This window comes from Dipodomys ordii, unplaced genomic scaffold (assembly GCF_000151885.1).
Source record: "Dipodomys ordii isolate 6190 unplaced genomic scaffold, Dord_2.0 Scaffold1000002216, whole genome shotgun sequence".
Classification (NCBI taxonomy): domain Eukaryota; kingdom Metazoa; phylum Chordata; class Mammalia; order Rodentia; family Heteromyidae; genus Dipodomys; species Dipodomys ordii.
The window spans coordinates 163,110-307,288 of NW_012285833.1; the positions used below are offsets into that span (position 1 = coordinate 163,110).

A 144,179-nucleotide genomic window follows, 5' to 3' on the forward strand; every position below is an offset into this window, starting at 1 on the left:
CTTTCAATCAATTGAGTGCTAGCCTTGAGCACAAATGTTTAGGGACAATCTAAGCTCTTACTCAAGCCACAGGTCTGATGCCAGAAAAAGGTAGGATATTCTAACTGCTTAATAAAATATTAATTAAACTTAGTGCACATCCTACACTTATTGCTCATTACAGAGCAATCTAGGAGTCTGGTTTTGACAGCTGCCACCTAACCTGACTTAGCCACATGTGAACCTCTGCAACCAAGCTCCACGAGTTACCCAGGTCATCCTGGCTTATGCCCGTTACCCTAGCTGCTCAGGGGCTTTAAAACCCAGTCCTGGCAGGAAGTCTGAGAGACACCTCAAAATGTGGCTCCAAGTGGTAGAGCTTTGAGTTCAAGCCCCATGGCTAACACCCCAGAAAACCACCCCTCTAAACCATTAGATGTGAACTTGTATGGTTTGTAAATTTTCCTCAAAGAATGGTGATACTGATGAAAGCACCCTAATTACAATGACAGCTTGTGGAATTGAGCTATGTGCTGAGTCCTCCATAGGTTGCTCTGTTCTGAGTCCTGCACAGGGTGCTATATGCTGAGTCTTTCACAGGATGCAGTGTTCTGAGTCCTGCATTGGGTGCTGGGTGCTGAGTCTTTCACAAGATGTTTTGTGCTGAGTGGTGCAAAGAGTGCCATGTGCTATGTCCTTAACCGGGTGCGTTCTTACATCTTTTCTATGTAAAAGCCCCATAACTTAGATAATTATACAGACAAGAATATTGAGGCTCAAATAGGTCCCCATGTCAGGGACAAAATTATGTATTACTGAAGACTCTTGAGTTGTCTACAGCAGACAATGGCTTGGTTTGATTTTTTTCTTGGTCATGAACCTTGAACTTGGGGCTGAGGCACTGACTCTTACCTCTTGGGCTCATGGCTAGCACTCCACCACGTGGAGCCATGGACCCCCTTGCAGCAGAGGCCATGGCCAAGGGGTCAGTAGCTGAAGTCTGTCATCCTACCTTCTTGGGAAGCTGAGTTCTAAAGGTCTGTGTTCCAAACTATCTCACACACAAAAGGTACCATGAGACTATTATCTCCAATTCACTACTAAGAACCTGAAGGGGAAGCTGGGTGCTTGAGCTCATGTCGGTTATCCTACCTACTCAGGAGGATGAGATCTGAGGATCATGGTTCAAAGCTAGCCTAGGCAGGAAAGTCTTTGAGAAACTTAGCTCCAATGAACCACCAGAAAACCGGAAGAAGCTCTATGACTCAAGTGGTAGAACACAAGAATTGAGCTGAAGAGGTCAGGGACAGCACCAAGGCCAAGACTTCAACTCCTTCAATCGACAACAACAACAATAAAAAAAGACAGAAATAAACTAACAAAGAATGTGCCTTAGTGGTAGAATGCTTTGCATAAATGAAATCGTGGGCTTCATTTCTCAGGACCACATTACTAGGAAAAAGCCTGAAGTGGCTCTGTGGCTCGAGTGGGAGAGGGATATCATTATACAAGAGAAACTAGGTACAGTGCTCAGATTAGGAGGTCAAGCTTCAAAATTCATGTATATGTGTGCATGCACACTCACACCCGTGCACACATACAAAGTGGTGTGCACACATACACACACACACATACATCACAGACCAGATGTGATGTTGTTACACAAAGTGGTAAAGTACTGGGCTTCTGCACTGAGCTCATGGTCAGCACCCAGCCCTGTGTTCAATCCCAAAATCTAGCCACCCAGGGCCAAACTAGGAGAAGTCAAAGGTTTCAACACCTGATGAGCGTCACCAGTCCTACATGACAGGAAGCTTTGTGATATCCAACATGTGCTTGGATTTCCCAAGCTTCTGGAAACATAGGAGAGGCATCATAGGCCCAACATTGCCTGCAATGAATCATGTCATTATGTTCAGTGCCCTAGTTGTCTGCAGACAACTGAATTATATTGAGCACTGTGACTGATCACCAGACTATAGTCTCACAAAGGCAGGATAAGTGCACAGAAATTGGGCTGCAATGGGAGGTGGCACAAATGAAAGAAAACAGAGCACTGGGGAGAGAGATAGCTAAGGGTACAAAGAGGAATTGTTTTTTGTGACCTTCAGAGCCCGCCCACACTCATCCTCACTAACTGGCCCAGATGGAGTTGTTTGTTACCCAGCTGTACAGGAGTGAGGGCTTTTGTGTGCCTGTCCAGACAATGAGATAGTCTTCCTCCAGCAGGCCTGTGATGCAGAGAAACCCTTAAGTTACAATGTGAACAGTGAAGGGAGCCCCGGAACATGCACTATCTTGAAAGAAGTCTGTCTGTTATGAACTCATTGTACTGAATACAAATTTCCTCGGTTGGTGCGATCCATCATAGCTACTCTGGATTTTCACCTATAAGAATACAATGCAAAGACAAAGACAGGCTCTTTTTGAGGGGGCAGGTCCTAGGGTGGAAGTATGAGCCTATACACGGTCCCTGAGCTCCTTTTGCTCAAGGGTAGTGCAATAACCTTGAGTCACAGCCCCACTTCTGATGATCTCTTAGAAATAACTGTGTCATGGATTTTCCTACACTGGTTGGATTCAAACTAAGTTTCCCTACATCTCAGCCTCCTGAGGACCTGGGATTACAGACAGGAGCCACTGGCACCTTTTTTCTTCTCTTCTTCATTTTTTAATCAGGACAATCTGACTTCTTAATGGTCATTCCCAAGGTTTTAATTTATAATTAACTACCCAATGTTTCTTAAAGCTACTTTCCCTGAGAAGGATTTTCTCTCCTCATCTTCCCCTCTGGTCACAGGTTTGAGGCCAAAAGTGAGAAATGAGTGTCACAGGATTTGGGAGCAAATATCCACAGTACATGCCAGTTCTGTTACTTAGCATTGAGCTGCTGTGAATGTACTGTCTCAGGATATGAGGAACGAAAGCTGGAGCGATCCTCATAGAGTCTGCATTGCTCCTTTAGCCTATAAAGTGATCTAATAATTATGAGTGCTTTGTGTCTCCAACCTTAAGTGTCTAGAACACACTAGTAGCATCTTCATGTGAAGGGTTAAAGTTTTGAGGCAGTGCTTGTTTTGTGCTTGTTTCTAGCACAGCAACATATGGTGGTAATCCAAACACCTGGTTGTGTGCCTTTATAAACCCTGCAAATCTTTAGCTCGGGGTTCTCCTCCTAGGTTCCACTGTGTTGGAGTGTAGGATAAGACCCGAGCTGCCGCCCATTTAAATAAAACCTTAAAACAGCTGTAAAGTCTGACTCTCGATGGTCTTCTTGGTGGGGATCCTGCGACCTGGGTATAACATAATAGTGGGGGCTCATCCGGGATCCCCCCAAGGACCTCTGAGATCTCAGACTCCAAAGGTAAAACAGCGCTGTCTTTATTAATTTGTCTTGTCCTGTCATTTGTCTGTTTTACTTTCATTTTCCTTTGTGAGGATGGCCACTCCGATTTGTAAAGGGTTGTTGAAGCAGCACCCTATCACCACAACCCTGGAGGAACTAGGAGATGTCCAAGATCCTCTTGTGGGGCAGGGGTCCATGGAACCCTGCCATGTGGGGCGGGGTCCTTGGAACCCCGCTGTGTGGGGCAGGGTGGGGTGGCCCTTGGAACACCACCATGTGAATTGTGGGGCGGAGGTTGGTTCAGTGTTGGGCCAGAACTGACCAAGAGGGCCTCCTAACAGAGGCCCAACTCACCCACTGTGACTCTGCTCCTTCTGCTGTGTGGTGTGGGTGTGGAACCCCACCATAACAGTAGTCAGTGGACCAATTTGGGAGATCTCCACTTTGTAAGCTTTTTTTGTAAATATCAGGCCTGCATGTGTTTTGTTTGTACTGTTTATTGTTTTTTGGACTGTACATCTGACAGGACTGGAAACCATAGGCACCACTCCATCTAGCCCCCTAAACTTACAAAAAGAAACTGGGACACAGGGAAAGAAAAGGTACCCCCGGTTTTTCAGGGAGATAACTTGAAAGAAGAAATGTTTCCTCCCCCATACTCTCCTTTCCAGGTTCCTTTTGCAGAACCTGAGAATGATCAAGAGGAGGAGGGAGCCATAGAACACTCGGCACCTGCCCTTAACGTTTCTGAGGAGCTGGTCACTCCAAGATGCCGTGGGATCAATCCCCCTTCTAATGCAGCTGTTTTTCCCTTATGCTCCATAGGTCCTGTGGATGTGCATGGTCAACAGCAACTCTAATATTGGCCATTTTCTACCAGTGATCTATACAATTGGCACACCCAAAATGCCCCCTTTTCTGAGAAACCCTAGGATTTAATTCGTTTGCTTGAATTTGTTCTCTTTACTCATCAGCCCACTTGGGATGATTTTAGTCCACTTTTACATGTCATTTTTACGACCGAAGAGAGAGACTGTATCCAAGAGGCAGCCTGGAAACATATCCCTGGTCCCACAAGAGCACCTATTACAGATCCTCCCCTGAACACTGTCTATTTTCCTGAGATCAGACCAACATGGGACTACAATACAGTTGAAAGTAGGGAGCAAGACCGGGCGACAAGATGGCGGAGGAGAAGCTGGAATCTGAACAAGCTCTCACATAGAAAGCAGTTTTAGAGTTCCAGTGAACAGTCCTAAGCCAGAGAAACACACCAAGTGTGCCATCACAGGACAGAGAGTTAGACAAGTGAGAGAAAGCCAAGGCAAGAATACACATCTGAGCAATAGCCAGCAGCCGCCGGCGGCGGCGGAGGCAGGGTCGGGGTGGAGATCGCAGCCAGGCGATACCTGAGTGCTCACACAGAGAGTCCGGGACAAAGGAGCCAGACGCAGCGGGCGAGCGGATTCTACTCAACACCAGCAAGAACCGACAAGGAGCAGACAGCTTCATCCTGCAGTTTGCAGACCAGCGACGACCCAGGATCCAACACTCGGCGTGAGTAGAAGCCCAACATCCTCACTCCTTCTCAGGGAGCAGAGGAGGGAAGGCCACCCCTCCCCCCCCAGCACTGGTGATCTCCATCTTGGATACCGACAAAGCTCGACGGAGCTGCTAGCTCCAACTCAGGCCTTGGAATAAAACGAGTCATTTAGCAGGTCACAAGAACTTAATGGCGAAGTAACCTGCCAGACTCAGCTCCATCCAGGAAAAAGTCACCCAGCTCAGGCACCAGCCATTGGAGTGGCTTTCCCCGCTGGGTAACCAGAGCCAGTGGCTGGCCCTCCCTCTAGCAGCCTCAACAATCAAAGGAAAAACAGAAACCATGAGAATGGCTCCAGGTTGGGCTCTGTGAGTTTTTTTTTTCTTTTCTTTACAAATTAGCCCCAGGGAAAAGCTACTGATTGGTGAAAGCCCTCAACTCTACCCAGACCTAGCCTCACCACTGCATCCCCCTCTTTCGTGATTTTCAAAGCAGATCTGCCTCCCATTAAACTAATCTGGGAGGGGGAATCTCAAAATCTTGGGTAAAGCAGAGCATTTTTCTGCCTGTTCGAAGAAACTGACTTAAGAAACCAATCAAGCCACAGGAAGTCAAGCTGACCAGAGACTCCAACAAGAAACTGGTTACAGACAAAAGGAAGATACATGATTCTCCCCACCCCTCCCAAAAAAAAAATCAAAGAATTTTTTCTTTTTTTTTCTTCTTCTTTTCATTTTTTTTCTTTTCTTTCATTTTTTTTGGTACCTTATACATATAAATTTTTTTTTCCTTTTCTAAAAATTTTATTATTTTTTGCCTTTTTTGAAAAATAATGGTTTTCCAGTAACTTTTTTTTCCTCTTATAATTTATATTTTAGGAATATGTGAATGTGCGGTTTCCTTTCTTTTCTTGTCTTCTCTCTCTTTTTCTTTCTTTCTTAACTATCATTTTGTTTTTTGTCTAGCTCTACTGAACTTCTGATCTTTTTTTTTCCTCCCTTTACTATCCTGTTCACCTATTCTTTTTTTGACCTTCTTTATGTGACTTAGCTCTTGTCCTTCACATCCTCACATAAACCCGCAGTTAACTAGTAGACCCTATCCCCCATTGTGTACACACTTAATCCATAAATTTATTACCCAATTCAAAACCTCCGAGATTTAAACTCCTTAATAGCAGTACTACCTCTTTATACCTATATAATATTTTAAGCATTTTTTTAAGTTTTTCACTTCTCCTTTATGTCCCTTCCCTTATCTTAATATACTCACATTCGTCTCTAAATAGATGGTCTTTTAATCCCCATAATAATATTAATTTTTTACATTTCTATTTTTTCTGGTCTCTTTTCATTTCACTTTCCCTTTCTTCTTTTTCTCTCTCTCTCTCTACTTGCATCCTACCCAACCTATTTCCTGCATTGGGTTTAGGACATAGTTAACTCTCCCTGTGCCCCCCCACACCAATCTATTCCTATTTTTTACCCACATCTCTCCCTAACCCTTATAATTTCTGGTCTTCCAAATTCTTCTCTGTGGTTCGAAGCCCATTAACATATAGTTGTTTGACGTTGAATAGATGTATCTGATGAACTAGATTGTATCTGTAGACTATTAACTGTACAAAAGCAAACTTTGATTGATGGTTTCCTTAAGATAGTGTTCTAGCACAAAACTGGTGCTATTTTCATCTGAAATGGGCAGAGTAAGCCGGAAAAACACAAGAAAAATGGCAAATCCAGATATCTCAATTCCCAATCTTGACAATCAGGGGTCAGAACAGATAATGAATGATCCAGAGGAGAGTTCCCAAATAACTCTACAAACACTGTTTGCAACCATGATAAATGAGAAGTTTGACAACTTCCAAACTGATACAGGATTTGCGTGAACAACTTGAGAATACTCAAAGAGAAAGAGAAGAATGGCATGAGCAGGCTGAGAACACTCAAAGAGAACTGCAGGAATCCCACGAAGAGAAGGCAGCTAACCAAAGATTAATACAGGAATTGAGAGACCAGGTAGAGAATACACAAAGATCACTAAAGGCATTCATGGAATCCATTAACAAAGAGCTAAAGGAAGCCAGGGAGACCACAAAGGGAATGCTGAATGGAACCCAACAGAAAGAATGGGAATCCAAAGAAACCATAACCAATCAACTAAGTGATTTGAGAACAAATACTGAACACCAAATAAATGAAGTAAAGAAATTCATACAAGACCTAAAACAGAGCTTCAACAAAGAACTTGAAGCCATCAAAGCTGTCCAACTAGAAGGAAAAGAGATAAAAAACAATTTAGAGAGTCTTGACAGCAGGTAAGACCATGCAGAAGATCGAATCTCAGGGATTGAAGACAGCCTAGATGTTATAGAGAAAGAACATACAACCATCCAAGACAAGTCCAAGAAATATGATAGATCTATCCAACACCTGGAAGACACCATCAGAAGGCCTAATCTAAGGATAATGGGTGTAGAGGAGCACCTAGAAACAGAAGTTAATGGTCTAGGAAATTTGTTTAACAGGATCCTAGCAGAGAACTTCCCAAACATACAAAAAGATAGGCCTATTCAGGTACAAGAAGCTTTTAGAACCCCAAATAGACCAGACCAGAATAGGACCTCCCAATGACACATTTTAATCCACATAGGATCAACACAGACCAAGGAAAAGATCCTTAAAGGTGTCAAGGAGAAAAGGGTAATCACCTATAAAGGGCAACCAATCAGAATCACCTCAGATTTCTCAGCAGAGACAATCAAAGCAAGAAGAGCCTGGAATGAAGTATGCCATGCCCTAAAAACAAACAACTATCAACCAAGAATACTGTACCCAGCCAAACTCTCCTTCATATCTGAAGGCTAAATAAAAACCTTCCATAGCAAAGAAAAATTGAAACAATACATCTCCACCAAACCAGCCCTACAAAAGATTCTTAATGATGTCCTACACATAGAAAACCAACAAGACCGCAATAAAAGCCAAGAAACTGCACCCAAACTAAGAATCCAAGAACCATAGGAAGAACCCAGTTTTTGCAGCCCCCAAGAAGTTGGATAACATGGCAGGAACTCCCAAGTACCTCTCAGTCCTTTCTCTTAACGTTAACGGACTGAACTCTCCAATTAAACGACATAGACTGTCTAGTTGGATTAAAAAACAAGACCCTTCTATCTGCTGCCTGCAGGAGTCACATCTTACCCGTAAAAACAAACACATTTTCAATGTTAAAGGCTGGAACAAAATCTTCCAAGCAAACGGCCCCCATAAACAGGCAGGAGTTGCAATCCTAATATCAGATAAAATAGACTTCAAATTAAAATTGGTGAGAAGAGATAAAGAAGGTCGCTACATACTAATTAAAGGATCTCTCTTTCAGGAGGATATTAAAATTCTAAATATCTATTCGCTAAACAATGGAGCACCCAAATTTATCAAAGAAACACTACTTTCCCTCAAATCCCATATAGATCCAAAGACATTAATTGTTGGGGATTTTAACACACCACTCTCCCCACGAGATATATCAACTCGGCAAAAACTCAACAGAGAAACCGCAGATCTAAACAGCTGCATAGATCAACTAGACTTAACAGACATCTACCGAACATTTCACCCAGCAGCATCAGAATACAAGTTTTTCTCCGCAGCACATGGAACATTTTCTAAAATAGACCACATTTTAGGCCACAAAGAAAACTTGTCTAAATTCAGAAACATTGAAGTTATACCTTGCACCCTCTCTGACCACAAGGGAATAAAATTAGAACTCAATACCAAAAGCCACCAAAGAAAGTCCGGCATCACATGGAGGCTGAACAACACACTGCTGAATCATGAGTGGGTCATGGAAGAGATTAGAAAGGAAATTCAAATGTTCATGCTATTCAACAAAAACGAACACACAAATTACCAGCTCCTCTGGGACACAGCAAAGGCACTACTCAGAGGCAAGTTTGTAGCTCTGAGCTCCTACATCAACAAATTGGAGAGATCTGAAACTAACAATTTAATGACACATCTAAACCTCCTTGAAAAAGAACAGCAAGATAACCCCACCCCAGTAGACGGAAAGAAATAATCAAAATTAAATCAGAATTAAATGAATTAGAATCCAAAAAAACTATAGAAAGAATCAAAAAAACAAAGAGTTGGTTCTTCGAAAAACTTAACAAATTGACAGACCCTTAGCAAATCTTATCAGGAAAAGAAGAGAACACACCCAAATTAATAAACTCAGAGATGAGAATGGAAACATCACCACGGAAACAACCAAGATTCAGAACATTATAAGGGAATACTTCTCAAAACTTTATGCTAATAAATTTGAGAACTTGACAGAAATGGACCTTTTTCTAGCAAATATTGACATGCCAAAACTAAACCTGTTAAACTATCTTAACAGGCCCATATCAAGCATTGAAATAGAAACGACAATAAGAGACCTCCCAGCTAAGAAAAGTCCAGGACCAGATGGTTTTACAGCGGAATTTTACAAGGCCTTCAAAGCAGAGCTCACACCAATTCTCCTCCAACTCTTCAATGAAATTGAAAGAGAAAGCTTACTACCGAACACGTTTTATGAAGCCATCATAACCCTCATCCCAAAACCAGGCAGAGACTCATAAAAGAAAGAGAACTATAGACCCATCTCTTTGATGAATATTGGTGCAAAACTTCTCAACAAAATTTTGGCCAATCGACTTCAACATTTCATCCAAAAAATCATACACCACGATCAAACAGGATTCATTTCAGGGATGCAAAGCTGGTTCAATGTATGCAAATCAATTAATATTATTCATCGCATCAACAGGAGCCAGAATAAGAACCACATGGTTATCTCAATAGATGCAGAAAAAGCATTCGACAAGATCCAACACCCCTTCATGATGAAGGTTTTGGAAAAATTAGGAATCCATGGAACATTCCTCAATACAATAAAGGCTGTGTATGACAAACCTACAGCCAGCATTATACTCAATGGTGAAAAACTAAAGCCATTTCCTCTTAACTCAGGAACAAGATAAGGATGCCCACTCTCTCCACTCCTTTTCAATCTAGTATTAGAATGCCTAGCTACAGCAATAAGACAAGATGCAGACATAAACGGATCCAAATAGGGAAAGAAGAAATAAAACTCTCCCTCTTTGCAGATGACATGATCTTGTATTTAAAGAATCCCATAGATTCCACTCCCAAATTACTCAAGCTGATTCAAAACTTTGGCAAAGTAGCAGGGTATAAAATTAACCCCCAAAAATCAATGGCTTTTCTGTATGCCAATAATGAGAAAAGTGTGGCTGAAATTAGGAAAGCAACTCCATTTGTAATAGCCCCACAAAAAATAAAATACCTAGGAATTAACTTAACTAAAGAAGTGAAGGTCCTCTATGATGAAAACTTTAAAATTTTGAAAAAGGAAATCAGCACAGAACTAAAAAAATGGCAAAGCCTCCCATGCTCCTGGATTGGAAAGATTAACATCGTGAAAATGGCAATACTTCCCAAGGCTATCTACAAATTCAACGCAACACCTATCAAAATTCCAACCTCATTCTTCAAGGAAATAGAAGAGGCAACCCAAAAATTCATATGGAACAATAAAAGTCCCCAAAAAGAAAACGCTCCTCAACAGAAAGAACACTGCTGGAGGAATATCAATACCAAATTTCAAACTCTACTACAAAGCCATAGTAATCAAAACAGCTTGGTACTGGCATAAGAACAGACCTCAGGACCAATGGAATAGAATTGAAAACCCAGAAATGAACCTACAGACCTATAGCCATCTAATCTTCGATAAGGGAGCTAAAACAATAGAATGGAAGAAAGACAGCCTCTTCAGTAAATGGTGCTGGCAAAATTGGTTAACTACATGTAGAAAACTAAAGCTAGATCCTTATATATCACCCTGCACCAGAATCAACTCCAAATGGATCAAAGACCTTGAAGTCAAAGCAGACACTCTGAAAACATTACAGGATGTAATAGGAGAAACCCTAGGTCTCCTTGGCTCAGGACGAAATTTTTTGAATAGAGACCCGGAAACACAACAAATCAAAGAAAGGTTGGACAAATGGGATTGCATAAAGTTGCAGAGCTTCTGCAGGGCAAATGACATAGCTAGCAAGATCAATAGAAAGCCCACAGATTGGGAGAAGATCTTTATTAGCCATACAACGGACAAGGGTCTCATTTCTAAAATATACTTGGAACTCAAAAAATTAAACCCCCCAACAACAAATCCCCAAAGAAACAACTGCCCAATAAATAAGTGGGAGAAAGACTTAAAGAGCAACTTCTCTGAAGAAGAAAGAATGATGGCCAATAGGCACATGAAGAAATGTTCAACATCCCTAGCCATAATAGAAATGCAAATCAAAACAACATTGAGATATCACCTCACCCCAGAAATAACGGCAAAAATCAAGAACTCAAATAACAACAGATGCTGGAGGTGATGTGGTCAGAAAGGAACCTTTCTTCATTGTTGGTGGGAATGTAAACTTGTCCAACCACTTTGGAAAGCAGTATGGAGGTTCCTCAAAAGACTTCACATAGAACTCCCCTATGACCCAGCAATCCCACTTTTGGGCATTTTCCCAAATACTTACAAACAAGACCACACTAAAGCTACCACCACAACTATGTTTATTGCTGCATTATTTACAATAGCTAAGATATGGAACCAGCCCAGATGCCCCTCAGTAGATGAATGGATCAAGAAAATGTGGTATATATGCACAATGGAATTCTATGCCTCCATCAGATGGAATGACATTGCCCTATTTGTTAGGAAATGGAAAAACTTGGAAAAAATTATATTAAGTGAAGTATGCCAGGCCCAAAGAAACATAGGTCCCATGGTTTCCCTTATTTGCAATATCTAGTATATGTATGAGTCAAGCGGAAAAGGTCAGATAATGTGATGTCAGGAAAATGAACCCTTAGATATGTATTTTAATGTTTTTTCTTTCATGCATGTGTTTCTAACGCATTGATAAGATGATCTCTTTGTTGCTTTGTATGTCCCTCCCCCACAGTATAACCCCTGCTTTCACTATATTTGATGTCAGTATAACTTGTGGAGGAGATGGGGAAAAACCAGTTGTTTAAGGATACAGGTGGATCTGATGCAACAATGAGAAGTACAAGTTGTCATGTCCAAAACGAGCTTTACAAAGTCGGTGTGGGGGGGGGAGAAGGGGGTGGGGGGGAGTGGGGAAGGAGAAGGATCGGGATGGGGGGGCGGGGGGAGGCTGGGAAGGGATGGGAAGGGTAAACAAAGGAGGAGGCTGCAATGCTTGGTAAGAAATGTACGCATTATCCTGCCCATGCAATTGTAACCCCTCTGTACAGTATGTTCACAAATAAAATAAAATAAATTAAAAAAAAAGACTGTAGGGAGCGACACTTCGTCTATCTTCAGGCTCAGTTGGCAGGTCTCAAGGAAGAGACTTGCCAACCTACTAATATGGTCAAAGTTTATGATGTTATACAGGGAGGAAGTGAAAGTCCCCCAGCATATTTTCAGCAGCTCAGGGAAGCTTTTAGTCAATATACCCGTATGATCTTGAGACCCAGGAGTCGGCTCAGATGATAATGTTTGCCTATATAAATCAAGCTGCACCAGACATAAAGCAGAAGTTGCAGGCTCTAGTCAGACTTGGTGAAAATCTATTAAGAATCTCGTAGCAATAGCAGAAAAGTTTTACAATAACAGAGAGAGATTACCAAAGACAGGAAAGGAAGGACAGAGAATGTCAAATTGAGTGTGAAAAGAGTGACCAGGCCAAAGAAAAGAGGCCAGACTTGTTGGACTCACCACTATCGCAGGCTGAGCATACCTGGTTCACAGACGGCAGCAGTTTCATTTGAGATGGAAAAAGGTACGATGGTGCAGCAGTCACCACAGACACTGAGATAGTGTGGGCAGAAGAACTCCTGCAGGGAATGTCTGCACAAAGAGAAGAACTAGTGGCACTAACAAAAGCCCTACAGATGGGAAAAGGGAAGAGACTAAACATTTACATGGACAGTCGGTATGCATTTGCCACTGTGTATGTCCATGGAGCCATTTACCAAGAGAGGGGGCTGCTGACAGCTGAGGGAAAGGCTATTAAAAATGAACAAGAAATTTTAAGGCTCATCTGGGCCTTATGGGAACCAGCAAATATTGCCATTATCTACTCTCCTGGCCATCAAAAGGTAACCGATTCAATAACCAAAGGAAATAACTTGGCCGATCAGACAGCTAAGGATGTGGATCTCCAGCCCAAAGCAGAAGTAGACCCAGGGCCCCAAGCTTTGCCTCCTGAGCCTCAGTACTCCCAAGAAGACTTGGAGTGGATAAAGAAAAATTCAGTGGCCTATAAACCTCCAAACAGAGAAAGAAATAAAGACTGGTGGAAAACTGGTGAGAGAAAACTTATCTTGCCACAAAGATTGGGCAAGAGGATTCTTATGAGAATCCATCGGGTCTCTCACATGGGAACCCAAAGAATGGAGGACTTGTTCCGACGCTCAGAAGTAAAAATCAGGCAAGGAAATCAACTCATTGAGGACATTGTTAAAAATTTTAAAGCCTGTCAGCTTACCAATGCCCCTAATCAACTGTTTACAAAAGGAACTCGCCTCCATGAAGATAGGCCAGGTGTATATTGGGAAGTAGACTTCACAGAAATTAAAACTGGAAAATTTGGATCCAAATATTTGCTAGTTTTTGTAGACACCTTTTCAGGATGGGTTAAAGCCTACCCAACAAAGCATGAGACTGCGCACGTCATATCTAAGAAGATCCTGGAAGAAATCCTACCCAGGTATGGCTTCCCATCCACCATCAGGTAAGACAACGAACCAGCCTTTGTCCCAAAAGTAAGTCAGGGAATAGACGCGGCACTGGGGATGGATTGGAAATTGCACTGTGCTTATAGACCCCAGAGTTCAGGGCAGGTAGAAAGAATAAATCAGCCTCTAAAAGTGACCTTATCTAAATTGGCCTTTGAGACTGGCGCAGACTGGGTATCGCTGCTTCCTTTTACCCTGTTTAGAGTAGGAAATTCATCCTATCAGCTTGGCTTTACCCCTTTTGAAATAATGTATGGACACCTTCAACCCATTATCCCTAGCCTTCAGACTGTATTGCTTGCTGATTTGGATGATATTAAATTTCTGTGTAAGCTTGACTATTTAGAGCTGGTGCATAAGAGGATGTGGCCCCAGCTTAGAGCATTAAATGATTCTGCTTCTATTCCTACCCCCATTTGTTTAAACCAGGGCACTGGGTGTTTGTTCGAAGGCAAAACCTGAGATCTCTGGAACCATGGTGGAAGGGACCTTACATGGTTCCACCCTTCCATGATGCTACTGGTGTGTAGCCCTGCTGATACTGTGGCATTGCTGCTTGGATCCTCTGCTCCCACACCAGACTGGCTGACCCCTTTGCCCTGGACAAGCATGGGGAAACATGGGAAGTCTCCAAGCATCTTACCCAAACAGTCTGCATACACCTCAAGAAAAGAAAAATGAACTGATTGTTATTGGTATATTTGTTTAATAATATGGCTATACCCGTTCAAGATCAAGAGCTGTTGGAGTTCAGTTTAAGGCTGGAGCCACAAGATTGTGTTCCAGGACCATAAGTCAAGGGGGGGAATGAAGGGTTAAAGTTTTGAGGCAGTGACCACTTGTTGTTATTTCTAGTTGAGCAACACATGGTGGTAATACAAACACCTGGTTGGTTGTGTGACTTTATATACCCTGTAAAATCTTTACCTTGGGGCGCTCCTCCTAGGTGGTATTGTGTAGGATTGTAGGACAAGGCCTGAGATGCAGCGCGTTTAAATAAAACCTTACAACAGCTGTAAAGTCTGACTCTCGGTGGTCTTTTTGGTGGGGGTCCTGCGACTGTGCTATAACAATGTTTCCATTTTTCTCTAGTACTCCTCGAAATTTAGACTAAGGGTTTGTGTGGAGAGGCTCCTTGGTGAATCCCTGAGGAAACCATTTGAAGCCTCCTAAGGAGAAAGCCATTCAAGCCAGCTGAGCAGGAGAGTCTCTGAGACTATTTTCTCCAATAAACCACCAGAGAACCAGAAGTAGAGCAGTGGCCCAGAGGGTAGAGCTCCAGCTTTGAGAGGGAAAACTGAGCAGGAGATACAATCCAGACAGTCAGGAAAGCCTGGGAATTGCTTATGTCCAATTAACTACCAGCTGGTGGGAAGTGGAGCTGTGGTGGTGGTAAAGCCTCAGCCTTGAGCAAAGCAGCTCAGGAACACATCGGCCCCTGAGTTTAAGCCCTGGGATGGCCACAAAAAAATTCAAAAAGAGAAGGTCAAGTTTATGTATCAGTGCCCTACCTACTTATGTGTGTATGTAAATTACCTCCCATAGTGCAAACTCTGCTTTAATTTACTGGTTTATTTTTCCGATATGCTAATTGTGCATACTGCATCATTCTCTTCATTTCAGGCCCATTGCTTTTCTCTTCCAGGGTTCTAGGCCTGTGTCTTTATATGATGCACACTGAAGCTTTCAGCAGCTTTTATTTACATTTTATCATGAGGGCAATGCAGGAACAATCACAAATCAGGCAGGGGAAGAGAAGATCAGGTCTCTTGGAAGTAACCAGTATTCAGAAAATTAAACTTGAGAACATAAAATGGTAGCATACTTAGGTAAAAACTACCATTAAGAAAAAAATGAAGGGGCTAGGAATATGGATTAACGAGAGAGTGCCTGCCTAGCATGCAAGAAGGCCTGGGTTCAATTCTTCAGGCACCCGTACACAGACAAAGCCAGAATATGTGCTGTGGCTCATGTAGCAAAGTGCTAGAGACAGTGGCCAGACCTTGAGTTCAACACAACAACTGGCAAAGAGATAGCTACCTAGTCAGGAAGGTAGGTAGATAGATAGAAAGAATAAAAGAGAAAGAGAGAGAGAGAGGGAGAGAGAGGGAGAGAAAGAAGGAAAGAAAGAAAGAAAGAACGAACGAACGAAAGAAAGAAAGAAAGAAAGAAAGAAAGAAGGAAGGAAGGAAAGAAGGAGGGAAGGAAAGAAGGAAGAAAGGAAGAAAAGAAAGAAGGAAGAAAGCTGATAAAGCTGATAGATGAATCTGTTTTTGACATTCTGTTTTTGACATCAGAAGGAAAGAAGGGACCACTTCCCAGTCACGATTCTTTACTCCAGTATCACCTTCACACAAACGCAGATCCGGATGCCTGTCTCTGTCCCACTTCCAGGTTCTAACTCAGGTGCTTGGAGACAGAAGAGAAATGGCCCTGCTCCTCCTTGGACTGTGGGTTTGCATTAATGATGTGGAGAATGTAGTAAGGAGAATGGACTGGCAGAGATAGAATGGCCTTCAAACCTGAAAAATGGAGAGTCAAAAACCCACACCTTAAGACCAGAGAGCAGGGTTTTCTACTCTGTTCCTCTCCTCTTCCCCACTAAACTGGCTCTCTATAGGTAACCTCAAGATAGCCTGAGGCTCCCTTCACCTGAGGGAGGAAATTTAATTAGTCATCGTTTGAAGAGACTGAGAGAAGCCTGACCCTGCTGTAACTCTAACAAATGTTTCAGGTTTCTCTCATTGCTGGCTGTGCCTGGAATGAAGTGGTTTTGCAGCTCACTTCCCTGTTGAGTGTGTACATTCTGCCTCCTAATCCTGCAGGCCTAGTTCTCTGCACCTAGCCTGGCTTTTGAAACTGTTTTCTGTGCTTCAAATACAGTGTTACTCTGGAGTTCTTTCTGCTAACATAGCTAGGGCTTGGATCCTGACAAGTTCATTTGAACCCCGATTGGGTCAATAATATTTCTTTCCTTCTTCTGTAGCTCAAGAACTCCAAGAACATTTAGAGTGCAAGTAACTTCTCATCACCAAGCGAAACACAGGAATCTCTTGAGCATCTGACCTTTCAGAACAGGAAGCCAGAATGTCCTAGACTTCCCTGCCTTGGCTGGTTTCACCCTGTGATAGAGACCTCAGCTTCCTGAGCTAGGGTGATGGGCGTGAGCTATTGGTTCTCTGCTAGAATCAGAACTGTAATGACCTTGACAATACAAGTCAACTGCTTATCACAAAGGGCTTGGGGAGCATATTAAGCCTTTCAACAATGTGCCTTTCAGAACCTTGTAGGACGCAAGTTTATAATGCTAGAATCTGAGAGGCTGGGCTTATGGATGTGCTACATTTGAACCTCAATTCTGGTGTACATCGGCATTCATTTTCCAAACCATATTCTCATAAATAGCAAATAGGAAAATTACTTTGATTATCCCTCACTCTTTTTCCAGTGTGTGTCTCAAACTGAAGCCTGTGCGCTGTCCGTGAGCCATTCAGCTCAAGGCAAACACTCTACCACTTGACCCACAGTGCCACATGGGGTTTTTTGATGGTTCATTGGAGGTAAGAGTCTAACAGGCTTTCCTTCCTTAGGCTGTGTTCAAACTGTGATCTTAAGATCTCAGCCTCCTGAGAAAGTAGGTTTCCAGAACCACTGGAATCTGGCGTAATGTTTTTGCCAGACCTGGGGCTTCAAATTAGGGCCTGGGTACTGTCTTTGTGCTTCTTTTTCTCAATGCTAGCACTCTACCACTTGAACCACACCACAGCTTCTGGCTTTTTCTGAGTATATGGCACTGAGGATTCAAACCCTGGCATTCAAGCATGCTGAGCAAGCTCTCTACCACTAAGCTACATTCCCAGCCCCAAAATTACGATTTTATCACTCAACTTGCCTATCCACAAGAAAAGGCTTCTGAGTATAAAACATCTAAACAAATCCCTATAGGAAGTTGTCCAAGATAAATAAGACAAAGTTCATACTAGGGATATACTCTAACCATGTGATGACCTGACAAATGCCTCCATTTAATTATGTATCATGTTTCAACACTTAATAAAGTATTAATGAAAATGAGTCAATGTACTGAAGTATTGTGTATAATTTTATAATATATGTACACAACATAATAAATATTATATGTATAATAATACTAAATAAATAAACAATTAAATGAATAAAAAATTAAATACAAAATCAATAATAATCATAATATGAAATAAACATACATATGTACCTATATATCTTATATTACACATGTATACAAATATTTTTTTCAATTGCAGAGCCTTAATTCAGGCCCTGGGAACACTAGCTTGAAAATCTTTCCCTCAAGGATAAGGAGCTTAGCCTTCACCCAAGGTGCAAAAGAGTTACTTAGACAGTGAGCTCAAATTCCAGCAATGGCAGAAATACTGGCCCCAGTTCCAAGACAGTGACTTAATATTTCTTTTTTTTTTAATTTTATTTGTGAAAATACTGTAGAGAGGGGTTACAATTGCATGGGCAGGATAATGCGTACATTTCTTACCAAGCATTGCAGCCTCCTCCTTTGTTTACCCTTCACATCACTTCCCAGCCTCCCCCCATCCCAATCCTTCTCCTTCCCCCCTTCCCCCCTCACCGACGTTGTAAAGTTCATTTTGGACATGACAACTAGTACTTCTCATTGTTGCATCAGGTCCACCTGTATCCTTAAACAACTGGTTTTTCCCCATCTCCTCCACAAGTTATACTGACATCATATATATTGAAAGCAGGGGTTATACTGTGGGGGAGGGACAGACAAAGCAACAAAGAGATAATCTTATAAATTCGTTAGAAACACATGCATGAAAGAAAAAACATTAAAATACATATCTAAGGGTTCATTTTCCTGACAAGTGACTTAATATTTGTAACAGAAACAGTTACGTTGATTCAATTCCATACTGAACACTGAAAAAAATCAGTGTAGAATTTTGTATAGCTATTCAGACATCCATCCCTTACCCCAAAAGTGCTTCTTGAGCAATATATAATTTTTGTACGTTTTTCATTTAAAAATGTTGTACAGAGGGGTCACAGTTACATGAGCAAAGTAATGAGTACATTTCCTATTGAGCATTGTTGCCTCCTCGTTTGTTTTTCCCCTACCATCCCTTCCCTCCCATCTTCACAACTAACTTCCCTGCTGAGGTCAGTGACTTAATTATTTATTTTTTGGCTTGGCATGGGGTTTGAACTCAAGTAATGGCAACTCTGAGCCTTCCATCACATTGCTAAGGATTCATCAAGACTCTGAGTTCAAATCCCAGGCTAGGAAAGAAAACTGGAAGAAATTCCAAACCAAGGAGCTTTATTATTTCAATTTAGTTAGTTAGTTGGTTAATTAATGAATTAATTAGTTAATTAATTTTGCCAACCACGGGGCTTGAACACAGGTCATGACAACTCTGACTCAGCTTCACTCTCCCTAGGATGGGGTGCAGCCTCGGGACCCAAAGCTGATCTTGGTACCCTAGGCCCAGAGGGTTTGCATGAAGAAAAAAAAAAGCACAACAGCACATAAAGTGGGGAGCTGTAGAGGGCTCAGGGTTTTACAAGTTTTTCTTTGCATGGTGACCATCCTGGGTCTGAATGACATGGTTTCAAAGTGGACCTGGCCTGCCATTGCTGATGGCTGGCAGGCTATCAGGGAAGCCATAAGCCAACATGTCAACATAGGCTCTGGGTTCTAATCCTAATCTTACACACTAATGGCAGGAGATCACAAGAGATCCTATGCATAAGAATACAGATTGAAAGAGTAGTTCATGCATTTGTCTAGTCTAAAATTGGATGCAATAATCCTAGGATGCTGATTGACCTTAATTAATAGTTTATTAAGCATGAAAAGAATAATATTTTTTCAACGGAGATATAATAAATACCTAAAAGTTGGTAGGAACGTAGTAGATGTCATTCAGTCATAGATAGACAGCTCTGGAACTCTTTAACAATATATATTTATTTGTATACCACCTTCTGCCTATCCATGTATTGCTGTTTTGGCCAAACTTGGGGCTTGATCTCAGTGCATGGGAACCACCTGATAGCTTCATTGGCTAGAGGCTTCTGTGCTCACACTCATCCAATCATGAATTGGGCCTGCTAGGCCCTGAGTTCAGATCCCCGCACTGCCAAAACTTTAATCTTTGAGTAAGAAACCGAGTGTGATATATGTTTCCCTTTTGTGGGAGAGTCCAGGGTGTCAGGCATGATGGAGAACACATCTACAAATCTAGATGGTATGTAATATGATGTAAACAATGTAATAAATGGTATAGGTGTCATGTAAGTCAATGAAATAAATCGTAAATAAATGAATAAAAAAGAAATAAAATGAATGACCACACTAAACGTAATATGGACTGAACATCTGTATGGAAGTATAAATCATATCTTTAAAATGTATATACGGAGTATGTTTTCCATGCCTGAGGCTTGAATTCAGCCCACCCCCATGAGAAAGCAATGGCGGGAAATCCTGAGATACAGGAAAAGTCATGGAATGCGATTGATATCATCGAATAAGTAGTTAATGCATGATGTGACTAGGAAATGATAGGCAAGACTCATGTGGTATCACTTATTTGTAAAGCAGTGTTGATTAAGCATGACAATAATCATCACAGTCATGAAATGAAGGCATCTGGAAAGATCCAAAAATCAGTAGACACATGGTAGATTGGATTCCATCACAGGTTATCATCTCTCCTACTCTATACAATTGTGTACTTATTTGCATACTACCTTAAACTTATGAATGGATGACTGCTGTGTGCCTCCCCCCACACCCTCACCTGGGGGTCCATCTCAGGTACTGGGAACGGCCTTATTCCTTAGTGGCTCACAGACTGGTGTGCTCACATGGACCCATTCGTCAATTGGGTCTGCTGGTCCCCGAGTTGAGATCCCAGCAGTCCCAAAAGTTTCATCCTGATGTCAGAAGCCAATTGTTGCACCTGTGTTCCTTTCCTGTGCAAGTCCTGGGTCTCAGCTAGGATGAAGAATGCATGGGCCACCCTGTGGCCACGGAAATAGGTTGTTATCATGTGAGCCCAGTTATACCTGTCATCATATACTGAAGAAAATACACAATACATCCATGAATAGCATACAAAATAGAATAACTACACTAAATGCACAATGCAGTCCACACATAGATTTGAGTATACATCCCATGTTTAAATGATGCATTCAGGACAATTGTGCCCCCCCCAGTGCTTGATCTCTGTTCCTGAGAACCGACCAGCTCCTTAGTGGCTCATAGTCTGGTGTGATCACGTGGACCCATTGGGCAGTTGGGCCTCCTAGGCCCAAAGTTCAAATCCCAGCACTTCCAAAATTCACCCTGATGTGAGAAGCCAGTCATTGCACCAGTTTTCCTGTGCTGTGTAAGTCCTGGGCCTCAACTAGGATGTATACGGTACTCTATACTCATAGGAATAGTTTGTCATCCAGATCACCACAGTTATATCTGTTATCCTATACTCAAGAAAATACACAATACATGAATGAATAAGACACAAAATAAAAGAATGACTACACCGAATGCAAGATGCTGCCCTTCCATGTATGGAAATATAGATCCTCTGTTTAAATGATGAATTTATGACTATATTGGCCCCAACCAGGGCTTCATCTCAGGTCCTAGGAATGGCCTACCTCCTTAGTGCCTCACAGGCTGGTATGTTCACCGTGACCCATTCACCAATTGAGCCTGCTAGGCCTTGAGTTCAAATCCCAATACTGCCAAAAGATTTACATTGATTTGAGAAGCCAATTGATCCACCCGTTTTCCTGTCCAATGAAAGTACTGGGTCTCAACGAGGATGGAGAATTCTATATAGACAACTCTATACCCATTCGAATGGGTTGTTATCCATGTCAGCATAGTTATATCTATCACCATACTCAATAAAATACACAATACATCCATGAATAAGACACAAAATAAAAAGAATAACTACACTGAATGCAAGATGCATACGACACTTGTAGGTAAAGAGAGATCCTATGTTTGTTATTTTGTCCAGTGCTGGGGCTTCAAATCAGGCCCTGGACAAGGCCTGACATTGTAGTCTTCAAGGATGGTGAGATTTCCCTTCCCCCAAAGTGCAACAGACTTACTCAACCTCAGTTCAAATCCCAACACTGACAAAAGATTCATTCTGTTGTCAGAAGCCAGTCGTTGAACATGTTTTCCTCTCCTGTGAAAGTCTTGAGTTTCCACTAGGATGTAGAATGCATAGGCAACCTTATAACTATGGGAACAGGTTGTCATCCATGTCCACATAGTTATACCTGTCACCATACTCAGTAAAATACACAATAACTCCATGAATTCGACACAAATTAAGAAGTGCACCGAATGCAAGATGCTGTCCACACATGTATGTAAATATAGACCCTATGTTTAAATTATGAATTCATGACTATCTGGACCTCCCTGGAACTTGACGTCAGGTCCTAGGAATGGCCTATCTGCTTCGTTGCTCACAAGCTGGTGTCCTCACCTTGACCCTTTCCCCAGTTGGGCCTGATAGGCTCTGAGTTCAAATCCCAACACTGCCAAAAGATGAATCATGATGTGAGAAGCCCATCGATTCACCTATTTTCCTGTCCTGTGAGAGTCCTGAGTCTCAGCTTGGATGGAGAATGCATAGGAAACCCTATAGCCAGGGTAATAGGTTGTCTTCCATGTAAGCACTGTTATATTTGTTACCTTACTCAGTAAAATACACAATACTTACATATGACAGAAAATAAGGAGAAAAAGTACTCCAAAGGCAAGATGCTGTCCAAACATATATGTAAATATTGATCCTATGTTTTAATTATTAATTTATGACTATCGTGACCCACCCTGGGGATCAATGTCAGATCCTGGAATGGCCTAACTCCTTTGTTGCTCACAGGCTGGTGTGGTCACTTTGAACTATTCACCAATTGGTCCTGCTAGGCCCTGAGTTCAGATCCCAGCACTACCAACAATTGGATCATGCAGTAAGAAACCAAGTGTGAAACTTTTTTCCTTTTCTCTGAGAGTCCTGGTTGTTAGGCATGATGGAGAACACGTCTACAAATTTAGATTCCATGTGATAGGATGTCATCAATATAATAAAGGGAATGGGTGTCATCATAGTAAAATCAATGGTAAATAAATGAATAAAACAAAAAGTACAAGGAACAACCACACAAACGTGTATGGACTGAACATCCATAGGTAAGTACAAATGCTGCATTTTCAATGTATATAAATAGTATGTTTTCCAAGGCTGGGGCTTGAATTTTGGCTTAGAGTACAGGCCTGACTTTCTTATCTTCAAGTACGGTGAGCGTGCCCTTCTAACACAGTGCTGCAGATTTACCCAGAACTTGAGTTCAAATCCAAAGCCTGGCAGAAAAACGGGGTGAATTGCAAGCCAGGGAGCTAATTTCTTTTAATTATTTTTTGCTCAGTAGGGGGTTTGAACTCAGGTTGTGGTAACTCTTCCTCAGCTTTGACACCCTATGCTGGGGTGCAGTCACTGGACATACAGTAGATCCTGAGATCCTAGGCCCCCAAGCTTTGTGTGGCAAAAATGTACAGAAAAAATGGAGCGAGATGGCCTTTTTATGTTTTCTTCCTTTGCACGGTGACCCTCCTGGGTCTGAATGAAACTGTAGCAAAGGGTACTTCACCTTGCATTGCTGAAGGTTGTCAGTCTATTGAGGAAGTCATAGGTCCACGTGGCAATGTAGGCCTTGATTTCAAATCCTAGTCCTGACACCAACCAATGGCAGGAGATACTAAGAGACTCGTTCCCATCCATGGGAATAACAAGGTAATATTATCAATGTCACAGTTGAATGAATTGATGGTGAATGATGCTCCTATAAAATTAGACAGCATCATTTCAGAAGACTGATTTTATTTAATATTTATGAAGCATTAAAATAATACTATTACTTACAGAATGTAATAATTTCAGGATATTGATTGATTTACTTAATAGTTTGTTAAGAATGAAAACAATAACATTAATTATATGGAGGCATTATAAATACCCAAGAATTGGTAGGAATGTAGTCTATATAATAATGTATAGACATCTCTGGCACTATAAAGATATATATTTATGAGTGTACTACTATCTGCATGTTAATCTGTTCTTATTTTGTCAACCGCTGGGGCTCGATCTCAGTTACTCAGAACTGCCTGTCAGCTCAATTTGCCACAGGATGCCAGGCTGACACTCACCCATTCATGAATTTGGCGTTGTAGGCTGTGAGTTCAGATGCCAGCAATCCCAAAAAATGAGTCATGTAATAAGAAGTTGATGCTGACACGTTTTCCTTTTCTGTGAAAGTCCTGTGTGTCAGGAAGGACGTGCAATACATATGCAAACCTATATCCTATGTAATCCATGTAATCACTGTTCTATGAGTCATAATAGTCACTAAAATGAGAAGTCAATACATGAATAAAACAAAAAGTAAAATAAATAACTACACTGAATGCAATATAGAATCAAAATATGTATATAAATATAAATCATATATTTAAAATGTACACAAATAGGATGTTTTCTAGTGGTGGGCATCGATTTCAGGCCTAAGGAACAGACTTTGAATTTCTTGAATTCAAGGAGGCAAGCTTCCCCTTTCTACACAGTGCAACAGCAGGGATACCTAGGCCATCAGTTCAAATTCCATTCCTGGCAGAAAAAAAAATAGCATCTCCATGCTATGTGATGCCCAATTCGTAGGTATTTCATTTGGCCTCCATTTAATGAATGTGATTGTTTAAATCCTTCATAAAGTCTTAATTAATATCGACCAGTGCCCTATAATGTAATTGTGTATAGATTTATCCTCAAATCATTCAAGTACTGCCCATTTAATCATGATATACATCACATTCCTTTGGTAATCATATGAATAGGAATGAGTTTCATAGGATCTCTGGCCATTTGTTGGTGGTAGGACCAGGATTCAAACTGTGGGCTCCAGCTCCTACCACTTCAACCTGAGGATAGGGAACTCATAGGTCTGTCCAAGAACATCAGCAAAACCAATGATTAGCCAGGCATCAGTGGCTCTCAGCAGTCCTCCTTAAAACTTACAAGGTTGTGAAAGGAGGATCTTGGTCAAAGTCACCCTATACAGGAAAGCCCTTGAGACTCCTGTCAAACTAGTGCCAACAAAGCCAGAAGTAAAGTCATGTGGTTCCAGTGGTAGAGAGCTAGCTTTGATCAAAAGCAACTTACAGATTGTGGTCAGATCCTGAGTTCAAGGTCTGGGAACAAACAGACATAGACAACAATCTGTGCAGCCATTCGGCTAAAGCAGGTCACCCTCTTGTCCCCAACTGGCATGGACAGAGTTCCCTGGGAAATGGGCTGCGTCATTTGGACTCCGCCCATTCTGCCTGCATCACAGGATTCCAACCACACCCCCATTGTTTCATGGTGCTTTCTGACCAATGGGATACAAGAATGGTGGTGGCGCCCACATTCCATACCGACCAGTAGCACCATGATTCCCTCTGTTTGTTGACACCACTACCAGCAGTTGAGGAAGGTAGAGGTGGCTGAATGGTGAACAAGATACTCGAGTCCTAGGAGGAAAGGCCTTCCTCAGGCCCATCATGTGCCTGCCTGAGCCCTGGCCACCTCCCCCCTTCCCCATGGAGCAGCATTTCAAACCTGGTGCTGTGGGCTCAGACCCATGGTTTCCTCAGGCAATGGTGCAATGGTGTGCCATGAGCCAGCTTGTGGTGCTGACCTGGTCCTGGCTCCCCTGTCCTCTGCTCAGGGCCTGAGTGTCTGTCATGCTTCTGCCATTGCTGCTTGCCCCACCTGTAACAGCTGCCAATAGCTTCTGCCAGCAAAACATGTGAGTGGCTGCCACACATCCCTGCATCCTGCACCCCATATCCCCTCCTCTCTGACACGGACCCGCGCCTCCCCTGTGCCCCACAGTCTGGCCCATGCCCTGCCACAAATGTGCCCCAGGGGTGGGGATGGCTGTTGACCCGAGGATCTCACCTCCATCCCCAGAGGCTAGTGTCCCAGAAAATGGGGAGGTATATGGTTGAGTGAGGAGTGGGCGCCACAGATCCCCTGGCCTGGAGTAGTGGGAGCCACACTGCCGCACATCTGCACCCTTCCTCTCCCTGGTGAAAACCCGGTGGCTTTAGTCAGAGGTGGGGAGGAGCATGTCTACACCTGCCTTCTGGGGTCTTTTTCTTTTTTTCTGGGGATGGGAGGTGTTGGATGCAGAAGATAGACACCCTTGCTGTGTGAGCCCTTGTGTTCTGTGTTCGGTCAACCTTTCACCTGAAGACAGAGAGACACAGAGAGAGAGACATAGACAGAGAGACAGAGAGAGAGAGATAATCTTTTTCCTTGTACAGCCTAACTGTGCCCAGGTGAGTGACCAGTTGGCACATTGCAGGTGCTGCATGGATGAGTCTTCTGTCAACGTTCTGGATGTGTGTGTGTGTGTGTGTGTGTGTGTGTGTGTGTGTAGAATTGGAACAAGGAGGCAGAATGCTTTGGTAAATTCTACCTGCTATCTTTGGGGAGGGCCGGGGGCCTGGAAAGGTGAGAGGCTTGAAGGGGACACAGCACTGTAAAATTACAAGAACAATGGATCTGTGTGCAATGGAGCTGCGTACTCCCTTGAGCCTGATTGGTGGAAGTGGGAGATTTGGAGGACCTGGGAGTGTGGCCCGCACGGGATGGCTTCCCAGGGGGACAGAGAGCATTACCAACACTTAGTAAGGATACGAGGTCTTCTAGTATGGAGCGCAACAGCATAGGTCAGACTCTGGGTCTTCTCATCATGACATCTGATGGGCGAGGCCAACCCTATCTTAAATCTTGAGCTGTGATCTTCAGATCTCAGCCTCCTGAGTACCTAGGATTATAGGCATGAGCCTCTGGCACTGGGACTCTGGTTCTTTTTGGTATATTAGGGTTAGACCTAAAGACCTTAGGCTTGCCAGTCAGGTCTTCTACAATGCGAGTCAAGCATTTCTGTCTTGGGCATTTCTGAGATGGAGAATTATATGCTCGGGCTGAGCTGGATCATGGTCCTCCTATCTGTGACAGGCATGAGCCACCAGGCCGGGTCTTCTGTAGTTGGGAAGGTAGACATGTAGCACCACGCTCAGTCATTAGTTTAGATGGATTGTCCCAAACTCAGTCCACGGCAGCCGATTCTTGACCAGAGGTGAAGCTCTGGGTTGGGCCTCAACCATTGGACTTTAATCTTCTCATGGTACAGTTGAGGAAACAAGGGATTAATACAAAAGGATCTCTGGAGCAGGGACAGGCACAGAGGGAGGGGCCATCTGATCCTGTTCTTGGCAATTCTGTGACCATATGATAGGAAGATTCCCAGAAAGATCTCAGATGGTGTGTGTTATTAACGGTGAAACAGGTATAGGATTATGAAATAAAACATGGCTCTCTTTATTACCCTATCCCCATGAGTAACGGGATCCTTCATTTTGTTCACTTTTGAAGCTGGGGAAACTGAGGCACAGAGAAGCCAGGTACCGGCACCTGGATTAAGTGTAATTCTGACCTTTCTTTCTTTCTCTTTCTCTATCAGGGACTGAATCAATGGGTGCTGGAGGAGGTGGCCCAGCATCCCCATATGGTTGGAACCAAGGTTGCCCTCTCATTCTGGAGGTAGACTGTGGGTCAGGCTCTGCCTTGTTCACTCTGTTGTACCAGCTCCATGAGGTAATTCCCTCTGTGCCCTGGCTACACTGTGACAATAATCCATTGTCAAACTAGCCTTACTAGACTCAGTACTGTGTTCAATGCTCTTTTCTAGCAAAAATTTCTGGTTACAATTATGATACATAGTTACAGAATGAAAACGTAATGCCATCTTAAGAAAGTCATTTAGGGTTCTGGGAATGTGGCTTCATGGTATGGTGATTGCCTAGCATGCATGAAACCTTGGGTTCAATTCCTCAGTACCACATAAATTGAAAAGGAAACACTGGAAGTGGTCCTGTGCCTCAAATGGTGGATGGTTAGCCTTGGAAAAAAAAACTGAGGAATAATTCCCAAGCACTGAGTTTTAGCTCCAGGACTGCCAAAACAACAACAGCAACAACAAGAACAACAGTCTAAGTGAGATTTGGAAACTCTTTTGGCAAGTCATCGCACCAAAAGGGCAGAGGCTAATTAACAGTTGTGACAGAAGAGGAGGAATAATTCCATATGGAAAGAAAAAATGATAGTAATTAAGGTATAGCAGAAACCGTTCTAGGAAACCATTTTTGGATATTGAAGAACTAGTTATCAACATGGCTTATTCCTCATTGCCTTTAGCATTCAAAATCTCCTAGGCTAGTTCTTAATCTCTGTGTGATAAATGTATCTCCGTCTATGCTGTTCTTTCATACCTGATCTCCTTTGCTTTCTAAAATCTGTCTTTCTATATTTCTTTGTGAACATTTTCTGATACTAAATACACCTACAAAGATGGAAGAGGATGCTAATGTAAGAGTTCCATAGCTCATGGGTCATTAATGTAACAAAATGGGAAAGGAGGACATATTTATTGCTAACTCAATCATTCTGACAAGCTTCAATGTCACATCATTTGGTTCAGATTTCCATTCTTTGTCTACATAGTGACATTAAGTGCACAAAAATGCAAATATGAGCCGGGTGTTGGTGGCTCATGTCTGTAATCCTAGCTACTCAGGAGGTTGAGACCAGAGGATTGTGGTTCAAAGCCAGCCTGGTCAGGAAAGTCCATGAAACACTTACCTTCAATTAACTCCAGAAACTCGGAAGTGGTGCTGTAGCTAAAATGGTAGAGTGCTCAATTTGTGCTGAAGAGCTGAGAGACAATGCCCAGGATCAATATTCAATAATCACAACCAACAAAAATTTACAAATATGGCTTTAAGTTTCCCCCAAAGGAATGATGAAGTCAATAGTAATCTTCCCAAATGGTTTAGTAGTGCACCTACTTTTGCTGAGTTATTTGTTATGGCTTCTTTGCTAAACATATTCTCTTCTTTAAAAATTGTCAAATAGTAACTTTATAATAAACTTCATCTAATATTTCTTGGTTCAAAAGAGAAGTACATACAGTTGATGTTACTTAGCTTTCTTACTGTTTTAGTTCAAAGCCAACCCAGGCAAGAGAGTCTGTCAACCCTTATCTGTAATTAAACACCAAAAAAGCCAGAAGTGGAGATTTGTCTCAAGCAGTGGAGTACTAGCTTTGGGCCAGGTGGGAAAGAAAGACAACTGTTCAGGGACAGGGGCCAGTCTCTAAGTTCAAGCCCCAGAACCAGCACAAACTAAATAAACAAGGAAACAAAACAAACCCTGGGTATTTCCTTGGGACTCGCCTTAAAATAGTGGTGGTCTGAAAATAGGCTGCTTTTGCTGATCATACTCACTGGATCCTGCTTTTTTGGAATCCTTATTGCTATGGAAAACTCAGGACTTGACTAAAGGAATTGATAACTGATTCCTGCAACAAGAGAATCATCTCAGGAGTGAAACATCCATCCATAATACACATTAAAACCTCCATATCTTTGCATTTTTGCAGTAGAACATTTTTAAAATAAAGTGACTTCCTTTTGTTCTATACTGGCCTTCAAATGACACATTGTTTCCTTTTGTAATACTTTCAACCAGAAGTTCACAGACAAACAAAAGTCAGGGACAGAGTTTCCTTTCAGACTAAGATCCTTTTCTTAAACAGTAAAAAAGAAAGCAATAGTTAACTTGAACTTTGTCATTTCTCTATGTTCAATTCCTCTCCTGGGATCAGTTTCCACATCCAGTAACAGTTACTTTCACTTACTTCCAGTAACAATCTATGGTGCTGCTCCAGAAAAAAATGAATGTTTTCTGGCTTCATTGAAATAGCACAAGGATACTTTTGGCCATGAGGTAACACGTGTTTCAGAGACAACTTAGTAAAGAGAAATGAAATTTAAATTGCTTATAAATACATTATCAATGAGAATATTTTGTTCAAAGTTCCTATGTGCTCTGTAAATTAAGGTGAATTTTAAATGGGAAGAAGGTTCTCAGATCATTTTTGTGTGTCTATGTGCTGTGCATTAATTTCCCAAGTGTACATGAGTTAAGAGTAAGACAATAGCAATTATAGGAGAAAAAGAAGTTCTGTGTTTATGTATAAGTGTTCAATAAAATATTGAAGACTCAACAAAAAAGAAAACATTGAAAAAATAAAGCCAAATCCAATATGTAGATTTATGGGAGTGATATAAAGCATTACTCCTAAGTGGAACATGAAGCATGAGGCCACTGCCATTCTAAATCACGCTTGCTAATCACGTAAATGTGCAAAAAGGGGAATGGAAGAATGATTCTGTTTTCAATGCAAGTCAGATATAGGAGAGTAGACACGTAACTGGAAAAAAAAGTATACATCTTGAGAGAACAGGAATTATACTAGCAATGAACCTGGTGGCTAAGATCACATTTCTTTTTCTTTCCTTTTCTTATATTCTTTTTGTTGTTGTTTTTGTTGTTTGTGGCACTTGAAAATAGGACAGGTTGCTGTCCCTCTGAAAGGCAGCTCAAGGCTAGGGCTCTTCCACTTGAGCCACAGTGCCACTTCCAATTTTCTAGTAATTATTGGAGAAAAGAGTCTCCAGGTCTTTCCTGCCCGTGCTGGCTTTAAACCCCAATCCTCAGATTTCACAACAACTTGGTTTATGATCACATTTCTAACAGTGTACACTCAGGGTATGTAATGTATATGTTCATCTATCTTTATATGAATTCTTGAGATTTTTAACTCAAGAATTCATATAAAGATAGATGAACATATACAGGTTAGACTTTACACTCACAAAAGTGTTTGAAGTTTTAAAGTTGATACTCCTGGAAAAATAAAACCTAAGAATGTAAAGGAGTCTGGGAAGTTCAATTTGCATCCAGCTTGGACAGTATAAGCTTTGAGACATTACCTATAATTAATCAGCCAAAAGCTGGAATACCAGTCACGAGCAACATTGCTGAATAACAGCTTTAGGTTTTTGCATACATACATACGAACATACACATACACACAGAAGCATTTATAGGTGCACACAAAAAGACACAAATGAAACAACTCTCAGAATATGTATAAAAGTTAGAAAACAATAGAAAATAAGTCCTGAGTAAGATTAGAATCAAATGATAATTTTAAATATTAGAAAGCCTTCAAGTGAACTTTCCCCCAGAAGTTGAGAATATTACATAGGTAGGGACCAGAGATAGTAAGAAAGTCAAGTAATCATTATTATTATAGGATCCATGGTGGAATGAATCAGGGAACCCTGCAGGTGCATCTGAAAATGTTCATATACTGTGTCAAATGTTAAAACATCTTTGAAAATAGTACATAAACAGTCTGAGCATTCAGTCTAGTGGATAATCATAGGAGAAGTTCAGAATTGCTAGTCTGTTTCTAGATTAAATAAACAAACTATGGCAGGGCAAAGTGCTACAAGCTTGGAATTCTAGCACTCAAACAGGAGATTAGAGAGTGGAATTACATAACGATACTTTCCCTGGTCCAGGTAGAATAATTTTGTCTCAGTAAAACAAACCAAACAACAAAAATGGAATACACAGTTGGAAGTTTGGGCTAATTTGTCATTATGTTTTGAGAAGTCAAGTTTCCTATTGAATGAAACTCATATATATCCTCACTTGTGTTTTAAATGCTCTCATCATTACAGAACATTCCTAGATGAAAAATAGCTCATGATTCACATCCAAAAATTTGCAAAAGTAAGTAAGCCTCATTCTGTTGGATTCCAAATTAATGTTGAAGGATTACAAAAGCTTAAATCTGGAGAAATAGCAAAGTTCCTCTAATGTAGGACTTTGTAGACCTTGTTAAATTACAATTTAGATTTAAAATATATTTTTTGGTTTTGTTTGTAATTTCATATTCTATAGTACACTACAAATTTTTTTTTAAGTAGAGGGATTAATTGTTAAATTCACAAATGATTCTGGCATTCTATTTGTCTTGATATTCTTTCAAGAGTTATAATTAGAACATAGTTAATAGATAATTCCCACAGTTCATGTATACTATGTTAATGTGAATAATCTAGACAGAGTTGCCAAAAAATGGATGACATTAATTTATACATTTAGAAAAACCAATTTTTTAAGGGTTTGGTTTAGTATGGTATGAAGAGAGTAACTCTGTGGCATCTTCTTTCTTCTACCTATATGTAAAACAGGAAGTCATTTCCTTATTTACGTGCCTCTGTATACATGGAGAAAAATGCTAGGTTTGGGGTTTGTTTTCAATTTTGTTTTTGTTTTATTGGTTCATGCTAGAGCTTGAACTCTTGGCCTGGACAGTGTCTCTGAGCCTGTTGATGCTCAAGTCTTGTGCCCTACCACTTGTACCTCAGTGTCACTTGAGTCTGGCTTTTGTGGAGAATTTTTTTGGAGATAAGATTTTAAGAAACCTTCCTGCCTGGGTGGGCTTTGAACCATAATTTTTTATCTTAGCATCCTGAATGTCTATGATAGTTAAAAAAGTATAAATATTAATAATATTTGCAAGTGTTCTGATCTCAAGAATACCAGTGGAGAAAAATGATGCAGCTCAATGTATTGTGGTGTTCTTTTCAGAACAAGGAGGGCGTCACATTAGCAGAGGTGTAGTATATTTTCAAAATAGAGATAAGGTATTCATGATGTGAATTAAGGAATTTAAAGTTGCCCCTTAAATGTTGGAAACTGTTGGGTTAGGATGACTTTATGGCATAAATCTTGGGATTGATGGTCATAGAAATAATAGCTTACGCTGATAAACTATAGCTTACTCTTAAAGAATTAATTATTACACATGCTTCATAGTTTTATCCTCTACCAGAATGTGGCTATTTTTCTGTTGACTTCTCAGTCTGTAACACCCCATTGGAAACTACATCTATTGCAGAATTATATAACATGCAAACAGGTACTGTTTGGAATCTCCCAGGAATGTTGAGAATTTAAAAATGAGTAGTTATTAGTCATAGGAATTTTGAAGAACACATATATTCTGTCCTCTTAACAACTTACTTTTAAAAGTTATGGGTTTCCATAGCATTAAACAGTTTTCTGTTTTAGAAATAGAAAGTACTAAATTTATTCTTTTTTGAAAAATTTGGCAAGTATATTGTGAAAATATTGTCTAGTTGGATAACATTCAAGTTGATGACCCTCTGATAAATAAGGGGTAATTAATTCAAATTAGATGCCAAATAGTATTGATTTTTAAAATATTACTACATAAAGAATATTATTTCCTGTGCCAATACAGTGAAATTATATTTTACGCAGCTTATTTTTCAATTTTATTATCAAAGTGATGTACAGTGGGGTGACAGTAATTGTAAGGTATTAAATCAAAACTTTTCAAATTTGTTAACCTTCTCTCATTTTTCTCACAGTTTTCCTTCACCCCTCCATCCCTCACAAGTTGTAATGTACATTTCCAATATATTGTGAGTATTGCTATTGCATTGGTTTGCCTTTTGTCCTTTGTCTCACCATTATGCTTTTCCTCTTCCCTTCGCTAATTAAGGTAAATGTATATACAATACAAAATGATATACCGGAAGGATAAACCATAGGGGGAAAACCCAAAGAAAACAGAAATCACATAGTTCATCAAAAACTACAACCACAAATGAAAAAATCTGGTTCCATATCTTGGAATTAATTGTGCTTAGCATCAGCTAATATGGTTATATATACGCATAACAAAGCCACTGGAATATAATAGCTGCCTGGATACTATATCATGAAAATAGCATGTTAACTTTTTGTTGGTAATGGTGGAATTAGGATTGGTGAATTCGCGGTTCTGATAAAGGATTTCAAGAGCTTTAAAGTTATGACAGGTAAATTTTAATTGTTCAAAATTTTAACAACTTAGCCTATTACGAAAATTTAAATTGCCTGGAAGAATGGTCTTTCATGCAAAGAAATCCAAAGAGACTTAGTAGAGAGGGAGCAATGTGGATGAAGATGGCTCTTTTTCACACTAAACAAACAAACCTGTAAATCCTGTAGGGTCCCTTGGAATTGTCCTTACCCAGGAAATATATTTTCACTGTTTGAAACAAGGTTGTATTGGAATTTAAATTCAAAGATCTTAAAAAAAATAAGGCATCAAAATTTGTGAATTTACCTTTAATTACCAAAGAATAATTTTCTGAAAAAATAATTTGAGTCAAAGTATTTAGGGAGAAAGTGCCCTTCACAATGAAAGAAGGTGTTGGGATTACACATTTTTGTTTGTAACACTTTCCACAATGTCTTTGGATGTGAAGCAGTGAAACACAGAAAAAAATCTGATTGGATACTTCAAACCAATGATTTCACATTTCTAAGTGTCTCACAAAAGTAATATCCTTATTAATATGAGATAGTGAAGACTTCTGTTATTACATATGCCAAAAAGTTCAGAAAAGAATTGAGCAAATGGAAAAGTTAATAAAAAAAAGTTTCCTTAGAAGACTTAGCTAAGCATATTGTATTCAGCAGTGAAGGGAGGCCAAAACTTTTTGATATAAATTGTGTTAGTATTTTTACTCCCTAAAGTGAGTTTACAGAGCCTATTTGGCTACTACAATGCAGAACTGATTGGAGACATGAAAATAAATTCCACGTCCAAATGAGGCAACTTAAAGAGTTTTAAAAGAGAAATAATGAGGATTTAACAGTGGTGGAGCCCATATAGTCCTTCAGCTTCACTAGACATGAAGCCAAGAAGCTGTGATTAATTGGAACTCCGGCAAGAGCTAAGAGGAGGACATAGAAGTAGGACATAGAAGCATTGTCCTTTTGTAACTGACACTGTCTTCCAAGGTATGGGTGATTTAACTCTATTCTCCTCCATACATCTTGGTGAACAAATGCAAGACCAAGAGAAAAATAATCTATGGAAATAATTTTGCCTAGAATAACTTCACTGTTCCTGATATGATATCTAAGGAGAATCTTAAGAGAGAAGATAAAAGTGCAGTATTTTTTGTTTCCTATCAGAATCTTGTTAGGAAAATATATCTTTGAGCTTAGACAATTCTGATTGAACCAACAGGTGATGGAGTACTTATTTTTGTGGGCACTTTAGACACAGGAAGTCTTTTCTGGTAAAAGAAAAAAAATAGCCGAATATTTGTGATCACAGTTTCTAGGTCTGTATTCTGGAGACAAAGTTTTACATTAGATTTCTCCTCATTAACATAAATGTTGTTTCATGGCAACCAAATGCAAGAGGGATATTTAAAGGACTCACTTGGCCAATTAAACATCATGAAAGAAGAAAATGGCAAATAATATTTAATGAATTACTTTGCCAGAAGAAAGAAGGAAAAATATAATTCAAAATCAATTGACTTAGAAGTATGAAGAAAGAGTAGTGAAGAGAGATTAGAGAAAATATGGAGTATTGTTTTCTCTCCAGTGGAGTAATGGGTTCATGATCTTGTTTCTTCCACTCTAAACTCACAAGCTACCAAGTGTGTCTCAGGACTAGATTATCCAGTTCAGACAGAAAACTCGTAGAAGAAAGATACTATTTGCAGCAGATGTAGGTGATTTATAACCTTAGACAATCTATTTAATTCTGTTCAAAATTCTCCCCTATCCCAAACTTCCCTCTTTGAACAGTTTTGTTTAGTTTTTCCAAGACTGCCCTTCATTAATTGATAAAAATTTTGAGAGGTCATATTCATACTCTCTGGAGATTGCTGTTTGGTTGTGATTTTTGTGTTTTTTGTTTCTTGTGTTTTTTAACTGAATTTTAAAAGGTTGTGCAATTGTTTTACATTTAAATATATCCATCTAATTGTCCAATGCTCCTAGATCTGAGTCACTCCTTCCATCATTCTCAACCAACTCTTTCTCCAAGATTTATTTCCAATTTACCACTTCCTTTATCATATGTGTACATTGAGTATTCTACCTGTACTTGCCCCTTGTTCATTTTTCATTCATTCTATGTCTTTACTATAATTCCTCTCTGGTTTCAACTTCCTGATAGTCATTGTGTTAAACTGTCTATTAATACTTTGAATGGTTTATATGCATTCCATGGACATTCAATCCTGCATATTCTTGAACTGATGTCAGCTTATATTTCCATAATTGATTGATCTGCAGCAACAATTTGCTGGAGACTGGAGAGGTGAAGCACCTAAACAAGATTTTATTCTCATCCATTTGGAAGATTAATCTTTAGTCAAAAAGAAAGTTAAAAAATGGCTTAGAATGTATTCCTAACTACGAATTTTTATAAATGGTTTTGTACAATGGTGTGATTCTTTTATTTTACATGGAATAATATTTTCTACTGCCTATAAGTTTTGGAAAAAGAACAAAATTAAAATTTATTCCAAAAGTGGAATATGATAAAAATAGAAGACAGATATTATGTTTGTCATGTCTCTGATGAATACCCATATTCAAGACTTAAAGTCATATTTCTTACTATGTTAGACAGAGGGAAAACATAAAATAACATATGATAAGGCAACTATTTGTGACTTTTTACAGTGTACCTTATTAAATGATGAAATTTATTAGCTCAGGTTTGGGTTTGAAATTTAGGAGGCTAATCTATTTAACACATTTCTGGAAGGCCCTTACTGAAAAACACAAATTGTGGGTGGTACTATTTCTACACTTTAATGAATGGTTGAACGTGTTTGGCATTAGTGCTGTGTAAATAATTCAACTCTATTGTAACTTGCTCCCTACACTTAAAAAACTTGTAATGTCACTAAGTATCATCAACTTGTAAAATGTCATTTTGATGAATGTGATTTTAAAAAGTTTATTTGAAAAGGAATACACTTTCAGAAGATTAAATGTAGGTTATCATTGGTTTGAGAGTGACATTTTTATACCACAGAACCATGTTGTACTGAACTCCCAGTGTTTTGAAGCACTCCTTAGTGCTTCAAATATTTTTTCTGAATTACATTTGACCTCTAAGTCAAGTTTTCTGGGCTTTGGTAGACCAATTATGGATCAATCCTTCAAGGAACTATTTTTTGGCCCACTTATGTTGGAATAAAATCTTTCATTAATCATAGGGGAGGGGTATTAAAATAATCTTATGACACTTTGTGAACATGTTCACTCATATGGGCTGGTCATCTATAAGTTGAATGTTTTAATTACAGTAATTTCTCTCAAATTTTGTTATTTCATTCTTCATTTTAAGTTGCCTTGCATTCCACAATTGCTTACTGCTAATTCCTGCATCTCAAGGAATTGGGGCCCTGAAATATAAGAAATGAGAAATTGAGATTGGTCTTCAATTACTATGTGCTGACATGTTGCATGGGCCTTGGTGAGAAGTCTTGCCCCTGTTATCTGATGATGCAGGTAACTGGGACCTGGAATCCTAGGACCCATGGGGACTGCAGAAGAATAATGTTTTTTTAGACATCTTAGCAAAATTTGGGTATAATCAATAGGAATGCTTCCGAAATATGGAGAAAAACAGTTTGCGACAAGAGAGTTAAAACAATAGACAGAGCAGCAGAGTAAAATGCATTATAGATTAGAGGAAAACATTGTTTTTTTACCATGTGGATTCAGAAGACCAAGAACAGTTAGGATGTATCACAAGTTTATACTAAAGGCATTGCATTGATCCTTTTTATATTCTAATATATATTTTAAACCTAATTATTTACATTCCAATTCTATTTATTGGAATAAATAAATATAAATTTGTCAAATTATTAACTAATTCTAGTAAGTTTTACTGTGTGAAATATAAAATCAGCACATATAAATATAAAATATATAACTATATATAATATATTTAAAAGGCACATTGTTTGCATTGTTCTGTTGTAGTTACTTTATCAAAGGCAACTCTGTTTTAAAGTATTATTCCATTATCTCTACCTTAGTGTTTGATAGAGTTAGACCTAAAGCTTTACCATTTGTAGATTTACAGCATGGAGGCAAGAGGAAACACTGTGATTAAAACAGTATCAATTTAATGCCTAATAACGAGGAGAAACATATGGACTTCTCCTGCAACTATGAAAATATTTGGTGATAAAAAGGCAGTAGTGTAAGTTCCTGCCTGCTTGGATGGTAGACAGGCCAGGACATTAAGTAATCATGCATATGAACAATTTTTTCACCTTCTTGGCTTTAGCTACTTTTGAAATGGAAGGTATAATAAACAATTATATTTTGATAAAATACCTTCTAGTCTGAACAGTTCTGTTTGAACTGTTCATCTCTCTATGATCCCTTGTAACCAAGATTAGTTTTGTTCTAGTAAGACAATCTATGCTGTCAGGGTAAGATATTCATGTTGGTCTGTTCCCACATGGAAGAAGGGTAAAGGCTCAGGTAGACATTTGTGCCAGTAACATCTCATTTGGGAAAATATCAGCTGAAGAAGTTTAGAAGTAGCTCTTAAGCAACTTTGAATCCATTAGGTCCACATAGCTAACACAGTTGGATAAATAAGTACTTGAAAAAGCCATCACCTTTGGACCTATCTATAAATAATTGAGAGTACGATCAAATTCCAAATAAAAAGATTTAAGATAGTCATTGACAAAAAAATTTGCAAATGTGAGCAATTGATTGATCAATATAATTTTTTCTACTATTCACAGAATTTTAGGGAAATAAGATTGATAGCATTGCTCGGAACAATACGGTTTCCTTGTTACAATTAGGCACGCATAGATATAGGCTTGTATAAAGATTGCATCATTAACTACTTAAATTTAGAGGATACTACATGCTTCAGCAGCACGAATACTGAAATTACAATGCAGAGATTAACCTGGCAGTTGCACAAGGATAATATGAACATTTGAGAAGTATTCCATATGTTTCATTCTTCAGATGCAAGAAATGAAAAACAGTTATTAAAAAGCTGATTACAAAATTACAACTGTAACAATACACGTAATTCATATAATTAAATTTAGTTTGAAATCAGTGTATTAAATATTCACCTCAGAAAGGTGTTTACATAGCATAAACTTTACAAAACTTTTCAAATTAGACAACATTGTCATTTTATCCCACAGAAAAATAATATTAAGACCTAGAAAAAAAGGAATCAAACTGTTTCTATATGGAATGCAATCAGAAAGGACACATTAATGAACCTAAATATTATAAACTAATGTAGAATTCAAAGTATATCTAGGAGAAAATTAAATTATGAACATTATGGAAACTTAGAATATAGAATATTTTAAAATATACCTTTTCAGACAAGCACCAGAAATATTTTAGTTTCTGTACTACTCATTTCAACAGGTAAGTTAAAATTGTTTCTGATTAAAAAATCACAAACTCTGAAGAAATCATTATACATGTATACAAAAACTATTGAATTCATTTGGACATCCAATGCAGGCAATTCACTTGGAAGATTTCTGCGGAATCCATGAATTTTTACAGTAAAATATTGGTGTTGCCGGGCACATGTGGATTATGCCTATATTGCTAGCTACACAAGAGGCTGAGATCTGAGATCATGGTTCCAAGGCAGCCTGGGAAGGAAAGACTGTGGTACCCTTATCTCCAATAAACCACTGGAAAACTGGAAGTGGAGCTGAGGCTCAAGTAGTAGAGCGCTCACCTTGAGCTGAAGAGCACAGAGATAGCTCCCAGGCTCAGAGTTCAAGCCCCATGACAGACCAAAATAAAATATATTGCTCTTATTTGGATTGTGAAAATATTTTGTAGGGACACAAAAGATCGACTTGCATTGTTGAAATTTAAGAAACTTAACCCGACCATTAGGACATAGGTGAACAATTTGTACAGCCTTCCACAACTTCATAGAAGTAGTGATACATACTTATCCTTTTGGCAATATCAAATGCAATTTTTTCTATGTTGTTCTCCAGGCCTGGTTTTATATAATGGTTCAACAGAAGGAGATCCAGCGTATCTTTGCTAGCTCAATTCTCAGCAGCAAGATGTAAGGGGGACAAGAGGCCTTTAGTTGGGCATTGGTATTTGCATCATGATGAATTAATAAAGAAGTCATTCTGGTATTATTCCACGTATATGCACTGTGCAGGGGTGTCCAGTCATCTACAGTTATTGCATGTGCTGCTTGAGACACCAACTCACTGACAATGTCTAATTGTCCACTGTACGCTTCTTGATGAAGAGGGGTATACTCATCGTCATCCCTACTATTCACATGAGTGGCCTTTTGGGAAAGAAGTCTCTGCACTGTAGTAAGCCGAATATTTTTGGCAGCCCAGTGAAGAAATTTGCTTGGATCCTTCTCCATTTTTTTCTTGCAATTGATATCATTCCTTATTTTTTCATCTTGTTCTTCATATTCCTAAGAATTGCCTAACCAGAAACTTTGAGTGCCAGTGGGAATGAGGTGTGCATGTATTTTCCTAATATTTCACATTGGTTGAACTGGTCAGAAATATCCAGTGATTTTTCTGCAACTGTTTATTCACCATGATTTATTTTCTCTTTTTCCAAATTTACTATTCGAAATTATTCTAACTGGAGAGTAGGGAATTGATGGAGAGAAGAGGAAAGATGTTCCTCCGTATTCAAATGTACACACTGAAAATGAGGACCAGTGATATCTTCATGTGCAGCTTATTCTAGGAATGAGAAATTAGGAAATAACGCCTTCTATATAAATGATTTGGGAAATGGCAGAGGAAAAACTGAAATGATACAACCAAAAATATGAAAGCAAAATAAATCAGGATAATTATGGAGCAATCATATTATCTATGAGAACCAAGAAAGGGAGAGAGAGAGACAGATGATGTGCAATGACCTAGCTAGCCACAAAATCCATGCCTCTGATCAATTTATAGAGCAAACAAAATTTTATTTTTTAAAAAATATCAGAATAGAATTTATGTATTTACTTGAAATTAGTAAATACATTTATAGTAGCCTGCATAAAGAGACATAACTTTGACCAAATTACAGACAATAAACTAATTCCTTGATAATTCTAGCAACAGATCTGACTGAAATCAGGTGAATCACACTTTTCCTGTATAATGAAGAAATAGGAAGGTAGTAAAGTAGCTAGAGAAGGCAGGGAGATTGTATCTGTGACAAAACTTTGTGGAAATTGGTATTGAGGATTTCTTACTGGTGATCCACTTGCACTGGAAGCATGATTCTGAACTATTGATTTCTGATTCTGAATTATTGATTTGATCATTATATTCTCCAAGAAGAAAAATGAGAATTGATAGTTAAGGACTACTAATACATTTTGACATTCTCACTAAGCACTTTCAATTATTGAAATCACATGAAAACAATAGACAGGCCTACTTTTTAGATGAAAGCAAGTGTCTTTAAAAAAAACAAGGAATGTATGTGGTCATGCAAAGGACTTCTATTTTACCAATTCCTTATACATTTTTCTAATGTTGGGTAACAATAAATAACGAATCTATTAGAAAGCTCCTAAGATGTTCAATAGTGAGTTCTCTTACACTATAATATGGTATTTTTTGTGTATGGCCTTAAGAATAATTTACATTACTAACTTGAATTTCTGACAGGACAGTATCATCACTGTACATCTTGCTTCTATACTCTCAGTTTTAAATTACTATTTAAGTATGTGCATTAGATAACTATAGAGGAAAAAGAAGAAGCCACACTGATGGCTTATGTCTTTAGTATTAGTTAATCAGAAAGATGAAATCTGAGGATTGTGGTTTGAAAGAAGACCAAGAAAAAAAAGTCCATTAGATTCTGATTTGAAAGTAACCAGAAAAATCTAGAAATGGAGCTGTGGTACGAGCAGTAAAATGCTAGCTTTGAGAAAACTGAAACAAAAAATAAATTCTGGGACAAAGCCAGGCCCTGAGTCCAAGCCCTAGTATTAGCACCAAACGAATTAATAAGGTAATCAATTAATTAAAAATAAATTAAGTGGTCACATTTGGAGAGGCAGGTAAAATGTAACATGGGTGGTGATGGTTCATGTATTATTTTGTAATAAGGCATATTATCACTTGTCTTAATCACTAATATTTTATTTGAACTTTTTTGTACAATAAACCCTGAATTTAGCATGCATGTATATGTGTGTGTACATGTGCAGACATGTGTATACATGTGTATGTGTGTGTGTGCTGTTGCAATGTTGCTTGCCAATCTGGACATGGTGAGGCTGAAAAGAGCTAACTGTGTTGCAATGTTTTATTTATCAGTGTTCTGTCATGTCATTTCAGTGGAACCACCCTTCTGTACATATTATTTGTCTACTAAAAATGTCATCATAATCAAAGCATTTACAGCATTAAGTTAGATAAAGAGACCGCATTCAGCTCTTATTGTATGTGAGGTAAGAAGATACAGATATAATTAGGTAGTAAGTTATTGCTGTAAGATGATTGTCAGTACAAAATTCATATTTGACCTCTTAAATTGTTTATACTTTTAAGATACACTCATGGAGTGATTTGGACCGACTTGACCAAACAGGTATTACTCTCTGGTTATTCCTGTGAAACACAAATTGGATAAACTCTTTCCGGATTTCTGTAGAAAATCACTTTCTTTGTAAGACCACATCTATTCGCACTAAGAGTTAATCAAACCCATATAACGCTTGAATATCCCATCTTATTGACAAAATAAGTATTGTCGATATGCTTGTTAGATATTCCTTCCCAAAACGAACAAAAACAAAAAGGATGTGTCATGTCCAGATTGTGTATGCATTTGAAGGTGTTTTGTACATGCACAGGGATCTTTACCAATGGCTCTTTTGTGGGAGTAACTATGGCAACTTTAACAAAAAAGGCTTTTTGAATATCTTTTCCAATATACATAACATCCCAGAGGAAGTCTTGCAATTTCTGAAAGTTCTTTGAATATTTTAGTATTATTTCAATTCATTGACTATAGAGCTAAATTTTCTGAAATGAATATTGTTAAGATCTGAAAATGTAAGTGGGCATATAGGCTTTTTTATGCATCATTTTATGAAAACCCAGTTTTTATGAAAGTAAATGTAATAGAATAAAAGAATGTAAGTGATTTGGGTAAGCTAATTATTAGTATAACTTTGTTTTCTATTAACAGTCCATTGTATGTACATGATGCAGTTAAATTATTTTCTTTGTGTCTCTGTACTTAAGTTAGTTTTAGAATCTTTATAGTTATGAGTGAATGTTTAGTATAAATAAAGGTCTTTTTAAATGATTAGAATTAACATTGTGTTTTGTGTCCTACTCCCAAGAAAATGAGTTAATTTTAAGTGTTAATAGTTTATCATTTTCATTATCATTATCATAGGGAATCATTATCATTATCATAGGGAATTAAAAATGCAGTAGTATTGATGTCTTTTTAAACCAATTGTATTGACAAGTTGGAGAGTCTTTAATTCATACTTAGGTCTTGGTGCCTATGATTTTTAACCTCTCATTCCTAACATTAATATGTCAGACTGCATTTTTGTGTATATGAAAGGTAAAATATTTATCTGGGGTGAAAAGTGATTTTTATATCAGTCTTTCTTTAATAACATTATAAAGTAGTACATTTCTTTCGAAATGTTGGGTATAAAAAGCAATCAAAATACTTCTAAAGGTAAACAATTTAGGTGAGCTGCAATGTGGAAACGATTGCTCCAAAAGACCTGCAGTCTGTTTCCATCAGGAATTGGGCAGGTCATTCTTTCAGTAAGACTGTGTTAACCAGAGATGGGTTCCCCAGGCAGTGCAGTGTTGAGTTAAGGGATAAAATATGATTTCTAGTATGTTGAGCTAGAAATCAAGAATGTTATAATTTAGCAGTTCCTTTCACCAGGGAGGTATAAATTGATTATGAACTTGGAGTTTTCATATTACAGTTACTTATTTTCTTTTTTTGTTGTTGTTGGTCATGGGGCTTGACCTCTGGGCTTTGGTGTTTTCCCTGATCTCTACCACTTGGACCACAGTGCCACTTCCAGTTTACTAGTGGTTTATTAGAGATAAGAGTCTCTCAGTCTGTCCTGCTGGCTTTAAACCACCAGTGTCCAGCTTAGTTACCTATTTTCTAACAAAGATAAAGTGAAATATTATTAGAGTGTGCACAATAATTTTGGGAAATTTTCCTAGAATTAGTAGACTGAGTGCTGGTATTTAGTTATAAAATAGAATGAGGTTGTTTGATATGGTGGGAATGGACCACAGCCTAACGCTTACCGTGTGTACAATGTTGTACTAGTAATTCCAACTCTGAAGACTTACATATCATTATCTTAGAATTAAAAATAGAAGTAGTTTTACTTTATGGGATTATTGTGAGGATTAAATTAGATACCAAAGCTAAAGTACTTGGAAAAACAATCATAGTTTGATATTTTCTACTTGTTATTTTATCATGTGATATATTCAAATATTTGTACTGTGATTTATATATTGTGTCTATTTAGGATAAGCAAAGTGATGTATTGATATTCATTGTGTTGTTCACTTTTCTGTTATTATGAGGATAATACCTACAAAGAAAATTTCTGAGAAGGAAATTATCATATTGACTCATGGGTTAAGATCAGATGTCTCCATTGTTTTCCATTATATTTTTAGGAAATAGTGGTACGAAGGGTTTTCCATTCAATGAATCAGTTTTTAAGTATGATGGATCTTTACATAAATTTCTCACATCCTTCCAAACCTCACCCCACTTTCATTTTTTCCTAGTTTCATAATATCTGCATTGAATATTATGGCTTTACTCTCTACTTCCGTAAGTCTCTTTAATCCTTCCCTTTGACTTCCCCTCACATTTTCCAAGGGATAGTTTCCTGGTATTCATTTTGTTCGAATAAAAGTTCAATTTTATAAGAAATTACACCTTTTAAATACTCCTCTGCAAATAGCATGCTTTGATTAATACTGTTGTTTAACTTGCATAAAATTCTGGCTTCCAAATACACGTCCTTTGTGTGTCTGGCTCTGACGTCATTTGCTTATCATAATTTTAGATCTATCCATTTGTTTGCAAATGCTGTAACGGTCTTTATAATGGACGAGTGCAATCCAATTGTGTATATGTGCAACACTTTCTCCAACCATCCTTCCGCTAAAGGGCTTCTGGGCTGATTCCATAAGTTCTCTAAGGTGAATAGTGCAGTAGAGAACATGATTGTGAGATTGATTTTAATGTACCCTTTGTGAAGAATTCACCACTGTTTTTCTGGGAGCAACCCTCTAGCCAATTTTCCAGAATAAGCACATCCCTTCCCTCATCTCCATCACAAGGTTTTTCAAGTTCTCAAAAAACACTACACCCTACAGGTCTGAATCAGCTAAAACCACACTGTGCCCATATTCTTTGTTGTTGTTGTTGTTGTTTTCTGTCCGGTCGAGGGGCCTGAACTCTGGGCCTGGGCGCTGGCCCTCAGCTTTTCTGCTCAAGGCTAGCAATCTACCATTGGAGCCACAGCGCCACTTCCAGCTTTCTTCTTTTTGCTTATGTGGTGCTGAGGAATCAAACCCAGGGCCTCTTGCATGCAAGGCAAGAGCTCTACCAGTGAGCCACTTTCCTAGCCCCGATGTGCCCATATTCTTTTAATACATTTTTCATAATTTTACACATAATTTATTGAGAATTTTCTATGTACTTTCCTAATGTGGTCATGAGGGATATGACAATGGAGTAAAAGTAAGAGATATGGAATTTAATTAGCTACTATCATATTTAAAATAATTTTCAGCTCTCATAGCATCATTTACTTTTTTAATCTTTATTTGATTACTTCACCTATCCCCTAAATTATAGCATGATTTAACTACAAAGGGAAAATGTGTGGTTTGACTTTGACATTCATGTGTGAGGATGCAAAATATGGGCAAATAAAGGGATTGGAATTAATAGCCATTATCCATTTTGTTAAATGGTTTTCTCAAACTGATTCTCACAATTCATATTTCATTCAACAAGAAACGTGACTATTCCCTATGCTTTGCTCCTCATTAAACTTGTTTCCATATTATTTTGTAATGAAGGATGATTTCATAAATCTACTGTAGATAAAAAAATAAATTAAAATATTTCTATATGTATGCATTGATATAAATATACATATATATATTATAAAATATAATGATAAATTTTAACTTCTGTAACTGTACAATTTACTAAATTATTAAAAAAAAGGACGGCTCAGGCCTGGAATTCTGGTTACTCAGGAGGCTGAGATCTGATGATCTTGGTTTGAAGCCATCCTGGGCAGGAAAGTCTATGAGCCTCTTATCTCCAAAGAACCAACAGAAAATCAGAATTGGATCTGTGGCTCAAAGTAGTAGAGTGATAGCCTTGAGAGAAAAGACTCAGAGATATCACCCAGGCTCTTAGTTCAAGAACTAAAATCTACCCCCAAAAAGTATTTAATTTACACCTGTGTAAGTAGAGTATTTCTTTCACCCAAATGCACATCCATGCTCATTGCAAAGTAACTCTGTTGTATCTGGAGTACCACATAATATTATCACATAAGTAGAAAGCATTGCAACATGGGTAAACTCTATGTGTCTCATGGATTTTTCTCCACTCAATATTCAAATCTTGCAATTATTCCAATTATTTAAAGTCATAGCTTTTTTCTTTAATACCCATAATATTAGAATTTCAATTGTGTGTCATGTATCTTCTAAATGGATGTTCTTACCACTTTGGCATGCCCCCAGCCCTAAATTATCCTGATTAAATTTCAGATTGAATCTTGCTTCCTACTTGTGTATGATCGTGGGCTCAGTCTACTTTGTGTTATTCTTCCTGGAATTTAGAATAACAGGTTCCTGGCATTGTGTAAAGATATTTCGGTCCAGTCTGAGCTTTAACCACTATCCTCACCACAGTAGGCTCCCATGTAGTCAGGATTTTCATAAGGCTATCATAGCTATTTTTTTTGAGTCCGGTCTTGGGGCCTGAACTCTGGCCCTGGGCGCTGTCCCTCAGCTCTTCAGCTCAAGGCTACCACTCCACCACTTGAGCCATAGCGCCACTTCTGGCTTTTTTCTTTTTGCTTATGTGGTGCTGAGGAATCGAACCCAGGACCTCATGCATGCAAGGCAAGCACTCTACCACTGAACCATCATCCCAGCCCCTATCATAGCTATTTTTAAAAAGCCTTTGAATATCCTGCAGGTTCTTCAGTACTGAGTTAATTTGGGTTTGCTTGGGTTGTTTTGTTTCTTTTGAATGTATGTGTTGAGTTGTTCCTCATTTTTCCTTTTGTTTCTTTCACTCAAGTTCTTACCTACAGTGCTGAGAAACCAAATCTTCCTTCTCAAGATAGTCAAGGTAAAAATTATTTATTCCAAAACACCTTCAGGAGTTTCGAGAAGATGGCAGAGGAGAACCTGGTGGCTAAACAAGCTCTCGCAGAGAAAGCAGTTCTAATGTTGCAATGAACAGTCCTAGGCACACCAAGGCACACCAAGTGTACATCACAGTACAGAGCGTTTGGCCAGAGAGGGAAAATCCAGGTAAGGAGACAGATGTGAGCGTTTTCCGGCAACCATGGCTGCGGCGGCTCTGGCGGCTGTGGTGGCATCCATAGCCACCATACCTACAACCCAGAGAGTTTGGGACAAATGTGCCAGATGCAGCAGGTGAGCAGATTTTACTCAACACCAACAAGAACTGACAAATAGCAGATATCATCATCCTGCAGATAGCAGAACATAGGCTACCCAGGAACCAACACTCCCACATGAGTACAAAACTGACATTCTCACTGCTTCTCAAACGAAGCAGAGGAGGGAAGGCCACTCCTTCCCCCAACAGCGGATATCTGTATCTTTGATACAGACAAAGTCCTGGCTAAGTAGCTCGCTCCAACTCAGTCCTTTGATGAAAACAAAAGAGTCATTTAGCAAGTCACAAGTACTTACCCTGACCTGCCATTCTGAACTCCACAACCAGGCAGAGAAAGCTACATGCCCGAAGGAGTGGCGTTCTTCACTGGGTAAAAAGAGCCAGAGACTGCTCCTCTCTACAGCAGCCCTGACAATCAATTGAAACTCAGTAAACATAAACCCTGAAATGGCTCCAGGCTGGGCTCTGTGAATGTCTCAGAAGCTAGCCCTTCAGGGAAAAGCTACTGTTTTCTGAAAGGCCTCAACTTTTCCCAGAACTCAGCCTTTTCACAGCAACTCCAAACTAGAGGAAACAGCCATCTCCCTCTTTTGTGATACTCAAAGCAGATCTCCCTCCCACTGAACTAGCCTGGGAGGAGTATCACAAACTTCTGGGTAAACCAACAGAATTTTTTCTGCCTGCCCAAACAAACTGACTTAAAAAAACCAATCAAGCCACAGAAAACGAAACACCACAAACAAACCAGAGACTCCACCAAGAGACTGGTTACTGACACAAGGGAGATACAGGATCTTCCCATCAACACCCAAAAAAAAATCAAAGAAGTCTTTTTTTATATTTTTTAAAATATTTACTTTTTAATTATAAAAATTATTTTATTAATCTTTTTTCTTCCTCTTATAACTCTTATTTTAGGTGTATATGTGTGTATGTGTGCATTTAAAAAAAATCTCTACTGACCTTTAGGTCTTTTTTGTTCTTTCTTTCTCATTCGTTTTACTTTTTCATCTTTTGTTCTTTTTGCATGAATTATTTGTTGTTCTGCTTATCCTCATATATACCTGTCATTGATTATAAGCCTTTATACCCCATTGTGTACATACTTAATTCATAAATGTATTCCTCAATTCAAAACTGCTAGGATTAAATTTCTTAATAGCAGTATTATCTATTTATACCTATACAATATTTGAAGTATTTTTTAATTTATTTTTATTGTGAAAATAATGTACAGAGAGGTTAAAATTACATGGGCAAGATAATGAGAACATTTCTTATCAAGCATTGTAGCCTCCTCCTTTGTTTCCCCTTCCCATCCCTTCCCAGCCTCCCACTGCCCCCCATTTAATCCTCCTCCCCCACCAAAGTTGTAAAGTTCGTTTTCGACATAACAACTAGTACTTCTCATTGTTGCAACGGGTCCACCTGTATCTGATTTAAACGACTTGTTTTTCCTCTTCCCCTACACAATTTATTATTTTTTAGTTTACAGGTCTCCTTTCTATCCCTCCCCTCCTCTCATCCTATCCCCGTTCATCTCTCAATGTCACTTCTTTAAATTTTCATTACTTTTTAGTGTTTCTTTTTAAATTTAAATATTTGTCTTTCCGTTTTTTTTCTTGTCTCTTCTTTTAATTTTTTTCTCTCCTTTCATTCTTTCCAATCCATTTCCCTCTTGAGAGTAGGACTTGGTTAATTTCACTCTCCTTTTACCTTTCCATATCCCTCTAACTCTATTTTTTCACACCTTTCTCCCTAAACATAATAATTTCTGGTTAGTCAAATTCTTCTTTGCTATTCTTACCCCATTAATACATAGTTGTTTAATGTTGAATAGACTGTATCTCTTGAAATAGATTGTATCTGCAAACTTTTTACTATGCAATTACAGGACTTTGGTTGATGCTTGCCTTAAAATGGTGTTCTAGCACAAAACTAGCATTACTTTCATCCCAAATGGGCAGAACAAGCAAGAAAAACACAAGGAAAAATGGCAAGTCCGGGTATCTCAATTCCCACTCAAGATAATCAGGTGATAAAATAGATAATGAATAATCCAGAGGAGAGTTCCCAAAATCTCTACAAACATTACTGGTAAACATGGTGAATGAAATGATTGAAACCCTGCAAAGGACTCAGTGTGAACGTGAGAGGGAGAGAGAGGAGGCAAACCAAAGATCAAAACAGGAAGCTCATGGGCTTGAGGAAGATACTAAAAGGTTGATACTGGAATTGTGTGAGCAGGTTGAGAACACTCAAAGAGAAATAACGGAATTGTGTGAGCAGGCTGAGATCAGACAAAGAGAACTACACAAGTTGCATGAACGTGAGAAATCTAATCAAAGAGTAATACAAGAATTGTAAGAGCGGGATGAGCATAGACAAAGATCAATAGTGGCATTCATGGAATCCATAAACAGGCACCTGAAAGTAGTCAGGGAGACCACAAAGAGAATGCTGAATGGAGCCCAACAGAAGCAATGGGAGTCCAAGGAAACCATAACCAATCAACCAAGGGATTTGAGAATAAACACTGAACACAAATTAAGGAAGTAAAGAATTTCATACAAGATCTAAAACAAAGCTCCAACAAAGAATTTGAAACCATAAAAACCGACCAATCAGAAGCAAAAGAAATGAAAAAATGTTGTAGAAAGTCTTGACAGTAGGTTAGACCATGCAGAAGATTGAATCTCCGGCATTGAAGACAGCCTAGGTATTATAGAGAAAGAACATACAACTATCCAAGACAAATTCAAGAAATATGATAAATCTATTCAACATTTGGAAGACACCATCAGAAGGTCTTATCTGAGGGAAATAGGTGTACAGGAGCACATAGAGACAGAAGTTAATCGTCTAGAAAATTTGTTTATCAGTATCCCAGCAGAAAACTTCCCAACACACAAAAAGATAGGCATATTCAGATACAAGAACCTTTTAGAACTCCAAATAGCCCACACAAGAACAGGACATCCCATCATCACATTATAATCCACACGGGATCAATTCAGATCAAGGAAAAGATACTTAAAGCTGCCAAGGAGAAAAGATCAGTCACCTATAAAGGAAAAGCAATTAGAATCACTTCTGATTTTTCAACAGAGACAATTAAAGCAAGAAGAGCCTGGAATGATGTATGCCATGCCCTAAAGACAAAGAAATATCAACCAAAAATAGTGTACCCAGCTAAACTCTCCTTCATAACTGAAGGTAAAATAAAAATCTTCCATAGCAAAGAAAAACAAAAAATATATGCCCATCAAATCAGATCTACAAAAGATACTTAAAGATGTCCTACACATAGAAAACCAACAAGACCACATTAAAGACCACAATAAAGGCCAAGAAACCACACCCAAACAGAATCCAAGAACCATAGGAAGAATGCTGAAGGCATAGCTCCCAAGAAGGAGGATAAAATTGCAGGAACATCCAAATACCTCTCAGTCCTGTCTCTCAATAAAGTGAACGCTTTCTATGAAGCCATCATTACACTCATACCAAAACCCTCATCAAAGAAAGAGCACTATAGACCCATTTCTTTCATGAACATTGATGCAAATCCTCTCAACAAAATTTTGGCTAATCGATTTCAACAATTCATCCAAAACATCATACACCACCAGCAAACAGGATTCATTTCAGTGATACAAAGCTGCTTCAATATACGCAAATCAATTAACATAATTCATCATATCAAAAAGAGCAAGGATAAGAACCACATGGTTATCTCAATAGATGCAGAAAAAGCTTTTGACAAGATCCAACACCCCTTTATGATGAAAAAAGTAGGAAACCATAGAACATTCCCCAATACAATAAAGGCTGTGTATGACAAAACTACAGAAATCATTATACTCAATACTCAATGGTGAAAAACTAAAGCTATTTCCTCTAAACTCAGGAATGCCCACTCTCTCTTCTGCTCTTCAATCTAGTATTAGAATGCCTATCTACACCAATAAGACAAGATGCGAACATAAAGGGGATCCCAATAGGGAAAGAAGAAGTAAAACTCCCCCTCTTTGCAGATGACATGATCTTGTATTTAAAGAATCAACTCCCAAGTTACTCAAGGATTCTCAAAACTTTGTCAAAGTAGCAGTGTATGAAATTAATCCTCAAAAATCAGTGGCTTTTCTGTATGCCAACAATGAGAAAATTGTGGCTGAAATCAGGAAAGCAACTCCATTCCTAATAGCCCCACAAAAAATGAAATACCTAGGAATTAACTTAACCAAATGAGTGAAGGACCTCTATGATGAAAACTTTAAATACCTAAAAAAGGAAATCAAAACAGACTTAGAAAGTGGCAAACCCCCCATGTTCTTAGATTGGAAAGATCAACACCGTAAAAATGGTAATACTTCCCAATGCTATCTATAAATTGAATGTGATACCTATCAATATTCCAACCTCATTCTTCAAGGAAATAGAAAAGGCAATCCAAAAATATATATGGAACAATAAAAGACCACTTATAGCAAAAACAATCCTTAACAGAAGAACAGTACTGGAAGAAAATCAATAACAAATTTCAAACTCTTCTAGAATGCCATAGTAATCAAAACAGCTTGGTACTGGCACAAGAACAGACCTCAGGACCAATGGAATAGAATTGAAAACCCAGAAATGAACCTAAAGAACTACAGCCACCTAATCTTGATAAGGCAGCTAAAACAATAGAATGGAAGGAAGACAGCCTCTTCAGTAAATGGTGCTCTCAAAATTGGTTAACTACTTGTAGAAAACTAAAGCTAGATCCTTATATATCACCCTGCACCAGTATCAACTCCAAATGGATCAAAGTCCTCAGAGTCAAAGCAGACACTCTGAAAACTTTACAGGATGGAATAGGAGAAACCCTAGATTTCCTTGGCAAAGGCCGAAATTTTCTTAATAGAGACCCAGAAACACAACAAAATATAGAAAGGTTGGACAAATGGGATTGCATGAAGTTGCAGAGCTTCTGCATGGCAAAGGACATAGCTAGCAAGATCAATAGAAAGCCCACAGATTGGGAGAAGATCTTCACTATCCATACAATGGACAAGGATCTCATATCTAAAATATCCTTGGAACTCCAAAAAATTAAATCCCCCAACAAAAAATCCTAAAAGAAACAACTGCCCAATAAATAAGTGGGCTAAAGAGAAACTTCTCTGAAGAAGAAAGAAGGATGGCCAATAGGCACATGAAGAAATGCTCAACCTCCCTAGCCATAGAAAAATGCAAATCAAAACAACATTGAGATACCACCTCGCCCCAATTAGAATGGCTAACATCAAGAACTCTAATAACAACAGATTCAGGAGGAGATGTGGATAGGGGAACCCTACTGCATTATTGGTGGTAGTGTAAACTTGGTCAACCACTTTGGCAAGTGGTATGGAGGTTCCTCAAAAGAATCTACATAGAGCTCCCCTATGACTGAGCAATCCTACTTTTGGGCATTTACCCAAATGATCACAAAGAATACCACAGTAAAGCTCCCAGCACAACTATGTTTATGGTAACATTATTTACCATAGCTAAGCTTAGAACCAACCCAAATGCCCCTCAGTAGATGAATGGATCAAGAAATTGTGGTATATATACACAATGGAACTCTTTGCCTCCATCAGAAAGAATGACACTTCCCCATTGTCAGGAAAATGAAAGTCTTGGAAAAAATTATATTAAGTGAAGTAAGCTAGGCCCAAATTCACATAGGCGCCATAGTTTCCCTTATTGGTAGTAAATAGTATATGTCTGAGACAAGCAGAAAAGGTAAGATTCGTTGATGTTATGTGAAATGTACCCCAAAATAAGTATTCAAATATTTTTTTTCTTTCATGTGATTGTTTGTAATATATTTATAAGATGAATTTTTGTTGCTTTGTATGTCCCTCCTCCACGATATAACTCCTGTTTTCACTGTATTTTATGTTGGTATAATTTGTGGAGGGGAAGGGAAAAAACAAATCATTTAAAAAGGGATAGAGTTGGACCCATTGTAGCAATGAGATTTACAAGATGTTATGTCGAAAAACGAACTTTAAAACTTTCGCAAGGTGGGGAATAACAGGGAGGGGCAGAAAGGGTGAGATGGAAAGGGATAGAAAGGGGAGACAAAGGAGGAGGCAACAATGCTTGATAAGAAATGTACTCATTATCTTGCCCATGTAATTGTAACTCCTCTGTATGGTGTTTTCAGAATAATAAAAATAAACCTTCATACCTATTAATGGTATATGAATTTTATATGCTTAGAAGGGTCTTTTTATATTCACAGCCGTCTCTGGCATACACAGACAGATAATGGGTTATATGAAGATAATAAATTTCCAGATGCTTGCCAGGAGTAGTAAAACCTATAGTTTTTTCCCCCAGAGGCTTCCCTGTTCATGAAAGAAATATGTTACTTGATGCAGGAATTCACAAAATTACATTGCTAGGAAGAACTTAAACAATCATCCAACATTACAGAGTTGAGGGACATGAATTGATCTCCTGAATAATTTACTTTTTGGTCAAATAAAAGCTGGCTGCCATGAAGAGAGTAGACTTTAGAGAAACATGATGAGTTGTATGTAAATAGTTGCTTTGCTAATTTTCTTAATTTGTGAACTAATACAGGGAAATAAAGTACAGCAAGGTAAAAAAAATAAAGAACTCTGCATTGAAATACTCATTTGTGTGTGTACACACACGTGCATGTTCATGTGCTCATGCACGCATTCATCATTCCTGATCTAAGCATCTGTGCCCCAGGATAGTGGTCTATCACTTGAGCCACTGCTGCACTTCTGGTTTTTTGGAGATAATCACATGTTTTTTCATGATTGGACTGGCTTTGAACAGTGGTCTTCAGATCTTGGCCTCCCGAGTAGCTAGCTAAGCTAATTCACCCTCTGAGTAGCTAGTTAAAATTCTATCTGTCCTCTATGCTTCACTGCTTTTTTATCCTTTTCCTGAGGTAATCACAAGCCTGTCATCTATGTGTCTAATTGCTTTAAAAATACTGTTACTGCTCGGCACCAGGGGCTCCAATCTGTACTCTTAACTACTTAGGAGTCTTGAGAACAAAAAGCAGGACAAATTTAAGGGGAGTTCCTTCCCAATCTATACCTGGGTGCATTGTATCATTTCCACCATCCTGCACTATCTAGAGACTAAAATTGGAAGGACTGCAGGATCCAGGAAACTAGACAAGTTGATGTGCAACTCAGATGCCATTGATGCATCAGGTGCATGTCCTTGTGGATAGGGGTTCCCATTCCACAGGAACAAGTTGAAATCCTCACAATTTTCCAAAACCAAAATAAGTACATACATTAACATCCCAAAACGTAGTACAATCTGTTCTTTGCTCTAATATTATCTTTATCTAATTATCGTATGATGTGACAGAATAGTTTCTTCATTAATCTTATGATATATTTTAAAAGACCTAAAAAATTCTTTCTCATTTATTAAGTGCAAACGAATGGCATATTGCCTCATTTCTTACATATTTGACTGTCACTAAAAATCCATTCAATGATTATTATAGTAATATATTCTGATTTATTACTTTATTTGTAAAAGATTTTAAACATTTTGCTTTTCTGCTGAAGTTTAAGTATTTAAATAGTATCATCAAAATATATTCCTTGGTTTCTTGGGGCAGTTTTATTATAAAGTTTTTAACTAATGGCTTCTAAGAATTCTTAATTGCTATATTATCTGTTTTATTTTTAATTTCAATATAATTTTATTTAAAGGTAATGTACGGAGGGGTTACAGGTACATAATTAAGGTAATGAGTACATTTCTTTTGGAAGGAATATTGTGATCCCCTCCATCGATTTTTTTTGTACACTCAATTACTGATGCTTTTGCTGTTGGTATTGTTCAAATGTACTTTTGCTTTCTTTGTTCATACTTTTTATTATAAATTTGATATAAAAAGTGTTTACAGTTACTTAAGTCAACTAAAGGGTACACTTCATTTTATTTTCTATATTTCAAATTTTGGTCTTATTTTCTTGCTTTTTAAGATAATTCTTTTTTCAGAGTTGTAGGATTAGTTCATTTAATTTTGCATGATTTTTACACATGTAAATTATTCACATATATGTTACTTTTAAAATATTTAACATGTGAATATTTAATATTATTTTCTTAATTATTATATGGTTGGTGAATTTACATAAATTGGTTTTCTTATATTTCTAAACATATTTTTCCAGGTAACAAATAATTACTGTATTTTCAAGAATCACATATTATATTAAGAAAGGCTTCATTTCCCGGTCACTTTTTTGTAAATATTTGTACTTGAATTAAAAAAAAGTTTGAGCTGGGCATGGTGATTTGGTCTTCCATATTTTACCTATGGTAGGAACTGTGAGTAGGGTTTGTAATTCGGGAGAGCCTGAGAAACTATGAGACCTTATCATAAAAATATCCAGAGTGAAATGATTTGAGATATAGCCACCCATAGCGAGATACAGCGCACCTGGTTATCATATTCTAAATCTTGAGACTTAAACACCAGTAACATTAATCTTTTGTCAAAATTAAAGGATACATGTTTCAAAATGTTTATTATTTAAAACTTATTTACAAAGGTTCTCATGTCTTCTATTTCTTAATTTTCCATTTACTTAATCTATAAGAATCCAAGGATATTGTGATTATTTGATTTCTACTAAACGTTTAAATAATATGAGCAATATTATGATTTCATATATTAATCTATTTTTACTATTTGTGATAATTTCCTCTATTTAATATTATAATATCAATATTCCAAATGTGTGTATGTGGTATGTGTGTGTATGTGTGTGTGTGTGTGTGTGTGTGTGTTTATGTGGATTTTGTGTGTGTGTGATTTGTGTGTACCTTTGTAATGCTTGGGAGATCACACCATTATTTCACATATGCTAGGTCAAGATTTTACCACTGAACTACACTGTGTAGTTATAATGTAAATAGTGTTTTAAATTATGACTTTAAAATTTTCATTCCTAGTATGTTTTTTCAAAATTATATATGATTAAATGTGATCCATTTTCTATCCACGTTAGCAATTTGTATTGTTATTTTATTGTTATTTAGAGTATTTCCACTGCTTTTTCACTTCCAAATTCTTGTGTTTGTTATTGATAAAGGTTTTACTTTGCTTCTTTTCTCTCCTCATTCTTTTTGCCTTTAGAGTTTAGCTATTGTTTCCTTTATTTCTTTGGAAATTAATGGTCATATTGCTATTACAATTTATTTACATTGTAAGAGGTCTATACAATGCTTTATTTTCTATTTTATTTTTCCTATCTTCTCTGACTCTCAGTCCCCCTATTAGGTGGATTAAAAAGAACTTGATTAAGGACCCTTTGATTATTTTCCTCCTTCTCTTCTCTGAAGTCTTTCTGTTTTGAACACAATAACAATGACATACAGCTCCTAGGTAGTCCATCATTCTATCCTCTTTCACTCTTCTCTGTAGTCGTTATCATTCAACTTTATTATCCTATAGTGTTATCTACATCTTAACTCATTCCTAAATTAATTTTAGTTGTTTTAAGCATTCTCTAAAGACATTTTTCACTATATAATATCTGGGGTCTTGTGTTTTCACAATGTGCAAAATATGAGTTACTATCAAACATCTAGATATCTGTAGAATATTGGTCCACCTGCTCAATTAACTTGTATGTAAATTCAAGGAATACAGGTCAATCAGAAAAATCTTGTAAAATGCTGTAGCTTGAGCACTCTAACTAGATTTGAATCTTATTACCATGTTTATTAGTGAAAGAACCGACACATAGAAGAATATAACAGATTTATCAAAACTAAATTCTTAGTTTTATTGTCAAGAGATTTTAAAAAGGATGCCATGACTTAATGAAATAAAAATAGAACATTAAATGGGTATATTGGCACTACTGCCTCTCTAGTTTTAAAGAATGATCTTAGACTACTACCTCAAACCATATATAAAAAATTTTAAATAAAAAATGATTATCAAACTAAATGTGAGTTGTAAAATCCTACAAAACATACATGTAAAAATTCATGACAATGGATCAGTAACGGTTTCCAAAAATTTGACATGGAAAGCATTAGTGGCTAAAGAAAAGCAAGAATAAACTAATATCAACTGATGACCTTTCTTAATTCTATGAAAGTAGTGAAAACATATCCAACAGATAGAGGGCACATATTTGTTAATGCTACAATGTTGATGCTACAATGATCCTGAATCTTAAGTACTATTATATCTTCTAATTCTGTATAAATTTTTCCCGAACAGGATATTTCTATAAAGAACATATGTAAATTAATAGTCAATAGGAGGAGCATATGAATTAAGCTCCTCTTTAGTATCTAAGAAAAAAGAAAAAGAAAATTCAGTAGTATGACCATAATATAAAAAGATGACCCAAAATATAGTAATGCATTTGTGGAGAAATTGATATACTTCGCATAGTAGAATGATTTGTGTAATACTGCAGTCATTTTATTAAGCAATTTTTCAAGTCTTCAAAAGGTCAAAGAGAATTGTATATGTTCTACCTATTACATTTCTATGTATGTATTAAAGAGAAGTAAAAAACTTGTATGGATCGGGAATGTAGTTCATTGACTGTGCACTTGGACAGTATGAGTGAGAACCTGAAATAATTCCTCAAAACAAATTTTGAAAAGACACCCTATAGAAGATGTATGCAGGACAAATTCCTGTAACTCAATTTTATATCTATTTAAATATCTGTTCTAAAATTTATAGCATTTCTATTTGAAGAAATCCAAGTTTGTGAAAATTAGGCTTGGAAAACCTATGAGTGTACAATTCACTTCCAAAGCATTAAAATGTATACAATGAAAGGAAATAATATATTGTATGTGAATTTCATGTCAACCAAAAAATAAATCTATAGTTAAAAATTCTTCCTACAAAATGCAAAATACCTAATGTTTTTGGTGTTGGCTTAAAATTCTTTGTAAACTGCAGTTTCTAAAAAAAGATGTTATTTCTGTTTATTTTGAGTTTTTTGTCTATTTTTATACTTTATGCAGAGATAACCCAATCAAAAAAATGTAGGTGATAACTGGAATATCTAGGAATTATACATCACTTATACGTAATTGATAACCTTTTCTGGAAGAAACTTTTAGCAAATGATAGAAAACACAAATCTATGCATCTGCATTTTTTGATAGCCATATGTTACTTGCTCAATCCAATTGCTTTTCTCTACTTTGCTAGAAAAAAGTATTCTCAGGATAAGAGCCAATAACGTGAAAAGAAACAAAACATACAATTATCTTGATTTATTTGTGACAAAAACAAATGAAATAAAACAATTCCACTTAAGCGACTCCATTATTAGTATCTATGAAGATGATCCTGAATGCCAACATCCATTGAATTTTTGGAATTTTAATTTCTACGAACATATGAAAATTAGAATAAGAAAACAAATATAGTTTTAGAGAAAACCAGCCTTGGAATAATTTTCTTAATTGTTTTGAAATTACAAAAGAATTAATACCATTAAAATTATCCTTTCCTATGGAAATTATTTAAAAATGTTTATCACTTATTATAAATCACATACCAAGCAAAAGTAATTTGACAGAATAATTACAAATATTTTATTACTATCATAAAATAGAATAAAAGACAGTCCCAATATATTATCATTATTCTTAATTTTAAATCATTACCTAAATATCTTAAACAATCTAAGTAGTCATGTCTTTAACATTGACGTAAATATTCTATATTTTTACCTAACATTTGCCATGGGCATGTATTCATGTTTCTATGAAATGTTCACAGCAGGTAAAAGATGCTTCTGTGAAATTAATGAGATATATTTTGTTGTTGTTCTAGATGTTGTTTGCAAGGTTATGCATTGTCCCTTAGCCATTTTGTGCTCAAAGCCAACACTCTACAACTTGAGGTATAGAGCTAATTCCTGGTTTTAGTGGTTAATTGGAGAATCTAACAAGTACTTTTCTGTCGGGGCTAGTTTCAAAAACAATTCTAAGACCTCATTACCCAGTATAGCTCAAATTATAGGTGTGAGTCACTGGCACTTGGTTTAATGTATTTTTTTAATTTTAATTATGTTTCAAGATTTTTGGTTCATTATAATGTATATCGTTCTAGACATAAATTTATATATATATGTATATATTTCTGATGACAATCTCTAAAAATGTATGTCTTTCTACACATACAAATACATTTCTGAAGACAGACTCCTTCTAAAACTTCTTCTTCTAAAACTTCTTATGCTATTATTTTTTACCTCTTTATTTCAAAGATATACAGTATGATTTTCCAAAAGTTTCCTAGAATAAAATATCTAATATTTCAATAGAATGTAGCGTTTATTACTTTTAAGGGAATTTTAGATATACACTTGAAATAATTCTGTTCAAACTCTTAAATATTTGTGTGTAGTGGTGAGGAGAGAGGAAGTTAATTCATACTTGTTAGGAAATTTCAATGCTTCAAAAATCTATTCTATAATATGTTATAAGCACATAGCCAAGCTACCTGTTATGGTTTAGTTATTTTGTTTCTTTGTTCAAAAATTTAATATGGATGCATGCACAGTGATTAACACTAAAATCATTAATCAAAAGACAAAAGGAATAATCGAAAAATCATAGATACATATCAGAGTTTCAATAGTTACCACTTATGATTCTAATAAAAAGTTGATGAGGATAATGATGATCACAGAGTACCCTGATAATGACAATATTGTGATTGAAAAGGAAAAAACTTTACACATTTTTGAAGCTATATTTCCCATATTAAATATATAGTAAAAAATAGCTTTGGATTACATACAATAAGAATAACAAGAGGAGAGTTTCAATATCAAGAAATACTATCACATAAATGGGTAGAGACAGTAAAAACCCTAATGTTATTCCTGAAGTCTCTCTAATGTATACACACTTTTCTTGGTGGTATTATTTTCTTATAAATAAAATTATTTATTTCCACATTTTGATGGACTAAGGTATAGTTTTCAGCTTAGTGTGATTAGTTCAAAAACATTCTCCTATAGATACTATTCAATAACCAATGTTTCCAATGATATATTAAGGGTATGTTCTTCAATACATCTGAAAAAACATGACACTATTTATTTTTACATAGTACCACTTACATATCTGTAGTTACCTTAAAATGACGTATACCTTAGAGCCAGGAGGTAAAATTTATTTTTATTTCTGCAGGAAGCAATTTGTGACTTTATACCAACAAACTGAATTTGAGTCTTTCCTTATTTGTAAGGTAAGATGGAAAATTAAGGACTCTTCACTTTTCTTTTTTCCTGCTCTAGAAGTCAACCCATATATTCTTCATTATTTCTGGTAGATTACATCCATTTATAGATGAGAAATGTAAGGCCAACAGTCAATGTAGTGAGTAAATAATGATACTAGAATTTGTGTCTGAGTTCTTCACTCTGTGTGTTTACAAAGAGAGTAATTTGGTGATGGAAAGGACCAATATGAAAAGACTATGGGGAAAAAGTATACTTTGGATATGGTTGTTTTAGGACTAGGTGACAGTGTTGAGTAAATGAAACAGGCTGGTGTCAGGGGCATAAAAAGTAGTATATAGAAATTATTTGAGTGGGGCAGGGAAGGTGGCTCAGTGGGAGAGCGCTTGCCTTGCATGCATGAGGCCCTGGATTCGATTTCTCAGCACCACATAAGCAGAGAAAAAATCCAGAAGTGGTGCTGTGGCTCAAGTGGTAGAGTGCTTGTCTTGAGCTGAAGAACTGAGGGACAGCACCCAGGCCCAGAGGTCAGGCCGCACGAATGCACCCACCCAAAACATAGAAATCATTTGAGTGACAGAAACTGAGAAAATCTGGATCATTCATCTTATCTAATGGGAGGGAGTAGAAGGGTAAGAAGAAATCTAATGTGCTTCCACACTTTGGCTGGCAACTCTGTTAGTGCTACTCTTAGTTATAAGGACCACAGGTGGAAATGATGGATTTAGGGGAAAAATCTGATAGTTCTAAAGTTTAGTTGCAAAGATGGGTCTGTTTAGACATCATCAATATATTCACGACCATGAATATGAAAAAGAATAATAAAATTGGGGGTATTATTGAAAGGAAAAGGAAAAGGAAAGTTCTGACACAGGTGTGAGCAATGTGGGCTCCACTGTAAACAAGATTGGAAGAAAGAGATAAATAAGGAAATAAAAAAGTAACAAACACAGATTTACAGAAGTAAAGGAAGGAATTTGCAAGAAGATATTGAAAGAAATAAGCTATTTGGATTTGAAAAGTAAAAGGACATAGACAAGTTCAATAAGATCATTGTTTTGGTGAAAGTCATATTGATAAAATTTTGGGATATGAATATGAAGCCATAAAATTCTGGATCCATAAATTCAACAGATCCTGTTGATTTTAAATGTTGGGAACCAATGCTTTTATCCTGAACTTAGAAAAATTATACAGATATAACTGTCATGAACTTTACTCATAGGTATTGTGTGAACATTTTTGAAGACTTTGTTTATTCAGGATGTAGATTGAACTACAGAACAGACAAGCCTAATTTGTCCTACAGTTCCAATGTGTGGCCCATGTATCCACATCAGTTTGGGATTTTATTGAAATATTTTTAGTTATGTTTGAATGTCTTATCAGCCTATTCGTTATAAATGTAAGCCAAGTAACACTAAGTATTAGGTTGAACAAACAGCATTACTGATGTGACTGAAGACTCCTCGAATTGATTCTTCTTTAGAATAGAAAATGCCTCAATAGTCACTGACACATTATAACTGCCATATACTCCATTTAACTCTAGTTCTTGTTAGGGATATCTCCATGGTGAAATAACCCTGTCAATCATCCTGCCACAAATTCTTATATGTAGGGAATGCTTTTAAAAACTTCAAGCTTTTATTGAATTGGAGAGTTCAGACTTTACCCTCACCAGTACGACTGAATGCCTAAAAAGGTAAGACATTTTGCTGTAATGCCTTCCTTTCATTTTCTCATACCCATTGGCAAGTAGGGAAGGATTCACCTACAATGCTGACTTGTACTAACACAACATCTTGGATCTAGTGTTAATTCGGATACTTACTAATTAGCTTTAGATTTTGTAGCTATTTATATTTCTCATGGGAAACTTAATGAGCCCCATGGAAATTGACCTAAGGAGACTTTCAATTCTAATATCAGTTTTTCTCAAAATGCTTTAAATTCTACATTCTCTAATGTGAGCATAGGGTTACACTGTGGAACTTTTCTCCTCAAAGAGTGAGTACTACCCTATTGCTTAATATGGACAAAGTACTTTCATACATAGATTGGTCTTGTGCAAACAAGAAGTGGTAGTTGAACACTGTTCTTAGCAGTTTGTATAGATGAAATGGAAAGAGAGCAACTATGAACTCAAAAGGAATGTGCAAAAAAGCGAAAGGCACAAAGTAGAATGTGCCAAGGAAATGCTGAAGTATAATTTCAAATTATGTGCTCAGGTGTGAGGGTGTGTTCAAAGTACAGCTTAAGAAAATGTAGTTGGGTATCTTGGGGAAAAACTGCTTTAAACTCGTCGGTGATAATTGTACAAGTAGAAGCCCCTAACTCTGATTCTAATCAGCCACATCATCATCAACTTAGGGACTATTTTCCATGTGCAAAGTGAGAAAAAGAGGGCTCATCACAGTTAGTGTTCAGGTTGAATTAAGGGAAATAACATAATTTTTCTTATAAGACTTCACTTATTTTGGTGGATTAAAGTAGGAAAAACCAATGTAAATTTTTGGCCTGTACCTAAATTAAGTGGGACATAGTATATTACTTTCTTTTTAACTGAGAAGTTGTAGATTACGTCTTTTTATACTCTAACTTGGGAAAATGATCTGCTGTCAGTCGTTTTCTTTCCCCTCCCCATCTTTTGCCCTAACAATTACATAATTTTTATTTAAAGAGTCATACTTGAGCTTGCATTTCTAAATCCTTCAAAATTATCTGAACTAATTCATACTTCTGGAAGCCTCCTCTATCTTTCTCAATGAAATATTTTGTCACTACCAATTTAACCCATATGATATTGGATATCTTCCTGTCTAATTCAGTGCAAGATATACATTAGACTCATCCAGATATCTCAACACTTGTACCACCATGAAATCCTATCTTCATAAAAATCATGATTTTAGAATATCTGGGGAGGTGGCATCTGTCATTTTTGAATGACCCTAAGTGATACTTACATGCAATCATGTTTTAAATCAATATGCCTCTCAGGAGGTGAACGAATTGACAAAATGTGATAAATATAACCACTGTGGAATTCTATGCTTGCAATTCATATGGAAATGGAAAAATCCTACTAAGTAAAATAAACAAGACACAAAGAAAGAGATTCTATGGTTTCCCTAATTTGCAACAAGTAGGAAATATCTAGGATAGTCCTAGCAGATGAGCAGAATGGCTCAGTAGTATGAATAAGATGATGATGAACAAAATGAACTCCTAAATATGGAAACAAAGGTTTTCTTCGTGGTTGTTGTTTTTAATGTACTCTGTGATTCTTTTTTCTTTTGTGTTTTCCCCTATGGTTTGTCCCCTGCTGTATTTCATTTCTGTATCATGTGTTATTGTATATATATTTATCTTAATTAGGGAAGGGAAGAGGAACAACAACATGGCGTGACAAAGGACAAAGTATAAACCAAGGTAATAGCAATGCTCACAAGACAACATAATGGAAATTTACATTACAACTTGTGAAGGGTATTGGGGTGAAGGAAAACTGTTAGAAAAGTGAGGTAGTGGATAAAAAGTTCTACATGTTATGTATTCACCATCTTACAATAACGGCAACCCCTTCTATATATCACCTTGACAATAAAATTAAATTAAAAAATAACTTACATAAAGTATAATTTCACTGTATTGGTATAATACCATTCTATTCTGCCTTTCTTTATCAGAGGGTCTTCAACTTGAAGGTTATCAAACTATACAATATCTTCTCAATATATTTGCCTTTATGTTGAAAAAAACATTACCTCATATTAAAACAGAAAAGTTTAATTCTACAGAAACTCCTAACTTTTAAAACTGAGTAATTGTTATGATGACAGAATATATGTATTCTTCAAAACAGATGACTACTAACTAATCATTTTCAAATTCTGATCATGCCATGCCAGAGACATTTAAAGCAGTATCTGTTTGCATTTTAATTAATTCTGCAATAGATGAAATTTCCAATGTGATGTTTCCTATGTAAAAATGAATAGAAAAAATAGCCAAATTCTGGTAGAAGGTAAAATTATGACCTATCTATAATAATTAATTCCTGAAGAGTAAACATTTGTTCATCAGAATAAACTATTATTTCTATGACAATCAATCCCCACTTTTTATCCTAGCCCAACAGTTTGCAACTTGTAAGGTGCACCTTAAAATTGCCTAAATTCACATCATGACTCGCTTAGCACTATTGTGAAAAAAATACTACACTTCTGCTGTGATGCCCTCCCAATTGTGCAAAGAACACTACACTAAACTTTTCTGCATCATTTTCCCTCCAGTGGTATTCTTGAGATCAGAACACTTGAAAATAGTATTTATATTATTATTATATATTAATTTTATTATGTATTATTTGTATCTATCATAGATATTCAGGAGATCAGAATGTCTGAATATTAAGATCTGAAGATTACGGATCAAAGCCACCCAGGTAGCAAGGTTCTTTATATTCTTATTTCCAATAAACTCATAAGGAATAGCCAGACACAGTGGCACTGAGGTTCAAGTGGTAGAGCTGTAGCCTTGAGCATAAACAGGCTCAGGGACAGTGCCCAGACCTAGAGGTCAAGCCCTAGCATAAACTAAACAACAAAAACAAAATATAAACAAGCATTAAACCTAGCTTTTCTCCCACATTGTATGAGTAATTAAGAGGTATGTAAGGAAATTTCTTCCTGTGTTATGTATAGGTAGAAGAAAAAAGATGTCATACAATTACTCTCTTCATACAATGTTACACCAAAGTCTAAAAAAATTGATCTTTTTCTAAATTTATATATTAATAGCATCCCTTTGTTGGCAACATTGTCTAGATTATTCAGATTATCATGGTATACATGAACTGTTGGAATTATGTATTAACTAATTTCTAATTATACCTCACTTGAAAGAATATTCTAGGCGATTAGAATGCCAGAATCATTTGTGAATTTCTAAATTAATTTTTCTACTTGAAAACATTTTTGTAGTATCCTACAGAATATGAAATTATAAACAAAAAGCATTTATTTCAAATCTAAATTCTAATTTAAGCAGGTCTCCAAAGTCCTACATTAGATGAACTTTGCTATTTCTCCAGGCTTAAGCTTTTGTAATCCTTCATCATATCTTTCGAATCAAACAGAATGGTGCTTATTTTTCAAATTTTCGATTGGGAATCATGAGCTATTTTGCATCTAGCAATGTTCTGTAATGAAGAGAGCATGTAAAACAGAAGTGAGGATGATATATGAGTTGCATTTCAGTAGGAAACTTGACTTATCAAAACATAGTGAAAAAAATAGCCCAAACGTCCAAATGGGTATTCCTTTCTTGTTGTTTGGCTTGTTTTATTGAGACAAATTATACTACCTGGTCCAGGGAAGGTATTGCTACGTAATTCCAATCTCTAATCTCCTATCTTTGTCTGAGTTCTAGAATTCCAGGCTTGTATCACATTGCCCTGCCATAGTTTGTTGGTTTATTTAATCTAGAAACAGGCTAGCAATTCTGAACTTCTCTGATGATCTTATCCACTAGACTCACTGCTTTGACTGTTTATGTACAATTTTCAAAGACGTTCTAACATTTGACACAGGATATGAACATTTTCAGATGCACCTGCAGGGTTCTCTGATTCATTCTTCCATGGATCTGATCACTTTAATAATGATTTCTTGACTTTCTTAATATCTCTGGTCCCTAACTTTGTAATGTTCTCAAGATTTTTTGGGAAAGTTCACTTGAGGACTTTTAATATTAAAAATTATCACTTTTTCTAGTCTTAGGACATATTTTCTATTATTTTCTAACTTCTGAGTGTTGTTTCATATGTGTGTTTACACATATAAATGCCTCTGTGTATGTGCATGCTTGCATGTATGTATGCCAAAACGTATGCCAAAACCTCAAGCTCTTATTCAGCAGTCTTGCTCATACCTATACAATGCAGGTTTAGGCTCTTTAATTCTAGAAATTGTCACAAATACTTTTTTTTCCCAGGCTGGATGCAAACTGAATTTCCCAGAATCCTTTACATTCTTAGGTTTTATCTTTCCAGGAGTATCAACTTTTAAACTTGAAACAGTTTTGTGAGTGTAAAGGCTAACTTGTAGCCCGGATTTTTAACTTAAGAATTCATATAAAGATAGATGAACATACACATTACATATATTGAGTGTACACTGGTAGAAATGTGATCTTAAACCAGGTGACAGTGGCTCACACCTATAATCCTAGCTACTTAGGAGGCTGAGATCTGAGGATTGCAGTTGAAATTCAGCACTAGTAGGAAAGTTTATGAAGCACTTATCTCTAATTAACAACCAGAAAACTGGAAGTGACACTGTGGATCAAGTGGTAGACTGCTAGCCTTAAGCTGAAGAGTAGAGGAAGAGTGCCTAGGCCCAGACTTCAAGCCCCACAAATACCAAAGAAAAAAGAAAAGAAAAGAAATAAAAATATATGTGAACTTAGCCACCAGTTCATTGCTAGTATAATTCCTACTCTCTCAACATGACATTTTCCCAGTTAATTCCATGCTCTTATATCTGACTTGCTTTGAAACTAGAATTATTCTTCCATTCTACTTTTTACAAATTTGCATTATTAGTTGCCATGATTTAGAGCTAGTAGAAGAAACAGAGTGGCCTCATCCTTCATGTTCCACTTAGTAGCAATGCTTTCTCTATATCACTCCCGTAGATCTACATACTGGTCTTGGCTCTATTGTTTCAAATCTGTCTTATTTGCAGTCTTCTAACTGTATTGAGAAACCATACTTAAACACAGAATTTCTTTTTCTCCTATTATTCATGTTGTTTCTCCTACTGTTAACTTATGTACATTTGTGAAATTATGCGTAACACACACACACAAATATTTCTGAGAACCTTCTCACTTAAAATTGGTCTTAATTTATAGAGCACTTAGGAAATTTGAACTTAATGTACTCCAGGATAATGGTTTTTTTCATGATTTTTATTGGAAAAATGTTGTACAGAAGGGTTAGAGTTATATAAACAAGTTAATTAGTACATAATCTATAAAGCATTATTATCTCTTCTTTTGTTTTTCCCCTCCTTTCCCTTTCCTCCTTGCCGCCCCAAATCCCCACTCCCCTCCCCAAGTTGTAAAGTTCATTTTCTACATAGTGTCTTGTAGAACTCATTGTTACAATGGGTTATACTGTATCCTTGTTTCAGCATTTTGTTATTTCCCTTCCCCTCCTCACATTAGAAAAAGGTATATGCAAGACGCAGATCACCGACATCAAATACAATGAAAACAGGGGCTATACCGTGGAGGTAGAAAATAGAAGAGAAACAAAAAAAATCACATAGTACCTGTGAGGTAACAATAAAGAAAAATCATGTTGTGTCCTATCTTGGAGTCCATTTCATTTAACATCATTTTATATGGCCATATGTACATGTATAATGTTTTATAAGCGATTTTAATTCCGTATTTTCTCATGACTCAGTTGTTTCTGAAACACGTTACCTCATGTACTTGTGCTATTTCAATGAAGCCACAAAACGTTCATTTTACCTGGAGCAGCACCATAGATGGTTACTTGAAGTAATTGGAAGGAACTGTTACTGGAAGTGGAAACTGATTCCAAGAGATGAATTGAACATAGAGAAATGACGAGTTCAACTTAATTTGTACTCTCGTTTTACTGTACAAGAAAAAAAATTCAAAGCTTGAAGGAAACTCTGTCCCTGACTTTTTCGAGTGTGTTCTTTACTCACATAAAACTTGTCTGTAAATTTCTAGTTGAGAGTATTACAAAAGGAAACAATATGCCATTTGAAGGCCAACAAAGATAAAAGGAAATAACGTTGTTTTAAAAGTGTTCTACTGCAAAGAAACAAAGACATGTAGGTTTAAAGGTACCTTATGCCTTGATATTTCACTCCTGACATGTTTGTCTTCTTGCAGGAGCCAGTTATCCATTCCTTTAATTTGGTCCTGAGTTCACCATAGCAATAAGGATTCCAAAAAGCAGGATCCAGTGAGTATGATCAGCAAAAGGAGCCTCTTTTCAAACAAGTGCTTTAAGGATGGTCCCAAAGAAATATGTGGACTTTTTTTTGCTTGCTTGTGTGTTTAGTTTGTTCTGGTTCTGGGGCTTGACCTCAGAGTCTGGACCCTGTCCCTGAACAGTTGTCTTTCCTGCCCTCCTGCCACCATAGCTAGTACTCTACTGCTTGAGCCAAAACTTCACTTCTGGCTTTTTTGGTGTTTGATTACAGATAAGAGTTTGAGGGCTGGGAAGGTGGAAGAGTGCTTGCCTTGCATGCCTGAGGCCCTGAGTTCCATTCCTCAGCACCACATAAGCAAAAAGAAAAAAACCAGGAAGTGTCGCTGTGACTCAGGTGGTAGAGCGCTAGCCTTGAGCTGAAGAGCTGAAGGATAGTGCCCAGGCTCAGAGTTCAGATTCCACGACCGGACCCCCCCCCAAAAAAAAAAAAACAGAGTTTGACAGACTCTCCTGCCTGTTGGCTTGAGATTGTAATAAATCCAAGTGACATCAACTGTAAGGACTTCTTTTTTGAACCAAGACATATTAGATGAAGTTTATTATAAAGCTAGTATTTGACAATTTTTTAAAAGAAGAGAATATGTTCAACAAAGAAACCATAAAAACTCAGCAAAAGTAGGTGCACTGAATTATTTTGGAATTATGTTCTCTGCCTGGGAATATTACTACTGACTTTGTCGTTCCTTTTGAGGAACTTTTTCTGTTGGTCGTGGGGCTTGAACTCTGATCCTGGGCGCTGTCCCTCAGCTCTTCAGCTCAAGTTGAGTGCTCTACCACTTTACCTACAGCACCACTTCCGGATTTCTGGTGGTAATTGAAGTTAAGATTCTCATGGATTTTCCTGACCAGGCTGGCTTTGAACCACAATCCTCTGGCTTCAACCTCCTGAGTAGCTAGTATTACAAGTGTGAGTCACCGGCACCCAGCTCATATTTGCATTTATGTGCACATAATGACAGTATTTTGACAAAGAATGGAAATTTGAATCAAATGGTGTGACATTGCAGCTTTTCAATAAAATGGAGGTAGCAATAAATATGTCCTCCTTTTCCATGTTCTTACATTAATGGCTCATGAGCTATGGGACTCTTACATTAGCATCCTCTGTTGTCTGGTATGTGGAATTACTATCAGAAATTGTTCATAGAGAAATAGAGAAAGACAGATTTGTAGAAAGCAAAGGAGATCAGGTATGAAAGAGCAGTATAGAAGGATATACAACTTATCACCCAGAGATTACGAACTAGCCTAAGTTATTAGAATGCTAAAGGCAATGAGGAATAAGCCTAGTTGATAATTGTTCTTCAATAACCAAAAATGGTTCTTTAGAACAGTTTATGGTATAATTTAGTTATTATTAGTTATTCCTTCCATCTGGAGTTATTCCTTCTGTCAAAACTATTAATTAACCTCTGTCTTTTTGGTACCATAATTTAGCAAAAAGATTTCCAAATCTCACTTATACTACCCTTCTGATTGTGATTAGCAGTGGCCACTCAAGAGCCTGGAATCTGAATTTCTAGAATTAATCTTCACTGATATCTAAGCACATTCCTGGTATTAATTGCCATGACATATTAACTAAACGTTTTTTTTGTTCAACACAGTATTCTAATATAGGTAAAGTACATGAATTAATGACTATTGATAGGTATCAGTTGGAAAGAGCAATTATATATTCCAAGTATGGGTTGGTTATTTTGCATTTCCTAGCTAAATGACTTTTTTGCCAGTCCTGGGGCTTGAACTCAGGGGCAGGGAACTGTTCCTGAGCTTCTTTTTTTTTTTTTGATCAAGGCTAGTACTCTACCACTTGAGGCAAAACACAACTTCCAGTGTTTCTTTTTCTGTTTATGTCATACTGAGTAATTGAACCCAGGGTTTCATGCATGCTAAGCAATAACTGTTCCATGAAACCACATTCCCAGAGCCCTAAATGACTTTTTTTATATTAATAAGTTTTTGGTGTGTGAAAATACAGTACAGAGGGGTTATAATTACATGAGCAAGGTAATGAGTACATTTCTTATCAAGCATTTTTGCTTCCTCCTTTGTTTCCCCTTACCATCCCTGCCCACCAGTCCCTCCCCGCACCGGCAAAGTTGTAAAGTTCTTTATTCGACATAATGTCTTGTTGCAATGTGAATTTCTTAAGATGGCATTACTTTTTCATTCCATTAATATGTATTACAATTTAGGCCAGGTGGTAGAAAAGGGAGTGGAAAACAATACTAAGTCCAGTAAGGCTGACATTCCTATCACATCACTAAGGAAGTATTGTTAAGACCTACAGGGCTCTTAGGTCTGTTGTATGTGACATTATTATGTAAAATACTATTAACTGTCATCCCCGACATCCATAACATTTTGATTCCACTTTCCAGGTCACGAACCAAATATCTACGTCTTTTTATTGATTGGGTGTGTTTCATAGGAAGGAAGGAGGAGGATGTAGTAGGTGATGGTGGAAAAATATGTATATTGGTTCCCTGTCCACATTTTTTGCATTTTTAAAAAGTGCTACTGATGAACTCCCACTTACATCTAATTGACTTGCTGTTTGCACAAGATGCAGATAAATGAAGTAATTTATTCTGGTGGATAGTTACATATATTAACAAAATCCATTTCTGGAAAAATAAGATACTAGATAAGTCATTATAAATTATTGTCTATAAAATGGTTTCTTTTCTTGGAGAACAAATGTAGTATTGAAATGATTACTCCAACTTTCTTTGAGATTTTATGTTGTCTCAGTATCAAAATGTTCTCTAATTTCTGTAACATCCAAACATGAAAGACATGATTTGAAGATCTCAGTAATTTTAGAAAATAAGGAACGTAATAGCATCCTTCCTGCAGAGTCATGTGATGGCAAGTATAATTGATTGTATTATGGTTCTCTTTTTTTCCTCTTTATCTCATGTGTTGCATATCTTGGCATACTACTCGATGTCCTGAATCAGCTTCCTGTAGGTGATATTTACCCCTACTCTGCAGTGTCAACATGGGTCATGTGACTTACTTCAGCTTACAAAAGTGAACCAGAAGTGGTGAAAGGCTATTTCTGGGGAAGATTTCTATATCATTATCTGTGTCTTTTTACCACTTAGCTATAAAAATAGCATATTTCCAGAGGGAGTCTTCTTTCAACTTATATGTTGGAAGAGTATAGCATGTGAAATTGAGGTAAAACTCAAATACAGCCTCATACATATAACACAGGCATAACTAAGCTAATATTAGAATATGATATTAAGATGCTAGTTTCTTACCATGCTTTTATACCTTTATGATAGTTGATTATAGCACACCAGAATTTAACAAATCCTAAACAAGAACTAAACAAATTGATAACATTTCCTATTGGAAGATAGTACAATTTTTTTATAAATAAGCATTCTCCATGTGATCAATTGTGGGATTATCTATTTCTTTTTTTATTTTTATTGTGAAAATACTGTACAGAGGGGTTACAATTACATGGGCAAGATAATGAGTACATTTCTTATCAAGCATTGTAGCTTCCTCCTTTGTTTCCCCTTCCCATCCCTTCCCAGCCTCCCCCCACCCCCACCAAAGTTGTAAAGTTTGTTTTCAACATGACAACTTGTACTTCTCATTGCTGCAACGGGTCCACCTGTATCCTTATTTAAAGGACTTGTTTTTCCAATTCCCCTCCACAAATTATACTGACATCAAATACAGTGAAAGCAGGAGTTATACTGTGAGGGGAGGGACATACAAAGTAACAAAGAAATAATCTTATAAATGCGTTAGAAACAAATGCATGAAAGAAAAAAACATTTAAATACATATCTTAGCGTTCATTTTCCTAACATCACCTTATCTAACCTTTTCTGTTTGGCTCATACATATACTAGATATTGCAAATAAGGGAAACCATGAGAACTATGTTTCTTTGGGCTTGGCTTACTTCACTTAATATAATTTTTTGCAAGTCTTTCCATTTCCTAACAAATGGGGCAATGTCATTCTTTCTGATGTAGGCATAGATTTCCATTTTGTATATATAGCACATTTTCTTGATCCATTCATCTACTGAGGGGCATCTGGGAAGCTACTGGGAAGCACAACTATATTTATTCCAGCATTATTTACCATAGGGATTATCTATTTCTATAGATGTCTTTAATCACTCTAGATCACTGTATCTAATATCCACAATCATTACCCAGATCTTGTGATTGAGAGGAGGAAGAAAAAAATCTAGATTTCTCCTTCTCTTTTCCTCTTCTCCTTTTTCTAGTGTGGATTCTCATCTTTTCTCCAAATTATCCTATTAATAAAGAAAGAATGACATATTGTGGATATGAAGCAAAAGGCTTCAAAGCCAGAATTTCATTCTTTCAGAAATAGATGAAGTAAATCAGAGTAGCTCAAGGAAGAATAAAAACATGATTTTTTTCCCTTTCTGAATTTCACCATAGACTCTGAACATGACTCTAAATAGCTAGTTAACCATTTGCCTTGGCTAACTTTTTAAAAATAGAGTTTTTAAAATAAATGAAAAAATTAAAAATAATTTAAAAATAAATAGTAATTTGTTGTTTGCTTTTGGGAGGCATGAAATAAGACTGAATTAACATGGTGTGAGTTGAGAGGCTAAATTTTATCAGAATCTAATCATAATGAAAAATAGATGATTTTAAGATAAATAGCTTGTAGATACATTTTTATTTGGACATACCCACAGAGACATATTTTTTCTTCTTTTCCTCTCCACGCTGATTCAACTTCAATAACCAATTCATGTAATTCAAATGGCTGTGTTTCTTTCAGAAGTAGAATAGACCCAAAAAAGTTAGAAAAAAAGAACCAGTATTGGGTAATGCATTCTTTAAAAGTAGCAGTCAAATAAATATTAACCATAATTGCAAAATAATAACAATCAAATGCTCTTGAAAAGAGAACATTGTAAGCAGAATATACAAAAGGTGATAGTGCCACAACTACTTCAGGAGCTGCTCTCTGACATTTAGGATTTCTAGTACGTGACAATGTTTTAATGAGGATTAATTGCTTTCAGGGACTAATTTTTTTAAGTTATATTTCATAGAAGAAATATGTTGTTCAAAATTGATGAAAGGATAACAACTTATAATAGAAAGAATGCTAAATACTCGTTTTACATAGCAAAATACCTTTCCATAATATCTGTCTTCCCCAAATAACTAATACCTCAAATGTACATTAGCATTATATGTATATGTTTGTAAAATAATCACCTTTCATAACCCAAGGAACACAAATATGAAGAATTATCAGATGGGGGAAATATTTTCAGATGGGTACATTAAAGTCCCAGGTGTAGTTCGAAAGGACATGATGAGGTTAGAACCATCAGAGACATATAAAGATGCTACATTAGAAAATAAAGAAAAAAACAACAACCCCGATTCTGAATGTCTCGAAAGCAGAACAGCAAGTAAATACTTTTTCCACTAGAATCATTTGAAAAATATTTTAGTTCTGTAGGTGGCTCGATTTTAATCTAGTGAGACTTCTTTTAAATTTCTGTCCTTTAGAACTGCAAAATGATAAATACAGATTATTCAAGCCAACTAAGGTGTAGAAATATTTTACAGCAGATTAAGATTGGTAAACTAATTCAACTACAGCTTTTTCCTGATGCAAATACAGGGACACCACAATTCCCAGTTTTTGAGAATAAGAAAATGTTGCCACTGGCTTTGCAAACTACTTACAGGCCTTAATTAAAGAAGTCTTGAAATTCTAAATAATATTTAAATAAGAGGTTTCCTATCTTTATTTTCACATTTGGGGATCACTAAATACCAAAATTATGTAGAAGGCTAGGGTAAGAATGTGGGAATGAAATGTCTCCTAATATTATAGAGATAATATATGTCATTTTGAGTTACAGTTTCTAAAGTAATAAAAATAAGATAAAACAGATACAAAACTCACTTTTCTATCCTTCCTAACTTTCCAACAGCAATTACAGAATCCAGTAAATGTACAGCCATCCCAGGATGGCATTGGATGGTATAGGATCACTAGACGGTGAAAAAGAAGATAACAAAAATGGTTCCCCTGAAACAATGGGAAACACAATCTACATCTACAGATTGTGATATAGCTAGAAAAAAGTTTCCACTATTCTAAGTCTTTGATATTTTAGGTTTGTTTACACAGCATCTTTCTACTCTTAAGAAATGACCCTTTATTAATACTCAAGTGTTTGCAACTTATAACTCAGAAACGAACAATGCTTCTAAATGTAAAGAAGAATGACATTAAGAGTAATCAAGGTTACTTCCATAGCTATAGCTGATAAATAAGAATGATATTGGGGAATAGTTGAATAATCTTGAACTTTTTCATAACTTTACTCTTCTCCAACACGAGAAGTGCTAGTCAAAAAATGATAAACATTAATAGAGGAATTTTATATTTTTATTGTTCATACCAAAGCAAATACACGTTCCTCTTTGCAAGCCTGATTTTGAAAGCATCAGACCTTCAAAATTATTTTATAGACAAAAGTTTACTGCTTTGACTTAGGTGTTTTCCTGCCTTTGGGTGTTGCTCTCTATTATTTTGCCAACTGCATAAAAAACAAGATAAATCCATTATGCTTGTGTTGAATTGTTCAAAGTAAACCTGTCTTCACTGCTAATTAAAGTTTAATTATTGCTCTTTAAATGCAACAAAAAGTGATACTTTAACATACATTCTCATTGAAATTGATGAAAACAAGAGTGTCTGTAATTGCTTTTTTTAATAGTTTTCAAGTATTTCCCTTGGCTATTTTCATTATTGCCTTTGTTCTGGTCTTCTAATCAGGAACAGAGAAATATCTAAGATATAGGATGTTACGTAGAAAAAAATAGATGTATAATTAAAGATTTTCCTCTCCTTAAAGACTGAAAAGCTCAGAAGACATTTTGCTATCACTGGCATTGTTAAGATGATTTTAATGTTTTTGTTCTTAAACTAAGTGAAATACATGTGAAATGTTACTTGTTCCAACAATGATTATGGCTTATACTTTTCTGCTCCAATGAGATGAAACGTCTGACTATGTTGGAGGGCATATTGATTTTAGGGTAAGAGGGTTAATTATAGAAAGCCAAGGGAGAATCCTAAAACAGTATTGCCTTTCACGTATCACTTAATTATACTTAAGATATATAAGTATAGAAATATAAAAGTATGAATTGAGTGAGAAATATGGGATTTACAAATTGACTCAATGACAACTAATCCAGAAAGCAATTCTCTATATTTATATAAACTAGTATACCTAGTAAGGATTTAAAAATTGCTAGAATATATTTTTTAACATTTATGTGAAATATTTGTTTATTTGTAACTGTTTATTTTAAATTTTTGTTGGTCGTGGGGCTTGCAATCTGGGCCTGGACACTGTCCCTCGGCTCTTCAGCTCAAGACTAGTGCTCTACCACTTGAGCCACTGCCATTTTTCTGGTGGCTCATTGGAAATAAGAGTCTCACGGACTTTCCTGACTAGGCTGGCTTTGAACCATTAGTCTCAACTCTCAACCTTCGTAGTAGCTAGGGTTATAAGCATGAGCCACTGGCTGCTAGCTACACAATTATTTTTACATAGCTATGAAATATTGATTGATAATCCCATTCATTTATATGTTGTGTAATGATAAAGCTACATCATATCTATTAATTTCTGCATGTAACATTTCTTTTTAGTGAGAATGCTCAAAAACTTATCTTCTGGCTAGGATGAAATATCTATTCTTAACTATAATCACTTTGCTTCTTGTGGTATACAATTAATATATTTAGCTTTGGTCCTGGAAGTCTGATAATTAAAGTTACATAAAACATGAATTGTAAAGTGAAAGAAATTCATGGTTCCATTACTTGTTGTAAGAAAACAATTATGCTTTTTGTTTCCAATTATATTTCTGAGGGAATGTGTAATATTCATTGATTTAATTGTTAAAATTTATAACAGTTACATTATATCAAGTTGATTCAAACTTGTTTGGTCCTGGAGCTTGAACTCAGGGTCCCTGAGGTTTGTTGCAATTTTTTAACAATTTACCATTTCAGTCATGCCTCACTTCTGGCTTTTTTGCTGATTAATCAGAGATAAGATTATCAGGGAGTTTATTTTGTGGGCTGCCTTCAAACAGCAATGCTCAAATCACAGCCTACCCAGTAGCTAGGATGAGATACATTTGCCACCTGCTCCCAACTTCTATTTACTACTTGTATATGAGCTTTCATAGACTAAATTGTTTTACACTTTTATTGAGTCCAACTCTTTCGTTTTCCTTTCCTATAATTTTAATGCCAAATTTAAGACTGCTTCATCTCAAAATTGTCAAAACATCTTCTTTGCTTTACATTTAAATCATAATTATATGCCACGTTTTAATCCTGCTTGAAGTTAACATTTGAATAAATTGTTATGTTTAAGTCAATGTTCACTTTTTAATTTTCCCAAATACTGCCTAATCTATCACCTCTTATTTAACTGAACGTCATTCCACAACTTTTAGGTTTTACCCCTTAGTTAATATTCCTTGATAAAATTTATGTGGATCTAATCTGGTGCCCTACACACCCATTGAGCTGTATAATCTTTCCTCTACAATTATAACAATTTTACACTAATAGCTTTAATATTGGACAGAGAAATATATTCCAGTTTATTTTTCTTTATCAATTACTCAAATAGTGCTAGACAGGTGCTTTTAGAAATTGTCATAAACATATATAAAACTGTGAAGCTGAGCGCTGTTGGCTCATGCTTGTAATCCTAGCTGCATAGGAGGCTGAGATCCGAAGATTGTGGTTGAAATCTAGCTGGAATGGTAATGTCCGTAATACTCTAATGTCCAATTAACCACCAGAAAAGCAGAAGTGGCACAGTTGCTCAATGAGTAGAGCATTCACTTCGAACTGAAGAGCCGAGGGACAATGCCCAGGACCAGATTTCAAGCCCCATGAATGACCCAAAAAGGGGAAGAGACAATTTATATCTTTTCTCAATTGTATCCTCCAATGCACAAAAATTATGTCTCAATTTCTTTAGATTTTTGCTTTTATATTCAGCATTGTATAATTTTCAATGACGGTGAGTAAATAGCACTTTAATACATTTTGACAATGTGTGAAGATAGCACAAAGAAATTCACAGAAAACAGTTGAAATATAAAGGGCAATGGGAATGGAGAAAGCCAGAAACGGGTTAATCAGGCCCTTCATCAATGTGGGAGAGTGTAAGATATTTCAATAAGATATCATCATATAATTAATATACACCAATTAATATCTGTCTTCCAAAGGCTTTGGCATTCAAGTATGACATAAAGGATAAATACACATTCTGTGGTGAAATGAAAGATAGATGAGAAAATGCATACTTATAATGATTGTGTAAATCAACTAAGAAATTCAGTCAACATTCTGAGGGCTCATGGCTCATTGGACTCGAAGGTTGCTGGTATCTAAGTTAATTCTAAAATGTTAGACTTGATCCTATCTTTGAGACTGCTTAATACTATTGCATTCTGAGTCTTTGAGTTTTCTTGTTGTTGGTTGTGGTGGTGGTTCTGGGCCTTGAACCCTGGGCCTGGGCGCTGTCCCTCAGCTCTTGAACTCAAAGCTAGAGCTCTACTAGTTGAGTCATAGTACCACCTCCGGCTTTCTGGTGGTTTATTGGAGATTAGAGTCTCATGGACTTTTCCTGCACAGGCTGGCTTTGAACCATGATCCTCAGATCTCAGCCTCCTGAGTGCCTAGGATACAGGTGTGAGCCACCAGTACCTGGCTCCTCTTTACAACATCTTAAACATAAAATAAAATAAAGTAAAATCCATAAAGGGCATGTTTGGCAAATAAAGTAAAACGATAACTTACAGATAAATGAAAATAATAATGTATGTATATTTATATATACATGTATGTACACATCTGTATATTCTTATATATGTATACATATATAGGTATTCGAACACATATAAGTATGAATATGTGCATATGTACATGTAGTGTGTACAAATATACATTTATTTAAATAGACTTGAATCAGAAATATATTAAGAGCATATTAATGCCAATGAAATACGTTAACCATTCTGAATAAGTTATCCAAAAATCCAAATACATATCTCTATAGTAATATAACAACAATAAAGGAACATATGGAAAGATCATAACATACCTAGACAAACATACATATAGAGATTAGTGGAAATAGAAACAATAAGATAGACCTGCACAACCATTATGTAGAAATTACAATCTTTATACATTGGTGCTTGGCACTTAAAATGATATAGTCAGTTTCTTAAACATACTGGAAACCTTTAAGACATTACACATAGAATTGCCTCTTTAATCCAGCATTTTAAACTATAATTTTATACACAAAATAGATTTCAACATATGTCCAATGAGACACATATACAAGAATATACATAGCAAAACCCTTTATAATAATATATAATAAAACATTGAAATGCCCATTGAGGATGTTATTCCAATATACACATGCATACAAAACAATATGCTCTATCCATGAGAAAAACTTACATGGACTTACTTTGGAAACAGTGATATTACATGGGAGAAATGAATAAAATAGACTACATTTTCTAATTACATGAGGTTTTTAAAATAGGCACATCTGTAGAGGTAGAATATGAAATAATAGCTGCTCAAGGGGAGAGTAGATTGAAATGATGACAGGAAATGACTATTAATAAATATTTGAGTATGTTGAGGTGGTACTAATGATAAAATGTTCCTGAACTGAAGGTGATGTTCTTACTCCAACACTTCAACATCCTAAGAATCATTGTACTTTATCGAAGAATTACAGATTGCATTTGCATTAACCTTAGGAAATTTTTTAGAATAGTACTGGGTGAATCTGAGTGATAATTTAGAATGTAAAATCCCAGAATTCTATAATGCACAACTTTAGTATGTTGATTAATAAGATTATCAAGAAAGTATGATCTGTGATATATCCTCTGAGTGACTATACATGACATTAAGAGCCAGTGACTATTGTACAGATTCATGTAATTTGAGCTATGAGATAGGATTGAGAAGGATGAGGGATAATGATCATCAAGACAACCCAGGATCCAAGACTTGGCGTGAGTAGAAGCCCGACATCCTCACTCCTTCTCAAGGAGCAGAGGAGGGAAGGCCACCCCTCCCGCCCAGCACCGCTGATCTCCATCATGGATACTGACAAAGCTCAGAGGAGCTGCCAGCTCCAACCCAGGCCTTGGAATAAAACGAGTCATTTAGCAGGTCACAAGAACTTAATGGCGAAGTGACCTGCCAGACTCGGCTCCATCCATGGAAAAGTCACCCAGCTCAGGTGCCAGCCATTTGAGTGGCTTTCCTCACTGGGTAACCAGAGCCAGAGGCTGCCCCTCCCTCTAGCAGCCTCAACAATCAATTGAAATACAGAAACCCTGAGAACGGCTCCAGGTTGAGCTCTGTGAGTTTTTTTTCACAAAACAGTCCCAGGAAATAGCTACTGATTGTTGAAAGGCCTCAACTCTACCCAGAACCTAGCCTCACCAATTCATCCCCCTCTTTTGTGATTCCCAAAGCAGATCACCCTCCCAGTAAACTAATCTGAGAGGGGGATCTCAAAATCTTGGGTAAAGCAGAGCATTTTTCTGCCTGTTCGAACAAACTGACTTAAGAAACCAGTCAAGCCACAGGACCTCAAGCTGACCAGAGACTCCAACAAGAGGCTGGTTACAGACAAAAGGGAGATACAGGATTCTTCCCACCCCTCCGAAAAAAATAAAAAAAAATCAAAGAACTGTTTTTTTTCTTTCTTCCTCTTCTTTTTTTTCTTTTTTCTTTTTTTTTTTGGTACCTTATATATATATATACATTTTTTCCTTTTCTAAAAATTTTATTAATCTTTAATTTTTGCCTTTTTTGAAAAAATAATTGTTTTCCAGTAACTTTTTTTTACTCTTATAATTTTTATTTTAGGAATACATGAATGTGCGTTTTCCTTTCTTTTCTTTTCTTCTTTTCTTTTTTAACTATCTTTTTGTTTTTTTGTCTAGCTATACTGAAATTCTGATCTTTTTTTCTCCCTTTCTAATCCTTTTCACCTTTTCCTCTCTTTTGATCTTCATTATGTGACTTAACTCTTGTCCTGCACATCCTCAGATAAACCCGTAGTTAACTAGTAGACCCTATCCCCCATTGTGTACACACTTAATCCACAAATTTATTACTCAATTCAAAACCTCTGAGACTTAAATTCCTTAATAGCAGTACTACCTCTTTATACCTATATAATATGTTAAGCATTTTTTTAAGTTTTTCACTTCTCCTCTATGTCCCTACCCTTCTATTAATATACTCACATTCCTCTCTAAATATATGGTCTTTTAATCTCCATAATAATACTAACTTTTACGTTTCTATTTTTTTCTGGTCTCTTATCATTTCCCTTTCCCTTTCTTCTTTTTTTCTGTCTCTCTACATGCATCCTACCCAACCTATTCCCTGCATTGGGATTAGGATATAGTTAACTCTCCCTGTGCCTCCCCACACCAATCTATTCCTATTTTTTACCCACATCTCTCCCTAACCCTAATAATTTCTGGTTTTCCAAATTCTTCTCTGCTGTTTGAAGCCCATTAACATATAGATGTTTGATGTTGAATAGATGTATCTGTTGAACTAGATTGTATCATCCATCCCTCCTCTATGAATATCTTCCTTCACTTTTCTTAATTTTGTAGGAAATTTACTATATTCCTCTCTGCACTTCCTCCAATTCCTCTTGTTCATTCTACCTTTTCTCCCTTCACCTCTCTTTTGACTACCCACTTCCTTATTATCCATCAACTCTACTCCTAGGCATTTACCTGAAAGTTTACAAACCAGGATATAGTTAAAGTTTCAGCACAACCATGCTTACTGAATCAGCCCAGATATCCCTCAAGTGAGAAATGAATGAAGAAAATGTAATGCACACACACACACACACACACACACTTGAACCATTGGATCTCTCATCTCTCATTTCTCTCATTTCTTCTGCCTGGTATCCAATTGTCACCTTACTGTGCCTGTACTCCAATTGTCACCTTACTGTGCCTGTACTGCAGTATCTGACCCATGCAAACTGATGTAAAATGTTTTCAGGGAATTCTTTGCTCCTACTCTTTGTCTATTCATGCCTTTGAGTAGTGATTGTGCAGATTCATTTGTACCATTTGTTACACAGAGAAGAGTTGAACTACTTGTACATATATTTACATACATGTATATACATACACACGGATATGTGCATTTTATGTTTTCAAGAATTATGGAGCTAACAAAAATTACATGCATTTTTCTTCCTTTTCAATTCTTTCAAAGCCTAAATAACCTTGTCTGTTTTGAATAACTAATTTTAAAGAGAATATCACCATCTCTGACCTGTCAGTGGCCTTGAAATTATATGTTCAATTATGACAAACTTATTTAGGCTTTTTGGTAGAAGAGAGGAGTATTACTAGGGTTCTATCCAAGAGTTCTCTGCTTGCTAGACAGGACTTTGGTTGTATAGCACCAAGCAGCTCAACTAGAGTTGCCATACTTCTAATCCATATTATTTGCTTGAGATCTTAAACTTTTTCCACAGGTGTGATCTTAGATTGACTGAGACTTTGTTACCTATGCCTCCCACATAATTAGCTCGGATTTCAGATGTGAATCCCGATGGCCAGCTCATTTGTTGAGATGGGAGATGGCTGTCTTGGAAGTTATTTCTGTGGCCTGGCCTCAGACCATGATCCTTGTCATCTCTTCTTCCCAATCAGCTGGGATTACAGAAGTGGACTACTATAGTTGGTGTACATGACACCTTTTCTAAAAGAGGTTTTTATTGTAAAAATACTGTATAGAGGGGTTATAGTTACTTGAGCAATGTAATGAGCGCATTTTCTATCAAGAAGTGTTACTGCCTCCTCTGTTTGTCCCTTACCCCCCTTCCCTCCCACCTCCACAACTTTACTCCGCCTCTTCCCACTTCCCAGCTTCCCTGACTAAATTGTAAATTTCTTTTCTCAACATAGTCTCTTATGCATGTCATTGTTACAATGGATCGGCCTATATCCCTATTTAAACATTTTGTTTTTTCCCTTATCCTCTCCAAGCTAGAGAAATGTGTATACAGGATGAAGGGCACTGACATCATATACAGTGAAAACAGGGGTTATACCGTGGGGGAGGAGTATACAAAGAAACAAAAAAAATCACATGGTTGATTATAAACCCTTATCTTGGGGTTCATTTTGCTTCACATCATCTTATCTGGTCATATATACATAGCTCTTCAACTTTTATCCTTGTCCTAGACATATACTAGTTATTGCAAATAAGGAAACCATAGGACCTATGTTTCTTTGGGTCTGGCTTACTTCACATAATACAATTTTTTCCAAGACTCCACTTGGAGCTCCTATGACCCAGCAATCCCACTTTGTGGCATTTACCAAATGATCACAAAAAAAACCATACTAATCTACCAGCACAACGATGTTTATTGCAGCATTATTTACCATAGCTAAGATATGGAACCAAACCAGGGGCCCCTCAGTAGATGAACTGATCAAGAAAATGTGGTATATATACACAATGGAATCCTATACCTCATCAGAAAGAATGACATAGTTCCATTTGTTATGAAATGGAAAGACTTGGAAAAATTATATTAAGTGAAATAAGCCAGGCCCCAAGAAACATACGTCCCATGGTTTCCCTTATTTGCAATAACTAGTATATGTCTGATACGAGTAGAAAAGGTCAGATAAGTTGAAGTGAGGCGAAATGAACCCCAAGATACGGCTTCAAACGTTATTTTTCTTTCTTTTGCTTTTTTCTAACATATTTATAAGATGATTTTTTTTGTTGCTTTGTATAGCCCTCTCCCACGGTATAATCCTTGTTTTCACTGTATCTGATGTTGGTATAATTTATGGAGGGGAAGGGAAAACCAAATTGTTTAAATAGGGATATAGGTGGACCCATTGCAACAATGAGATATTCAAGACATTATGTCGAAAAACGAACTTTACTACTTTGGCTTGGGGTTGGGGGACGAGGGGTGGGGAGAGATGGAAAGGGATGGGAAGGGGAAACAAAGGAGAAGGCAACAATTCTTGATAAGAAATGTACTCATTACATTGCCCATGTAATTGCAAACCCTCTGTAAAGTATTTTCCCAATAAAAAAGAGAAAATGTTATATATATACATATATATATGTATGTGTATATATATATAAATGCGTATATATATATATATATGCATGTGTGTGTATATATAATGGAATTCTATGCCTCTATCAGAAAATTGACATCGCCCCATTTGTAAGGAAATGGAAGATATGAAAAAAATTATATTAAGTGCAATATGCCAGACCCAAATAAACATAGGTCCCATACTTTCCTTTACTCGTAGTAACTAGTACATGGTACCAAATGACAATAAAAGATTATGTTAATTGAAATGCACCCCAATATAGGGACACAACTGAATTTTTATTCCATGAGATTCTTATCTCTATATAATCCCCAAAGTAAAGTTGGAAGGGGAGCTGCGGTTCATGTATAGAGCACCACCCATTAGGGAAAAAGCTTAAGTGAGAAGGTAAGATCCTTAGTTTAAACCACAATATCAGCACTCAAAATAGTTGATTTCTTTTCCTTGAGGTTTTTATTAAATTGCTCAGAAAATTATCAATATTGAATTTATGTTTAACATTATATTAAAATCTAGTTATGTTTATTGATATTATTCTTTGTTTTCCTAAATTTTACTTACACATTAATATACAGTAATGGAAAGGGGTGATTATTGTTTCACAAGTTTTTTTGGCAGTTGAATATGTGGATGATAGATGCATACAAGGATTTTGGATTGAAAATAAATATGTGCAAGCTCTTCACATAAAGAAATGAAAGTTGAAGAAGCTGTGGGCATGTATGAAATAAAATAAACAGCAAGGAAAGATAAGGTATGATTCTGGAAAAGACACAATTTTGAAAGAAAAAATAGTAAAATATGTAGCTTTTAGCAAGAACTTGTAACACACAGACACATTTTATTCCTTATTTCTACTGTAAGGCATTTCAGTTAAGTTTATTTTACAAAGTTTATCATCATTGACAATTAATACTAACTGGCTTCTGTCTCAGGTAAGCAATTATTCTAGCCAATTGCCAAGGGTTCATGCTTATAATCCTAGCTACTCAGAGGGCTGAGATTACAGGTTTGAGCAATGGGCCCCAGGCAGTAACATTATTTTGAAAAAGAAAAAACCCAAGATTGTATCCTTAAAAAATTACAATCTAGAAAGTGTATCTGTAATGTTAGTTGTGTCAAGTCACCATAGGCAGCAATCATTTTTGGATCACACTATGTCCTGTCTAATGCCAGATAATATTTCATTAATTTATTTTACTTTTTCCTAACAAAGTTCATTATGAATGGCGACAGCAAAATTTTCTAGTGAGCATCAACAATTCTTCAACATATTTATTTCAACAAACAGCATTTTGCATTTGGTTGTTGCTGTTGTTGTTGTTTAATTTTGCCAACGCTGGGGCTTGAAATCAGGACCTGGGCCCTCTCCCTGAGCTTCTTTGATCCAGACTAGCACTCTACCAATTGACCCACAGTACCAATTCCAATTTTTCTGCTTATGTCATAATGAGGAATCAAATCAAGTGCTTCATGCATGCGAGGCCAGCACTCTACCACTAACCACATTCCCAGTTATTGGGACTTTTGTTGTTGTTGTTATTTTAAGATAGCATTTTACTATGTGTCCTTCTGTTGGCCTAAAACATAGGCTGGTCTCAAGCTAACATCGAAATCATCCTCTCAAGTTCAGAGATTACAAACATTGACCACCATATTCGGCTCAGGATTCTTTGTGAGAGAATACTCTTTCAGATATAGAAAGAGTTATTCTGTCTTCCTTGGACTCTATGGTATTGTCATTCAGCACTTCTAATCACATTCATATCCTGTTGTGTTTCCACTTCTAGATCAATAGAAATATTTCAGGTTCTGAACATGAAGCTGATCACTGCCATCCAACAGCATCACATTCTTGTGAATAGCACTAGCTGGCCTCATGAGCTTAGCAGCCAGCTGGAGCTCAGCTATCTGATAGCCTTGGGCTCCAAAAATGCAATCATTTCTGTGCACAGACTGAAAACTCTCATAGGTAATTTTGATTTATTCCATTCTATTCTCATCTAAATTCTGTTGTCAAGTTTGTATGCTTTATGATCTCTTAAATATTAATTACTATTTTCCTACATTCTCAAAAGTAACATATATGTTTTACTCTAAAATTCATTCAAACATGCAAAAATATTAATGTAGTTGCTGTCCACCTATGGTTCATATTTTAAAACCTGGCTATTTTAGAGGTAAAAATCGGAGAATCCTGGTTTAAAGCAGCCTATGCAGAAAAATCTCAGGTATTTCTCCAATTGAGAAACCTAAATCCAGAAGTGGAGATGTGGCTCTCGTGGTAGAATGTCAGCTTTGAGCAAAAAGACAATGCCATTAATTAATGCATATTTTCTCCAAATTATTATGGTAGGGAATAAACTACATTTATGATAATGCACGTTTTTGTACTTTTTGTTTTGCAGTTTTTTGTACTTATGTGAGAGAAAAAGTGTTTTGTGAAGACTAAACAGAAATCAATGTGTCAGTAAATAGGTAGGTGATAGATTGAAAAATGCAGAAAATACCACTTGAAATTTTATTTCTCCAAATTTAAATATATACCCATATGTATGTATTTAAATTTTCTGCCAAGTTTTTTTTCCATTAACAATAATGTATTTGTTCCATTATATAAATTTAACATATTGTATGTCTTAGAGTAGATTTATATTTATAGAATTTCTTTCCTTGGAGACAAGGTTCTGCAGTGTAAATCTGGCTTTCCTCAACTCCTAATTCTGTCTGACATTACCATGTGGTAATATAGTACCATGTCCAGCTATATTATTTACATTTTGTACATTAGAATATTAATATGAACAGCTTTAAGCTACATATCTTCATGAGTATGAATTTTTGCAAAAAATGTTATAGTTAGAGTTACTGAGTGAAGCCAATTATGGTAGACATGCCTGTAATCACAGCACCCAGGAGGATTGTAAGCAGCAAGTCCCTTTTAAAACAAAACAAACAACAATAGCTGGTGAGCTTGGAAGTGGGAAATTATTGCTAAGTGGGGTGATAGGGAAGTGGGGTGATAGGGACATACAAAATTGTGTGTGTTTGTGTATGTGCGTTTGTGTGGTGTGTGTGGTGTGTGTGTGTGTGTGTGTGTGTGTGTGTGTGTGTGTGTGTGTGTGTGCTTGTGCTGGGCTTGAACTCAGGGCCTGGGCAGTGTTCCGGAAATTTTTGCTCATTGCTCAAGTCTAGTACTCTACAACTTGAACCAAACTCCACCTCAAGCTATTTTAGAGGTCAGGCTTAGAATCTTGATCATCGTTTCTCAGGCTCTTTGTAAGATAACAGGCATGAATCTGTATAGTTGCTGTATTACTGTTAAGTAATATAGTAAACATCATGCAAGTTTATACTCCTTCCAGCAGTGTTTGAGTGTTTCACAAACACCTAAGATAAAACCCACTCCAGGTTTGATGACATCCAGATATCATAATGTGAGATATGTATTGTTATGCTCACTTTAACTATGAAGACTTTGAGCTCCAGAGAGTTTAGTTAAATTTGAGTCCCTATCTCATAAACAGTGGAGCCTGTATTCAAGTTCAACTAGGTCTGTTTATTTCAGAAAACATGGAGTCATCATCTGTTCTAGTCAACATGTGTTCTAGCAAGTACTGCTCTTTAAAAGCACAGTTCTGTGCCTGACAGCTTATTTTTCTCTCTTTAACTGTTTGCACACCTTTTCATAAGCTAGGGAAAGCACACATGAGGACAAGAGCCATTTTGGAGGGGAAATTGATAATGAGTTTTGAACTTGGTATCACATATATATTAGTCAGAGCTTCCATTTGAGTTATGCGTCCAGCACTATATTCCTGTTTTTTCTTTTGTATTATTATTTCAAATATGAGGTACACAGAGTTTATAGTCATATAAATAAGGTATGGATATATTTCTTTTTTGAAATGTCACCCCTTCCCTTGCTCTCTCCATTTTTCTCTCTCACTGGTTTGGTTTTATTAACTTCCTCCTCCTCCTCCTCCTTCTCCTCCTCCTCCTCTTCCTTCTTCTTCTTCTTCTTATTATTATTATTCTCATCATTATTTCGCTGTAGAGGGGATAGTTACATACGTTTGGTAATGACTAAATTTCTTTTGTATTTGTTTTTGTTTCAGTCAGTAATCAGGCTTGAACAAAGGGCCTGAGTACTGTCTCTGAGATCTTTTGCTGAAGAATGGCACTCATATTGAGCCACAGTGCTACTTCCCTGAGTGCATTTCTTTTTGGATAACATTACCCTTTCCCTTCATCTCTGCGTTTTCCCGTCTTTCCCCACAAACAAGTTGCATAGGTCATTTTCAATATAGTACCAATTGAATACCACTGTTGAACACGTTCATTTGTCTCTCTTTTAATATGACCCCTTTAACTTCTCATAGAGATAAATGAAGAAACACGACAAAAATGAAAGAAAACAAAGAAAAATATCATCTTGTTTCTGTTTCCTGGTCACTGGATATTCTTGAGATAAAATATGTTTGTGTTTGTTTGTTTGTGTGTGTGTGTGTGTGTGTGTATGTAAATACTTTGGCTTCAGAGAGTTGACTTTTAGCTTTTTTATTCAAGGGTAACTGTGTGTGTGTGTGTGTGTGTGTGTGTGTGTGTGTGTGTGTGTGTGAATAATGGAGCTTGATCTCAGGGAGCTGACCTTTAGTTTTTTAACTCAAGGTTAGCCCTTTATGACTTGAACTAACCTTCACTTCTTGATTTTTAATAGTTAAATGGAGATCAAAATTTCACAGATTTTTCTAACGTGGTCTAGCTATAATCCACTTTCCTCAGATCTCAGCTTCACAAATAGCTAGAGTTACAAATGTGAACCACTGTCCATGATTGGCCTACCTCCTTTTTGTTAAGTAGTTGAAATGTAAAAGACAGTTGCAACCATAGTAAAAAAAATCCATTTAACTTTCCCAGCTTCATTAACATTTAATACTTTGTCACATATGATATGTACAGAAAATCATTTTTGGTTTATGTCTGGATTTTCTCCTCATGCTGAACTTGATTTGATATAGCTTTTAACCTAGTAAATATTGATGAGAATATGACAGAGGGCATTAATGGCCTTTTGTTGTCTTTCATAAGGAAATGGTGCAAACTAACACTCGTGATAAATTTGTGTGCAGGACCCTGATAATATATCCACATTCTTAGCAAGAAGACAGTAGTGACTGTTACTAATCATCTAGATATGACAAAACCCGGACTCAGGCCTTATTACCATATTCCTTTATGTCCTGTTAGAGTGTAATCCTGACTCTCCAGTGAACATTACAGAGCCTTGCTGGACCTTCTCAGGACACAGCCAAGGTCACCAGTCAGGCATGGCACCTACAGTGTGATGGGAGCCTGGTGACAGCTTCCTACGATGGAATGATAAGGAAATGTTAAGTCCTTAAGCTGTCATCAGTCCATTGGGTTCCTCATTGAGCATTTGACCCTAAGATTTAAGGAGACATAAAACTCTCACTTGCTTGTGCCACTTATGGACCTGTATATCTTCTGCTGCTGTCATCTCCTGTGGAAGGAAATGATCTGAGCTCAATAAGCCATTTTGCTTCTTCTAGGGATTTAGGGTAAATCTGGCTCCTATACTTAAGACAAAAAGAAATTTAGTGATATAAAATAGCAAACTTAACCTTTTTCTAGTCTATTTATTACCCAAAGATATTTTCAGATTTTACCAATAATTATTATTAATAAGAGACACTTAATTAGCAGTAATGTTCTCAAACTCCTAAGTTCCTCAGTAAGCTGTGCAAGAGAAACTACAAGTGTGAATGGTCTTCCAGTCTAACTTCTTGACCAGGAAGGAGTGCCTCCAAATTGAACAAAGAATACTTCTTATATCTCAGATTACATGTCCAAGTTATACATACCAAAGTTAAGGACAAGAGATTAGTCTGGGGGAGTTCTGAGAAGATGGTGGAGGAGAAGCTGGAGTCTAAACAAGCTCTCACATAGAAAGCAATTTTAGAGTTCCAGTGAACAGTCCTAAGGCAGAGAATCACACCAAGTGTGCCATCACAGGACAGAGAATCAGGCCAGAGAGGGACTGAGCTCTGCCAGCAGCCGCCACGGTGGGGGCAGTGGTGGCGGTGGCCATCATAGGCATCATACCTGAGCCACAGAGAGTACGGGACAAAGGAGCCAGACTCAGCGGGCGAGAGGATTCTACTCAACACCAGCAAGAACCAACAAGGAGTGGCCATCTTCATCCTGCAGTTTGCAGACCAGAGACAACCCAGGAACCAGGACTCGGTGTGAGTAGAAGCCTGACGTCCTCATTACTTCTCAGGGAGCAGAGGAGGGAAGGTCACCCCTCCCCCCGCCCAGTACCAGAGATCTCCATCTTGGATACCAGCAAAGCTCGGTGGAGCTGCTATCTCCAACTCAAGCCTTGGAGTCAATTAGCAGATCACAAGAAATTAACAGCGGCGTGACCTGCCAGACTCAGCTCCACCCAGGGAAAAGTCACCCAGCTTGGGTGCCAGCCCCAGGAGAGGCATTCTTCACTGGGTAATCAGAGCCAGAGGCTGCCCCTCCCTCTAGCAGCCTCGACAATCAATTGAAATTCAGTAATCAGAAACCCTGAGAATGGCTCCAGGCTGGGCTCTGTGAGTTTTTCACAAACTGTCCCCCAGGAAAAGCTACTGTTTGTTGAAAGGCCTCAACTCTACCCAGAACCTAGCCTCATCACTGCATCCCCCTCTTTTGTGATTCTCAAAGCAGATCTGCCTTCCATTGAACTAACATGGGAGAAGGATCGCAAAATCCTGGATAAAGCAGAGCATTTTTCTGCCTGTTTGAACAAACTGACTTAAGAAACCAACCAAGCCACAGGACCACAAGGAGACCATGGACTCCAACCAGAGGCTGGTTATGGACACAAGGGAGATACAGGATTTTTCCCACCACTCCAAAAAAAAATCAAAGAACTTTTATTTTTCTTCTTCTTCTTTTTTTGATAACTTATTTTTTCTTTTCTAAAACATTTTGGAATGTTTAATTTTTGCCTTTTTGAAAAAATTGATTTCCAGTAACTTTTCTTTCTTCTTATAATTTTTATTTTAGGGATACATGAGTGTGCGTTTTTCTTTCTTATTTTGTTTTCTTTCTCTTTTTTCTTTTTTAATTATCTTTTTGTTTTTTGTTTAGCTCAACTGAACTTCTGATCTTTTCTTCTTCCTTTCTTATCCTTTTTACCTTTTCCTCTCTTTCATTCTTCTTTATGTGACTTAATTCTTAGAAATCAGAATTAAATGAATTAGAATCCAAAAAGGTACTATAGAAAGAATCAACAAAACAAAAAGTTGATTCATCGATAAAATTAACAAAATTGACAGACCCTTAGCAAATCTTATCAGAAAAAGAAAAGAACACACCCAAATAAACAAACTCAGAGATGAGAATGGAAACATCTCCACGAAAATAACCAAGATTAAGAACATTATAAGGGAATACTTCTCAAAACTTTATGCTAATAAGTTTGAGAACTTGAAAAAATGGACCTTTTCCTAGCAAATATTGACATGCCAAAACTAAACCAAGATGACTTAAACCAGCTTAACAGGCCCATATCAAGCATTGAAATAGAAACAGCAATAAGAGACCTCTCAGCTAAGAAAGGTCCAGGACCAGATGGTTTTACAGAAGAATTCTACAAGGCCTTCAAAGCAAAGCTCACACCAATACTCCTCCAACACTTCAATGAAATTCCAAGAGAAAGTTCACTACTGAAAACATTTTATGAAGCTATCATAACCCTCATCACAAAACCAGGCAGGGACTCATCAAAGAAAGAGAACTATAGATCGATTTCTTTGATGAACATTGATGCAAAACTTCTCAACAAAATTTTGGCCAATTGACTTCAACAATTCATCCAAAAAATCGTACACCACGATAAAACCGGATTCATTTCAGAGATGCAAAGCTAGTTCAATATACGCAAATCAATTAATATTATTTATAATATCAACAGGAGCAAGAATAAGAACCACATGGTTATCTCAATAGATGCAGAAAAAGTATTAAAGATGATCCAACACCCCTTTATGATGCAGGTTTTAGAAAAATTAGGAATCCATGGAACATTCCTCAATACAATAAAGGCTGTATATGACAAACCTACAGCCAGCATTATACTTAATGGTGAAAAACTAAAGCCATTTCCTCTTAACTCAGGAACAAGACAAGGATGTCCACTCTCTCCACTTCTCTTCAATCTAATACTAAAATGCCTAGCTACAGCAATAAGACAAGATGCAGACATAAAGGGGATCCAAATAGGGAAAGAAGAAATAAAACTCTCCTTCTTTGCAGATGACATGATCTTGTATTTAAAGAATCCCATAGACTCCACTCCCAAATTACTCAAGCTGATTCAAAACTTTGGCAAAATAGCAGGGTATAAAATTATCCCCCAACGAGGGATCCGGGAAGATGGTGGAGGAGAAGCTGGTGGCATAACAAGCTCTCACATAGAAAGCAGTTTTAGAGTTCCAGTGAACAGTCTTGACCCATAGAATCACACTATGTGTGCCATCAGAAGACAGAGTTAGGCCAGAGAGGGAAAATCCAGGCAAGCAGAAACATCTGAGATCTTGCCAGCAGCTGCCGCTGTGGCAGTGGCCATACTGCCATACCTGAAACAGAAAGAGTCCGGGATGAAAGAGCCAGACACGGCGGGCCAGCAGATTCTACTCAACACCAGCAAGAACCGACAAGGAGCAGACATCTTCATCCTGCAGTTCGCAGACCAGAGAAGACTCAGGAACCAAGACTTGGTGTGAAGAGAAGCCTGGAGTCCTCACTCCTTCTAAGGGAGCAGAGGAGGGAAGGCCACCCCTCCCCCCCCAGTACCGGAGATCTCCATCTTGGATACCAACAAAGCTCAGCAGAGCTGCTATCTCCAACTCAGGCCTTGGAATAAAACTAAGGTCATTTAACAGGTCACAAGAACTTAATGGCGGCGTGACCTACCAGACTCAGCTCTACCCAGGGAAAAGTCACCCAGTTCCGGCGCCAGCCCTAGGAGTGACTTTCTTCATCCAGTAATCAGAACCAGAGGCTGCCCCTCCCTTTAGCAGCCTCGACAATCAACTGAAATTCAGTAAACAGAAACCCTGAGAGTGGATCCAGGCCGGGCTCTGTGAGTTTCTCACAAACTAGCCCCCGGGAAAAGGTACTGTTTGTTGAAAGGCCTCAACTCTACCCAGAACCTAGCCTCATCACAGCATTTCCAAACTTGAGGAAAAAGCCACCTCCCTCTTTTGTGATACTCAAAGCACACCCCCCTCCCATTGAACTAACATGGGAGGAGGATGGAATAATCCTGGGTAGAGCAGAGCATTTTGTGCCTGTTCAAACAAACTGACTTACGAAACCAACCAAGACACTTGACCACAAGGAGACCACAGACTCCAACCAGAGGCTGGTTATGGACACAAGGGAGATACAGGATTTTTCCCAACCTTCCCAAAAAATCAAAGAACTTTTTTGTCCTCTTCTTTTTTTAATATACCTTTTACAAAAAATAATTTTTCTTTTCTAAAACTTTTTTTAATTTTTGATTTTTACCTTTTTTGAAAAAATTATTTTCTACTAATTTTTTATCCCCCTTATAATCTTTATTTTAGGGATTCATGTGTGTGTGCATTTTTCTTTGTTTTTTTTTTCTTTTCTTCTTTTTAAAAAAATTCTTTTTGTTTTTTGCTTAGTTCGACTGAACTTCTGATCCTTTTTTCTATCTTCCTTATCCTTCTCACCTTTTCCTCTCTTTTGTTCTTCTTTGTGGGACTTAATTGTTGTTCTGCACATCCTCAGAAAAACCCATAGTTGACTATTAGACCCTATCCCCCATTGTGTACACACTTAATTCACAAATTTATTACTCAATTCAATAACTTCTGAGACTTAAATTCCTTAATAGCAGTACTACCTCTTTATACGTATATAATATTTTAAGTATTTTTATTTTTAAGTTTTTCACATCTCCTTTATATCCCTCCCCTTCTCTCAATATATTCACGTTCTTTGAAAAGATTGTTCTTGAATATGCATATTATTAACTTTCATTTTTCTAATTTTCCTGGTGTCTTTTTTCCCTTTCTCTTTCTTATTGTTTTCTCTCTCTCTACTTTCATCCTATCTAACCTATTTCCTGCTTTGAGACTATGACTTAGTTAAGTTAACTCTCCTTGTACTTTCCAAAATCACTCTATTCCTATTTTTTATCCACATCTCCGCCTAACCCTAATAATTTATGGTTTACCAAATTCTTCTTTGTGGTTCGTAGCCCATTAATATATAGTTGTTTGATGTTGAATAGAGGTATCTGTTGAACTAAATTGTATCTGCAGATTATTGACTATGCAAAATTAGACTTTGGTTGATGCTTGTCTTAAGTTAGTGTTCTAGCACAAACTGGTGTTACTTTCATCCCAAATGGGCAGAGTAAGCCCGAAAACCACTAGAAAAATGGCAAGTCAGGGTAAATCCCTCTCATGATTACCAGGGGACAGAACAGATAACGAATAATCCAGAGGAGAGTTCCAAAATAGCTCTACAAACACTGCTGGCAAACATGATGAATGAAAAGATTGAAAATATACAAAGAACTCTGTATGAGTGTGATAGGGAGAGAGAAGAGGCAATCCAACGATTTATACAGGAATATCATGAGCATGAGGAAGCTACTCGAAAACTGATACAGGATTTGCGTGAGCACTGTGAGAATATTCAAAGAGAAAGGCAGGAATGGCATGAACATGCTGAGAACACACAAAGAGATCTACAAGAATGGCAAAAAAGGAGGAAGCTAAGCAAAGAGTAATATAGGAATTGAGAGAGCAGGATGACAATACAGAAAGATCACTAAAGGCATTCATGGGATTCATTAACAAAGAGCTGAAGGAAGTCAGGGAAACCACAAAGGGAATCCTGAATGGAACCCAACAGAAGGAATGGGAGTCCAAGGAAACCATAACCAATCAACTAAGTGATTTGAGAATAAACCCTGAACACCAAATTAAGGAAGTAAAGAAATCCATACAAGATCTAAAACAAAGCTTCAACAAAGAATTTGAAGCCATCAAAGCTGACCAATTAGAAGGAAAAGAAATAAAAAACAATGTAGAAAGTATTGACAGCAGGTTAGACCACGCAGAAGATCCAATCTCGGGGATTGAAGATACCCTAGATATTGTAGAGAAAGAACATACAACCATCCAAGACAAGTCCAAGAAATATGATAGATCTATCCAAAACTTGGAAGAGACCATCAGAAGGACTAATCTAAGGATAATGGGTGTAGAGGAGCACCTAGCAACAGAAGTTAATGGTCTTGGAAATTTGTTTAACAGGATCCTAGCAGAGAACTTCCAAAATATGCATAAAGATAAGCCTATTCAGATACAAGAAGCTTTTAGAACTCCAAATAGACCAGATCAGAATAGGACATCACACTGTCACATTATAATCCACACAGGATCAACTCAGAACAAGGAAAAGATCCTTAAGGCTGTCAAGGAGAAAAGATTAATCCCCTATAAAGGGAAACCATTTAGAATCAGCTCCGATTTTTCAGCAGAGAAAATCAAAGGAAGAAGAGCCTGGAATGATGTATGCCAAGCCGTAAAAACAAACAACTATCAACCAATACTGTACCCAGCTAAACTCTCCTTCATAACTGAAGGCGAAATAAAAACCTTCCGTAGCAAAGAAAAATTGAAACAATACATCTCCACCAAACCAGACCTACAAAAGCTTCTTAAAGATGTCCTACACATAGAAAATCAACAAGACCACAATAAAGGCCAAGAAACTGCATGCTAACTGTGAATCCAAGAACAATAGGAAGAACCCACTGTTCACACCCCCAAGAAGGTGGATAACATGGCAGGAACTCCCAAATAACTCTGAGTCCTATCTCTTAACATAAACGGTATTAACTCTCCAATTAAGCGACATAGACTGTCTAGTTGGATTTAAAAAACAAGATCCTTCTATCTGCTGCCTTCAGAAGTCACATCTTGCCCGTAAAAACAAACACATTTTCAATGTTAAAGGCTGGAGCAAAATCTACCAAGCAAACGGCCCCCATAAACAGGCGGGAGTTGCAATCCTAATATCAGATAAAATAGACTTCAAACTAAAATTCGTGAGGAGAGATAAAGAAGGACTCTACATACGAATTAAGGGATCTCTCCTTCAGGAGGATATTACAATTCTAAATATCTATTCGCCAAACAATGGAGCACTCAAATTTATCCAAGAAACACTACTTTCCCTCAAATCCCACATAGATCCAAAGACATTATTTGTTGGGGATTTTAACACACCACTCTCCCCACTAGATACATCAACTCGGCAAAAAGATCTAAACAGCTGCATAGAACTACTAGATTTAACAGACATCTACCGAATATTTCACCCAGCATCATCAGAATACACATTCTTCTCAGCAGCACATGGAACATTTTCTAAAATAGACCACATTTTAGGCCACAAAGCAAACTTGTCTAAATTCAGAAACATTGAAATTATACCTTGCATTCTCTCTGACCACAAGGCAATAAAATTAGAACTCAACACCAAAAGCCACCAAAGAAAATCCAGTAATACATGGAGGCTGAACAACACACTGCTGAATCACGAGTGGGTCATGGAAGAGATTAGAAAGGAAATTCAAATGTTCATGCTATTCAACAAAAATGAGCACACAAATTACCAGCTCCTCTGGGACACAGCAAAGGCAGTACTCAGACGCAAGTTTATAGCTCTGAGCTCCTACATCAACAAATAGAGATCTGAAACCAACAATTTAATGAGACAGATAAACCACCTTGAAGAAGAGCAGCAAGATAAACCTCAATCAGAATTAAATGAATTACAATCCACAAAAAAACATAAAAAGAATCAACAAAAAAACATAAAAAGAATCAACAAAACAAACAGTTAGTTCTTCGAAAAAATTAACAAAATTGACAGATCCTTAGCAAATCTTATCAGAAAAAGAAGGGAACACACAGAAATTAATGAACACGATTCAGAACATTATAAGGGAATACTTCTCAAAACTTTATGCTAATAAGTTTGAGAACTTGACAGAAATGGACCTTTTCCTTGCAAATATTGACATGCCAAGACTAAACCAAGGTGAGTTAAACCAGCTTAAAAGGCCCGTATCAAGCATTGAAATAGAAACAGCAATACGAGACCTCCCAGGTAAGAAGAGTCCAGGACCAGATGGTTTTACAGCAGAATTCTACAAGTCCTTCAAAGCAGAGAACACACCAAATACTCACCAACTCTTCAAAGAAATTGAAAGAGAAAGTTAACTACCGATCACATTCTATGAAGCCATCATAACCCTCATCCCAAACCAGGTAGGGACTCATCAAAGAAAGAGAACTATAGACCCATCTCTTTGATGAACATTGATGCAAAAATTCTCAACAAAATTTTGGCCAATCGACTTCAACAATTCATCCAAAAAATCATACACCACGATCAAACAGGATTCATTTCAGGGATGCAAACTGGTTTAATATAGGCAAACCAATTAATATAATTCAACACATCAACAGAAGCAAGGGTAAGAACCACATGGTTATCTCAATAGATTGGGAGCAGATCATCACTAGCCATACAACAGACAAGGGTCTCATATCTAAAATATAATTGGAACTCACAAAATTACATCCCCAACAACAAATCGTCAAAGAAACAACTGCCCAATAAATAAGTGGACTAAAGTCTTAAAGAGAAACTTCTCTGAAGAAGTAAGAACGATGGCCAATAGACACATGAATAAATGCTCAACATCCCTAGCCATAAAATAAATGCAAATCAAAACCAAATTGAGATACCATCTCACTCCAGTTAGAATGGCAAAAATCAAGAACTCTAACAACAACACATGCTGGAGGGGATGTGGACAGAAGGGAACCTTACTTCATTGTTGGTGGAATGTAAACTTGTTCCACCACTTTGGAAAGCAGTATGGAGGTTCCTCAAAGGACTTCACATAGACCTCCCCTTTGACCCAGCAATCCCACTTTTGGGCATTTACCCAAATGTTTACAAACAAGACCACACTAAAGCTACCAGCAAAATTATGTTCATTGCAGCATTATTTACCATAGCTAAGATATGGAACCAACCCAGATGCCCCTCAGTAGATGAACAGATCAAGAAAATGTGGTATATATATACACACAATGGAATTCTATGCCTCCATCAGAAAGAATGACATTGACCCATTTGTTAGGAAATGGAAAACCTTGGAAAAAATTATATTAAATGAAGTAAGCCAGGCCCAAAGAAACATAGGTCCCATGGTTTCCCTTATTTGCAATATCTAGTATATGTATGAGTCAAGCGGAAAAGGTCAGATATGTGATATTAGGAAATTGAACTCTTAGATATGTATTTTAATATTTTTTTCTTTCATGCATTTGTTTCTAACACATTTATAAGATTATCTCTTTGTTGCTTTGTATGTCGCTCCCTCACAGTATAACCCCTGCTTTCACTATATTTGATGTCTGTATAACTTGTGGAAGAGATGGGGAAAAACAAGTCGTTTAAGGATACAGGTGGAGCTGTTGCAACAATGAGAAGTAGAAGTTGTCATGTAGAAAAGGAGATTTACAACGTTGGTGCGGGGGGAGTGGGGGACTGGGGGGAGGATTGGGTGGGGGGTGGCTGGGAAGGGATGGGAAGGGTAAACAAGGAGAAGGCTGCAATGCTTGATAAGAAATGTACACATTATCCTGCCCAAGTAATTGTAATATTCTGTACAGTATGTTCACAAAAAAAATAAATTAAATTAAAAAAAAGAGTTTAGTCTGACTTGGGAACAACACAGATAACAAACACATATTCTATGTTAACAGAAACAAAAACAAGTTTTCTTTTTTTCATCTAACAAAATGAAAAGCACTACTTTTCTAATTATTTCTTAACTGTGGTTATATGTACTTAGTACTAGCTTCTTGAAAGTCCTGAAAGCTTCTTTTACATGAACTCAGAAGTTCGGTTGGTATCAGCTTGAGATTTTATGAAAAAAATTTTATTTTAATATTTTTAAAAATCTATTTTAATATAAAGGTGCTGTATAGAGGGGTTACATTTACATGAGTAAGTTACATTTCTCATTAAAATTGTTATTCACTCCAGTGTTTATCTCCCTCTGTCCCTTCCTTCCAATCCCTCCCCTGTTGTAAAGTTAATTTCCGCCATAGTATCCTGTGAGTATCATTGTTGCAATGCATCATCATTTATACTTCTTTCAACATTGTGTTATTTCCCTTCCCTTCCCCCAATCAGATAAATGAATATACAGAATGCAGAGTACCAGAATCACAGATGGGAATTGCCATGGATAAAACCAATAGGAGAAGAAAAATAACATACAGTAAGAAGAATGAACTATCTGCAGTACATTGGTTACATCAACCTTGACAACTAAACAAAAGAAAACCTGCCATTTCTATGTATTGGCATTAATTCCAATTCGTATCATTTTGTATAGTCATGTATATATTCATAATTCCTGCGCTACTATGATACTCTTTCAGGAGAAATAGGCTAATGCTAATCATTGCAAGTGAGGGAAATCATAGAACTCATGTTTCTTTGGGCCTGGCTTGATTAACTTAGTATGATTTCTTCCAAATATTTTCAATTTCTTACAAAAGGCATGATGCCACTCTTTCTGATAGAAGCATAAAATTCCATTCTGTAAATATACCGTACTTTCTTGATCCATTCATTTATTGAGGGGCAACTGGGTTGGCGCCATATCTTAGCTATGGTAAACAATGCTGCAATGAGCATAGTTGTTCTGGAAGCTTATTGTGCCCTAGTTTGAGATCATTTGGATAACTGTGAGGAGTGGGAATGCTGGATCTTAAGGGAGTTCTATGTTTAGTCTTTTGAGGAACCTCCATAATGCCTCCTAGAGTGGTTGAACCAGCTTACCTTCCTACCATCAGTGTAGTAGGGTTCTCATTTAGGTATATCCACCCCAGCATCTGTTATTATTTGTTTTCTTGATAATGGCCATTCTAACTGGGGTGAGTGGGATCTAAATGTGGTTTTGGTTTTGATTTGCATTTCTTTTAGGACCAGTGATGCTGAGCATCCCCCTTCTCTTTCCGAGAGGCCACACTATAACAAGTTTCTAGTGTCTCAACAGAGGCATAGAAACTTGTAATATTGTATGCTTTTTGTTGTACATTCAGTTCACTTAGAGCTTCCAATGACTCCTATAACTTACAGTAAAGGTTTATACTATTTACCTTACTGAAAAAATAATAATTTTCAAAAAGCATAGAAAAAGGTCTCTTTGTCAAGGGTCGCAGTGAATACTAAGGAAGTTTCTTACTCGGAAATTTTACTTGGTTGCTTGTTCGTAATGTTATTTGAACACATGTTGAATTTGGGGTTTCCCCGCCAACTCTTCAACAAACTAGCAACTATGTTGCCTCATTGGATTTTGCTTCACAAGTTACAAAATATTTTGACAAATTTTTGGTGTGGTGTTGGGGGGAGGTTGGCTTTTGAAGTACTACTGGGCCAGTACTCAGGCCTGAACTGAGGTTCTGGAGCTCTTGCTTAGGTTGCTTTACGCAATGCTGTCACTGTGCCACTCGAACCACATCTCCACTTCTGGCTTTTTCTACTTAATTGAAGATAATAATTTAAGGATGTATTAACTTGGGTTGGCATCAAACTGTGATCCTCAGATCCCATCCTTGTGAACAGCTAAGATTACAAGAATGATCCAGAGGCTGGATATATTGTGCTCCCTATAAAACCTAAACAAGGGCACATAATTCTGAAGCATATGTGTAAGATTATACATTTCTCTGTACAGTATTTTCACAATAAAAAAGAAAATTAGTTAGAAAATATAGCCTTTATATGTGTGTATACATTATATAAATGTGAAGAAGGAAATGAGGATGTATCTGCTGATTTTGAGGAAACATTTCACCTATGGCTTTTCACAGACTGGGCTACGCTGTACAGAATGCTTGAGACTAAAGGTGAGGTAATTGAGGTCATCATCCCATTCATCTACATCCCTTGTCAACATGTGCATATACTGTGGTGTAATCATTATTATTTTGTGTATGAGAGGCAGTACTGGGGTAGAATTCAGGACCTAGGTACTGTTGCTTAGCTTTTATATGCTCTACCATTTGAAGTACAGCTCAGCTTTCTGTATTTACTGTTTAAATGGAGGTACGAGTCTTTTTTGCTCAGTTGGCTTTGAACTGAGTACCTCATATCTCCGAGTTCTGAGTACCTAGTTTTACAGTCGTGACCTTCCAATGCCTAGCTTTTCATTATTACTTTTACAAGCTATATGCTCACACACATTCCTTGCATTCAAAAGTCTCACTGTTCAGGCTGACAAGATGTGAGGAAAGATGGTTGAGTGGGTAAGTTACCAAATGGGCCTCTAGCCCCATTAACATCATTCTGGCAGTAACTTACATTTCAGTCAATGAGTACATATTTCCAATTTCACTCTGCCTTTTTTAAATGCCTTTTTGAACTGTCTTTGATACATCCTTTAAACATTATCTCCCAAACAGGAGATATTATGTGAATGTATTTGATCATATTTCATATAGAGGTGTTGTTGTGTGTCTGGATGTCTGTTGTCTGAGGCTGTCCATTTGGGCTTCAGGAAAAGAGCTAAAGTTTCCTGTCTGCTGGTTGCAGACAGTAAGGATTTTCCTGGGCAGGCTTTGACTTGGGATCCATTCATCTTAGACTTCTAAGTAGTTAGGATAACAAGCACGAACCATCACCAACCGGCTTGTTTTAGAAGCATTGCTTTTCATTCATTGATTTTTTTTCCTAGAAGGTTGATCTAGACAGACTGCTTGTACCTCATGATAATGTGATTTGAATAATACACTTTGCCTCTGGCATTTCTGAAACTGGTTTCCACAGTTCTAGACAAATGAAATTGTTCTAAAGCCAATAGCATTTTCCTTCTGAGATGTTAGGTCGCTTATTTAAATCTCTTATCATTTCCTTTGGCAAAACAATCAGGATGTTTCTGTAAAACCCTATTTCTTGAGATTATTAGAGATAGAAGGTATCATGTACACACTTTCAAATAATCTCTCCTTTTATAAACATATGTTACAAGATTGGGTGGGAGAATGATGACTATTGAATTAATTTGATAACCACTCTAGAGTTTTTAAGCTTTAATGCTTATTAACTCAAAGGAGGATTATAAACATTCAGCATAGTGGAATGTGACTACTATTCATTTGATGTATGTGGAAGGATGATATGTTCAAATTTCCAATGGTTGACTGCTATGCTAACTGAGAGGAGCCATTAGCGCTGCCAGGGGTTTGAAAGTTGGTAATAAATCAAAATATCCGGGAAGAGCATTTGCTAAGGATATAATTTCCAAGACTCATACCAAATATATTGAACTAGAATGTTAAGTGGTGAATGACTGAGCACCAAATTTTATTTGTTGGCTTCTTTGTTTTTGACGTCCTGGGATTTGGACCTAAGGCCTGGGTGCTATTTCTTAGTTTTTTCCTCAAGGATTGCGAACTTCCAGTTGAACCACAGCTTCATATCCAAATTTTTGTGTTTAATTGGAAATGTCTTAACAAATTTCCTCTTTGGGCTTTCTTAAAACTCATCCTCAGATATTAGCCTCCTGAGTAAGTAGGATTCCAATTATAAGCCACCAGAGCCCAGCTAGAATCACATTTTAGAAATAGTCTTTCGGTGAATCAGATGTGGCTGACTGCTATTTTAGCACTTTGGTTCCAGTGGTCATGTCAGTTTTATACTAAAATCAGAACTTTCTTCTTGTAATCCACAGTATCCCATATCTATCTAATTTATTCTTATCTTCATTTCTAACTTCTTTTTTCTTCATTATACATTTCCATTCTTACTTCACAAGCAAGCATGTCAGTGCTGTTCTCTTTTTCTGAAGCAAGTCAGGTCCATTCCCATCAATGGGGGATGTACTTGCTGTTCTCAATGCCTGGAGTACCTGCTCCTAGATAATTGCCTGGATGATGGCTCTTATATCAAGGGTTGTCTCCTCCCATCCTCACTGTGAAGTTGTTGCTACAAAATCACCAATGTCATGTCTTTGATTTATAGGAATTATCATTACGATTTCTGGTTTTCGTTTCAGCATGAAATTGGTGAGGAGAGAGCCACATTCACTTCTGTTTCTCCAATACCTATAATAGTGCCTAATCCTTAGTGTTCAGGAGTCTTACATGGAGATCAACCTTCCCCAGCTCAATTTATCCTAGCTTCTGGTCAGGATAGCTCTTCAAGCTGAAGTCTGGTGGCTAGTAGTTATTACCTCTCATTCTTTTTGCCTGTTGGTGTTGTTGAGTCCACTTCAGGGCAAAATCAGTGCCTGACACCTATTTGTTGCTATGGCAAAGGTGGCTGTGACATCATAGAAGTTATAGCCATTATTTTGTGAAGCTGTGTGAAGACATTCACCCCCACATAATTTCTTCCAATATGTTTCTCCTTTGCCCAGGAATGCATTCAATAATTCAACAAAAAAACTGTCATCCAGTTCCTGATACACTCAGAGTATGTTTCCATTTCCTTTAAAAAAAGAAAAATTCAAGACATGCTTTGGTAAATTTGTCATTGAATTACTGAAACAGAGTATATAATTTTATGTATTTGTAAGTCTTTGTCCATCTCTCTTGAGCCCTTGCCATATTTCTATGTGTTTGCAGCTTGGGAAGGGAAATAAGGTTTAATTCAGTATAGTAAAAGATTATAGTTCAGAAGGCTCTTTTTAGACCCTTTTGGAAGGAATGTCTACTTTCTATCTGATGTTCTACAGATGGCCATCTTGATAGAGAAACTGAGTAGAGTGTCATAAGAGGCTTGTCTTAATTTCTACTGATTTTCGTCTGGGTTTTGGTAGTGTGATCCCACTGCATATGTGTCTCTTTGCTACACTGAAGGGCCCAGGCCTCTTCTGAAAATCGAAGGCCTTGGGGGTAAGAGAGACTAAACCTAAGAACCCAGCTTCCCACATGACTAGGATTACAGGCCTGAGTCTCATGGACTCAACTCATAGCAGCATTTTTATACATAGTGTAGTCAGTTTCATTATATTCACTTCGTAGACAGATATATACAAATATATGTATATGTTTATTCATCTATTTATAATCAGTGTTAGATCTGGAAACACACAAATATATATTCATATAATCATATAATTATAATCAAATTATAGCTGTGTTTCCCCAAAAATATTTCACAGTAATATTTTGTGAAATAATTACTCAAGACTAAAAATTTAAATGCCTTTGTAGTTTGAAAAATCATACTCAGCGTTATATATTATATAATATACTATATATAACATCAAGAATATAACACGTATTTACATACAACTGATTTAACTGTGTTATTTTCCTTCCTGATTTTGTGTTTGTTAATCTATGCAAGCCTTCTTTCTTCTATTGATGATGGTTTTTACTTTCCAGTATACATATTTCCCATATGTTTTGTCAAATATCAACCATAAGAAGATTTTTATATTATTGGAGCCAAATTTTTCTTCCATATTTACTCAAAGCATAAAGAATATGTATACAGATTTGAACTCACTGTTGGAAGAGTGTTCCACATACCACTATAAGTATTGTGTCATTTGTCCCAATTGATAGAATAGCTTTCTAGGACATCTTATCTGCTGTCCAAGACCTTTTCTAGCCACCTTATCACCCCAGCCAGGCATGACCTGATTTCATTGCCGCTCCCTGTGCATTTAACAGTTCCCTTTATACACAGTAGGCTCTCTTGTACAGCCTCCTGTTACTCTGTGTTTTTCCCCTAACAGCACACATATGCACGATGCTTCAGATTGTAGGCTTAAAAAGAAAAATATTTAGGATTCATGAATCTCCAATATATCAAAAGCATTGACATTTTAATAAAGTTAGAAAAATATATAGAATTAACACTTTACAAGAATCAGAACAAAAAGAAAAATAAAGATTTTTCCAGGAAGGGGGAATGGAATCTCTAAATCTAGATTGGCCTCTAAGTTGCCTTCATGCAGAAATTCTGCCTCTGAGTCCTCAAAGGGATTTATTTCCTCATTAAAGACAGGATTTTCTTCCTGAGTCCAGGGATGGTCAGATTCTAATTTCTTAATTGGAAATTGGATCCCCTGCAGGAGGACAGATTGGTCTGTGTATACTGTGAGGAAAGATTCTCTTTCCTCAACTGAATCTAGATTTTAGACCTCTCTATTGGTTTTCCTGAACATAGACTAGGGTCATTTTTCATTGTCACACATTTACCATGCACAACAAGATGAGTCTTTTTGACTGGTTTGGCGCTGATCTAGGTGGATTGTGAATATCAATGGGAGACATTCTGGATCATCTTCTTCCTTGATTGTATGTGCAGGTGCACCTGCATCACATAGAGAACCAGTGAGATGTCCACAAGACTCAAAACTTGCTTGAGCCTTTAAACAAATTTTAAAAAAGCCCTCTATGTTCACATGCTTTCTGGAGATTAGTGATGGCTTCCGATCTCTATCAGTCATCATAGATGACATCACTGATGGGTTCTTTATCTGGAGTCCTGCAGGAGTTGTTCTATGGTGATGCAAACCTGAGCATGGAAATAGGTTTAGGAGTCTTAGAACTATAGAAGTTAAGGTGTGACTAAACTTTCATGAGGATCTAATAGGGGAAGCTGTAGAACTTGAGTTTGGACTGAACACTGATGAGAAGGTAGGGTTTTTCTAATGAGTGATGACTTCCAAGTTCTTTGAAAAGGAGAACAGATATTACCTGGCAAAGAATATCAATAAAGGGATATTTTGCCAAGCTGGGGCATACTATTGGCTCTTGGCCAATCAGGCACAGATCTAGAGACCCAGGTTCCATCCGTACTCACCAGCTCTGAGGCATCTAAACAAGGACTTTTTCCTCTTTCTCTTGATCTCAAGGATCATGCGTTATTCCAGCTGCTCCAGAAGAATATGTGAGCAGAAGAGCAAGTCTGGACAGGGCATGTTGAGCTTGACATACCGTGTAAGTTCTTTCATGGTGTCATGGTGTCATGGTACTTGTGCTCATAGAAATCATCATGGTAGAAGTCCATCCACATAGGAAAGATGGAACAAACCATGCTGTGGGCAGATGAGGAAAATGAGAGCCTGCCCACCACATCCTGAGCCTATAGCATTTTTCTGGCGGGACATGCATGTTGGGAGGTGGGAAGAGACTCCTGCAAGCTGGATGCTCCAACACAATATTCTAAAATTCTCGCTTGAATAGAAATGTCATAAATTTATGAAAAATTAAATTCATTATGTTAGATGAAATAGTCATTTTTGAAGGTCACAAAATGATATCTCTGAAGTTTCCTTATCTTTTAAATAAAATGTATTTTCACTCAAAATATTTCTCATTGGAAAGATGGAACAAACCATGCTGTGGGCAGACGAGGAAAATGAGAGCCCGCCCTCCACATCCTGAGCCTATAGCGTTTTTCTGGCGGGACATGCATGTTGCGAGGTGGGAAGGGACTCCTGCAAGCAGGATGCTCCTCATAATTTCTCAAATACAATTCTCTAAAATTCTCCCTGTGCTAGAGGAGAAATTTGTATCCCCACTGAATCTGACTTGTTATACACAGACCTCCTTTTCATCCATGAGAGTCCAAAACAACAACTGCATTCACAATGTGTAATCTACTATCCAGTGAAGTGCTAAGCCTCAACCCCCTGGTGAAAATCACAACTGGTGTGCAAAGAAGAATGTTGACTTTGAATCAAAAAGCTCAAACATACAAATTTTTCAAGGACAGAACTTCTCTTTGCCCCAACGTCCACTTTCTTCTTCATCTTCCTCCCAGTTATGGTAGAAGAATCTGTACCAATGGGAGGAGAGAAGGAGAACAACTCTGCTTCTCCTTTTTCTGAACTAACAGGACACACATGGGACTGGTTAAATCCCATAGAGCAATGTAAACATGGCAGACAAAAACTGAAGATATGTCTACACAATTTCAAAGAAATTCTGTGAGGATGATTATATGCATCTGTCCAAATAAATGCACAATGGCTCATGCCTCTAATCCTACTAACCAAGAGGGTGAGATCTGAGGATCACAGTTTGAAACAGTCTAATTTGTAAAATTCTAAAGATATTTCAATTAACCGGCCAAAGTCCAGACCTGGACGTGGGGCTCAAATGACAGAGTGCTACGAACAGGACAGCACTCAGGCCCTGAATTCAAGCTCAAGTTGCATTCTTTCTTCTGTCTATATTCCTTCAAAAGCCTCCAAGATAGTGATTTACTAGGGGAGGGTGGAAGTAGGGTGCCACTAGCTCATTCTTTTAATCCTAGTCTCTCAGCAAGCAAACTGCTAAGGCTCCACTAGCTTCTGAGGCAAATGAAATGTTCTGGTAGACCAGTCCTAAGGAGTTAGCCGGGGAGTGAACTTCTTTATCTCAAGACAAGCTCCTGTGATCAGACCCCAGTGAAACAGTCTCAGAGAGGTACCAAATATTCCAGTAATCTGCCAGGGTATCTCATCAGCCCTGGTTGAAAGAAGAACACTCACTTTTTAAACAATATCCAGCAACTGCTCCATTGTCTCCTACTCTATAGTGGTGAAGGATGTTTCCAACATAGAAAAGATCACCTTTCTGGTAGGCAGGGACCAGGTCCATTACCAGCATTTCCAACAAACTTGAGTCCAAGCTCTGTATATTATAAGGCACATTCAGGGTTTGGGCTGACTCACTGTCACATTGAGGTGGTAAAAAGAATGGATTTTTGAAACATGGAATTGGGAGTATACTTCAAAATGAGTAATAGAGTGGATTGAAAAGTACACAATAAATTTTTTCTCAGTATACACATATAAAAGCACACAAGAAGAAGGTTGTAGTGTGAGCTGTCATAGTTATACTTAGCTTAAGTTGCCTTGTGATTTCCTTGGTTTCTTCTTATAAAAAAGGCCTGAGAATATGGATTCGTGTTTTCGCACTGATCCAATGTCTGCAGCATTGAGTGAGGCACTCACACCTCTCATGCCTAAGACCTGAGTCTCTTGAACTTTGACAACAACACAAGAACATCTTTCTTGTTCCTGAGATACAGGCCACTTGAGCTGGCATGAGCTGGCAGTTACAGTTGCCTGGTTCTCAGAGTTCCATATTCTATTCCTTTGTGAGATAGAGAGTGACATCTCTCAGAGCCCAATGATCTAAGCTGCCCGTTCACATAAGACCGTCCCAAAGATATATTGGAGATGGAAATCTCCCCTCCCACATCACTCTATACAGATGTGAACATTGTCAAATCCCAACATCCTCAGGTAGGCCTGGGAATCAGCATGCTCTCAACCTCAAGGAACACTTCCTAGGTCAGATCCATGCCTTGTCACTATTCCTCTAATCCTGCAGAAATCATTTTGCCTCTCAGGGTCCTCTCAGCCTGCCATGTACTTCTTGCATCTATTTTTGACATCTACATCCTAGGACTTTGTTAGTTGTTTGTTTCCTAATCTTGTTTACCCTTGAAGCCCCAGTGTGTTGTCATCTGGAAAAAAGGTAAGTACTTAGACGTGGGAAAATCATACATGTATTGACAAATAAACCGTACACATATTGTCAGATATTTTATAGGTGTACATTCTTGCAAGATAAGAGTATTTTGGATACTTTTGTCATATTTTATGACAGAGGGGAAGGGGGGAGGGAAGAGGTGCTGCATTGTCTTCTGCTAATTCAATGATTATTATAGAAAATACTATAGTTGAAGTTATGTAAGGTTTAAATATAAAAACTGTACTCTTGTTTTTTTTATAAGCTAGTCGTTTATAAAGAATACCTCACTAAACTCTTGTCATCTTTGTCCCATGAACTATCCTCCTCCTTCAAAATAATCAGTAAAAAACCTTCACAAATGATTGGGCTGTTGCCCAATCTCTGGATAAGAATTTAAGATACAACATTGCCAGCCAATCTGTGTGTGTACATGTGTGTTGGTGTGTGTGTGTATGTGTGTGAGGGTATGTTGTGCATATCTATGTTTTAGGTCTTGAATTCAGGGGCTATATGACAAGCCTGAGTATCTTTCTGGTGACTGTAGTGATCTAACAATTGTGCCACAGTTCCACTGCAAGATTTCTGTAGTGAAATGGAGAGACTCATAAAATTTCATGTTCAGGCTGTCTGAACTAAATCTCAGGTCTCAAACTCCTGATTAGTTAGAGTTATACTTATCAGCATCCATAACCTGGTGATAAAACAGTGTTACTGGAGGCAGTGGGGTTGGAAGTTTTAGTCTAGATTCACAACATTCTATATCATAAAACAGCAACAGTAGAACCCTATATAAAAATACAATAATAAGATGCACTTAGAATATAATTTAATGATATAGTCTGTTAGCATGAATTTCAGGAAACCATGGTCTTAATGATTTAACATCACAAATCCAAACAAAATGAGATAATTTCAGTAGACTGTACAAATTTTAATTCCATCATATAATAATTTCAAATCATTATAATAAACAGGAAAACATGCATACTTATAATGTAAAAAGATGTAAAAAGATGAAGATGGCAGACTATGAAATGGGAAATTCTACACTGCAGGAAAATTATTGTCATGGTGAATATATGGTGGATTGACATGGTGAATATATGATAATATTCTTCAGAGAAGCAATAGATAAATATATATGTACTACATAGTCTAACTTGTCTCTATCCCTATGAACTTCCAATATTCTGCACATTGTCAGTATATTTGTGTTTATGGAATATTCCAAAATAGCTAGCACAGTCAGGAGGTTACCAAAATACATTAGTTTGAATGTTTTAGGAGATAAACCTGCTAATTATATTGACTACATTAGATATTTAACATGTAGTGTGTTATCATTGTACTCTCTAAGTATATAATAAGCTATTCAAAGTGAAATAGAATGTAACATGGTTTTGCCTGTAAAGCTAGGTATTTAGGACATCAGTTCCAGACCAGTGTAGAGTTACCTGCAATGCTCCCCAACCCCTGGCTATGCGTGATGGAATACTTCTATCATCCCAGGCCCATGTGGAGCTGAGAGCAAGAGGATTTCAATTCCATGCCATTCTAGGAAAGATCATCCACATGGCTCCATCTCAACCAACGGAAGTTCAACACTGGCTAGTAATTATCACCCCCACCTAGGTGAAAATAAAAATAAGAGCATTGTAGTATAAGAAACAAAAATATTAAAACATGGCAATACAAACCATCATGAACAACACTTACCTAGTGTTTGTTTCTCATAACTATAATCCTAACTATAGCTAGGATTATATATGTGAGCCAGAAGCACCAAGCAGTCCATTTTAAAAATGACTATTTGAAGGCAGGTGCCAGTCTCTCATGCCTGTAATCCCAGCTAGTCATGAGGCTGATTTCTGAGGATCACAGTTCAAAGCCAGCCCAGGAAAAAAAGTCCCCATAAGACTCTTATCTCCAATTAACAACTCAAAAAAACAGAAGTGACTCTGTGGCTCAATTGGTAGAATTCTAACTAACTTGAGCACAGAGTCTCAGGGACAGTGCCCAGGCCTTGAGTCCAACCCCACAACTGTCAAAAAAATAAACATTTTAAAGTCTGACTTTCTTGTAAATTAAAATGACAGCTGTGGTATACAATTCTACCGACTACTACAGATTTCATTATATTTGTAGTTAGGAAAAGTAGCAGCAGTTGAATAAAGGAACATTTTTTCATAAACTAGGGCAGATTGGTCTCTAATTCGAGGAAATTGCTGGACTCATACATAACATTTTTGGTGGCTTTTGTTTTGTTTTCAGAACAGGATGAGAAATCTTATTTCTGCCAATGGTCATTTGGATGTGTCTAACATCATTCACAGGCCATGGAAAATTAACAGTAAAGACAGGACAGAGTCAACTGGCGATACATTTACTTGTTTTTATGCCATGTTCCAAATGATTTGTTTAGCTTATATGTGCCTATGGCCTATAGTTTCTTATTCCTGCCTTCCTCAAATACAAGCATGTTACACCCATTCAGATTTGAGCCAGGCAATATGTAGTATTAGTGCTAAAAGTCGAGGAAAATTGTAACACAACCAGGGAAGCATGAAACCAACATGTTAGTAGCTGCACACAGGGGACTCAGGCCTATAATCCTAGCTACTCAGGAGGCTAATGATCACAGTTCAAAGACAGCAGGAGTGAGAAAATCTGTGACTCTTCTCTCCAATTAACAACCAAAAAGCCATAAGGGGAGCTGCGACTCCAGAGGTAGAGTAAACTTAATTAAAAAACTCAGGTGTAGAAACCAATCCTGAGTTTAAGCTGATGGATAGGCACAAAACAAAAACAAACAACAACAACAAAACAAAAACTTCGAGAAAGCTCAGGAAAGGATGGCATTGTCTACATGGCAAATGTTCACATTACATGAATTGTGATATGGTAAACACACTCTACACACCTTATTAACAATTACATTTAAAAAACAGAATCAGAGAAATCCCAAAGCCATGGACCTTTTGATATGCATCTGCTTTCTAGTATTTCAAATCCTATCATCTGACCAGGTAGCACACAGGTTGTAGCCCAGGTGATTAGAAAATATGAAGGCAGAGATCTTTTCAGATTGTCCCACCAAATCGTTGATTACTTTAAGCTAAAAACAAAACAAAGCAAAGCAAACAAAATAGACTTTAAGGTTAATTAGGCTGCTATTAAAAATTCAGATGTTAGTAGTCTTTGTGGAGGGGAAGGGAAAAAACAAATTATGTAAATAGGGATACAGGTGGATCCATAACAACAATGAGATGTACAACACATTATGTCAAAAACGAACTTTATAACTTTGGAGGAAGAAGTGGGAGATGGAAAGGGATGAAAAGGAGAAACAAAGGCGAAGGCACCAATGCTTAATAAGAGATGTCCTCTTTATCTTGCAAATGTAATTGCAACTTCTCTGTATATTATTTTCAAAATTAAAAAATTGAAGAAAAAGATTTAAGGCAGAATTATATTGTTAAATGATAGTACATATGTTTTGTAGATACTGATCTCACATGTGTCGGAAAAATATCCATGAATTCATAACTAGACACTCTGAAGTGTAAGATATATTAATTAGGTAAGTTTCATTAGGTAGCCAATGAAGAGATCACCACATGGTGTTCAGTCAGGTAAAGTAGTTTATTTACTGAACTGCTGCCCATGCCATATATGGTGGAGAGGCGTGTGATAAAAGGGGGTTCACCCAACCTCGGGCCAGGACATATCTAGGCCAAGGACCGGTTGAGATATGGCCTGGTGGGGGAAAATTCAGGCCACACTGGATGTGAGCTCAGCGCCTGGGAATGTCCTCTGGTCAAATGGAAAGTGTGACCAGAGGCTGACCAGGTTGTGACTTAGTAAGAGGGGGAGGTGTCTGCCTCCAGGCATGCCAGATACCTAGGTAACACATAGAGGATGGAAATTTAGCCAAGAAGAAGGGAAGTGTCTGCATAGGGTGTACATAGCTTGGGCAGACCTAATACCAAATACAGATAGTACCTCTGCCATGTAACTCCTGACTCCAAACCATTCATTCTCAATCATTATCTTTCTTTTCTTTATTCTTCCTTCTTTCCTTCTTTCCTTCCTTCCTTCCTTTCTTCCTTCCTTCTCTTCTTCCTTCCTTCCTTCCTTCCTTCCTTCCTTTCTTTCTTTCTTTCTTTCCTTCTTTCTGCCTACCTTCCTTCCTTCCTTCCTTTCTTTCTGTTCTCTCTCCCTCTCTCTCTCCTCTCTTTCACTCACCCTCCCTCGCTTCCCTACCTCAGTATTCTCCACTCTCAAAAAATGGACACTTGGTGAGTTGAACTCACAGGCTGTGAAGAACAGCTCAATTAGCAAATTGAGGACAGTGGAATCAAATAATGAGCACTCAGCAGCATGGCATCTCAAGCCATTTGGAGGAGGAAAGCAAGCACATTCACTGCATTCTGGACGTCCAACCTGGGAAGGTGGAGGAGACTCCTTCCTCCTCTTGGCTAAATCTCAGCCCAGTTTCTGCATCTGGACAGGTGACTGCCTCCAAGTGAGGCAGTTACCTAAGTGACACAGGTCTGGGCATAGACTTAGCCTCTTGGGGTGTTGAGATTAATGGCATGATTCAACATGATCCACTAGTTTGTTGAGATTGAGACTTCCTAAATTTTTGGGTAGGCTATGTTCAAATTGTGATCTATTTATTTCTGATTGCTAACCATGATTATAGATGTGAACCAGCACATCAGACCATTCAAAGATCTTTACTACGCATGAAATACATTAAGTTTATTTTCCCAAATGACATACAAGTTGACAGACAGCAAAATAAGTCCTGAGTTCTTGTTGAGATGTTTTTTAATGTGAAGGAAAATTTACGTAGCAAAATATCTGACTACTGTGATTATACTTTCAAACTTACCCTACATTTTAATATCAAATCACCTATGAGCCAACGATTCACTCAAATTACCTGTAATCATTTATTTCTCTCATATCTTCTAAAGGTAGGCAGAACTGGAGCACACACTATTAACTAAAATGGTAGAAATTTGAGAGGATCACAGTTCTGAATCAGTCTAGGAAGGAATATCAATCTACTAGGTAGGTATATTGGAATGAAATCATGGTCCCTGCTTTAGGGGCTGGATGCAAAAATTGCTACTCTATGAGTAAAGTAACTTAAACAAGAAAGGATTGGTGGAGTGACTCCAGTGGTGGACTATCTGTCTGGCAAACACTACATCAAAACTGAAATCAATTTCCTAAAGATAAAATAAGAAAGGAAAGAAAGAACAACTCATACTAAACATGTGTTCAATGTAAAGATTTACACTAACTTATTGTAGATATTATGCCATCATTTATTTCTAGGGCAATCATATTTTGTGTCAAGCCTAAATGGAAAAATAATACACTATATACAAAGTTTTGGTAAAACACAGGTCTGGCTTACAATTGTGAACACTTAACTTTGCATGTGCAGTGGTGTTGCAGGGTTGTTAAGGTTTATGGAAGTCCATCCTTTTGATGAACTTGACATTAAATTACATAACCATACAGTTCACTGGACAGATATTGCTGATATATACATATATATGCATATATATACATATATATATTCACACTTGTATGTATTTAGATATTAAGTGACATGTAAATAAAATAAAATTTAAAATGAATAAATGTAGTGAGCAGATACCTTTCCTAGATAATTATTTAATGAATAAATTCATGTCTTATAGTTTACAATGCTATATCACACTTAAATGGTTGCTGATCCCCTTCAGCTTTTTTATGATATCTTTTCTGATGAAAAAGCCTGCCAATACATATACTTGTATGACATTCTTTTCTTTATGAAATGAAAAGCATGCTGTGTAATATGGCTCTTTTTGTGTCATCAAAATATTTTTCATAACTTCAAGTACATATTGCCTTATGCTCAGATTTCACTCATCTTTCAAAAATACCTATGGGAGCAGAAAATGAAGGATCATTCTGTTATTTGGGAGCTTCTGTTATTAATCACTCCAATAAATATTATGAAAATGAAACTCTGAAATTATTTAGAGAAATGACTTAAAAGTTTCCTTTCTAAATACTCATGCTACTCCCTCAACTAGATCATAGAACATAAAATAAGTTACATTTTAGCTGGGAGCCAGTGGTTCATGCTGGTAATCCTAGCTATGCAAGAGCTGAGATCTGAAGATGGTAGTTCAAAGCTAGCCCTTGCAGGAAATCTGTGACACTCTTGCCTCCAATTAAACACCAGAAAACTGGACGTGGCAATGTGGCTCAAGTGGTAAAGTGCTAACCTTGATCTAAAGAACTTAGGTACAGCACCCAGGCCTGGAGTTCAAGCCCCATGACCAACAAAAATAAAAAAGGAAAAAAGTGAGGGAAAGCAACATTTTAAAAGTAATGTGCACATATACACAAAAATTGTATAGAAATAAAATTATAACAGTCCCTGAACTGGCAAAAAAGAGATTAAAGTGAAATTACCTTCAATCATTCATTTAGAAAATCTATACTGAGGACAAGCTATTGGAGCTCACATCACTAACTAAAGGGGTAGAATTTGAGATGATCACACTTCAGAACCAGTGTGCCAAGAAAATAATATGATTCTCATATTATCCTAAAGCCTTCAAGTTGGAATGCATTTGTGATCCCAGTTACTTGGCAGACATAGGTGAGCAACTTAGCCTCTGTTCAGCCTTCAGCAAAATTGATAACCTATGAGCAAAGTAACTAAATTAAAAACGGATTGTTCTAATGGTATAATACTTGTTCAGCAAACAAAATATCTAAATTCATACTCATTTCATAGAAGAGGATAGAAAGGGAAGAAAGAAAGACAGAAAGAGAAAGAAAAGAAAGCAGAGAAGGGAAGGAAGAAAGGAAGGAAGGAAGGAAGGAAGGAAGGAAGGAAGGAAGGAAGGAAGAAAGGAATAAGATAAGGAAGAAAAGAAGGAAGGACAGAAGGAAGGAAAGAAGGACAAAAGGAAGGAAGGAAGGGAAAGAAAGAAACAAAGAAAGAAGGAAAGAAAGAAACAATGAAAGAAAGGAAGGAAGGAAGGAAGGAAGAAAGAAAGATAGATAGAAAGAAAGAAAGGAAAAAGAAATAAAATAAAAGAAAAAAGAAAGAGAAAGGAAAAAAAGAAAGAAAGGGAGGAAGAAAGAAAGGGTGAAAGAGAGGTATAAATAAAAACCTCAGCATGTGTTAGATGTTATTAATTACCCTAAATCGTTTAAACTATAAATGCCATCATTCAAATCTCTGGGCAGAGACATTTTATATCAAGCCGTGTTGTACGGACTTGGGACCGCCAAAAGACCATCAGAGAGTACGACCAATGAAAACAGCAAAAGAGTCATTTATTTGCAAGGTCAAGCTTGGTCCTCCACGCACTGGTAACACGTGACAGTAAGAGTCCCCAAGCACAAAATCAACACAGCTTTTATAGTATTGAACAAACAAGTTTAGGGAATTTCCACACAAGCAATTACATGATTGGTTTGTGTCCACCCTAAACATACTGCCCTTTTTCTGAACTGTTGATATGTTCTGTTCCTGGAACACTTGGGCAACTGTTCTGCTTTCTTAAGGGTGGGCAGGGTTGGTGGCAACCTGTGTTTTTTTCCTCTCTCTTGGGCTTACTCTGAGGGCAGCCTAGCACAAGATGGTGGGGTTAATCTCAAGTTGGAGTTACTTTGGCTCTTCATTCCCTCCTCTTCTAGAGCATCGGGGACCAATCATGTTCCCCTAATTGGCACAGTGTTCTATATTTACAGTTTGGTATTGGGATCTCAGAACTAATACATGGACTGTGCTGATCCTCTCTTTTACAAAGGACACCAGTCTACGAGATCTGATTGTGAGTAACAAAATTAACAGTACCAAAGGCCCTGACATTTTCTTCTAGCAATCTTGACTCTGTATATAACAGCTAACCTAATTTTATACCAGCTATACTCCTAAGCTCCAATTTTGACATACTCATACCATTTGTTACATACTTAAACTTTCTGAGGTTTGTCTTCTTTACAAACATTTTAAGACAATCCTTACTTTTTAAATCCTTTCTCATCCTGAGGATACCAATTTTCCCCCAGTTCCTTTCCTAAGGCTTACTGTACTACCCTCATCTTCTTTACAATTCCTTGAGCTTCTTTGTGGTGAGAGTTTAAAACTGCCCATTTTTCCTTTGACTTGTGGAACCAAGTTATCTCAGAAAGCCTCAAGGCACCAGTGGATGAAAAGTTTGCTAGATTTTTTTTGAGGGGGTCTGGTCGTAGAGCCTCAAATCTGGGCCTGGGCACTGTCGCTCAGCTCAAGGCTAGTGCTCTACCACTTGAGCCACAGCACCAGGACCGGCTTTTGCTTTTTTCTTTTTGCTTATGTGGTGCTGAGGAATCAAACCAAGGACCTAAGGCATGCAAGGCAAGCACTCTACCACGGAGTCACCTTCCTAGCCCAAGCTTGCTCTAAGATTAGGGCTTGGTCTCATTCCTTGTACTACCTCCATTGATTAAAAAATCTCTCTTTTATCTTTAAAACACACCCAGGAGGAAGCAGTTTATTACCATACCAGAACCAAACTAGGCTGTGACCCTGAAGTGCCTAAGCCAAGTCAGTGATATCCTCATTCCCAATATCTACTGTGGGAGTATAGAGGGTTACTGCATATTACCAAGAGAATTCCCCACAAGATCTTAGTTGTAGCAGCTTTCAACCGCGAAGCATTTTCAGGTGATGGAATCAGGCAGGAGTGCAGTCTACTTTCACCACAGTGGAGGTGGTCTGGGTGATGATGTAGGTTTCCTCCAGGTAACTGTCAGGCTGTTGTTGAACTTTACCCATTATGGTGTGCAGCAAAAGCAGCAGGGTCTCTCAGTGGCTCCAAGGGACTGTCAATTTACTGGTCAATTTACCAAGATGACAACTTTTTAAACAAATAGTTCTTTTAATAAGGCTAGGATTTTCTAAGCAAATATAGAGGGCGCAGGCCTGTACTATTATTTCCCATGCTTTTCCTTCTGTCTATTTTGCCACATTTTTAAAAGTGAATATTTTCCCTTGTTCTTAAAAGGGGATGATGGGCAAATATTCATCTTCTATCACTTCATCAAGCTGACTCAGGAATGTTGATCCTACCTAGCCAGGAACCTATAAACTTAGTCTATTTTACAAAAAGGTTACCAGGGTTAGATGTCATTAAGAACAATATTTTTACTTTTGACAAAATGTACAGACCATTTTTCTGGCTACAGAAGTGGAGCTTATTTAGCCTTCTGGTTTGCAAAAGGATCTTTATGGATGGCTTAAGAACCTGATCTCTAGTAATCCTAGCAATGTCTGAGATACCTATGCAGGCCTTCAAACCGATATCAATAGAAACGCACTCTCAGGTTTACAAAGTTTTTCTGAGCAGATGAATTTCATGTAGCTGGTGTCAGCTCAAAATTTACCACCAATTAGTGCTTTTGGCACATACAGGGGTTGGGATTTAAACAATCCTCCACATTTTACAACCTTAGCTTTTTACTACTATCACAGATGACTGACAAGTTCCTGTCCTTTACAGTTATAGACATTAGGCATGCTTACAAACTATCTTCCCATGACCTACTGGCTCTGACCAATTTTTGAAGGGCCATGCACAAATGACTCAAGGATCTGACATTATTTCTGCCATCTAAGCAGTGGCTTATGGTCTCTGGATGCTCCTCCATTACTTTCGTCCAAGGAGTGTCTTCACACTGGGAACAATGCCTCATTGGCAATTCCCTTAGTTGGTTGCTGGACTTGAACTTGGGGCCTGAGTGCTGTCCCTCAACTCTACAACTCAAGGTTAGAACTCTGCCACACTGAATCCAAAAGCAGGTCTGCTTGCTCTTTCTGCGTTCTGCTGGCTGAGTAGAGGTGACATTCTCCCAGGGACCTTTATCTGCCCAGGATGGATTTGAACCAGTTTTCAGATCAATGAGTCTCATAAACGGCCATTTTACTTCAATTAAAAGCAACAAGACAGTCAACATAGAAGTAGCTTTTAAGTATATTCTTACCTGAAACTTATTAAGATCCAAAGTTACATCTGACAAACTTACAAGAATCCTCACTCCTTTTTGTGGATCTGCTGGGAACGGTTTCAAAAAAAAAAAAAAGAAAAAGAAAAACAAAAGAACAAAACAACAACAACAAAAAAAAACCCTATGAGACCAAACTGAAATAAGAATTAAGCAATAACTATGGTAATCCTAATTTTTCCTTTTTGTTCATTGAGGCAAATATATAGAACAATTTTTCTTTTAAACTTTATATACAGAAATCGATTCTTAATTGGTAAGCCTCCCATTCATTTCTGTTTTAATATTCTATACTTTAGTTTTTAGTTGCATTTTGAAAAACCCCTTAAACTCTCGAGGCTAGGTGTCACTCACTTCCTTTTCGCTGCTTGTTTTAAAACAGATACACATGAAAACATTTAAGCTCAAATAACATTTTTTCTTCATACAAAAATTAGAATAACCATCACTGTACCAAGAAGCTAGACTTAACACCTTTATGCCTTAAAAATAACATATCCAATGACAGAATATCATTGAGAGCAAACCACATTATACAAATAAACTTTTTAACCCTCTTTTTAAGGCCTTCTTAATTTTAATTTTAACACATCCAAGGAGAATTTTTAGCAATGTTGATCAGATCTTCACATCACTCATTTTTACCATCATATTTCCAGTGTCTATCTGCAGGGAAAAGGGTCAGAATAAATATGGGCCACTTGAACCTTCCTGTGGAATGGGCACACAGTTGAACTGCGTTTGTGCCAGCTTGCCGTCTTTCACCATGAATGGACTCTTCTCAGGGCTTGTTCCACCATGCATGACCAGCTGAACTGCACTTCTGCCTGTTCACCCTTCACTCCTAAAGATAGGTCTTCTGTTGGCTTCTAAATTTCCCTTTTTGATAAGCCAGATATATTGATTACAGTGTAAAAAGCCTTATGCATTCTAAAATACCAGATTTTCTAATGTTTAAGTTAAAGAATCATTAAGCCATTTCAAACAATGTGAAAATGCTTTAAAATTTTTTTAGTAGTGATCAAATCTTATAACCTTTTAAACTTTAAACTTAAACTCAGCCAATTGTTACAGCATGCTGACAATTTCTATCATGAACATGTTCACAAACACAAACAAAACACACTCAGATTTTTAAGCACCCAAAAACCAAAATCAGTTATATGTACATTTTAAAGTTTTGAAAGAAAAATTTAAGACAGTATTTATTTTAATCTAAGTAACTTTGTTGAACTTCATTTTCCCAGGGCTTGCTTATTTAGCAAGGCATTTCAAAAATTGGTCTTTTAAATCCCTTCTGTTGGAGGAAGGCTGGGGGGGGGAGTCACCTGAAATTAAACTGGCCTTTTACATTGTCAGGACTAGCTCAAAAGTCAAAACCAGGCACAAATCCTTCTCCGTGACTGAGCCCAGCTGGAGGCTGGAACTTTTATTTCCCCAGATATGTTCAAAATCACAGTTGTAATAAAAGTTACTAGATGAGACCTTCATGGATGAGGTAGTATGGGGTTTCTGGTGGAGATCTGTCTGGTTTAAGGGAGGAGTTTGTATTCGCACAGCCTGTATGGTGGAACAGGACAGGGCTTTGAGGGTGAAGACCAGTCTGGGTAGGGCTTTGAGACATCAAGGAGGGAACAGGAAGGACTGGACTTGTTAGGGGAGGGGTCTCATGGAGTAGGCGGGATTTAGGATGGAGGCTGGCAGGTGGACAGGTTTTCATTGGAAGAAGGTGAGGTCACTGGGGAGGAGGCTGTTTGGGGCAGGGCTTTGAGATGGAAGAACAAGGCTACAAAGGAAAAGGTTACTTAGAGGAGGGGATCTGGTGGAACACTGTGAGACCTTGTGGGATATATTGGGTGAGGTTTTCCCTAAGGCAGGGCAGGGAAAGGAGGCAAGAGGGTGACAGAAGTTGGGGATTCTGGAGCAGGAATGTGGAGCTATGAGGGAGTGGCTTTTCAGGGTGTGGCTTTGAGAGGGCAGGGTGGTACTAGGAAGACATAGGCTAGTAAGGGGCAGGGTTTCTCACGGAGAATGGCAGGCTTTGGGGAAGTGTGTTAGGGTGGAGGTGGGGTTTCCAGCAGAGCAGGATGTAGTCACAATGTATGGAGGCATTTTTCAGGACCAGGGCTTTGTGAGAGCAACGATAAGATCCAGTTCACTAGACTAATTAGGATGGGGATTATGGTGTAGCCAGTCACCACTTTGAAAAGAGGAGTGAGTTTAATGGGTATTTAAGTGTTGTAAGGCAGGACATGGACTAAGGACAGGATTTCCAGCAGGGCAAAACAACCTTCCAAAAGGGACTATGGAGGGACTGGGATTTACAGTTGAGTCTAGTGAGGCTTCCAGAGGGAGGCCAACTGGTGCCGTGTTTCCAGTGAAGCAATGTGGGTGTCGAGAGATGGGAGAGTATAGTGGAGGTTTTCTAGGCTTTCAGGAGGAGGCCTACTGGAACAGTGGTTTCCAGTGGAGCAATGTGGGTGTACAGAAATGGCATAGTGTGGTGGGGGTTTTCTAGAGAGGTTTTTCAGGAGCAGGGCAGGGTTTGGAGCCATGGGGCTAGTTGGAGGAGGGACTTTGAAAACGAGTGTAAGAGCTAAATGGTGTAGGATAATTGTGGGAAGGGTATCTGGTGTAGTGGAACTTAAGGAGGAGCCAATAGGGGGCGGATTTATCTGGAGAGCAAGGCAGGGCATTGAGAGAATAGATGTGGGAGGTAGAGAGGCTTGTGGTGGAGCAGGGATGGCTTTCCAGGCAGGAGATGGGCTGTGTGAGAAGCTTCTGGCCAAGCAAGGCAGGGCTTCAAGGGCAGTTATAGGAAGGTGAAGGGTTTTTGATATAGCATGATGGGCTTTGAGGGAAGAGGTAGATTCAGGACTGTGTTTGAGAAGTTAGGTCTCTTACAAGTAGGCTAATTATGGACAGAGTTTCTGATGAAACTGGGGGGGCTGGAGTGAGAAGGCTGATTGGTGGTGGGGTATAAAAGGGCAGGGAGGAGTTTGGAGATACTAGAATAGGGGAGCAATTCGACTATGAGGGACTGGAGTAGTTAGGGGCGGACCTTATCTGGTGAAAGAGGTGGGGATTTGAGGAGGAGCCTTGTGTAGGCTGGGTTCTATTGAAGCAAGGTGGTTCATAAAAGGAGATATTGATGTGGCCTGGTTTCTGATGGTGCAGAGCAGGGATTACAGGAAGGGGTAGAGTGGAAGAGGGATTTCCCTAAAGGAGAGAAGGGCTATCAGGAAGGAGTCTGGTTGCAGTCAGGCCTTTGGAAGTTTTTAGCAGGGCTACCAGGGGGTAGGTTAGTAAAGGTTGAGCTTTTTAAGGAGGAGGCGGACTAGAAGTGGGTTTCCAGTTGATCTAGTCAAGCTTTATGCGCAGGAGGGACAGCAAATGGGCAAAACTTTGTGGAGTGGGGCAACAAAAAATAAACACAATATAAGAACACCATTTGCAGTCAGTGTAGAATTATATTACTTTTATGTGAGTGAGAGATACTGGAGAAAGTAACCAAGTTTTAATTCCTTCCTAGTGAAATTTTTCTTTATTCCACTTGATAGAAAATAAAACCATTGGTTACATCAGGCTCAGAGGCACACAGTAGACTAAGAGACATGAAGCCAAGAACTTGATTCCCCAGCACCACCAATAAAGACCACAAATACAGGACTTCTGGGAAGATGGCGGTGGAGAAGCTGGAGGCTAAACAAGCTCTCGCATAGAAAACAGGTTTACAGATCCAGTGAGTAGTCCTAAGCCAGAGATTCACACCAAGTGTGCCATCACAGGACAGAGAGTTAGGCCAGAGAGGGAAAATCCAGGCAAGAAGATAGATCTGAGCACTTTCCAGCAGCTGCCACAGCAGCAGTGGCAGGGATGGCGGTGTGGCCGAAGCGGCCATACCTGAAAATCAGAGAGTCTGGGACCAATGATCCAGAAGCGGTGGGCGAGCAGATTCTACTCAACACGAGCAAGAACCAACAAAGAGTGGACATCTTCATCCTGCAGTTCGCAAACCAGAGATGACCCAGGAACCAAGAGTAGAAGTCTTATGTCCTCACTCCTTCTCAAGGAGCAGAGGAGGGAAGGCCACCCCTCCCCTCTCCCAGCACCGGAGATCACCAACTTGAATTCTGACAAAGCTCGGCGGACCTGCTAGCGCCAACTCAGGCCTTGGAAGAAAACTAGAGTCATTTAGCAGGTCACAAGATCATAAACTGACCTGCCAGACTCAGCTCGTCCCAGGGAAAAGTCACCCAGCTCGGGCGCCAGCCCCAGGAGTGGCTTTCTTCACTGGGTAATCAGGGCCAGAGGCTGCGCCTCCCTTTAGCAGCCTTGTCAATCAATTGAAATTCAGTAAACATAAACCCTGAGAGTGTCTTCAGGCTGGGCTCTGTGAGTTTCTCACAAACTAGCCCCCGGGAAAAGCTACTGTTTGCTGAAAGGCCTGAACTCTACCCAGAACCTAGCCTCATCACAGAATCTCCAAACTTGAGGAAAAAGACATCTGCCTCTTTTGTGATACTCATAGCACATCTCCCTCCCATTGAACTAGACTGGGAAGAGGATCACAAAATCCTGGGTTAAGCAGAGCATTTTGTGCCTGTTCAAACAAACTGATTTAAAAACCAACCAAGCCACAAGACAATCAAACATCACAAGCAGACCAGAGACTCCAACAAGAGGCTGGTTATGTACACAAGGGAGATACAGTATTTTTCCCACCCCTCCCAAAAAAATCAAAAAAAAATTTCATTTTTTTGCACCTTTTATAAAAAATATTTTTCTAAAACTTTTTGTTAAGTTTTAATTTTTACTTTTTTTGAAAAAAATTGTTTTTAGTAAGTTTTTCCTCTTATAATTTTTATTTTAGGGATATATGTGAGTGTGTGTTTTTCTTTCTTTCTTTTTTTTTCCTTTTTCAAAACAATTTTTTTATTTTTTGTTTAGCTCTCCTGAACTTCTGACCTTTTTTTCTTTCTTTCTTATACTTTTCACCTTTGCTTCTCTTTTGTTCTTCTTTATGTGACTTAATTGTTATTCTGCACATCCTCAGATAAACCCATAGTCGGTTGTTAGGCCTTATTCCCCATTGTGTACACACTTAATCCACAAATTTATTGCTCAATTCAAAACATGTTAGACTTAAATTCCTTAACAGCAGTACTACCTCATTATATCTATGTAATATTTTAAGTATTTTTATTTTTAAGTTTATCACATCTCCTATATATCCCTCCCCTTCTCTCACTATATCCAGGTTCTTCCCTGAATATTTTGTTTTCATTATCTGGATAATATTTTTAATTATTACTTTTCTATTTTTTCAGGTCCCTTTTTTCCCCTTTCTCTTTCTTCTTCTTTGCTTTCTACTTTCATCCTATCCAACCTATTTCCTGCTTTGAGATTAGGACTTAGTTAACTCACCCTGTGCCTTCCCACATCACTTTATTCCTATTTTTTACCCACATAGCTCCCTAAAACTAATAATTTCTGGTTTACCAATATTCTTCTTTGCAGTTCGTAGCCCATTAACATAGAGTTGTTTGATGTTGAATAAATGTATCTGTTGAACTAGATTGTATCTGCAGACTATTGAATATACAAATACAGACTTCGGTTGATGCTTGCCTTAAGATAGTGTTCTAACACAAAACGTGTTATTTTCATCCAAATGGGCAGAGTAAACCGGAAAAACACAACAAAAATGGCAATCCGGGTATCTCAACTACCAGTCATGATAATCAGGGGACTGAACGGAACAGATATTGAATAATCCAGAGAAGAGTTCCCAAATAGCTCTACAAACACTGCTGGCAAACATGATAAATGAAAAGATTGAAAACATAAAAAGGATTCTGTATGAGCATGATAGGGAGAGAAAGGAGGCAATCCAAAGTTTTATACCGGAATATCATGAGCTTGAGGAAGCTACTCAAAAACTGATACAGGATTTGCATGAGCAGCTTGAGAATACTCAAAGAGAAAGGCAGGAATGGCTTGAGCAGGCTGAGAACACTCAAAGAGAACTACAGGAATGGCATGAACGTGAAGAAGCTAAGCAAAGAGTAATACAGGAACTGAGAGAGCAGGATGAGAATACACAAAGATCAATAAAGGCATTCATGGAATCCATTAACAACAAGCTGAAGGAAGTCAGGGAGACCACAAAGGGAAGGCAGAATGGAACCCAACAGAAGGAATGGGAGTCCAAGGAAAACATAACCAATCAACTAAGTGATTTGAGAATAAACACTGCACACCAAATTAAGGAAGTAAAGAAGTTCATACAAGATCTAAAACAAAGCTTCAACAAAGAATTTGAAGCCATCAAAGCTGACAAATTAGAAGGAAAAGAGATAAAAAAAACAAAGTAGAAAGTCTTGACAGCAGGTTAGAACTTGCAGAAGATCGAATCTCAGGGATTGAAGACAGCCTAGATATTATAGAGAAAGAATATACAACCATCCAAGACAAGTCCAGGAAATATGATAGATCTATCCAAAACTTGGAAGAGACCATCAGAAGGCCTAATCTAAGGATAATGGGTGTAGAGGAGCACATAGAAACAGAAGTTAATGGTCTAGGAAATTTGTTTAACAGGATCCTAGCAGAAAACTTCCCAAACATGCAAAAAGATAGGCTTATTCAGATACAAGAAGCTTTTAGAACTCCTCCAGAAGAGGACATCCCACTGTCACATTATAATCCACACAGGATCAACTCAGAACAAGGAAAAGATCCTTAAGGCTGTCAAGGAGAAAAGATTAATCACCTATAAAGGGAAACCAATTAGAATCACCTCAGATTTCTCAGCAGAGAGAATCAAAGCAAGCAGAGCCTGGAATGATGTATGCCATGCCCTAAAAACAAACAACTATCAAGCAAGAATACTTTACTCAGCTAAACTCTCCTTCATAACTGAAGGCGAAATAAAAACCTTCCATAGCAAAGAAAAATTGAAACAATACATCTCCACCAAACCAGCCCTACAAAACATTCTAAAAGATGTCCTACACATAGAAAACCAACAAGATTGGGCTGGGAAGGTGGCTCAGTGGTAGAGTGCTTGCCTTGCATGCCTGAGGCCCTGGGTTCGATTCCTCAGCACCACATCAGCAAAAAGAAAAAAAAAGAAAACCAACAAGACCACAATAAAGGCCAAGAAACTGCACCCAAACTGAGAATCCAAGAACCATAGGAAGAACCCAGTTTTCTCAGCCCCCAAGAAGGTGGATAACATGCCCACTTTTGGGCATTTACCCAAATGTTTACAAACAAGACCACACTAAAGCTACCAGCACAACTATGCATATTGCAGCATTATCTACCATAGCCAAGATATGGAACCAACCCAGATGCCCTTCAGTAGATGAATGGATCAAGAAAATATGGTATATATACACAATGGATTTCTATGCCTCCATAAGAAAGAATGTCATTTCCCCATTTGTTAGTAAATGGAAAAACATGAAAAAAATTATATTAAGTGAAGTAAGCCAGGGCCAAAGAAACATAGGTCCCATGATTTCCCTTATTTGCAATATCTAGTATATGTATGAGTCAAGCAGAAAAGGTCAGAAAATTTGATGTTTGGAAAATGAACCCTTAGATATTTATTTTAATGTTTTTTATGCATTTGTTTCTAACGCATTAATAAGATTATCTCTTTTTTGCTTTATATGTCCCTCCCCACAGTATAACCCCTGCTTTCACTATATTTGATGTCAGTGTAACTTGTGGAGGAGATGAGAAAAACAAGTCGTTTAACGATAAAGATGGACCTGTTGCTACAATGAGAAGTACAAGTTGTCATGAAGAAAACGAGCTTTACAATGTTGGAGGGGGGGGAAAGGGGGAGGATCGGTGTGGGTATGGGGGGGGAGGCTGGGAAGGTATGTGAAGTGTAAACAATTGAGGAGGCTGCAATGCTTGATAAGAAATATATGCACTATCCTGCCCATGTAATTGTAAACCCTCTGTGAAATATGTTCACCAAAAATAAAATAAAATACAATGAAAAAAAACATGGCAAGAACTCAAAAATACCTCTTAGTCCTATCTAACATCATTAACGGATTAACTCCCCAATTTAGTCACATAATCTGTCTAGTTGGATTAAAAAACAAGATAATTCTATCTGCTGCCTTCAGGAGTCATATCTTGCCATAAAAACAAACACATTTTCAATGTGAATTGCTGGAACAAAATCTACTAAGCAAACAGCCCCCATAAACAGGCGGGAGTTGCAATCCTAATATCAGATAAAATAGACTTCAAATTAAAATTCGTGAGAAGAGATAAAGAAGCTCGCTACATATGAATTAAGAGATCTCTTTTTCAGGAGGATATTACAATTCTAAATATCTATTCGCCAAACAACCAGGCACCCAAATTTGTCCAACACACACTACTTTCCCTCAAATCCCACATAGATCCAAAGAAATTAATTGTTGGGGATTTCAACACACCACTCTCCCCATTAGATAGATCAACTCGGCAAAAACTCAACAGAGAAACCACAGATATAAACAGATGTATACATCAAATAGTTTTAACAGACATCTACCAAATATTTCACCTAGCAGCATCAGAATGCATGTTTTTCTCAGAAGTACATGGAACATTCTCTACAATAGACCACATTTTAGGCCACAAAGCAAATTTGTCCAAACTCAGAAACATTGAAGTTATACCTTGCATTCTCTCTGACCTCAAGGGAATAAAATTAGAACTCAACACCAAAAGCCACCAAAGAAAGTCTGTTAACACATGGAAGTTGAAAAACACACTGCTGAATCACGAGTGGGTCATGGAAGAGATTAGAAAGGAAATTCAAATGTTCATGATATTCAACAAATATGAGCACACAAATTACCAGCTCCTCTGGGACACAGCAAAGGCAATACTCATAGGCAAGTTTATAGCTCTGAGTTCCTGCATCAACAAATTAGAGAGATCTGAAACCAACAATTTAATGACACTTCTGAACCTCCTTGAAAAAGAGTAGCAAGAAAAAGCCCAATCCAGTAGAGAGAAAAAAATAATTAAAATTAAATCAGAATTAAATGAATTAGAGGCCAAAAAAACTATAGAAAGAATCAACAAAACAAAGAGTTGGTTCTTTGAAAAAAAATTAACAAAATTGATAGACCCTTCGCAAATCTTATCAGAAAAAGAAGAGAACACACCCAAATAAATTAACTCAGAGATGAGAATGGAAACATCACCACAGAAACAACTAAGATTCTGAACATTATAAGGGAATACTTCTCAAAACTTTATGCTAATAAGTTTGAGAACTTGGCAGAAATGGACCTTTTCGTAGCAAATATTGACATGCCAAAACTAAACCAAGATGGTTAAACCAGCTTAACAGGCCCATATCAAGCATTGAAATAGAAACAGCAATGAGTAAGTCCCAGCTAAGAAAAGTTCAGAACCAGATGGTTTACAGCAGAATTCTACAAGGCCTTCAAAGCAGAGCTCACACCAATACTACTCCAACTCTTCAATGAAATTGAAAGAGAAAGTTAACTACCGAACATATTCTATGAAGCCATCATAACCCTCATCCCAAAACCAGGCAGGGACTCATCAAAGAAAAAGAACTATAGACCCATTTCTTTGATGAACATTGATGCAAAACTTGTCAACACAATTTTGGCCAATCGACTTCAACAATTCATCCAAAAAGTCATATGCCACGATCAAACAGGATTCATTTCAGGGATGCAAAATTGGTTCAATATATGCAAATCAATTAATATTATTCATCACATCAACTGGAGCAAGGATAAGAACCACATGGATATCTCAATTGATGCAGAAAAAACATTTGAGAAGATCCCTCACCCCATTTTGATGAAGGTTTTGGAAAAATTAGTTATCCATGGAACATTCCTCAATACAATAAAGGCTGTATATAACAAACCTACAGCCAACATTATACTTAATGGTGAAAAACTAAAGCCATTTCCTCTTAACTCAGGAAGAAGACAAGGATGTCCACTCTCTACACTTCTCTTCAATCTAATAATAAAATGCCTAGCTACAGCAATAAGACAAGATTCAAACATAAAAGTGATCCAAATAGGGAAAGAAGAAATAAAACTCTCCTTCTTTGCAGATGACATGATCTTGTATTTAAAGTATTAAAAATTACTCAAGCTGATTCAAAACTTTGGCAAAGTAGCAGGGTATAAAATTAACCCCCCCAAAATCAATGGCTTTTCTGTATGACAACAATAAGAAAAGTGTGGCTGAAATTAGGAAAGCAACTCCATTTGTAATAGCCCCACAAAAAAGAAAATACCTAGCACTTAACTTAACCAAAGAAGTGAAGGACCTCTATGATGAAAACTTTAAAAACTTGAAAAAGGAAATCAAATCAGAACTTACAAAATGATAAAACCTCCCATACTCCTGATTGGAAAGATTAACATCGTGAAAATGGCAATACTTCCCAAGGCTATCTACAAATTTAATGTGATACCTATCAAAATTCCAACCTCATTCTTCAAGGAAATAGAAGAGGCAATCCAAAAATTCATATGGAACAATAAATGACCCTGAATAGCAAAAATGCTCCTCAACGGAAAGAACACTGCTGAAGGAATATCAATACCAAATTTCAAACTCTACTATAAAGCCATTGTAATAAAAACAGCTTGGTACTGGCATAAGAACAGACCTCAGGACCCATGGAATAGAATTGAGAACCCAGAAATGAACCTACAGACCTATAGCCATCTAATATTCGATAAGGGAGCTAAAGAATAGAATGGAAGAAAGACAGCCTCTTCAGTAAATGGTGCTGGCATAATTGGTTAACTACTTGTAGAAAACTAAAGCTAGATCCTTATATATCACCCTGTACCAGAATCAACTCCAAATGGTTCCAAGACCTTGGAGTCAAAGCAGATACTCTGAAAACATTACTGGATGGAATAGGAGAAACCTTAGGTCTCCTTGGCTCAGGCTGAAATTTTCTTAATAGAGACCCAGAAACACAACAAATCAAAGAAAGGTTGGACAAATGGGATTGCATGAAGTTGCAGAGATTCTTCATGGCAAAGGGCATAGCTACCAAGATCAATAGTAAACCTAGGGATTGGGAGAATATCTTCACTAGCCATACAACGGACAAGGATCTCATATCTAAAATATACTTGGAACTCAAAAAATTAAATCCCCCAACACCAAATCCACAAAGAAATAACTGCCCAATAAATAAGTGGGCTAAAGTCTTAAAGAGACATTTCTCTGAAGAAGAAAGAAAGATGGCCAATAGACACATGAAAAAATGCTCAACATCCCTAGACATAAAAGAAATGCAAATCAAAACAACATTGAGGTACCACCTCACCACAGTTAGAATGGCAAAAATCAAGAACTCTAATAATAAGAGATGCTGGAGTGGATGTGGACAGTAGGGATCCTTACTTCATTGTTGGTGGGAGTATAAACTTGTACTACCACTTTGGAAAGCAGTATGGAGGTTCCTCAAAAGAGTTCACATAGAGCTCCCCTATGAGCCAGCAATCCCCCTTTTGAGTATTTACCCAAATTTTTACAAACAAGACCACACTAATACTTCCAGGACAACTATGTTTATTGCAGCATTATTTACCATAGCTAAGATATGGACCAACCCAGATGCCCCTCAGTAGATGAATGGATCAAGATAATGTGGTACATATGCACAATGGAATTCTATGCCTCCATCAGAAAGAATGTCATTTCCCCATTTGTTAGGAAATGGAAAGGCTTGGAAAAAATTGTATTAAGTGAAGTAAGCCAAGCCCTAAGAAACATAGGTCTCATGTTTTCCCTTATTTGCAATATCTATTATATGTATGAGTCAAGAGAAAAGGTCAGATAATGTGATGTTTGGAATATGAACCCTTAGATATGTATTTAAATGTTTTTTTCTTTCATTCATTTGTTTCTAATGCATATAGAAGATTATTTCTTTGTTGCTTTGTATGTCCCTCCCCCACAGTATAACCCGTGCTTTTACTGTATTTGATGTCGGTATAATTTGTGGAGGGGAAAAACAAGTCGTTTAAATAAGGATACTCTTTGTCCCATTGCAATAATGGGAAGTACAAGTTGTCATGTTGAAAACAAACTTTCCAACTTTGGTGGGGGGTAGGAGGATTGGGTGAGGGGGCGGGGGAAGGCTGAGAAGGGATGTGAAGGGTAAACAAAGGAGGAGGCTTCAATGCTTGATAAGAAATGTACTCATTATCTTGCCCATATAATTGTAACCACTCTGTACAGTATGTGCACAATAAAAAAATAAAAATAAAATGAAATACCACAAATAAAAAGTTTAAAATATCTCACTTGATCATAATGGACAATATTGTCTTAAATTTATGAATGAATAACACTTTTACTCTAACCATTTTAGAAATCCTAAAACTAAGTAAGTAGTAATGTTTCATCTTTATACAATATTGGATAATATACTAAAAATAATTAGGAAAATATAAAATTGTACACAAAATGTTCATTCTTCAGCATCAATTCTAATATAAAAGTATTTAAAACCAGAAAATTGAGATATAGTGAGATTGCAGCATGGTTTCTTTTCAATCATCAAAATAGTGACTTAAGCAATGTGTCTTTATCATTGGATGCATCGATGTTAAAAACATATCTAAGAATGTGAACCATTACTATACAGACCTTGAAGAAACTCAGAAGGATCTGTGAAATGATGTTGGAATAAAATTCATGACTAATTACAGTAGGAATTGATCTTCACTAGGCCCATAAATACTTTACATAAGAAAAGGCTACATTGAAATATAAATAGTGAAAAGGAAGCAGGTGGGCATACCTTGAAGTAAACATTATCCAATTAACATGTACGGCGACATGATTGCAATCTTGTTTTACCTAAGTTATAGTTACTGACCTATGTTCTTCCCTAATGCCAAATAGCAAAGCCAGGAAAATGCAGAAATCATTTTCAAGACATTAGAATTGACAGAAAGAATTCAATGAATGTATTGCTAGAAAGTAGAGATAGATGGCTGAGCTAAAGAGTGAAGAAAATATCCCCAATCTCTGACCCTCCGCGTTGAGAGGGGTACAAGACAAAGCAAAAGGAGAATGGAAAGAAGTACAGTAGTGCATACCAGTATTTCCCAAGATGCAATGATGAATGTAACAGTGTAGAAAATAAACATGGTCATCACAGGACTTAGCATGGGAGAGTAGAGACAAGAACAGTGAAAATCCAAGGAGAATTACAAAGGATGTCCTTGCATATTTGCAAGAGTGCATGGCACTGAGGTCTAAACTATGTCGAGGTATTATAGGGAAATACCTGTCTCATATCGTGCCACAAGAAGTGATGAACTTATGATTTACAGGATTTTGAATAATCATAAAGGTGCTGCTTCTGTAGTGCAGATTTAAACCTTGGTAAATTCTGTTTTGAAACACTTAACACACTATAAAACTAAGAAAAGAAGATTCAAATTATATATGTGATTTGACCGTTTGCAACAAAATAAAAGAAATCAAATCACATAATGTGGATGTAAAAGGATAACATTAATAAAGTAATATTTAAACAACATGGATTTTATGTGAATATTCTTGGTTATAAGTGATTTCATTTCCTTACAGATTTTGAATGCACAAAACAACAAAAAACAAAAAACAAAACAAAGCCAAAAACACTTGGCAATAAAGCTGGATGCCAGTGCCTCATCCTTATTCCTAGTAGTAATCCATGAGATATTTATGTTCAATTGTTCAATCAAAGACATAGTGAAACCTTGGTATTGTTCAATCAAAGACATAGTGAAACCTTGGTTTAAATAGTGAAGAGATTGAGGCTCCGAGTCAAGTTTCATTACTGTGCGCACACACACACACACACACATACAAGTTTCATTACTGTGCGCACACACACACACACACACATACACACACACACACACACACACACACACACACAAATGGAATGAAAGAGATAGAGCGAGAGAAAAAAAGGAATATTAAGAGTTTAAAAAGTGAACCTGTCTGTCAGGACTAAACCTTGGAACCTATTTTTCTTTGAGTCTGGCTGCCTTCACATAATATGATTGTTTTCCAAGTCTTTCCATTTTCTTAAGAAAGGGGCTATCATTCTATCATTCTTTCTGATAGAATCATAAAATTACCACATTTTCTTGATCCATTCATCTATTGAGGGGCATCTTGATTGGTTGCATATCTTAGCTATAGTAATAATTCTGCAAAAATATAGTTGTAGATTTAGTGTATTTTAGCTTGAGATCATTTCTACAAGTGCCCAAGAGTGGGATTGCTGGCTCCAGATTTATATACATTTGACCTTTACAAAATGATGCTAATTGAAATGAACTCCAAGACATGGAAACAACAAATCTTTTTTTTTCAGATATCAACCTTGATCTTGGTAGAGTATCTAGATTTTATTTTATTTCATTTGTCTTTTCTATTGGTTTATCCCTAGCAAACTCTGTCTTGATTTTGATAACTTCCATCCTGTATATACATTTATCTGATATGGAGATGGAAAGGGAAAAAATATAGTGATGAAAGAAGTACAAAGAGTGACCCATTGCAACAATGATATTCATAAGACACTTTCAGAAATGAACTTTACAGCTATGGGGTGGGGAGGAAGTGTGGGGAGTGGGAAGGGAAATGAGAACAACAATGGAGTGGGTAACAATATTCAACAAGGAATGTATCTTACGCATGCAACTGTAACCACCCTGTAGAGTATTTTTTAAATAAAATAAAATTTAAAAATTGAACCTATCCTAGAAAAAATATAGTTTTCAAAATAATACATCTGTCACAGAACTTGTGAGGAATGCTAGGGACAAACTGTTAAATCTGGAAAGGGATAGATTGGGAAGCCATCTCAAACAGCAATCAAAAGGCTGAGAGCTCTGCTCTGAAAAGGTCAGTCAAGGGAAGACAGGGGTATGAGTTATTACCTCAAGAGTATTTATTTGGAGACAAAGACTTTGGAGACAAGATGGATGTCTGTGTTATGGATGTAAGGACTATTGCTCCTAAGGGATTCAATTATCACTATCTATACAAACAATACCTCATATTAATAGTTGTAGTTGTAACTAAAGCTAGTGGACATACCTATAGCCACTGACTACCCCCTCCCCTTGTAGTAGAAGGAATATAAACATGTTAAGGAGAATTTGGTTATCCAGAAGCTGGAAATGAGGCTTTGGGTCCTCTGGTGTCTTCTTTCCTATCACTTCCTGTGATTTCTCAGTTCTTTGGCCAGGCATCCCATCATCTTTGCTGTCCCATAGTTGCGGTTAGTGACAGTACTGATTTTCTGAATACCTCAAAAAAACTATGGAAAAACACTTCCTCAAAAAAGATTGAGGAAGATTGATCACCTGGAAAGATACCAAATGTTGCAGTGACCCTGTGATCCTCTAGCAAGTAAGTACAATTCAGGAGTATCTTGACTTCTGATAATATGAGATGGATAATTGTCCCTTTTGTATATTTGGTATTGCATGCATTTTCAGAAACACATATGCATTGTGAAATAATGTCATTTATTTCATAGGTCACAGACCATGTCACTGGAGTGATGACCCTAATGTCTTATCTCAGTTGCCTGATTCAGACTTAGATGAGTGTGAATTGCCTAATTATGAACATTTCTCCATGAAACTCAACAACACAGAATGAAGTGTCAGGGTCAGGCCATTCCGTTCCTGTAGGGATTTTTACATATATTAGAGTAATATACACCTACACTGCTCAGCACTCATGGCACAGTGGTATGTTATAATTGTCCTCAAATCAGAAATATGCTAGAGCTTAAAGTAGAATGATGGACTATTCATTTTCAACGCAAGAGTAATGATCACTCCCTGAAATTATTCTCAGTGGAGAATCCTTCCTATACATTTTACTGACTTAGCTTCTACTCTCTGTTTACAATTATCAGGAAGGGTCACACTGTATCGAGCTACAATACTGCAGCAACTTCACTGCCTTTGAATTTTACCTCCAATCTTGATACCAAGGTCAACTCTGCAACTCTAATCACATAGTTAGTGGACACCCAAACTTTTCAAGCCTGGTTAAAAATTCAGATATTACTGCTCATTGCCAGTGTTAAATAACTCACTCCTTTAGATGTATTATGTATCTTCTTGTATTTCCAGCACTGCCTTAGATGTTCGTTTTTGAAGTAGAGCTTTTAGTTTGCATTTGATTTATGGAGGTGTTAGTGATGCCAGTTGTTAGTAATTTGATGTTTTGACATTGTGGCTATTGAGGAAGTGAATACACATCACTCACAAAAGTTTCTTTATGTGTATAGGTATTGCAATATTGTGAACTTCCTAAAAGCCAGCCATGGGAGCACATGTCCCTAATCCCATCACCTACGTCACTGAGACAAGCCTTGAAAGGTCCAGAGCATTTGGCACGTTATAGGGAGAACCTTTCTACAAAGAAAGGGCAGAGAATAGAAAAAAAAACAAATGAATCTTCCAACAGTTTTGTCACATATTCTTTACACTTAGCCATTAAGAGCACCATAATAGTATTGTTTATGAATTCTTACCTACTCTTTTCCTGTTCTGAGCTGTCTCTAAGAAGACATATAAGAATCACGTAAATCTATATAAATCATATAAGAAATCATAAAAAATAGTTTGTTAGGGATATATAATCCAAAAGTAATAATTTCAGGAAAATATTAAGCATATAAAATGTAGTGCATTTTCTATTGAAAACTTCAGGAGTTGTAGTTTGTTTATTCTTATAACAAAGATTATAAACGAAGTTACAATAGTATTCCAAATGGAACACAGAACTAGAAATATGAAGGGCAGCACTAAAGAATGCTACTGCTACCACTAATAGAGTAAGAATGAAATTTAGGCAAAACTCCTTCAGAATAAAAGCCACAGGACAACCCCAACATTGCTTTCATTGTTTCATATGAAGATAAGACATTTTTTAGTAAAGACAAATTTTCACAGATATTAACATCAATTGGGTTTGTGTTTCTTAAGGCCTTCAGGAAGGATGCTGTGACCATGCTGATGGAAGCTGACTTCCTTGGGACCTACTACACAATGTGCAGACACCATTCCAAGCACTGAACCTGCATTAGGCTAATTTAAGTGCTCATAATCTTCTTCAAGTTAGGAAATGAATTAAGTATTTTATTAAAAACAAAAGTAGGAAAGAAGCCCAAACAAATTTCCCAAGTTCAGAAGACTGATCAGTTGAGACCCATAATTCAAATCCAGAATTCCACCAGCCATATCTGAGGATATTCTGTGTCACATTCATTACTTTTCAAGAGCTATGGAGCAGATGAATCCACATTATCTGCCTAATTATGGTTATAAGGGCAATAACATTGATACAGAATATAAATATTTTTAAATGAAAAGGGTGTGGATAATGACAGCACAATGAAGATCAGTATAATTTCTAAAGAAATACCTGAATGAACATCATTCAGCTTCCACTGTTTATTATTCTTGGTATCAAAAACTCCTGTCCTGACGAAAACAGGCTTTTATCAATCAGTTCCCTCAATACACAGGGAATAGATTGTTATGGATATACAATTCAATAGGAATAATTTTTGTGACTACTTACTTCTTTGTTGTACCAAAAAAATCTACTCCCTATTCTAAAGCATATATCAATTTAATGGATATTAGTGTTATCAGTATAAATTAGGTGTGCATAATATATGTAATGTATTTTATTACATAACATAGAAATTATATATTTATATATCATATATATACACATTTATATGTATCATTACTGGTATTCTATGACTACTATAATTAATGTATGTATAAAACATTTTAGTATTATACTGTGAAGGATACAAGGAATGACAACTTTATTTAAATAAATATATATGTATGTTTTAGTCACATAATTTATTTTTGTGCCATTACTGAGTTGGGTGTTGTCCCTGACCCATTTCACTCACACTGGCTTCATATAGCTATCTTCAGATCTCAGCCCCTAAGTAGCTGGGATTACATACATGAGTCAGGTTATACTTTCTTAAGCCATCCTTGGCATATTCTTACATAATTATTTTTGAATGCTCAATTATATTCTGATATTCCATTTCTAAGCCAATTCAGAATAAATAACTACTAATTGGGTAAAACTCTATGTTGCAATCGAAATTGTAGGACCCTACTTTATTATCCATTTTTAAAGATATTGCTAGTTTAATTCCTTGACAGACAAGTAGAAACATTAAACTATGTTTGCATAATATATGTAATATACCATATTACATAACATATAAATGATATATTTATAATATATGCATAATTAGTGACATTCTATAGTTACTATAAATACTATATTATAAAACTGGTTTTAATATTATACTGTGAAGGATACAAGGAATGACAACATCCCTATCGTAACTGTCTCACTTTTCACAGTATACAAACTATAATATAAATATATATCTTCAAGAAAGCACACCTCTGTAATCACCTTCAAAAATTCTCCTCATCATGAACATCCTCTAAGATTGGCTACACTTATCCACAGCAAACACTTTGTGATACTTTCTGAGTAAAGTTGCTTGTCCTCATCCTTATCAGCCTTTCAGCAACTTCAGTGAAGAGCTTTATCTCTTGCTTTGCCTGTAGATGATATCATCCTTTGTTATTTCCCAGCAAAGAAATTGTGGCTAGCAGGCTTGAGCATAGGTACATACAATGGTTCTTTGGTTATGAATTTTTCCTTTCCTTTCTTGATAATAACAAAAACCTTTTAAGACAATGTGTAAATGAAAACATATTGATTTGAAAATACTACAAATATTTGTTCTTTGAACTTATTTTTAATTCAAATATAATAAGGGTGGTTTTAGTGGTGCACACCTTTAAATCTAGCTATTTATAAGGCTGAGAACAGAAGATCGTAGTTTCAAGCTAGACCAGGTAAATGGACCATGAGACACTTATCTTCAACCAAGAACCAAAAAGCTAAAAGTGGAGCTGTGGCTCAAATGGAAGACTGACAGCCAGAGCACCAAAGAAAATTTAAAAAAAAAAAACCAAGGCCACGAATTTAAGTCATAGTATTAGTACTTATATACCATATATTTATGGTTCCTAAAATATTCTGTGAGTTAAGTTGTCAAAACCTGATCATACATTACATATGAGGTGTGAAATAGTTGGTAAGTCTGAAATGACTCCAAGATATTTTGACAAGGCAACTGGAAAAGTTACCAATTAATCAAATAGTAATGAGGGATACAATCAAAGCTCACTTTGGACTCTTTTGAATTTGTTAAAATAAATAGCTAGGAATTGTCAGTAGACATGATTCGATTAAGGACTTGAATTAAAGAAAGAACAGAGCTGAAAAAAACCGAAAAAATTACATGTACTGAGTGGAAACACTCATGAGAAGGAAGATAACAGAACTAAGCCCTTTGATACAAAAATATCTATAATATGACAAATGAAGAAAAACTGTATAAGTATGTTATACAGATTTATATGGGTAGGTATTTTTAAAGTTTAAGGGCTATGGAGTGATTGTGTGATGAACTAAAATTTAAGAAATTGGTAAGGTCAAATATGTCTTGGGCAAACCATAGCAGATAGTTTAAGTAAAACAGGACCACAATAGAGTGTCTTGATTTGCCAACGTGAAAACAGGTCAATATTTGGAAAGCTATTTTATGGACATGTGTTTGGAGTGACAATTGCTGCAGTTTGTTCAAGTGTCAGTAGAAGGGTACAGTTTTAGCACCATAATAGAAATCTTTCCGTGATCTGGTAGATTTTCTCACTGTCTTCAATTTCGCTTTTTTTCTGAGAACTAAAATGTCATTACTGGAAGCCATTCCCAAATTGTGACTTTGGCAAATTATCAGATATTCAGTCTACCATATGCTCAAATAATAGAGAATGGGACCAGGTCTACATTGAGCACTCACAGTAGACAGGTTTCTGGACATTCTCAGGAAGAGCCTTGTGCAATTGTGGGATGGATAGGGCTGAATAATTTACAAAACAGCCATTATAGATGGAAAGTATTCTGCTAATTTGACCCCTGAGATATTGAATGTTTTATCTGCATTGTATTGATTTTTATGAATCAGTTAATCAGATTCTTTATACTATATGATGTTACTAAATTGTGAAATGCATGTTTATTGCATTTCCTTTGTTTAACATATAGTATGTTTTGAAATTTGGTATAAATCATTCATGTTTTTATTTTTTTCAATATGGATTGCTCCGAGTTCTCAAGAGTGGGGAAATGCTTTGGATCTTTGGAACTTGAAGTCATATGTTGCCATGTGTCATATCCTATTTTCCTTGTACAGAGTTGGTAATAAATTATATGTAATTTATTTTTTATTTTTATTTATTGTCTATTGCAGAATTTGAACTTGGGTCTGGGGCACTGTTTCTGAGGTCTTTGGCTCAAGGTTATCTCTGTACAACATTGAGCCACAGTATCAATTTTAGTTTTGATTGATTAATTGGAGATAAGTGTCTCATGGAAACTTTTCTGCCCAAGATGGTTTGAACTGTGATTCTCAGATATCAGCCTCCAGATTAGCCAAGATTACAGGCATGAGCTACCAGCACCTAGCAATATGTAATTTCAACTGTAGTTTTCTTCAAGTGTTTCATCCTGCACTGAAGTTTATTTTTCTGACAAACTTTCTAATAAATATGCAATCTATTTAGTTTTGAAAAGTACTGCTGTACCTCCCAATAATTTGTGGCATTTCTGAAATCCAAGTTCCTCTGTCTGTCAGGGTAGATACTTTTACCTGTAACAAGAATTGTTGAACACATTACATCTGGCTACTAAAAGAACAAAGGATGTGAAGTTACAGTAGCCAGATAAAGAACTCCCCGGACAATTCAAGGGCAACTTATGTACTCTCTGTGTAGGTGCATAGGGAACATAGAAAAGACATTCTTTTCTTGTGTGTGTGTGTGGGGGTGTCAGGTCGTGGTGCCTGAACTCTGGGCCTGGGTGCTGTCCCTCAGCTCTTCAGCTCAAGGCTAGCGCTCTACAACTTGAGCCACTGCACCACTTCCGGCTTTTTTCTTTTTGCTTATGTGGTGCTGAGGAATCGAACCCAGGGCCTCAGGCATGCAAGGCAAGCGCTCTACCACTGAGCCATCTTCCCAGCCTAAAAATAAATTCTTATACATGAAAGTGATTTAGTGTGTGTGCACATAGATTTTGACTTAATTATCTGTTGCTATAGTTTTACACATTCACTAGTATAAAACAATATTTCATATATATATATATGTGCAGATCAGTTTCCAGAATCCCGAGACCCACCTCTATGGGCACCGCTTACCTATGTTGCTCTTTGGGTAATAAGAATGAAACCTGGAATTGTCCATTGGTAGAGAAATTACTCAGAGGTTCAAGCATTTGTCTTTCAATAGGTTGCATGTTCCTAACTCTAAAATTAGGAAGTCTGTTAATATATAATATATGTTATATTATAATATATTTATTATACTATATAATGTATAATATATTGTACAATATATATTATATATAATATCTGACAGAATTATATATTTATAAGGAAAAATATAATAAACACATCAATGTCCATACTTTCCTAGTCATGATTATGTTCAGCAGAGTTAAGTGCATTATATCTAAATAGGAAAACTCTACTGAAGTTCTGATGACCTTGAACTAGATAAGAATTCCTGTTTTTAAAAAAAGCTTCTCCTCAATTATGAGAAAAGGTAAGTTTGGATGTTTTCTTTTTGTTTTTTTGGGGTTTTATTTGCCAGGTCATGGGGCCTGAACTCTGGGACTGGGTCCTGTCCCTCACCTCTTCACCAAAAGGCTAGTGCTCTACCACTCGAGCCATAGCACCACTTCTGGCTGAGGAATTGAACCCAGGGCATCAAGCCTGCAAGGCAAGCACTCAACCAATGAGCCATGTTCTGAGCCCAGGTTTGGAAGTTTTTGGGAAGAGGAATTTGGCATTTGCTTTGCATCCTTGATTAGTAATGAATAGGTATCATTTTGCTCCAAATTTTGTCTCTTTTTATGTTCCCTAGACAGTTACACAGGATCATCATTCTATCGCATATCTTTAAGTCCTTCTTTTATTTCTTTTTATTATTATTGTTTTGTTGTTGTTTTGATGATCCTGAAGCTTGAACTCAGGGCCTAGATAGTGTCCCTGAGCTCCAGGCTAGTGCTCTACCACTTGAGCCACAGAACTACTTCTGGCTTTTTCTGCCTCGTCTTGCTTTGCATCATAATACTCAAATCTCACACTCCTGGGTAGCTAGGATTACAGGTGTGAGCCACTAGTGCCCAGCAAGTCTCTCCCTTTTAGAGATTATTCTAAAAGCCTCCTATCCAAGGTTCCTCCTCAGATAGTAAATGGACCTATGCCATCAGTTCCTTCACGCTCTCATCTCCTGTTATGGGTATTAGGTGTCTTTTCCATGTTATCTTGAAACTACTTCATTGCTTTCTTCCTAATCCATGATTGTATATGTGTTACTAATAATTACGTAAATTTAGTGGCTATACACCCTAAATTACTCAACCATTAATTTCATTTATTTTTTTTCAATATGATTGTTCTTCAGTACCAATCTGAGCTTATACTCACCTTCTCTACCTCTTGTCATGTGCAGAGCCTGGGCCTTTTCTACCTCCAATGCAAGGGGTTAGCCAAAGAATAGCCTACAATATTCCTGCTTAGGATTCAGGACAAGTAGTTGAGTGCCTGAAAGAAGCAATGCATTCTTGGCATGGGAAGGGGTGGGAAAGACAACAGCCTAGAGAGCAAACTGGTAGACACAACATTTATCAACTTCTTTGAGGAAACTGACCTCCTGCATAGTGGCAGTGAGATAACTCACCTAATGAATTTTCATATATAAAGGAAGTTGTCATGTCTCACTGCACAACTCACTTTTAGTCAAAGAGAAGATCATTCTTTTGTGTACTCTTTAGGCCCAGTCTCACTTTATCTCCATCTTAGACTTTGCCCAGACTCTGTTCCTACCAGAAGGTGCCTGATATGGAGGAAAATGTGATCTCTTGGTTTCTGACTGGCCCTGTGAGAACTGAGGTCACTTTTAGTTTTGAACCTATTCCTCCTGACAAAGCTGTCGTGAGTGGTGGGAAAGCTCATTCTCTAAATTGTGCTCTAGTACCAAATCTCTTCAGAGAAAATCAAGGAATGATGGATCCTGCCTGAGGGATTGAATTTCTCTATTTCCAAAGAGGTCAATTAATATCTGATTCTGAGTCCCAGGTGGAGGTCTTTTACCAGATCCTCCAAGCTGGAGTGGATGTTCCTCAGATTCCAGACCATCCTCATATTTCTCTAGCTCTTTCTCATAAACCAAAAGGTTGAGTTCAGAAACAAGGAGAAATGAGAATACCAGAATTATTGGCAGGGTAAGGAATTAGAAACTTTGGGTGAAAAAAGGGCTTAGAAAATCTAGGATCACTCACATCATTTGGGAATCACATCATAAGATTAGCGAATAATAGTAATAAATTACTGCCTAAATTAGTAACTCCACTGCTCTGACTACATTACAAGTGCCCTGTCTAAAGGTAGCTGTCCTAGCTCAATGTTCATGAGCAAAATGGAGCACATTTTTTCCTCACTAAGTTCTACTGAGTATCTTCATCCACGCCCCAAGTAACTTCTCTGTTACTTTCCTTTGCTGGATTCAATCAATGATACTTGAATGTGTTCTCATGTTCAGACATGTAATCACATTTTCTTTTAATCCATTTCTTATAAATTAAGACAAATTATGGGGAAACATATGTCTATGGTACATTTTCTTCCATGGCATACTTATTTGATGTTATTAAGTATTATTGTAATTGTTTCATTTTTAAAACTTGAGGAAAATATTTTGTTAGTATTAGCACTAATCAGTTGCACATTTAAAAAAATTTTCCATGTCTGTGTTTTTGTTATTAAGCTTATAACATTGTCTTGTCCCCCAACTGTCGCCTTCTTAAAATTGGATCAAATTACAAACTGTATATGATGTTCCTTTATGTGTTCATTGATATATTTAAATTTCTTCTAATATCCACATATTATAGGATATCTTCAACAAATTGTAACTCCTCTAAAAATCAATATGTAGCTACCCTTTAAAGAAAAACACGAAGCCACAAAACCTGTGAAATTAGGATTAGGTATATATCCAAAAATATTTAGCAGTGATATTGGAGAAATTCACTTCTCTTATATACCAGAACATGTTTATAGTTATGAATAGCATATTTCCTTTATTCCCTCTTTTTTGTGTATCTAGGTTGATTACACAGCTTTCTTTCTTGCTGCCATGCACATGGATGTTGATGTTGATTTATATTCCTTCTTTATGTATCAAGGTTGCAGTAAAGGTCATCAACACATGTGTTTTTTTGGTATTGTCTAAACTTCCATTATGATCTCCATATGGGTTGCACTAGTTTACAATACCACAAAACCATATACAGTTCCTGATTTATTTCAACCTCTCCAGATGTTTATTTATTCGAGTGGTGATAGCTATTCTAGTCTGTAGGATGGGATTTCAGTGCCTGTCTTATTTTCCTTTGTATTTCCTATGTGGCTAAGAATCTCAAACATTTCATTTATTTATTAAACACTTACATTTGTACTGCATTCCTGATCAGTGTCTTTCTTTTTCTTTTGGTATTTGATCAGTTTTTAAGTTCTATAATATTTGATTTATTCACATTCTAAATACACACTTTAGTAAGAAGATTTTTTCATTGCTGTGGTACACAATTAACTAAAATCAACAGATTGTACATTTATACCACTGGAACTTTTTGTTTGTTTTATATCCAGGAAATTGTTTCAATAAAGATGCTGAACTCTTTTCACTAGGTAGATTGAAATGATAGTATCTCATATTAGCCTAAACTAATCCAGACCTAACAGGCACAGCCTGGGCCACAACAGTCTGGGCTATGTAAAACCACTAACACAGCACATGCTGCATTTAAATAGAGCAAAGGGCTTCATAAAAGTTAGAAGAAAGGGACCCCCTTTATGAAGCAAATTCTGAAGCTCACAAGCAGATATTAGGAATCTGAATATTAAGAAGATCTAAGGATAAAAAATTTAGAGTTCAGAATTCGGGAGGGGGAACAACCACTAGATACCAAAACTCAATGCTGAAGGGAAGAAGTGTTTTACAAGAAACCTCAGCTGTGTCCGACTTGCTCACACCAAACACACACACACACACACACACACACACACCTAGTAAGAGACCTTAGCCAAAGTATAGCCATTCTAGACTTAATCCATTTTGAAGGCCTATACTGAAAGTATCCATTATGAGGGCATTTACTGAAAGTACCCATTGTAAAGACTTTTACTGGAAGGTAGGACTCAGGTTCCTGG

At 37.2% G+C, this 144,179-nt stretch overlaps 1 pseudogene; it reads right to left on the minus strand.

Moving 5' to 3' along the window:
- Positions 1–39,557: 39,557 nt before the first annotated feature.
- LOC106002814 lies at positions 39,558–117,479 on the minus strand (annotated as a pseudogene).
- Between the last annotated feature and the right edge of the window lie 26,700 nt (positions 117,480–144,179).